The sequence below is a fragment of the Ixodes scapularis genome, unplaced genomic scaffold, assembly GCF_016920785.2.
Source record: "Ixodes scapularis isolate PalLabHiFi unplaced genomic scaffold, ASM1692078v2 PGA_scaffold11__112_contigs__length_91849675, whole genome shotgun sequence".
Taxonomy (NCBI): Eukaryota; Metazoa; Arthropoda; class Arachnida; order Ixodida; family Ixodidae; genus Ixodes; species Ixodes scapularis.
Genome location: NW_024609837.1, coordinates 64,151,627 through 64,295,805, shown reverse-complemented (window position 1 = coordinate 64,295,805; position 144,179 = coordinate 64,151,627). Strand labels below are relative to the sequence as shown.

Below are 144,179 nucleotides of genomic sequence, written 5' to 3'. Positions count from 1 at the left end.
CTTTCAGGAAATAACGATAGTCTCCTTGTGCTGACTATTCTTGACGCCTTCCGATCCTAAATGCGCGATATAAATATACGCGCTTCCTACTGGGAATGTTCCGTTACTATTGCTAAACAAACCACAGTTAACATAAGAACCTTTAAATTCTCGTGATGCTTTAGTCGTCGAGTAGACATATCGGACTACAGTTTCCGAAGCAAGGCCAGAAAGCGCGGTGAAACGCAACGAAAAACACGGATACAACGCATCCGCCAAGGTGCGGAGGGGAGAGCGGAGGAGCAAGTTGAAGCAACCTAATGGCTGCCGCGTCACGTGATTCCAAGATGGCAGCGCCCATGCGGAGGGTGATGAAAAGGTCTATAAGGTGTTTACGAAACATGCGTGTGTTACACATTCTTGTTTTGCCTCACCTACATTTTCTCGCATACTTCACATTGAAACGTGCTGCTATTTTTTCGTCCCGTATATCGGGTGCGGAACCCACGTGACTTAAAACGACAGGAAACAGAAAACGTCTATACCCAATGTTATCGCTCAAGGAGCTGTGCCTTCGACCTAAATACGGTATTATACGTGGTTGTTTAATGCCCATGCGAAAGCTGTCGCCCGTGCCACGAAGACATTTTTCATCGCGCCTTCTTGATCGCGTGTCCTTGAATAGACGGCTTCTCCTGTGGCCGGTATGCACAGTGGGCGGTGGAGAGAAGCTCACCGGAGAAAAGCTCACCGGAGATAAGCTCACCGGAGAAAAGCTCATCGCAAAACCGGCAGATGTGGAGAAAAGCTCACCGATATTTTTTTAGCTTAGCTTGATTTTGCGTCTTGAGGTTCATTGGGCATATTTACTATTTCCTCAGAAATTAGTAGTCACCCATTCTGTAAATTATTGAAGCCGCAAGTATAAAATCAGAACATCGTACACCGGTAAAAAAGGCGACAATTTATTGACAGTTGAGGGTGCGCCGTCGGTAGCTCTGTCAGATAAAGAGGTTTGTTTTTTGCGAGCTAATATGAATAGCTGTGTGTGAATCGCTTGAGGTCCCAATGTTGTGTAGCACATAATAGATAAGTAGATGTTCGTTGATGTCATCAGTGTCGGCTACGCTGTTTACTTTCAGTTAATTTCACTAACAAAACTTTAGTTGCGAGAACAGCTTCGTCGTGTCGTGTTTGTTGTCTTCACCCCGTCGTCGTCGTTTGAGCGGTTTTCATCATGTATAACGTTTACCAACTCGCCCAATTCGCTACCTATACCTTACAAAAGACTAGCTCTTATATAGCTCACGAGTAACAACGGTGACAGTGTGCAGCTCTGAGGGTCATGGGTGGCTCACCGTAGAAGGCGCTATCACACACAAAGGGAACGTGTGGAAACACCATGCAGCACGAACGGCTAGAAAGCGTGCATGTCCGCGGAAGCACGAACGGCTTGAAAGCGTGCATGTCCGTGGAAAAAAAAAGAAGCCTCGATATCCAATTGACTGTTTTATCCTGTTTTCAAATGTTAACAAAAGCTTCAAAGAGAATTTCAGGCACCGCTTTATTGCGCGTGCACTTTTGGATTTTCGGCATTTACACCTCTGATTTTTAGGTTTCAGGCGGTCATCATTACGTTTTTTTTTTTAACTTTCTTCTGTTCTTCAAGCTCATAAAGTTAGGCTTTCGTTGCATAGAGAGTAAGCCACAAAATATACTCTCCCGCAATTATTAATTTGGGAGCAATATACCCAATAAGCTTAACAAATATTACAAAAGAGGACATTTTATTTTTTACAAAGCTGACGAATTTTAATGATAATAAATTGATATATGTTACGCTCGATCCAACAGCCTCCATATAAAAAGAAGAAAAAATATCGGTGATCAAATTTTCTCCGCATACGCTCAATGGCCGGTGAGCTTTTCTCCGCATCCGCCGGTTTTGCGGTGAGCTTTTCTCCGGTGAGCTTTTCTCCGGGATTCATGCACAGTACCGCCCACCGGAACCTTAGGCTTACCAAGATTTCTGGAATATGATATATAATAAGCTATATAATATAATATATAATAATAATAATATAATAAGCAGTGACAGATCGATGTTTGCTACTCATTTTGTCCACCGATGCATACATATTTGTCGCAGAAAAGAAATCATTTGTCAGTGTTTGTTTTCCGGTAAATAGCGGAAACCGAGATCCGCTGCGATTACTTTTCTTTAACCTCTTGATACATGATGTATAGCTACCGCTCCACATAATCACCGCACGGGTTTAGGCAGTTATCGTGACGTGGCGCAAGCTTCTTGGGTGACTTCCTCGAAGGCTACCGCCTGGTTTTTCAGCCATTCATCACGCGTTCAACAAGACCGTGAGTCGCCACTGACGTTCTTCCCTGACCCCCATCATCATGGACGTCGTGTCAGACGTGTGACGTCATGTCATATGATGTAACGCATTTTTGCTAAATTTAGCGGAAGTTGGTTGCCACGTAACGTTACGGTGTCCCAGTGTCGTCACATTGTCACGCCACATCATACGCATCATACATCGGGTGACATCACAGCGGTGGTGTTTAAAATGTGTAGCGTTTCATGCAGTTGGACACGGCAAGGGACCGGGAGTTTCTTTTATATTTTTCATCACTCCTTTATTTTTTATTTAGTTCATCGAAGGTTGAAAGAGAAAGAGCAGTTGACATCTTTGGTGCACACCTTCCTGCTGGGGTTGGGACCGCCGTCTTCGTCTCGGCTGTCGAGGTTCATCCGAAGGTCACTCACTACAAGTGCCTCTTTGCCATTATGCGGCGGGCGCGATTCGCTCAACCTTGTGCTCTCTTTGAGTGCTCCCCGACGCCTAATGATTTCTGCGCGGACGCTTGCCCGCCGGCACAACTCTCTGGGGCGTTCCTTTTCGCTTCCTCGTCTGGAGGACCATTGACTCGGCAGAGGCTTCCGGCCTCTGACTTTGTACCTCTTTCTGCCTAAGCGCCTAGTTTGTTGGCCACTTTGTGTCCGATGCCAGGTGGTAAGTAAGTTCCCCCGCCGCGCTTTGAGATTGTGCCTGCACCGTGACCGCAACACTTGTATACCGCGGCCGGTAATCCCTCCGCCCTTCGAGGGCTTCGGTGGACCTGGGCAGTGCGGATCTGCGATAGCGATGGTGCCGCGAAGATAGTTCGGATGTCTCGATATATAGGCCGGTGGACCTTGGCGGTTTTCCATAGGCACCACTTTGCACTCTTTGCACGCGTTGATGGCTGTGTTTGTATGCGTATCAGTGGCGCGGATCGCGATATGTCCGTGGGGCGGAAGTGGGCCTGCCCAACACCTCCCGGGATGACAAGGCCGCATGCTGGCTGTATTTCCGACGTCACACAAAGAAGGCCGGCGTGGGCAGACGTGGGGCACGATCGCTGCGTTCGGTCAATGAGGACATCGCACGCTGACGCCGAACTCGCGTTCAAACTGCCATACGCTGGCCTCTGAGATGTGGCAATCCAGCACTGCTGCCTCGCTGTCTGGATGTTCTGTCAGCCGCGGTTCTTGTGAACCGCCATTAATGGCCACCTTCCGGGACGTGCCCACTGGACAGTGGACTCCGGACTGACCACTCCCTCCTCGCGCGCCGATGCCCTCGCATCTGGAGCGCGTCCGGTGGCTCCGTGGACTCGCGGCAGCGGGCCCCTGCATTGAATATAGGCAAGTGCACGAACACGCGTCGCACGCGGAAAGAAGAGGCGTGCGGAAGACGAGTCGTTGAATGGCGGCCACGGTCGACTGGCGTCGCGACGTCTGTTCCGCCTGGCTTGGGCCGCCCTGCCGTTCCTCAGGGAGGTCCTTGCCGTCTGTGTTCTTCTGCTGTGGCAGTATGCTGCTCCGCTCGGCTGACCCCCCGCCCGACAGTGTCCCATATGCTGTGGCGGGTGTTTAGGGAGTGGCTGGGACGGGCTGGTGAATCGGAGAATTGTATAAATTGGGTTAGGGAGGAAGGTGGATTCGAATTGGGCGTCTTTATTCTGAACCTAGCCGCTGATGTAGGTTTGCCTCGGCTTTGATGCCCGCAGATTTGCACGTGATGTTCCTGAAGGTGTTTCGTCGACGAGCTTTTCGTTCCGTCAGATCGTGCCTTGATCAATCGAGTATTTGTTGTGTTGATACTCCGACACTAATTCGTAAATTAGTTCGCGAAGGAGTTGTTTTTTCGACAAGTTACTTCGTCCACGAGTTGTCCCGTGCACGTGTTGTTTCGTGCACAAGTTGTTTTATCGACGAGTTTGGTCGACGAATTGTTTCATCGGTGACTCGCTTTGTCGACGAGGTATTTCGTTGGTAGGTTCTTTGGTGGAGATTGGAAACCCTTCTATTTATGCCATTCCTGTACAGTGCAGAGCTGCGATTAGGACCGTGCTCAAGTTCTGGGGTTGTCTATGTCGTGCAGTAGTGTTTCGTAAAGCCGGGATCACACTGCCTGTACATTATACTGAAGACAGTCTACAAACAGATTTGAGCGCGAGTTACCGCGAGATCCGTGCTTCGAATGCCGCATGGCATTGAGTTCAAGGAGAAGCTTTGTACTCGTGTTTGCCGACTGTCTTTCGGAAGAGGCAGTGGGACCCCGCGGCTTTAGGCCCACGTGCGAATCGAACCACTCGCTGCAAGCCCTGTCGACGCGAGCAAAGCGTGCGCCCGCTTCGAGTGAGGGACCACGAACGGTCTGTGTTCTCTCATCGCCCATCAGGCCGTTGAAAGGCTTCAGTCACGTCTGGCGTCACGGACCGCGGCGCTTTGGACGGTCTGCGAGCCCTTTCCCTCGTCGTTCTCGTCTCCTCCTCCCACGTCATGGCTGGATCGGCGTGACACCACCCGACCCTGACCTAGGGTCGTGCGGCGTTAACCCTGGGTTACTCCCCTACTCGGATTGAAATAGGCAGGGGGAGGGGGCGAGGGCGGGGAAGGGGGGATTCTCTTTCCCCTTTGCCTCTTCGCGACGTGCCCTTTCTGTGATGAATCGCGATCACGTTTGCCCCTTGTAATGGAGCACCATATGTGTCTGGAGCTGATTATGGTGCGCGTGTCTGGCATGTTTGTTCTGCCCCAAAAATTTGATTCCTTAGTTTGTAGTTTTTATTGTACACGAATTGGTGTTTAGAGCTAGGCTTTAATATATATATATATATATATATATATATATATATATATATATATATATATATATAAGAAGGAGAAAGAATGTACCCTGATAATGCAACTCTGTAAATTTAGCGGATCTGGGAGGCTGTTTAGCGCTGAATTCGGCGGGGAACCTGGATTGTCGCCTTGCATTTACTTAGATTGCCGAGCTTAATAAAGCACAAAACTAAACAACCCACACTGTTCAGAATGTCCCATGTCGCAGACTGCCTTAACATTTCTGGAGGACGAAAAGGGTTTTCCCGCGATTTTCATATAAAGCTCCGGATAACGGGCGACAATTACTGTGAGCAACAAAATGGCCGAATTAAGCGTCGCTACTCTGAGCGTAGGTTATTCAGTGACCCTACACTCGTTTTCATCTCATAAACCTTAGCAAAAAAAAAAAAAAAAATCCGGCTCTTTGCGGTTTAATACTATTCCCCCCCTTGATGTGAAAACCTAATAGCGAGTTCGTTTCACACGCACTGGCACCGTTCGGGTTCTCTCCCAGAATGCATCGCACTCGCAGAGTGTTGCACGGAGAACTGGACTCAAACGAACTCGCCAAACGCACCGAGTGCAGAAGACTGATGCTGCCGCCACCTATGTTGCAGAAAAGGTACCGGCCTCAAGCCGAAACTAGCGCCTTTCTGTTCGGAGTGATGGGTGGGAATGCGAGAGTGCAGTCGCTACCAACGTTTATCTACAAACGTTGGTCGCTGCAGCCTGTAGTTTATAATTGCGATGACTTCAAGCAACTCGGCTGTCGTAGAGATATTTACAGACGGCGTAAATTTCCGCAACCAGCCATCTACAAAGCAGCTGGTTGCGATCTTTCAATTCTTATAACCGTTTACACTGAAGAAAACTGATGATACTGTCCGAGCAGAAGCTTGATCCGTTTGAGCATGGTATTATTCGTGAACCACTCAAAGGGTACGGCTTAAAACTAGTCTGTTTGAATATCTAGCAAAAATTTTGGTGGGACCTCAGATTTCGACCGTCATTACAGGTGATCAGATATTTATTAGCCTTGGTGAGGGCGTCGAAAATGAGAGCTTCCTCGAACAAAATACGACGGGGCAAGTTAGCTGACGTAGGTAAATGCTAAACATGATGTTGCCCAAGCGTCGGGTAAAGTCACTATATTTAGCTTTCTCTGATGCTTTTTGGGCAGTCAGAGGTTTCTGCTGGAGGAGTTTTGTAAACAAATGTTCAATTTTTCACCCGCACACGGATGGTGATAAACATCTCGGGGGCCGCTGATGCGTTCGTTCTAAGCATTTCTTGACACACTGGTATACCTCAGCGTTTGTACGGCAACCAGAGCGACTTAAAACCTCCAAATAAAGCACGGTTTGTCAATATATCTTCCTTCGTGAAATAGGAGACGCTAACAATTCAAGCTCACGTTTGATTCCGTTGCCCGCGGGACGCGATGTCTATCAGAAAATCGACTTTTTTTTTTCCTTTCTGTTCCGCGACACATCGGAGCAGACGAACTTTCTTCACTTTCGTCGTCTGCTCCCGCTCCTCGCCGGAGCGAGGCACGACAGGATTGCATTTTGGCGCACTCTCGATTTTCTCGGTGCAGCGAGTGCATGCACGCGTGGGGTGTCAGCGATGAAACGAACTCGCAGAGTGCAAGCACTCGTGGGGTGCCGGCCGAAGCGAACCCGCCTCACGCTGCGAGTGGTCACGCGTGGCGTGAAACGGACTCGCTATAAGACATATGTGTAGGTGCATTCTAGATTAGATATGCGCTATCTTATCAAGGCGTACACGCTTCGAAAGCCAAAAGCATCGCTTCTTCCTCCGACAACCAACTTTTGTAAGAACTACTTCGCGGGGCGTATGAACAAACGACTATTGGCAGAACGTGTCGTGTGGGCCGCTGTAAGCTTACCACGGCATTCTACAAAAACAACGGCAGCTGTTCGTTGCACGGCCGGATGTGCGTGCATACTTGCAGGCATCGCGTTGTTTTCGAAATTCAGTCAGTTGTCGGGTTTGTGTGACCAGAAGTGCTTGCGGCGGCACTACGTTAGCTCAGGCGCGGTTACCAACGTTTCGGAATTTCCACGGATCGCCCGTTTGGCCGGAGCAACGCTCCACGATTGTCGTTCGTGTATGCGCTCAGAGAAGAAACGCTTTAAGAGATTTGTGCTTGTTTATTTCTCCTTCTTCTCTTAGCGAGTAGCGAAACGTTAGACACGTGGTGAGGTCGTCGATAATATTTTAAAGCTTGAAAAATAGCTGGATTTGTTCGTTTATTTATTCGTGCGTTTATACTGCCAGCATTTATTCGAACGACAAAACAAAATAACAAAAACACAGCAAAAAAAAAAAAAAAGAGTGACCATGCACAGCACATTAGGTATAAACTACTGAATAGAGAAGTTCTTCAGAAGGGCGTACCTAAAAGCAGGCGCCGTTTCTGAAATGACAATTTCAGGAAGCGTGTTCCAACACCCGCGGTACTTCGAAAAAAAAAAAACGGTTAAAAGGAAGTTCCTTACTTAGGTTCTACCGTTCTATCACCATTAGTTTTTTTTTTTTTTTTGTACAGTTGATCTACTACACCTCGATAATTAAACGACCTTGGTGTTAAATATAGATTTGTTTAGTTTACGCAAGTATAGGAACCGATCTTGAAATCGTGAGGCGTTCGTTCGATGGACACCAGAACACTTTCATTCGGAGACAAGCAAATATGAGACGCTTGTGTGTATGTATCATTTGTTTTGAAGTTTTTAATTATGAAGAAGGACGGGCTAGTTTCTTGATGAACAGAAAGGGCTGAAGAGTCTTTAGTTTTTTTGTTTTTTTTTTTATACTGGTGTCCATTTCTTTATTTATAGAAAAGCTCAAGTAATTTATTTCTCGTAAATGTCAATTAAAAAAGCAGCATAATGAGGCGGTATCTTGAGCTTCTTGCAGATGTTTTCTTTCTTTTTTTTTTTTTTTTTTTTGTACACGTTTTGTCAATACCCTCTAGGTTGTACGCTAAAGAGAATAGTGAACTTAAAAAAAAATAAAACGATAACAAGGTGCACATATTAGTCAGAGCATCTTCAAAACAAAACAATGTCATGGGTGTTGAGCGATCGAAGCGGGAGGGTTGTTCCAATCAGTCGACGTCTGATGTGTGAAATAACCCTAGAAAGACGTTTACACTCGATGCCCGAAACTTTATGTCTTCTTCCCTCGTTGTTATCGAATCCACGGGTCTAGAAGAGAGACCCGCACAAGCAAAGCGGAGTCTCTCCCCTTTGCCTCGTCGTCGTAATCGCAAAGCGGATTTCCGAGGCTCGAGTCCGTGACAAATGTCAGTCGCGATTTTTCGCAGTGCCAAGTCCAGTCTCGTCTCGAGTCTGAACGGGAAACTCGTCGGCAGAGCGGATCTGTCGGCGAGGGATTCCGCCGCTGTCAGGTTCCCCGAGGGAACTGGTCGATCAAAGAGCGCCTCCTCCGGCCGTCGTGTACGCCGTCCTCCCGCCCGTCCACCTTTCCTGGATTCCGACGGCGTTCTCGGGACGCAGCACCCGCCTGCGAACGCACTGCTACGTGTGCGACAACCGCGTTTCTTAAGTCTCCCTCGATTTGTCGAGAAGTATATAAAAAAGAAAAAAGAAACTGTGGAGCCTAAGCTTGGATCGAAATTATGATTAAGAAAAGGGTTTGTAGTGAGCGCTACGGCGCGAGAAATTATGCCACACTATAGCCCGACACGCTGTTTACAAACAAGCCCCGGTTTGCCCACACAAGGTGTGGGTACTGCGCGTGCGCAGTAACCGAGTTCGCGTGAAGTGAAGCGTCTGCGCATGCGCAGTGCCGTCGACAGCGCCGCCGCAGCTGCGTGACGTCAGGGCAGCGTGTTGGTCTATAGGTGCACGGCTTCAAACCAAAACTTAGCGTGCAAAGAGCCTCTGTGACGTCGAATCTTCTGCAGGTGGCGTGGGTGGAGTGACGCGGGCGCTGACCGGAGGGATTGACGTCGCAGGCGCTCCCTGCGCGCTATATAGGCTTCGGTTTGAAGCCGTCTGCAAGGATAACATATTTGAAGCCCCGTAGCGCGCAGTACGAATTTTTGATCAACATTTCGGTCGCGGCTATACTGCAAATATGCTTTCAGCGCCACATTGTGAAGTAATTAACAAAGTTCGCCTCTTTTCCAGGGGCCCTTATCTTCCAACCTAATGCCAGCCAATCAAAAAAAAAAAAACCTGACGCAAGGTTTTTAATTTTTTTTTATTCTAAACCCATAGAAACACCCCGTAGGTGGGATATGATGACGTTAATTTGGTTGCGAGTGTTCGCGCATAGCGGCGGCTGCTGGCTCGTGGAAAGATCGTGCGCCACTTATTACAGACACTCAAATCTTTGGTTCACCATCTTCGCGCTTTCCACTTTTCCCCCGCTTTCTCCTCTCCCCCTTCTAACCTGTCCACCTATCCTGTTTCCTCCTCCCCCATGGTGAGCAGGATCTTCTGCCTCGCAGAAAGTCGAGCCTGGTCGTCGTCGGCCTTTAAGAGCGCGTCTCGCGCCCTTGGTGGCCGTCTGACAGGGTGTGCCTCGCGTGAGCCATAAGGGGCCGTCACAGTCGCCCCGGGCGATGATGCACGGGCAAATATTGGCTCCGCATCGGGGGCAACGCACGCCGACGACGTCCAATCTGCCCGGAGAGATTGGCCCGCCGCGAACGCGCTCTGCTGCGTTGGGCCCCGAACTGTATACACACACACACGCTCGCTGCCGCTGTAGCACTCCCTCCGTACCCCCACCCACGAGCCGACAGTGCGGTGGAAGTTACCTGCTCGTTGGGCCAGTCGCATGTGTCTCATCTTTCACGGCGTGATCTCGCTTCCCTCCGTACCCGTTGCAATATACGCGAGCTGCGAGAAAATGCCGAAAGCGTCGATTGTCTGCGAATGATTCTATATACCTTTCCGCCTGCTTTATTTCCTCCTTGCCACGCGAGGAAGCAGCGGATGCCCACCAGTTGCGACTAAATTCTGCCATTACATTGTAAACGCGCCCCCGTGGTGTGAGATGGACCCTTCTTCAATCTATAGGCTCTCTATCTATCTACAGAGAAAGTGCGGTGACGAGAGCGAGGCTATTGATTTGTCCGGCGAGAGACCGCACTGTCATGTCGTTTCAGGCGCCAACGTTCCATACCGGGAGGAATTGGGAAGCACTCCCTACTTCGCTATACTTTGCCCCGGGGCAAGCCCTTGTGTGTACTTTAGAATTCTTTTTCGCGTTTTCTTTCCTTCCGTCTTTTTTGGGGTCGAGCATTATTCGATTTGGTTTTCTTGTCGGTAGAGTCTGTTTTGTTTCCCCAATGTTTGCTGCGCGCTTTTTACGCACCATCGAACGTGTCGCTCGCTACTAAGGATGTCGGTCGTCAACGTCAGGGGTAGGAACCTCGAGAGGGCGCCACCGCAATATCTCGTCGCCAATGGGGAGGATTCACTGGCGGTCATAGCTGTGTGCGCGACTGCTGGGCGCGTGGTGATGGCGCATCATCAAGTGCCGGTTTTGGCGGCATATGAATGTGAGCTCGTTCTGAGCATGCGCTCTAGACATCGCTCTCAAATATGGCGTCCAGTAAGTAACCCCTATAGAGCCTTTGACTGGTTACGAACATGAACCACTGCTTGCGTCCCAAGCAGCTTCTGGTCGCTCAGTCTTGGCAAGCCTGTTGAGCTTGCTTATGTCACCAGTGCTAGACAGCATAAATAGTACACGGACAACAAAGTTGGAGATTTAACGAGGGCATTCGGTTGTGCCATGTAACGTCTTGAGGGGTCGAGTTGGTGTACAAGAATATTTTAAAAGTTGAACAGATTTCGCGCTTTTTCGTAGTTTTGGCGTCCATCTGGAGAATAGGTGGGTAAACGTTTCATCGGCATGACAAGCAGCGGTGTTAAGGCGGGCTTTGCTCTTTTTGTTTGAGAACCGGAAGTTTTCTGGGACGTCATACGGCATGGACCTTAGGACGTCAAAGGCTGGAGCACCGTCTGGTGGCATTTGCCATGGAAAGGGCCTATACTGAACCATATAGAGCAGTTGTCGGTATAAAGTCACGTGCGTGTTAAGAGCACGTGCCCCCCCCCCCCCCTTTTTTTTTCAATTTTATCGGTACAATGATTTGAAAAGTTCGTGCCCTTTTCAAATTTATTATTTATTACTACCACGTGCAAACATCAGTCGACCCAGCGACTCCATTTGGAGAGCTGAGTGATTGAACCGTTAGTCGATTTTGGCCATAGTGTCGTTCGAGCCATTAATTGTCTGCCAGAAAGACAATGCCGACTTGGAGCGTTTACCAAAGGGTAATGCTCTTCCTGAGCTTTGAGGTCACCAAGGAAAAAGGCTGCACATATGCAGCTTTAAACACCCCCCCCCCCCCCCCCCCCCTTCCCCAAATTCATAGCGGTACGTTTGAAAGTCGACTGCAGTTTCCATTTCGTTCAGGGGCGCTTTCTCCCGTTGTTCAGAGAATGTCTTCACTGCGCAACCGCCCTCCCCGAGAAAATGAATGGCTTGTGGGAGAGAAGCGTTGGGATAGCGCGCATGGAATTCCTACGCATTTTGTGGTTCGCGTGCGCTGAGTAGAAGCGCCCCGTCGCGGTTTCCCAGGAGGCGCTACGTTGTCGGTCGTCAACAGTCTTCCAAAAGGTTGGGCAAGTGTCAAAGCAGACGAAAACAACGAGCCACCGATAGCGCGGGTTTCCCAACAATCGACGGAAAGGGAAAACATTATGGCGACCACACACGAGTTCGAAGATGCGCACTTTTCGTTATCTTTGTCGTTGTTTCTGTCGGGCCTCCTTTTTCTTGTTTGCTTTTTCTTTTGTGTGTGTGTGTGTGTGTGTGCGGTGTGTCTTGTATCTTGTTCCTTGTTTTCAAAAAAAAAAAAAAAAAGGCTCAGTTGGTAGAGCGCTCCCCTGGAAACGACGACGAGTTGTGTTTTCTGTCCGCTCTCGCATTTGAGCTTCCCGCGCCGCTTGAAAGCTTGCGGGGTGGTCCGGGGTAGTTTGGGATTGCTTCCGTGGGCCTCGGCTTGGTGTACCTGAGCCGTGATGAAGTCGTCCCCTTCACTTACCTTCTTTTTCTTGCACTTTTTTTTTTTCCTTTTGTACTTCAAAGTCTTCCCGCCGCGCTGCTTGGGCTACAGGCAGTCTACTCCGCTGAGCTGACAGTGGGGTGGAAGCTAGCTGCTCGTAGTATCCTTCATCTTTCTCCACGTGATCACGACCCCCCCCCCCCCCCCACCCACACACACACACACACACACACAGACCCCAGTGCGGGGGCAAGGCGGTTGATTGATGCGGCGAGCGCGTGGCTGCCACTGAACTGTCGGCTTAGCGGTGGACGAAGCGTATTCCGTGCTCTGCTGGGGCCGAGTGTTTTGGGAGCGGAAAGTGGAAACTGCGGAGTTTGGAGAACTCGGAATGCGGTCTACTTGAGAGCCCCTGGTATATACCGCTCGCGGCGTTTTTTCTGATTGTGGTGCAGCCGCACCGGGGCACGTTACGCGAGGGAAGACGCAGTTTCTATACGGTTGCTCTTAGCAAATACGTAAATATAGGAGCGAGAACAAAAACGAAGTCGTTTCGCAGCTTGGCGAGCGTGTTGCTCATTCGGTATATGCAGCGCACTATAGAAGAGAATGAGACATTACGAATGGGAACGGAGGAGGAAGAAAAAATTACGAAATGTGACGCGCGTTTCATGAAATGTCGTTATTCATTACAGCGTTAATTTGCCAGAACCCGTTACCGTCGCTGCGAGGAAGTGTTCTTGGTACAAAGAACAGAAATATGCTTCTTAACGCGTGTTTTCGTATGTTTACTTAATTGCATATTAAAGCATTTTTATATAAATAATTTTTTTGCCCCACCCTACAAAAAAAAAAAAAGTTATATTTAACACTTTTGTTTGCATGTTGTATTTTGATTTTGAAGTTTTTAAGAGATAAAAAGGGTGTACGCTTTTGATGCGAGGACGCGTTTTTGTACGAGAAGAGAAATACGAGTGAATGTACCCGATAGCTCGTTTTGTTTTCTCGTTGCCTTGTTCTCATTTGGATCCGAGCTTTAGCCTTGTGGTTTTATTTTCGACACCTGTGTTTTTAAGAAGAGATGGAGGTCGGAGACAGAAGAAAAAAACTGGGGCCAGGAGGACGGGAGGGCGGTACAGGGAAGAAGCGAGTATTCGAGAGGGAGAGAACGAACGTGCTATTTGTCGCTTTGCGGTTGGAAAAGCTACTGCCACAAAATAGCGCGGGAATCGGCGGCATTGTATCATTGTTCGTGGACTTGCAGTGTTCAGTTGCCGTCGCTTATTGTTGAAGAAAAGTGAAAAAGCGTAGGCGAGCTGGGGAATGACATCCACTCTCTAACACACAAGCTGTTTTAAAGACTTCGTTGTTCTGTCCGTTTTTTTTTACATCTCAGGGTCACTATGGATGACTTATTGTTCTTTGCAATATCTGACTTGTTCGTTGCCCTGTAGCTGCTGCAATGGTTAACACGCGTCTTCGTTTCTGCTGTTTTTATTCCTGAGTCTAGCCGACGCTGCTCGTGGGACATGGTAAAGGCCCGTTCACACTCTTGCGACCGAGTAAGACCGAGAGAGACCAGACCGGTTTGTAAGCCTCTTGCGACGACGTCGTCTCTTGAGAGACCAGACCGGTTTGTAACCCTTTTGCGAAGACTCCATATAAGGTCCCTGCGTATTGGAGGGTAGTTTACGCCACCTATAGGCCTAGAAACATTTACGCCCCCTCCCCTTTAAATTTTGCTCCATATTCCGTATCTCATTCAATCGTCTACCCCACCAATTGTGCGTATTTTCACACTTCCGTAGACTTTTTCCGTCGGTATTTCTAGCTTCTTTTTGTGATTGTAAATGATTTTTTCTTCTCACTTCGCGTGGATATCGATTCGAGTGATATCTTGGTTTCAGCTTCGTCGTTCACATTATAACCTACAGGTGACGGAGCCACTGTGTAAGCTACGCCTCAAAGTAACGACACTTAGACCGTAATGTTGCTTAAACTCACGAGTTATCAGAAGCAATATATCTGAAATCGCAGGAAACTATTTTCTGTCTTCCAGGGATGTTAAGACAGTACGCGACAGAGCAATGCGGTATCGCCTCTTTTGAAAGAAGTCTATTGCGCTCACTCCGCGTTAAGCACCAAAAATGGCGGTGCCCACACGAGAATCGCTGTACCGAGTGCATGCCGATTCCCTAAGCGTATATGTGTGGTGGCTCTAGGCGACACTATAACTGGCCTTCGCATTACTCGAAGATGTTCCTGAACTCGCGTCTTGCGACGGGTGTCATTCAGCGTCACCTGGCGGCGTACTCGTCGGAGAGGTATAGTACGGGGATCGAGCGGTGAGGTGATATCTATGTAAATCGGGTTTTGGGAGGCTGTTGAGTCCTCCATCGGGAGTTGTTTGAAGAAGGCCTGGGCTGTGTGCACGCACCGGTGCCCGTTTCAGCTCGAGCGCTTTCGAACGAGTTCGCCGCCAGTGCGTTCGCGTGTGTTGCGTTGACCGGGCCCTGTTTACTTTTAATCTGGGTCGGCCTGTACATGGGCAATAGCATTTCTGGTTGCACAGATACGTATACTGGGAGTGGGGTCTTCTTCCAGTAACCTTCTCCGCACGTGTGCACCACCTCTCCTGGCCTGTGCTTTCCGCGGTCGCCATTATGGCGGGGCACCGTCCCGGACGACCGACATTGGGGAGTTTTGGTAGATCGTTTTCGCCGTCCCGCAACGCTCTCCGCAACCGATACCTATGGACTCCTCTATGAAGTCAAGACCATTGGCGCGCAGGCGCAGTAGCGGCTTTGCGCGTTTTGTCTTTCTCGGCGATTCTTTTTGGAGTATCGGTATTACGGAGGTATATAAAAAGCGATGCAAATTAATACCAATGCGTTTTGACCTTAAAATTGGAGTATGACGCGAGCAAACATCTAGACGTTGTTCGTTCCTCGGGGAATGGTCTATTTAGCGCAATCTTTGCAAGCGTGCACCAGTGGCGTAGCCGGGGATATTTTGGAGGGCAGCGGAGTGTATGTTGTAGGGCTAGGCGTGAAAAGTGTGTGTGTGTGTGTATGAATGTGGGGGGCTCAAAATTATGATTTGCTTTATTTGTTGCCTGTACTATATTGCTCCTATTGCGTGCTGTGTATCCGCCTCTGCTTCCTTTTCGTCGCAAAACCTGACATCTGTATAAGGCTTTACTCGAAGAGAGAAAAATAGAAAAGAAAAAGAAACGAAGATGTTGATTGTTTGTATGCTTACAGAGGGGAACTTGGCCTGCACGGTTCAGTGGACTAAAGTGTGTTCGGGGTCTTGTCCGGGGGCGACTTCGTTTCAGCGTCTTGTTGGAGCGAGTTTGGGGGAGTGCGGCTCTTCGTCATCTGTCATCATGAGTCAGTCAATTACGGCCCGGGTTTAGGGCAGCCCATTGAGCGCCGTTATCCATCGTTGGCGTCCGAGGTGAACGATCGCTCCCCGGAGGAAGCGTCGTCAAGCTAATGAGACCTTTCTTTTTTTATTTTTATTTTTATTCTTTTTTACAAAGAGGGTGTAGCCAAAGCATGGGGGGGCCTCGCTCTGTCGACACGGCTGATATGACTGACGGATGACGTTTCGCGTCGGAGTCGAAACGCGTCGATGCGATGATGATGATAGCGTGTGAACCGACAAGTAACTGGCCTGCGCGCGTCTTGCCAACGCGGTCTTTTCAGCGTCTGAGCTGATATGCGTCGTCGTCGACGCGGTGACTTCCAGCGTGTGAACTGACGACTGCGCTACGGACGTCTGGAAACGCGGACGTCCAGCGTCTCCTCACGACGGACGCGTTCGAACGCGGAACGCCGGCGTCCGGCGTTCGGCTCTCGTATTCTAACGCGTGCGACGAGTCCAGTGGGATACAAAGGCGGCTAGCTTTAGGTCTACCCATCCTATCATTCGAACCAGAGCCAGACGTTCTGACGTCTCCTCCGCGCTCTTTTTTCCCCCTCTCCCTTAATTTGTCGGCGTATTGGCAACGAGATATGATGTCATGACCATGATTACTAATTGCCAGCGACAATTTCGATCGTGTATCTAAAAGCTACGGCATGTAGTAATCGTTTCTTTAAACCAACACCGTCGAAGTTCGGACGTTCCTCTTATGTTCATTAATGCGAGTAGAACTCAATATACTCAAAAAGACAGGCACCGTGAGCAGTCGGGCGATCCTGCAAAGCCGACCGCAGCGACGCTATAGTGGTGCCGCTGTATCCAGCGCCCCCTTTTTAGGATGAACTTTAGGCCTCACACAGAGTGTCGAGGTTGTGACAGGTTTAAAAGTTAAGGGGAAGCTGGTCGCACACCTTTTCACTTTAGCGGACCGAACGCTTCGCACAGTGCTTGCAGGCTGCCGCGGATATGACATCACCCTGAGTAACACGACCAGCCCGAATGACGTCGCCGTCGGGAATGACGTCACCACCTCGAGTGACGTGACCGCTACGTGTGATCTCATGCAGGAATCGACGTTATTTCTTGGAAGAACATCGTTTCCGCGAGTAAGTTGATCGTATTGGATATCGCTAACATGCGAAGGTTCGAGCTGGTCCGGGCTCGACTTCTTCGGACGTTTAACGGGAAGTTGGACAAAGAGTCGACCGAATTTCGACGCTGATGCGCGTGCGCGGAAAAATGGAAGCGAGCTAACGCCGTAAGGCGGAGGAAGGGGCGCAATAATGATCGATCGTGAAAAGTTTGCTTTTATATTGCATAAGCAGCGATTAGGATTCTATAACGCACTACCGGCACAAATATATTTATTTCGCAAAAGTTAGAATCTTCGCGTGAAAGCCGGGCAACGTTGTTTCAGAAATCCAACTCGGTCGAATTCTGGCAAAAGTTCGAAAGGTCGCCGCGTACGAGTTGGTTCCCCGCAAAGCTTGCGACACTGCTCAACGATGTGCTCGGAGTCAAGATGGCGACCATTGTTCACTTCCTAAAATGGCGTAGCACGATACTGTCCGACCGCATCTAGGGTACCGATCCCATGGAGTCAATCAATTCGGAGAGCAAGTCGTCTGCTTCTTGCGGAGGGGTTTCGGTGACGTCAGAAAGATGGCGAGCTCTGATTGGCTTTGATTGAAAGGATAGTGGGTAGACATCAATGCTAGACGCCTCGAGGTCTACCCACTATAATTCTTTCAAAATTGGAGCTCGGCGTCGTTCTGACGTCACCGCTACTCGTGTGCAACAAGCAGACGACTTGCTCTCTGCATTGGTATTGACTTTTCCAGCGCTTCTCACTCGGGCGAAAAAATGCCTAGTCACTGGACTGTTGACGCGTGCGTGGCGTCACATAGTTCGTGGAAGAGAGCCGCTGCGCACGCTCAGAACGCCTTCCACAGCCCGGATAGACAAAGATGGCAGCGCCCATGAAGGCGATTACTGGAAAAATCTATAGGGTGCCAGAAGTGCTCCCTTATGGCGCTTGTGCCGTCTTTGTGCGTTTATTATCACCGTCTATAAACCAGTCGCGCTCGCAGAAAAACCCAAGATCACGACGCGTCCACTGCGTGATTGATGTAGCGGGTGACAGCAATCGCACAAAGACGTCGAGCTCCGTTACGATAGACTTTTTGGCTTTTAATCAATCGGCTCGTATCATCGGCTGATATCAGACGGAACTGAAATGGACTATCGAGGGAGACTTCGGCCGCACTCGAATCGGAGCTGCAGTATTTTCCGTTTATTGTCTTTATTTCCACGCGTAATTTGGGATCTTCTTTAGCTTAGCCCTTCGTCGGTAACTTTTGTTTCGCGCAGTCAGTACCGTCGCTTTTGCACAGTGAACCCTCTAATCGTCGTCGTGGCACGCGGGCGGTGGGGGGTGTCCTGACGTGCTGGCACAGCCGCGCCGAGTTTGCGCAGCTGAATGGGCAGTTGTCACGAATCGCGTGACTCTTGAGACTAGTGCACGCACTCGAGGAGAGCATCGCGAATGCTTTGATCCGTTTTTAGCTTTGTTTCCTGTCTTCCTTTTACTCTCTTCTTTTGGATGCTATTTCTTTTAATCCTTAATTATTTTTTTTTATGCGGCATTTTTAGGTTGAACCGCAAATTCGAATTGGGCCGATGGTATTCCGACTTGCGAACCACGATTCTTCGGATTCGGCGGAATTTTATCTGAAAGGAAGTGTTGTACTTTGATTGTCTTTTTGTGTTTGCTTCATAATGAGAAACGTGCGTGCGCGAACGGAGGGAGACTCTTGCGGCAGTTGAGTAATTAACGAGTATCGGTTCATTAAATGACTTATGTAATTAAGGATTCTACAGTCCTCATCACGCTAAGTCGAGACAGGCCGCTTTTATTTGGAAGCGAATAGTGTCCGTCGAAATGTAATTGTTTTGTTTTTCGTGCTACAGGTTTTTGAAATTTGATTTGGTCGCCTTAATTCTGCTCGCACGGGCAAGGAGGAGATGCAGCCTCACTTCGGAGTTTTGCGAAATGCCCGCCAGACGGCGACTCCCGAATTGTCTCTCGGCGTGGCCCGCGCACTCGAAAACGGGGTAACATTACGCCTTTGCATTATAGTCGCGGGAATCTTGAGCGGACCCGCCGACGTGCGTCCGAATCGTCTGGAATTAGCCCGATGCAGACGTATTCGATATACGCCATCGCTCTCTTTCTACTTCACGGTCATCAGGCGTACTTTGTGCGTTTTCCCGGCACGTGGACTATACTAGCTGGATCGGGGATTGCTTCAGTCCTGGGAAGGGGTCCGGTGGTTATCTTACAAGGGATCCGCTTTCCTGTGCGAGCGGGTCCTACTCCATGTTCAGCTTACGATGGACCGCGGCGAGTATGCCACCAGCCATCCCAGCCAATCCAACACTGCGAATGTATCATCGTGCGACACCGTCCCGACGGTCACGTGATACTCGCGCGACGTCGGGATTGGCTAGGATAACTCGTAGGGTCCTCTGCGGTCCATGTGGAAGGGACGTTGCCTCCTCTCTTTGGCGAAGGCCCATCTGGGGAAACTCGAGCCTCGCGGACGATACGAGACTTGGCGTTGGCCGAGTGGCCGACCGAGGGCCCGTGGTTCCCAAGGCCGGCCGCGTCGTCTACTTCTTTTGCGAGTCCGTGGAGGGGACGTCGAATCCGCGCCCAGTGGGGGACCAAAACAGCCTCGTACACCTTAGTAAAGGAAAAGTTGTCGATAACAACTGCAGTTACTCTTGGTTAAAAGTTTTCAATCACGTTACTGGATTCCTTGAGAGGAGAAAGTAACCAACCGTTACTTTTTTTTATTACTTGAGACTTTTCAAAACGACCGATATTTTTGCCGTATTGAAAACGCGCCTTTTGTTTCGTACTGTCCATTATTGGATTAGGATCACCGAATTACAAAGTACTCATCTCCTCGATTCACCAATTTTGGCAGATCATCCTTCTGTCCGAGGCTTGGCTCGTGGATTCCTTTGTAGGAAACTGGTAGAAGAAACAAAGGACACCATAAAAAAGGTTAGGACAAAAAAAAAAGGAACTAGTAACCTTTAACAATCATAGTGCTTCGAACAGTAATAAGGATACAACACAATGGTGACTTGGGCTAGTTAGCTGAAAGAGCTCATAAAACACGGGGACAGAGCAAGACGTCGTCTCTGTCTTTCGTGTGTCCTTGTCTTCTGGCGCTTTTAGTGCGTAATACGATTACTTTAACTACTGTCGAGACCGGTTATAACGAAATCAACGGGAACCGGAAATCACTTCGCTATATCCGATATTTCGTAATAACCGAGTTCGGTTATAACAAAGTGCAAAAGGGAATGGGAAATCGTGACCGCTTCGCTGTAGCCGCTATTTCGTTATAACCGACTTGGGTTATAAGCTAGTGCAAAAAAAGAAGGAAAAATCGTGACCGCTTCGCTGTAGCCGCTATTTCGTTATAACCGACTTTGGTTATAACGAAGTGCAAAAGGGAATGGGAAATCGTGATTGTTTCGCTGTAGCCGTTATTTCGTTATAACCGACTTCGTTATAACCGGTTTCAACGTATACTAATTCCTAATAAAATGCTCGATAATTTTGGCATCATATGTGTGCGGCGAACATGCATGTCTTTGGTCTGATGTATATACGCAGTGTGAACTCGGCTGAACGTTATGAGCCGTTCGAGCATTAAAAAAAAGTTACGTTTCAAAGTGCCATCTTGGTGCTCATAATCAGTGTTGCCAGTTTTCTGAAGCTTCATCCGAAATGGCGAGGAAAAAAGCTTTTCCAGAAATGTTCAATCAGTCCCCGAAAAAAGAGCGAAACATTACGGCGGTTTGCGAGGCCCAAAGTTCGCCGGCTGCAGCGTTATGTCCCTTCGTCCATTGTTTCGAGCTTATCGGTCCTTCCCCATCGTGGGCGGTGCGTTCCTAGCATTGCGCTGGCGTGTATACGTCATTGCGGGTTTTCCCGCTCGGTGGCCTTTCTCGGGTCTATACACCGAACACCTCGTAGATAACAAAAGCCGGATAGTGCTGAATTTAATTTTTTTGTTTACAACCGGCGACGAGTGCAGATTGGACACGCGAGCGCGGCCTCGGCGATCGACCGGAACTCGGGTCTTCGCTGATTGGACGCGAGACCCGGCCGAACGATGACGCACCAATCGGAGCCAATGGGTGTGCCGCGCCGGCCTCTAGTATAGGGGAAAACCCCCGAACTGAGGCTTGGGGCATCTAGGAGGAGGCTGTTGGATCGCACTAACGTGAAATTTCTGAACCGAGTGATCACTGAGAATATATGCGCAACCCATTATTTCGGGAAAGTTAAGTAAATATAAGTAATTACTTTTTTCTTTGTTTAGCGGGTTTGCTGCGTAGGGTGCTGAGATAAAGGCGGGGTGCCTGACAAAGCTTCTGCCCCCTGAATTTAAACAGCACAAACATAACAATTTACGAAACATTGCGTGACAATTCTATAAAATAAAGAAAAGCTAAAAGGCGAAGCAAACAGCTCTACAATCATAAAAAAAAGGATACGCTAACTTAAAAGTGAGTTGTACTGTATAATTAACGAATAATGTTGGTTATACTATAGATAATTCAATAATAATAAATACACTACTACAAAGAATAGATACGGATAACGAACACCAGCAAGAGTATAGACAAACGACAAGCACATAAATAGTTTCTTGTTTTTTGCACGTTTGTGTCGCCCTATGCTTACCTGCGATCTCGGGGTTGTGTGATGTCTAGTCGTCACCAGCAGGTTTGTGCCCGGACGTCCTGTTCACAACTATTTATTAATGCGAAAGCATTAACTGTCTCATGGAGCGAGCTGACGTCATCAGTTTGAAGCGCGAAAACGGCTCCTAGTTTCCGCGATCCTAATAGGAGCGATTGGCCTTCGTTTCCATTGGCTGGCGCGCGTCGACGGGGCTCCCATTGGCCGCTGCGCCATGGCCTCCGAGATCCGTAAGCGCGCGCGCGCTAGTACGCAGCAGACGACAAAGGCAACGGACGAGCAGACGACAAAGGGAGCGGACGAGCGCCTTGCATGCTTTCGCATTCTCAACTCATAAGAAGTCCTTAGATGTACCACGAGCTTTTTTTTTTTTTTTTTTTTCTAAGCATTCTGTTGAAAGGGCTTCATTTTTAAATGTGTTACCGAAGGAGAATCTATTATAATGCCGCGCGCGCATTTGATCGGAGTGAAGGGAGAAGTGTGTACTCGGTGAGTAGTTCGGCCATCCATTCCGAGGAACGGCACGACATAACTAACCCCCCCCCCTCCCCCCCCCCCCCCACACACACACCCAGGAAGAAGTAGGGGCGGGGGGGGGGGGGAGAAAAGAGGGCGGGTGGTTTTGGTGTACTTTCAAATGCGTAACCGCCGCCGTACCATTACGGCATCGACCGTCAAAGGGTTTAAAGAAAAATGACAACACGTGAGACGCGGAGAAGGCGGAAGAGGTGGCGCATCTCCGCACAAGGCTTCCGTCCCTTCCGCTTCCGTCCACCAGGCCACGGTCCACCGGCCGTAGTTCGAGCTGTCGCCGCTGTTTCAGGAGAGCGTGCGCGGAACTCTGCTCGTAAAATTTCCATTGGGCGTGGGAAGGTGTACATATACTTAGCTAGGCGATTTAGCGCGGAGTCGCGTGGCCCAGCAGCTGCCGAGCACTTTGCCGGCATATGTATCCCCTAGCTCTCACGAGCGCTTGTTACACCCGCTTCTGCACGAGCGGCCGATTGGCGCGTCTGTTTTTCGCCGCCACTTCGTTAGCTGCTTTGTTTCGGGGACCGCGGAATATCCGCGCTATCGCTCGTTATGCTGCTGATTCGGCGAGGCCGCAGAGGAATATTTACATTTTGATTACAACCCCAAAAACTCCAAACATCGCTTTTTTTTTCTTGTTGTGCGAAACGCGTTTTGTTGGTTTTTCTTCTGAAAGATTTTATGGGTACGCTTCTGTCCGATGCTCAGCATCGGACAGAAGCGTACCCACAAAATTGCTCGGCATCATCGCAAAACACTATATCAACCAACTGCAGAACGATAGAAGGCACGCGAAGCATTTTACGGCTTTCTGAAAAACCGCACAAATTCGACGGGCTTTTAAGTTTCGGTTTGCAATCGGAGCGCATCTCGGCCCCGACGGCACCGCACCCCGTGGAGAAACAGTGCATTCAGCCTGTGCTGCGTTGCGCGAGAACAGCACAGCAGAGGTTGGTTGCACCAATGCTCCACGGGGCGCGGTGCCGTCGGGGCCGAGATGCGCTCCGATTGCAAACCGAAACTTAAAAGCCCGTCGAATTTGGGCTGTTTTTCAGAAAGCCGAAAAATGCTTCGCGTGCTTCTATCATTCTGCAGTTTGTTGATTTAGTGTTTTGCGATGATGTTGAGCAATTTTCTGATTGAAACCATGGCTTTAAACATAATATTGAAAAGTTAATTACGCAAAAATAATTAACAACTTTATTATCCCGGACTTTAATAATTTTCCTAAATAGGCCTTTGGCCCAGGATCAAAACGGGACAAGCCTTTTATTGTTGCGACGCGTAGTTTTCGCAATATGAAATTTGTCCACCTTTCGCGTGGGTGGGTGGCCATTTTCTTATATAATACTCGTTCGGTTCTTCAAAGAGCAAAAGATGATGATGATGATAAATGTCAGAACAAAAGTCGTCGGTTCGTTGCGGTAGGCCCGTCCGCGGCAAGTCGACACAGTTATGTCAGGAAATTTGTGCATTTGTTTTATGAAATGTAACAAAACAACTCCATAAACGTCGACAAAAGAAAATCCTATTAGTTTTTAGGCAGTGTAAAGAAAAGATTACGCGGTACAAGACGGTGCAATTTACCGTCGCATTTCAACGACTGTGGGCGCAGCGATTTCGGCAACAATTTCTTCTCCTCGAAGCTCTATAATCTCGCTAGCCAATGGCCGTCTCAGTCGGTCTAAGTCTGTCTAATTACGAGCGACACTGTCGGCTCGCTGATGGACACAGGCATCGTCGCTCTATTTGCCCGGGAAGGTTGATAACTCCGGGGATTAGTCCTAAGCGTTCCCCCACTGCGCCCACTTTGTTCCTCTCTGCGGGAGGGGAGTCCTAACGAAGATTCATGGTGGCTCCTCGGTCGCTGACTCACGCTGGACGCTCTTGTGGGATGAGGGAGGGTGGAGCTTAGACAGCGATCGTTCCTTTTAGCCGCTCTAAGGCCACTTTCTGGAGTTCAAGTGAAGAGGTTGAAGTTGTCGCCACTTTTGGGGCTTCGCATTGCGGTTGGAGAAAACTGCGTATGGAAACTGGGAGAAAAGATGAGACTAGAGCCCGTGGGTATACGTCGGAACCCCGAGCTCTGGTTGGGATTGATTAGTCTGTACGTAAAGTTATAGCTGTCTTTGTCTCCTCGCGGTTCGAACGCCAAACGCCGGCGTGCTGTGTTCGAAGGCGTTCGAAGACTGAGTGGAGACAAAGGCGTACCCACTGATCAGAGCCGTACACGAAGAGAGTTTGGCCATTCATTGGGAAGTAATGAAGACAAATGACGAGGTGCCATTGGCCGAAAGTGGGCTGGGCGTGTTCCAGCGACAAGTTCGATGGTGCGTAGCGTGCGGTGGAATTGTCTCGTTTCTAAATCAACACAGCCAAAGTTGAGAGACCGATCTTGCTCTTACTTCCGTCAGTGAAATATTACGGAGAGTCGTTTTTTTTGTTTGTTTATTAATCTCCTTTTTTATTTTTTTAAATCTACAGGTTATTTGATTACATTGATATTGACTATATGAGTGGATGCATATGCGATGGACGCTAATATTAAAGCAGGATGATCACAAAGAAAGATGCGGGATGAACCATTATGACCTCTTTATCTCTCTAGCTGTCTTCGTATACATATAATGTGTAACTCTACACACAACGCGTGTCTGGAGCTCGGTCCTGACCTAAATTGCCACGTGTAGAGTCTGGTTCGCTTTCAGCGAGTCTTAATTGGCAGACTTCCGGCCATGATCTTCAGAGCGGCAGTAATTAGTGGCTCGTGCTGAGAAATGGCGTGACATTCATCTCGCCCGTGGTGGTGTGGGCTCCAGTTTTTTTTGTTTTTTTTTTTGAGTCGTAACTTTCGCCTCTTTTCGGTTTGCCCTTCCCTCTTTCGCGAGTCTAGTTGAGCAGTGTCCTACACGTTCCTACGAAACAGGAACGAAAACTTGTTTCTTTTGTTTCTTCTCAATCTCGGAACCAGTTCCCATTTACAAGTTCCAGGGGTTCGAAGGGAACGTGTTCCCATTACGTTTGTAAGATTGGAACGTGTCGTTATATTAACTTTATGCTTGCGTATATTAATGGAAGATTGCGCCGGATAATCTGTAGATAAAATGTTACATAGGTGTCAAGGGGAAAAAAAAAAAAAAAAAACGCAAAGCAATAACTTTATCCAGATATTCGTTATTAGCTGCAACCTTTCGAACAAGCACTGAACTCGCTTCTTTTTTTTTTTTTTTCTGGTTTCGCTCAGTATTTTTTTATTCGATCAAGTCGGACAATTAAAGAAACTGTACTGTACATCTCAACATCTGATTGACATCGTTGATTCCGGACTGTGGCACTAACGACCTGTCTGCACAGCCAGCTTGCGCGTAAGACCTGCCTCGGCGTATCTTTGAAATATGATCTTACTCCGCGTAACCTCTAAATGTGACACTTAACCCGGGTGTCCGTGTCAGTGAGAAACCTCTCTCGGGTATGTATACACCATTCAGTCAGATAGGTCTATAGACCCTTTCTCCAAGCGCGCCGCCATCTTGAATTGTCGTCACTTCCAGTATGGGCGAAGACATTGTTTTGCCGTTGCCACGCCAGTAGAAGACACATAGGATGTAAGCGTAACCGTCACACATTATCGTTTTGCCTCCCCCTTATTTTTTGACTATTTGCAGGTTGAAACGATGTTACATCATACGAAGAGCAGTCGGCAAACACGAGTCGATGCAATGTCCGTGGTTCGAACGCCGCGTGCCAAGTTTGCTCCCTGAACTCATGCCACGCGGCATTCGAAGCCCGGATCTCGCGGTGACGTGCCCTCGAATCTGTTTGCAGATTCTCTCTTGTACGTTGTAGAAGCAGTGTGACCCCGGGTTAAAGCCGCAGGTCACACTGCGCGTACATGATACAAAAGGCCGCGGTCTTCGGTGCCCCTCAAGCATGTTTGCTATGCAAGCTGCCAACATGACAGTTTGTTTGCAGACTGTCTTTCTCATGAGCGGTGTGGCGGTGGCCTAAACCTTCCGTTTTTTTGTTGTTTTTTTTTAAGCGGGATGTTTTGCATGAGCTGGTTTCGAACTCTTGAGCGTATCGACGAAAGCTTGCGACGACCACGTCGTTGGCGTCATCGTGGGGCACGTGCTTACGTCAAAGTCGCGCTGTCACGTGACCGTGTAACGTAACAACGAAGCGTAACGCGAGACCGTGAGCGTCGCGTGACGCAACGACGTAAGTCGCGTCACGCGATTCCGGTTGGTTGGTTTCACGTGACCACCGTCCGCTAAATTCGCGCGTGAGATCGGCGCGATGAATGCGTTTAACTTGCGTCTAAACTCGTCTACTTCCTCGATGATAGAGATCCTCGAAGTACAAAATAAATCGCTGAAACCTGTTAAAATTACGCGGGGCCTCTATGTAACTGTATGCGAGTTCATAAGCGTGAATTCGCGGCTGTCGAAATATGCGTGGGTGACGCCATGTTGTGTAACGTTCGCATACGCTCAAAACGAGCTTTTCTTTTCTTTTTCTTTTTTGGTCCGAAATTTAGTGCGGTTTTATAACGTTCGTTTTTAGGCGTGGGTAATTCACCGTGATATTAAAATGCGTTTTCACTTTCATCACGCACGCCTACCTCTCTATGCACTTCGCATCGCAATTTTTTTTTTCTTTCGATGGTTGACGCGATTGCGCTTATTTCTTTGTTGAGCGGTTTCACGCTCTACTTTACACGTTTTGCTACGGGGACGTTTTCTATTTATTATTTTTTCCCCTCTGTCCCCCTACCCACTTTCATCGTCGTCTGCTTACGTGATTCCGGTGTGGGCTCGACTTCCGGGAACTTCCGCGTGGGGCACGGGGTGAATCTCGCGCGCGTTTCCCACCTTGGCCTTACCGGATGTTTCTTTTTGCGCGCCGTACTACTTCCGGTCTCGCTGGGACGCCATTTTGGCCGCGTGTGTTTTTCGTTCCTGTTACGCGCCGCCCAGATTTGTGCCCTTTTGTCCCGACGCCGGTGTTGTTTCGCAGAAATTGCGTCAACCCTGTTTTTTTGTTTTTTTGTTTTTTGTTCGGTTTGGCTCGATTATCTTCTTTTTGCTTTTTGCGCTGTCGTGTCTTATGCGGGATTCTGGTTTCGGGTTTCGGATCCTTGCTCCTATGTATATTTACATGACCGGTTAATTAATTCATAAACATATGTCCGCGCGCCGGGCGTGTTTACATTGTTCCCGGTTTGCCGCGGTGGCAATGCGGTTCATAATATTCGTCTTGCTGTTTTCAAACGTATAGTTACTTTCTTTTCGTTAGTTATTTTTTTTTTCCGCCAGACGGCAAAAGCTATTCTGGGATTTTTTTTTTTTTTTTTTTCTCTCGCATGACCCGTGGACACTTCCGTGGTCTGGTGTTCACCGTGTAAGTCTTAGTTTGTTTCATTCATATGCCTGAACATATTGTTGCGATTGTTCGGTGTCTGTCTTGAGCGTGTCTTGCGTTGTTTTCCGGATGATGCTTTGTGAATCGCGAATTTTGTATTGAAAATGGAGTGCGATGAAAAAAAGACTAAGAATTTCGGTTGCCGACTGAAGTTTGTAGTGTAGAAATTACGGTCGCTGACCGTTTTAAGAGACGCAGGGTGTCCTAAAGATCCTATTATCGCTCCTCGGTCGGTGAGATTGTGACGCCGTTTGGAACGGTGAGGAGTGCAGCATAGCCATAATCATACCCGGCGTTTAGTCGAACGGTATCTGATTGTTTCACCGGTTTGTGCTAACTGTCTCGTGTTTGAGCTAGTGAAACTTGGACACGCAATGTCCGCACTTCAAAAACCACTAAAAAATTAAAAAAATAACAATTTAGGTGGTACACGAGGGTCAAAAAATTAATTTTATGCGAAAAAAAAATTAGCAATATTCACGGCGAGAGACGGGATTTAGTCGGTAGTCACCTCCTTCCCACTTGTTTTTTCTCTCGTCATTTCGGGTGCGTGGAGGAGAGGTGGAGCGGCTTCTCCTTCACGTTGAGGTGGAAACAGCGAATTACCATCTCGTCGAGCGAATGACCATTCCGTGACGTCATGAGCTTCTCGCCTAGAATTTCAAATGAATAGGGTTGTTCGAATATTTGGAATTTCGAATAGTAGTTTCGAATAATACACTATTCGATATTCGCTTCGAGAAGAACTGCACTGTTCGTGCTTTTCGATAGGTTGATTGCGTCGGGTTAGCCCTGTTGAGTGCGCTTCTTAGCGAGCACCGGAGCACTGCGGAGAAGCGATACCCGCGAAAGCGACCTACGCGGGTGATGCTTCTCTACATTACATCGGTGCTTGGTAAGAAGCACTCTCAACGGGGCTAACCCGACGCAGCGGTAGTGAAAGGTGTGGCAAAACCATTAGATATTCGATTCGAAAATATTCGGCCAAAACCACTATTAGCTTCGATTTCTCTTCGAACTCAAAATCCACTATATTCGCACAAGACTACAAATGAATCTCTCGTCGTCAATATTGCACTAAAAATATTTTTTCGCTTAAATTTTTTTTTTTTTCACACTTATGTCTTAACTGAACTGTGTAAAAAACATTTTTTTTTTCAAGAGCTCTTTAATACGCGCGTGTTCTTGCCCGTGTCGCTCCGCACTTCAATTCGTCCGGAGTGTGGCGGTGCAGAGATACTGTTTCGCACCTTGTAACAACATTCCAAAAGTCCCCTTTGGGGTGTATAGATACTCCTCTCTCACAACTCCCCATCGCGCAGTTATAGCAGACCGTGACGCTGGGCCTACATGCAACCAATTCCCCGGACGATGACGAAACTGCGCTCGCTAAAGCGGAGTGACGTAACGCGTTCGCTCCGAATCATTGCCGTCTTGGAGCATCATTTCGAACGTCGTATCGATCGTAATGCGATCGTGTAGAAGCGGTCTCGTAATGCTAGAGGAGTCTTCGAAGACCGTTACGCAGCGTGGTGCTTCAGATGCGAGCTACCTCAACTACTCCCTATTAGGGAGGTTTACAATACAATTACCCTCTAGCAGGGCACGAAAACTCATAATTGGGACCTTTAGCAATGTGATAGCCATCTAGGTGCAATGTCAAATATATTGCCGCGAATAAGGACGACCAGATGAGAGTAAAAGTGGAAACAACGGAGGCGATGTTGTGCCTTCGAGTAAATAAAAAATGGGCCCCAGTATACGTCCCGTGTTGGCGACTGAAGGGCGATTATCCCGAAGCAGCCCCTTGCTGCTGGTTTTTACGTTCCGAACCGGGACATGCGACGACAGCCGAGAAGAATAAGCGGGAATTCTTCTTTCCCGAAGAGTACGCCATAATAAGAGAAAGAACCGGGCCGAAGCAGGGTTGGGACAGCTCCGCGTAGAAGGCCTCAGCATGACGTCATCATTGGTGGCTCCCCGACCTACCCCAGGCGGGAAACTGGCTGAAGCTCTCGACAAGAGAGACGCGTCCTTCTTGGTATCGCCGCGTGCTATCGTCGCGCTCGTTGCTGCTCGGCGCGCTGTCGAAAACGCTCTCGTTAAGGAGTTCTCGAAAACGATTACACTTTCTGCGGTACATGCAGGGCCAGTCGGAACACTAACCTGCGCTAAATCCTCCACGTTTGCAATAATCAGTACCTTATATTTAAGATAAGAATATAGTACAGGCGTCTGCAAGTGAGGCCTCTGGACGCCGCCATCTTGCTTTTGGCGTGTGTAGGTCGTATGATACCAAGGTTACTATACTCGTTTTCACTTGATGAACCGCAGTAAAAGAGTGCGGCTTCTCGCGGAGCATTACTAATTGCCCTCTTTATGCTGAGAATGGAGATATATGTAGGTGCATATTAGATTAGATATGTTACCTTATCAAGGCGTAGTGCACGTCTCAAACGCCAGAAGCATCGCTTCTGCCTCCGACAACCATATCTTAATAAGAACTACTCCGCGCGGCGTAGGAACATTGAGCAAAACTTCCTTTTTTTTTGAGGTGAAAACGGGTATAGATAATGATAATGGCGATGCCCTTTGTAATGGGCGGCTACAAACGGTTTAGCCAGTATACTGAGTACAGACCACCCGTGGTCTATACTCAGCATAGACCACGGGTTACCAACCTGCGGGTCGGAAGCCGCATGCGGATCTTTGCGGATCCAAGTGCGGCTCGCGGCTCCCTAGTAAATGTGCCCCTCCCATTTCCCTGCAAAAAAAAAAAAAAAAAAAAAAAAAACTTCCAAAACTGAGAAAAAAAGAGTTTTTGCAGTTTTGTATTGCACTACGTACACCACGTACTTACATTACGCACATTACACTACGTGATTTTTCACACAGAGATGTGTCTAGTGACCCTGTTTCCTTTACTTAAAAACGCGACTATACTGTTCCCAGTGACCACGCGTAATGTTCAATGGTTAAGCAGCCTTGCAGTTCGTTCGATTTTAGCGTTAGGTGTGTACCTCGCAAACGCCAAGCGAGAAACATGATCCGCCCGTAACTCGGCACCTTCAAGGTCGCTTTCCCGCATGAAGTTTGGATCCAGCTCGGCGCACGTGACCGTTTTTCCGCCAATACGAAGATGGCGGCGAATGAAAAAGGAACGCGATATTCTAGCTCTGCAAGCAGAGCCTATACAGTTATAAGATGCTTTGATGGGCCAGTTGGTACATCATGGGAAATAAGCGCCGAAGGAACACGGACCAAGAGTAGAATAACGACACAGTTATTGCGCACGCCAAGTCGGCAGTGTCGTGACCGCTATGACGTCGCTCGCGCTTACTGTGGGATGGAGTGCATAACTCGCTCGAAACAGCCGTCTTTTTTGCATTCTGGCGAGCTTTATGCAGAGCGCATACTTCGCATAACTTTGAGGCTCCCGTCGGGTTGAAATCTTTTCGACCGATTCGGTGAAGAAAGGCCTTCCTCCGAGGTTCATTATCCGTTCCAGAGGGAACACTGAAAGGCTCTCCGGCCGACTTTTCCACGGGCGCGGCAGCCCGTCAGCTGCGGCGTAGTAAAAGTTTGGGAAAGTAATGGCGATCGGAAGTCCAAAACCGAAAGCAGGATGTCACGTGACGACTGGCCAATAGTGTGCGCGGCTGTTTGTTCAAAGAATGGCGCCACTTTTCCCAGGATAGAGAGGAGCTTTACGAAGGGCGGGCTGAAGGGGAGATAGTTCCACAACTGAGCTAATCTAGTAGCGTTGTCTTATAATAAAGCTCGAACGTATGGATGAGTGCACGTTAATGACTGTACTCTTTCTAATGGGCGGCAGCTTGCGCCACCTATAAGGCTCGCTACGGTGCGCCCACGGTTCTCACAGTGGCAAAACAAACCATTTTTCACCTCCAGGGGCCAGACTAGTTTTTAAAATGCAGCTACTGGCGAAAGTTTATACAAACACCCGATTGGATAGTTTTTACGAAACACTATAATCGATTGCCGTGTGAGTGTGTCACGTGGCTTTTGGGAGGGGCCTGGGACGCGTGTTCGCGTGGTACTCTCCCGGCGCTGGATCGGCCGGAATGGCTCGCAAGAGGCCAATGCAGTTCACCCTACGGTGAAACAAAGTGAGGTACAGGAGCAGCATACTAAAACTCCCTACGGTCCCCTGCTTCCCATAACGTGCCCCCTTTAGGCCGCGCGTTTTTTTTTTTTTTTTTCTTTTATGCTAGTGATTTTTTCGGCTGGGCGTATACCTTCGGCGCTCGGTACTGTTCAGCGATGCGTGCTGTCGTTTGCTGTTTGCGCGTGACTGGGGCGCACGATATGTATAGTATATATGGTCCACTCGGGTTGGACGGGCCTAATCGTGGGAGCCTCGTAATTAAACGGGCGGAGCTGTTTGATCCCGGGACTAATTTCGTCGGGTATGTTGTTCTGTATTTTAGCTCGTGGGTGGGTTTATTAGTCACAGTATCGGCAGATTCCCGGTGTCGATGATTATAGGTTGTCAAAACCCCTAAATTAATTTTTTTTTCTTACACCATGATCCAATAACGATCGCGCCGGGGCGGAAGAGTTTATCATGAGAGGTGGAAAAGAAATATCGAGTGCAAATAGCTTGCAGCCGTGTTTGTAATCCTATCTGAGCACTCGAAAGGATAATGAGTAATCGGGATTTACGGTTCTTGTTTGCTTTGCTTTGCGTACATCTGCGTGACACTGTTCGTGCGAACGTATGATATCGGCGTTATTTTTTTTTCCTCGAATTTTTACTGCGAAAGGTATATTTTCTGCAGCATCCCAATTTGGTATTCTCAGTAAGAACGAGCGGAGATGACCATCGGCACGATGCCGGGACGTCGTCACGTGCCATCGGTGTATGCGTTTTTTACCAAGGTTTTTGTTTTGTGGTAGGCATTACTTTTGCGTCCACTCGTGCTTTAGTATGAACTGAAGACGCCCCACCCCACTGTGTTCCCGCGAAATGTGCTTCGTCATGCTCGTTGGCTCGCGTCACTCGTAAAACAGTATCGAGGGATACCAGCAATTGTCGACCAGGCTGCGAGCGGCGACGCAGACCACCATTCGAGCATGACGCACTGTTTTCCTGCTCGCTTCCCCCCCCCCCCCTTCCCCCCCCCCCCCCCCTTCCTTTGCCTGCAATAGTGAAATAGTGATGAGCTTGAGGCCGTCTGGGGAACTCGGAGTGAGAGAGAGAGAGAGACCGCGTTTGATTAGAGGGTTCGTGCCCTGTGCCCTGCGGCCCGGTGGGTCGGAGCTCCGCGGGGATTAGGTGGTAACGAACTCCGGGATTACGGGCGTTCGGTGTTCGAACCCGGGAAGCGATCGCCCCCGCTATGAACGCCGGGGCTCGTGGGAGTGGTGATTAAATTATTAGTGTATACCGCGGGGCGCCGGCTTAAATATGCACCCTCCTCGATGCTATGCTTGCTTTCTCGTACTCCGCGCGTGTCCTGGTCTGTTTTTATTACCTGTTATGTTTTTTTGTTTTGGCCGGGTTTAATTTGTAGGTTCAAAAGTAATCTTAACGTTCCTCGTCTGTTTCTTTTAATTTTATAGTTTGATTTTTCGAATAGACGGCTGGGGGAGCCGATGCTGTGTGATCCCACCCCGAACCCGAAATAGATTGCAGTTTTTATTTTCTGGTTTATGCGCCACGGGATCCAGAGAGCGACGGGTTCAAACTAGTTATTGGGAGACGCTGTCTTGGGAATAGTAGCCGATGACGGGCGCAATTCTTGCCATCCTATAAATGTCCAAGTCGATGGCAGAGAGTAAAGATCTTTGAGGTTTCCATAGCTTCTTTAATCCCGGAAAAGTTTAGCATGGGGGGGGGGGGGGGGGGGGCTATGCAAGACGGCGATCCCTTCGTCCAGAGCCGTCTTGCGTAGCCTCCCAGATAGGGGAAGGTGATCACAACCGTAAAAATAAACAAGGTGCGAATGACATGCGCGATTCCCCGATCTAACGCCGTGCCATGGCATCGGCCACTGTCCGAATCCTATCTCAAAAACGGATTTTCCGACGTCGAAATGTGTCTCGGAGAAAAAGCTGTTGTGGACGCCCGCACGCGGCTATTGTTTGTATGGTCGTCGCGTGGACGGAATCTGCATTTCAGCGATTAAAGGGGCAATGCAACCATATTCAGTTTAAATGTCTTTCACTTTACACGAGCTTACGGTCACTAGTAGGACCCAGGTATGCTCGCAAGCAAAGCCACTCACCAAGGAACTTCTTTGTTCTATCGTAATTTCCAGGATGAAAGAGAGTTTTACCTTTCAATCTCTCGTTCGCAAAACTTGATGACGACGTAGCTCGGAGTTTGCAGTGTTGGCAGAGTCCCCCAGTGACGGTATCTAAATGCGGGTCATAGATTGACCCCGAGCATTGCTTGAGCACTCGATTTGGGCTCGGGGTGACGCTCGAGTAGCATTTGGGATGTGGCTTGTGTCCAGTGGCTGCAATGACAATTGGGCAGAACCCTGACAATTTCTCAAACTCGGCGAGTGTCCAGTTGTCCGGTGCTTTGCCAGCCCCAGCGCTTGGATATATGATAAGCCTTGGCAAGGTAACTTTCAAGAATTGGCGGCGTATAATCGGCTCGAAATCACGTGGGCGCTTGTTCTGGCTGAGAGTTCAGGTTTTTTTTTGTTTTTTTTTTTATTGCGCGGATATCAAAGAACTAGGAAAAGACGTGTCTGTGATTAGCGAAAACGAAGAAACATTAGTTTATTAGTTAGACAAGGTATTGAACGACGATCTGTTTCGTGCTTGTCGCCGCTGCAGTGAGACGCCGAACACACACTTTTCCAGAGCGAACGAGTGTGTTTCGGGTCCTCGCCGCTGCAAAAAGCTGTGCGCTGACGTCAAGGGTCCCCTAGAAATGGCTCTTCGGTGCTCTGCGCTACCAGATCCTCGCGCTCCCAAATCTGCGACCGGGCTTTCTATATCGCTCCGTCGTTGAACTGCCAGGCTTCGTGAGTAGAGAGGAGGCTATGGTCTGGCAGTCTTGTGGAACTCGTGGCGGATTGACGACCAAGGCGCCTATACCTTCTTCGGTGAGAGCACCACAAAAGCGTCCACACGTCACAACTGCCTAGGTATGTCCGGTGGTTATGTCAGGTAACATACAGCGTTGAGACCCCGCGATACGGTACATTTGTACCCCAGTAATTTCTCTAGTGCTTTACGCAATGCTCTCAACGGATGATATAGGTTACGCTCCCGCCAAAAAATTAGGATTAGAAAAGAAAACTTTTTTTTTTCCAGTTTTGTTTGTTATTGATTTGTTTATTCGCAAGCCCTGCAACCACACTTTAATAGTACGGGAATGAAGAACTCGGTGATTGAGTCGGTGATGTCGCTTAGATCTCTGGGCCGGATTTCTAGGACCATCGTATTAGCTTAGACTGTGTGAAAGAAAGCCTGCCACACCTGGGGCGCTGGAGCTCTTGAGATTCGACCTCACTTCCCGCTCCCTTCCTGCGCTAGCTTTGGCGGTCCTTTCTTTCACCGAGACACTGATTCCTTAAGGCAAGACACTGGTTCTAAAATCGACTTTTTTGTTTATTAATGGATTATAATGAAAATTAGTGTGTATATGTGTTTTGGCTTCCTCTTTTCAAATATACAATTAGTTCTGCAATATCTCAATTACTTTTTGAGTTACGAAGAAAATAATGAAGCCTAATTAGGTCATTTCTTACGACTCATTAAGGAACTTTCTAATACGAATTTTTTTGCATAAGTGATATGGATTTGTAGCTAAAGAGCTGTCATGCAAGATGATGCTATTTATATTTTTGTAAAGATAGATCCTTGTATAAAACTTGTCTAATTAGGTCAAGTACACTATTTACAAAGCTTAACGAGGTCACATTATCACTAATAATAAAATTTCGGGCCCATACTGTCATACAAAAATAGCATCACCCTGCAGTTCACTTCTTTCTGAATTCAACGGTATAAAGTTTATAGAAATCCTCGAAGAATAATCTCATGAAAACAACCGTAAGGCTAGGCATGTAGACAAAAAATGCGAAGCTGAGAAAATTGCAGTTGAAGTTTTGACACTCATTGCATAAAATTGAGTAAGGGATCCCATGCAATAATGTTCAGCAATATGAAGCATAGTTCTATCTGAACAAATTGAGATGAAAAATTCTGCAATCCGTTCACAAGAACCTTTAGAAATAATATAAAACTGAGAAATAATGTCTGCAATGTAAAATAACGTTATAAAAGAATGAGTAGACTCTATAAGGGACAACGGGAGGACGCACCAAGGGTTGCACGTTCCGAAAGCAGATTTTGTTTGGCCCTGAAAAGGGCCTTTGTTCGTGTAGCACTTGAAAGGGGAGCCCCTCACAGCTGTCCAGGACTGTAGTCCCCAGCTGTTCCAGTTTGGTGTTGCCTGGAGAACCTCTGCTTTGCATTGCTGCTGCTCTGGTGGGCAGTGTTGGCCTTACGCAGATTGTCCTTCTCCATGCTTTGAGAGCTTTCATGTCCACTACAATGAACTGTGTCCCAGCGTCGCGCGTCTGGCCTCCTGTGGTGACGCCGAGAAGGTCGAATTTGCGCTGGGTCGCCGACTTTTCCGATAGCGCACGCTTGCATTCGTCCGATCGTGCGACTCGTTGCGCCTGCTCGGCCGTGGAGTAGTATGCGGTGTCGACACGAACCGCGCTCGCAAAGCTCGACAAACTGCCGCTGCTGCATGGAGTTGCGATGTCTCCAGCTGATGTTTCCGGAAGATCCAAGGCATCCGGCGGTGCCGATCGCGGTGGCGCACTTGCAGCAGACAGCTTCGGCTTCTTGTTCCACGGTCGCTTCCTCTTCCTTCCGAACGCTTGCCGCGTGCTCGATTTCAACCGAGCGTCGTCCGGCATCTCGAGAACTCGAAGCGAAACAAAACAAAACACGCGCGACTTCGTAGGAAAACGAACCAACAATATTCAACGCAAGCGCGCAAACGGGAACTAAAACATGCGCTCGACCACGGAGGAAACAAAGCAGACAGGCCTAAGGAGACGGGCGGAGACGAGCCCAGGAGCAGACGACGCACCTCTCGCCAGCGCAGGAACGGAAAGGAGGAAAGGAGAAAAAGAGCGGAGGGGCGCGTCTAGGCCAATAGCAGGGGCGCTAGGCGCCGCGCGTGCTCTGACGTACGGGCACCTTGCTAGCCGGCCAATGAGCGATCGCAATTGGGGCTTTGAAACCCGCGGAATGCAGACGTTTCCCGATGTTGTCGCGATACCGAATGGCATGGGGACGTGGGGAAAATAAGCGGCTTTCCAACAAGACCAAGATGGCCGCGATCCGACAAGCGATCGCGAAACGCGCGGGGCGCGAAGTTCCACTTGTTTTCATTGAACTCGCTGTGTTAGGGCTCTGCGGGGACATCGTAAATATCATTTTTTTCATGCTTAGACATTGAATTCGACATTGAAACTTTGCAGGCAGGTACCTTAGACTACAATTAATCCAAATATGTGAATTTTGAAAAACGTGAAATTTCGCGTTTTTTTACCATTTTAAGACCCGCGTCTCCCCTTAATGGAAATGGCAAAACACAGATTTCGTAGAATCTACTGATTTTTGTGCAAATCTGTTGACTTTTTGGAGATCAATCTGCTGACTTTTTTTTTCTCCGTCTGGCAACACTGACACTGTGGGCGCAAGGGGGCAAGTAAACTGTGCGGTCAAGAGTGCTGTGTAGGTTGGAAACATTGGCACCGCCTAAACTAAACAGCTTTATTTTTTAACCGGGCGGTTCACTTACGTGCTTGCTGCCATAAGGAAACGTAAAGTTCTTTCTTTGGATGAGAAAGCAAATGTTTTGGACGCCATCCGGAAGAAACTGCCGAGATCATGAGCACTCGGGAAGTGCTCAACGCAATGGACGTACTGAGGAGGTACACGGCGTCGCATGGGCAGCAAGATGCCGTGCAAGCGCTCAGGGCGCTCGAACGCCGTATGACGCCGCCGACGCCGCTGCTACTGTCGGACAAGGCGCAAGCAAAACTCGCGGACTACTTTGCCCCTAAATAAATGTCATTTTCGGTGAGTTTTTCATACCCGTAAAATGTTTCGGAATTTTTTTTTTTCGCATGCTAAAGCCAAATTTCGATTTAGCGAAATTTCAATGTAACGAAGTAAATTGCGAATTTTACCGACTTTGTTACATCGAGGTTCAACTGTACAACGAAATCCTCTATTTAACAAACTTTTTCAATTCCCAGACGCGATCTTCATAGAAGCGCTTGTATTTGTGAACTCCATGACACGAAGCGCTCGCACTGAATAACCTTGATTTAACAAACTCGCTCTGCCGCAATCTCCTTTTTTTTTTTTTTCCGGACTTCGATAATTTTTTATTTGTTCGATATTTCGGACCTAAAGGCGAAACCGTGACTTACCCCATAGAAATAGTGTATATTCACGACCAATGTTTAGGACAGCTTGAAGTCCGAAAGTTCGATTATTCGAACAAAATCGTCGCGACCGATCAGCGGAAAACACCATCAAGAAGCGGCCATTTCGGATTCTATGTTGGCTGCAGATGGAATGGCTTGGTTTGGCAGCACTACTGGCACTACTTGAGTACTCCCGAGTCCTACCGCTAGGTGACGCTATGCTAGCTCTTTCTTCCATTTAGCTGCACGTCATCATCATCATTATCATTTTGCTTTTCCCATTTCTTTGCGTCACCAGTCGCCATTTTGCGCACGTGATTTTGCGCCTCTTATCTCGTTCGCAAAACGCTGGCTTGGGCGTCATAGCCCCATCTGTTTTTCTGCCGCCGCAATGTGTCATCAAGAAGCGCAGAAAGTACTCGACCGTAACGCTAGAAAAGAAGGCAGCGATTCTCAAGCTAACAGAAAGTTTCCGAAAAAAAAAGGAGGCGTAACCTGAAACAAAGCACTATTTACAGCTTTTTTTAAGCCCACTTGGAAGTAATAAAGGCAAGTTTTTCAATCTGCTGATTTTTCGGACTGCTCTATTATTCGGACGTTTTTTCGGTCCCTGCAAAGTCCGAATAATCAATCGGCGACTGTACTTAAAATGCAGATATGTTTATGTCCAATTGCCACCAAAGGCGAGCAGCCTTTGGTGCCTACAGCGAGGGAGGTCTTGAATGCCATCGATGTATTTATTATGCCGGGTCGCCGACTCCCAGGACGACTACAGAGTTCTAAACGCTTTGGTGTCCTTTGAGTGCTGCGTGTTGCCTTCGCTCGCGCGAAAGACGCAAGGCAAGCTTACAGACTTTTTAGAGCACAGCTCTTAGGCGCCCGTTTCCGGCTTGAGCGGCGTTGCCGTCGCCATCGGCATAACCAAGGTCAACCCAAGGTCACATGACCCCCAAGATCACCCAAGGTCATGTGACCCCCCCCCCTCCCAAGGTCACCCCAAAGTGACCTGACCCCCCAAGGTTACGTGACCCCCCCCCCCCCCCCCCCCCCCCCCCCCGATGACATCCTCGTCACTGATGACGTCATCGGCATCTGCATCGTCATCATCACTGGTGACGTCATCAGTGACGTCACTAATGACGTCATCGGTATCCGCATTGTCATCATTGCTGATGATGTCATCAGTGACGTCACTGATGACATCATCGGCATTGTCATCAACACGTGACCCCCTCCAATCAGTTGACCCCCCCCCCCCCAGTACCCTTCCCTCCTCAAGAGCTGCGCTCTAATTCGGCGTTACAGAGAGTTGTAAACGGCTTTCACTTTTTTTTCCACTAAATAAATGACGTGGTTAGTTTGCCCACGTGGATTTTTAATTTTCGCTTTCTTTCCACCGGTCCTTTACGAGTTTTCCCACGAAAACTGCCTGTAACAAAATCCTCCATATAACGAATTTTTGCAAACTTTTATTAATTTCGTTATATCCAGGTTTAACTGTATAATATGATAAGTACTGTAAAACCTTTTATTTTCGCGGCCCCTATTTTTCGCGGATCGGTCACAGATGACATAATCGCGACCACTAAATTTCGCGAATTTCAGTCGCCTGCATTGAAAATCTTAAGGACCGAAATTTTCGCACGCCCTTAAATTTCGCGAATTCTTCAATTCGTGAAATTCGCGAAAATTGAGGGCTCGCGAACATTAAGGGTTTTACAGTATTCTTTCATCAATAAGAAAATTACTCAAAAAGCCCCACAATCCTCCTTACTTGGCTTGGCCGCCTAGCGGCTTGTTCACACGCCGCGCTTGTTCTCTTTTTTTCCCGACCGCGCACGTGGTACAGTGCAATCAACTTATAACGATGTCACATATAACAGGTGTACTGCTTATAACGATCAGTTTCTAGTATATCTAGTCCAGATACAACGATAATCGGACATAAAAATTTAATTTTCGGGTTATCTCATTATCTTTATAAGTTGACTGCATTGTAGATAAAAGCGATGAAGCGTGCCCGCATGCGATTTGAGCCTGGTCAGCACAATCGAGGTTTTTCACGCTCTAGAGTTGCCGGACTTCTCAATCACGTAAAAAAAATCCTTCGAATTCACCGGTCTCAGAGGTGATACTTGGTATCACTAGACTCGTATGTGTAATCGTCGGGACCAAGCCCCCTTTCTAAATCAAACGAAAATTTGAATAAGGCGACTTCGAGTTACCGAGGGTGGGCCGCAGCGAGACAAAGTACACCGACGTAAAGACTAATGTCACGAAAGACAGGAAAGCGGGGTGGTTGGTCCACTCACATCGTACTGTTCCCGGACGAGTTGGACGACGTTGGAAGAGTCATTCTCAAGACGCCCGCTGCTGCAGCCCTCGAGCTGGTTGCCCAGCTTCTCGTAGATGCCGATCTGGTCGGCCGTGACGGCGAAGATGATGTTCACCTTGTGCTCCTGGATCTTGGCGTTGATCTGGCTCAGGGACGGGTAGTCCTGGTGCACGCTCTGCGTGTACTCCCCGTTCTCCAGGTGGCACGACCCATCATTGGGCTTCACAATGCCCCCAAGCTGCAAGCGGAACAAGCAGTCAGATGCTGCGTGCTGTTTAAAGAGATGTTTTCGCGCAACAAAGAACAAAGAAATCGCCGGACAGTCATGGCGCGATTCCCCGAGGGCTACCAGAACAGATGTTGGTGCCAAGTTGGCTCTCGTTTTTGTTCAATGGCGTCTCTAGGTTTTAGTCGTCGTTGGGGGCGTGTCTCTCCGCACTTTCTGCTTCATTTCCGGTAGCCCCATGTCGCCACCAGAAGCTTTCTACATCCATGATAGTTTATGACCGTTTAAGAATCTAGGAGAAGCTCCGGTGCGAGCTTCCTGCCATCGATAACACTTCGGCGTCTCGTGGACATTTGCGGCCAAAGTATGACGGAAGGCAAGGAGCAGAAGTTGAAGGCGGAGCTCCTACTGCTGCGGTAGTTGACCACGGCGGAAGTGATGGGAGACAAAGGGGTGTTGGGCGATTACGACAATGACGAAATAAATTAACGCAACTCGTTGCTACGAGTATGAAATGGCCTTTTCTCGTTCCCCCCATACACAGAAAAAAACATTCCACAAAAGTGAGATTTTTTTGTTGTTGTTCTTTCGGTGTACGAGAAAGGACAGTTCTAATTGCCAAGCTTGCCCAACTAGCAAGGGCTTCGCAGACTCTAAAATTCCTCTAAGGATCCCTACTTTAAATCACCGATGTAAGTAACTTATGACAGAATTTACGGTGCAACTGCTTCGTCATGCCAGGTGTGTCAATAATTTGATTTCGCGAAACAATGGCACATGTGCAATCTCCTACAGTGTAGACCGCATATAACGTATGTCGCGGGAGTCGCGAAAATCCGCACTATAAGCGGTACCGCGTTATAACCAAAACATCAATTTTTCAGGCCAAAATACATGCCATGAGACAACCTACCTTTGTAAAAGAATTTATTTTATGTTAGATGAAAAATAAAGCTTAGTTTGAGGAAAGTCTTTATTTCACCAGACTAGTACACATCTCTCTCAAGTGTGTCACACATTTTGAAAGAAATAAGTGGCTTTTGCCTGGCGCAGCCTTTTAACGGCGTCGCGGGTTGCGGACGGACGTTGCGAGCGTTCAGGATTGCTAACCCTAATCACTTTTCTCCGGAGATGAAAACGCTTGAAAATTCGCATCCTTCATACGGTACGCGCCACTAATACCTTGAACTTGAGCACAGGCATGAAATGCTCCAAATAAGAAATCCGGGCGATGTTCGAAAACACAAATGCTTAGAAAGCACCACTTTAGCCGAAGTAAACAAACACGACGACACGGGCGTTTCTGCCGTCTTGAGAGCGCCGCCACATCGCCGCACGAGTAGGTGGATCTTCCCTTCTAGTACGTGCTGGGTTATCATAGCGACACACAACGAAAATTCACAGTCAAGCATAGCGCTTTTACGCGGAACGATGAGATGAACGCCACAACCGACGCCATGTTTGCGGACAGAAGCCGCCGGCCCGCGATTGGCATGCAGCGCGCGCGAACACTTCTCGACCTGCGATTGGTCTGTCGTTTCGGTTGTTTGTTTCCAATGCAGCGGAGGGACGCACGCACATGAACGACACGTGCGTGCGTCCTTCCGTCGCTATGGCAAATAAAGCCTCTCTTCGCTTCTCCGAGCAACCTCCTTGCCCCGCGAGTGCCGTTTGCGGCTCGCGCCGTTATCTAGTGTCGCCCAGGGAAGCGTGCTCGCTGCTCCGGTCGTCGGCGCGGTCGGCAAGCTGTGCCAGAAACCGCACTATAACCGGTATTTCCCTTCGCGCGCCTGCATTTTAAGCGGTATGTAATTACATGGAGTTCTATGGGAGGCGAACCGGTGGTTTAAAAAAACCGCGTTATACCCGGTCCTGCACTATAAGCGGTTACGTTGTAAGTGGTCTATACTGTATTAAACATCCAAGTGGACTGGAGGCTGTCCCCTTTCAGGAAGTAGGGCCATTTATCACATTTCTTTTGTCTGTAGAAAATAATATAAATAATTTATAGACTAGAAACGTTATCTACAATATGCTTACAAGAACTTTCGCAAATGGATGCAAACTGAATGACCCACCTTGCCGTCTCCTGCGTAATGGAAGCCGCTGTCTGTGGAAAAGAGAAGAAGCCGCCGTGCTTTTTCTCTCCAGCCAATGTCTTGCTGCAACCAAAACAACAAAAAAATGCATCGCAAATTGCTAGGCAATACTGTTGGATGTGTGAAAAGTTCTAGCACCACAAGCATTTAGTGATAGCTCGCCCTCTTGGCTGCACCGATATGGAATCTGTTTCGCGTAATGTATGTTTTCCGCTAAATCTAGCAGGGAAGCTTAATCACTGTACAGGTCATGTGACATCAGGTCACTTGACGCCAATTTCGTCACTAAATTTAGCAGCTAGACCGAGTTTTTTGTGAGGGTCAAGTGACGTCATCTTCCCGCTAAATCTAGCTGAGAAAATGAATTGCTGCTGAAGTCACCTTAAGTCAATTTTCCCGCTAAATCTAGCGGGAAAACTTTATCCGGCTTCACTTAATCCGGAGCAACTAGCCATATAACATGAAGTCATTTAAAATCATTTTCCCCGCTAACATAACCTAATAGGTTACGTGACACAAAGCTATGTGATGTCGTTTTTCACGCTAAATTTAGCGGGGAAACTAAAATGACGTTGAGGTCTCGTGATGTCAGTTCTCCTGCTAAATCTAGCGGGGAAATTCAATTCGCATTGATGTCACATGACGTTAAATTTCCTGCTAGTGGGGAAACTGAATTTATGTGTAGGTCCCATAACATCATGTTAAGTGACATCAAGTTTTCTGCTAAATTTAACAGAGAAACTGAATTTTGTGTATAGGTGACGTGAGATGATGTCATGTCACATTTTGTAACACTGCGTGCGTTGCACTATGGGAAATCACAGGTGTATACACCAATTTAACTCCCCCGCTAAATTTAGCAGAGAAACTGAATTGGTGTGTAGGTCTGTGATGTCCCATAATGCAACACTGCAAGCGTTGCAATATGGATTGAATTAGTGTTGAGGTGACGTGACCTCAATCTGCCCGCAAAATCTGGCGGGGAAACTTAATCTGGTTTCATGAAGTCCCGAACAACTAGCCAAAGAATGTTTCACATTGAAAAGAGCTTGTTACTTAAGAACATGCAAGAACTTCAAAACATTGTATGCAATTACCATCTGTACATGCCTGGACAAAAAACAAGTCACTGTGCAGGTACCACAAGTAAAGTAGTTAATGGGGAGACCTCACGCTTCATAATTTCACAAAGCACACAAAGCTATATTAAAACTTATTTGAAACATTTTTATGCCATAAATAAAAGGCTGTGTAAAGCAAAAAAATTAACACAATTGCCAACCAACTCAAAACAGTGCAAGTTTCCCCCCATGCCTTCGGCTTGGTTGTATAAACAATGAGCCAATATAGTCTCTTACTAAGAACCACTGAAAAGGCGTCACTCCCCCCCCCCCATATAAACACACACTAAATTTCCAGAGAAATGGAGTTACTATGCTACTCAGTACAAAGACACTATTTTTCTGTCACAGAAAGGAAAAAAGTTCAGTCATCACACTTTCTCAAAGATTGGTGTCCATACGAACAAGGTTTCACCTAATGCCCGCGTCCCTCGAAACATTGGGCAGAGCGGAAACTCAAATTCGGGAGTTTTACGTGCCAAAACAACGAAGGGTGACGCCCCAGCGAGCGAAGGACTGAGGATTAATTTTGACGAACATCTTTTATGTGCAACTGAAATTTCGGTTACACAGCTTCTTCTTCGCAATAAGCCTCCGTAAGATTGCAGGCACCTTGGCCGGGGTGGCCACTGAGCGCAGTGCAATCTTATTGCAGCTCTTGTATTCCAACAGACTAGAGCATTAGCAACGCGAGCACAAGCAAGTCGTCCTAGGGCACTCACGTGACAGACGACGGCTTGCATTATGGCATCGAATCCGCCTTCGGGGGCATCGAGGTTGCCAGAGACCTGTGCCTCGTTCACCTGCTCCTTGAAGGAGGCCGTCTTGGAGTTCAGTGGCATGTGGTTCTTGAACCCGTAGGGCGCAACACAGCCATCACACGGGACACGCAGCCTGGAAGATGGTAAAGCAACCTGAGAAAGGAGCCTCTATCTGCTCTCCTGATTTCGTCATCTGAACCAACTACCATCTGCCCTACTGCTGAGATGAAGCCATGAGGTCTACCTTTTCTGCTATCAAAAGAGGAGTGCTTGAAATGACATCTGGTGGTAACCAGACACGTGCAATGTACTTATACAGGTGTAGCCACAATATGATGACACCACTAAATACTGTGACAAATGATATAAGCAGTATTTGTTGCCGTTACCATGAAATGAATGCTGTAAACATCAACGGCATCTACCGATTAAAAAGAAACTTAGGCTGCAAACACCGGTGAACATGCGTCGGTAATAAAAATATGAGACTGGTTCAATCTGAAGATGACCTGTTACGTGATACTTGTTACGAAATTGCAAGTGAAAGTAATCTCTTTGTAAACTTAAGAGGCACCTCACATTATGCTACAATTTTCATAACTGGCACTGCAAGAAAAAGTGAATGATTTATGGTGATGATTTCTCGAAGTATGCTTCCTCTTGTAAATTCAAGCTATCTTTTAGTTTAATTTTGGACAATCATCCACCGAAAAACATCTCCTGATCACAATGTTTGCACTTCGGAAGCCACTTAAATACATTGTTCTACTCCAAATAAACAGGAGGCAAAATGCACTCGCAGATTTTATAGAGAAATAAACATAAAACAATTTCGGGCCTGGTTAATACTGTGGCCTCGTAAATATTCATGTGCAAGGCACGAATTGGAATGCTACATCTACTTCACCAACACATACAAATTTAGCAAATGAAAAAGATGTGTTCAAGACCTTTTATCCTCCGCTTGAAGGTTGCACATTAATAGCTCAAACCACCATAAGAGGCCGTAAAAGATGACATCACTCCTTGTTGAAGAGGGCATCTTAAAAAAAGCTTCTACTTTTTTTTTTTTTAAGAGAAACATTATTTTTAAATGGAAGCAAGGAGCCAGCATGCCCTTTGCATGAGTATGGGTTACTACAATATGTTATGAACTGTTCTTAATGAGTATTCATTTTTAGGCAGGGCAAACCACTAAAAAGAAATACTACTATAGCACTTTCTATTAAAACTATTTTAATGACCCAAGCACCCCCTGAAGCATTAACCTTTTGAATTATCTGCAATCTATAGTGCCATCTTTCATTGGTGTAAACCAGCGCTACATAAACTTTACGCAGGCCTCTTCCCCGAGTCAATATTCTAAATTTCCGCCTGTCACTCAGGTAACCGGTAAACAACCTTGGAAGACCTTTGCTAAGTCAAGACGCGGTCTGCTATTGACAGTCTCGTGACAGGACTTTTCCTTTGCCAAGAAAAAGGTCACTGGCACTTAGCACCACCTTTGATTCAAACAAAATGATTCTTCGTAATTTTGGTTGAAAATTATCCACATCCTATGCGGAGCACAAGTTTGTCCGCTTCTTGCACAGGGGTTGCACTGATATCAGAACCCCCAGCTCTGATTGGCTCCAATGGAGAAATAGTGGGTAGACTTGAATGCTAGCCGCCTTGCATATATATACAACTCCAAACTTGAGCCTGACATGAAACAGATCCTAATACGCTCCACTCAAGGTCTCGCCCACACATGACCCCGTGCAAACGGTACCCAAGGAGTCAATCCCCACATTCTGAGGAGTGTAAGTTACCATTATTTTTACAGTTTTCCACAGAGCATGTACCATACAATGGTGCAGTACCGATATTTATGACAAAGGAGGAACGGTAGAGCATGTGCCGATGGCCTGCACTTCTGTTAGGTCAAAGACAGTCCAAAACTATGATGGCATAGATCCACGGCTGCAGCTACTGTATGTGCCATCCTTAGCTTTGCAGCACTCCACGACTACAGTCACGTAATGAACGCACCCGCCACAATGAGCATCAATATTGAAACTTTCATTTTTTTTTTTTTTTTTTTTTTTCTGGCATAATGAACGCATTTTTAACTTTCGGCTTTGTCTTCAACTCCGTCCATCTTAGCTAGCCGACTAGCCACCAAGCCCGCCAATTTTTTTTTTTTTTTGCCACCAAGCGGCTGGGTTAAGTCATGCCAAGCCAAGCCGCTCTTGTAATGGCTGGAATTGCGTGGTTGCAGAAGTGATCAAAAGTGAAACCAAGCGGCGCGCATGCCTAGCGAAGCTGGTGTCGAGGAACTGCCCAGCCACGGAAATGCTTCGTCCATCGGATGCATTGATGTCAACAAACACGCCGTCTTCTATGGTCCACTTTCGAACCGTGATGTCGCAAAAGTGGTTAGGCCTAAGAACGGCTGCGTCACTCTCTGTGCTGAGTGAGCTTCGTAGGACACTTTTTCTTCGGCAAAAGGCACGCCGAAAGCGCCCTAAAAAGGTTTGCAATTTATAGAGCTAATTACTTTGGCACACCCACAACCAGCCATGGACACACCTCTGTCAGTGGATATGTGCCACAGTACCGTGCATCCTTAGCTTTGCTCCAAATTGGCAGCTAAAATGACATTTGCGCAAAGTGTGTAAATGCAGAATTTTACCCCGCGTAATGAACGCACCACCCCAATTATGTAATTTTTCGGAAAAAAAAAAGTGTGTTCATTATGCGAGACAACAGGTTACGTGCGACTTATACAAAAGTGTGACTTATTTACCGGATTTTACATGAAAGCAGCTGTTTTTAGGGGGGTGCAACTCATACAACAGTGCAACCAACAGACTGAAAGATATGGTGATCAGTAACTAGCCGTAGGCATAAACACGAGGGCCACCCACTTTTCGGGCACGGTGTTGACGTAAGGCATGACGACCTTGTCCACAAAAGAGCCGAAGCCCAGCCGGAAGTTTGAGGTGATCTTGCCCATTTCCTCGGCCAGCAGGTCTCCCAGGAGGGCCAGCTTGTCTTTGTCGTCCTTCATCGAGTTGGACAGGTCCATCAGGTAGTACAGGTCCACGGGGTAGTCCTCCGCCTGCTTGAACTCCACATTCAGCGGGAACGGCGACTCTGGAAAATGAATTCAGTGCGATTTGTCCAGTTAGTGCGTTTCTAGTCCTTCCTACCAGTTTCTAGACTCAAAAGACTGACTTTGATTCTTTGCATAAAGTTTCAATCTGTTTTGCCCATCAGTTCTCTTGGGCTAACCTGTCAGGGCAGAGGTTCACAAACTTTCCAACCTCGAAGGACCCCCATCAACTTCAACAATTAGCCGAGGAGCCCCTCCCAATCTTGGCATTGATGCAATTAAGCAGTAAAAAAGCCCACAGACCATGTAAAATATAATGTGCATACTGGTGAGGGTTGGCTCATAGCCACACATTAAAGGGACACTGACAGGGTATTTCTATTTATGCTTGTTGAGGTTTTTATTTATACATGACATATGAGAGTCCAACTACCCAGAACAGAATTTGCGGCTTGAAATTCAGTTCCTTTCCGCCTGAAAACCACCGATCGAGAATTGGCCAGTTTGAGTCGCGCTCACTCTCTTCTCTGTGGTCACGAGCCGTTTTCTAAGGTTTAGGCACAACCACCAAATATAATCAAAGTCGTAGGTCATCGAAGGCACGCACACAATATTAAAAATAGAAAAGAAATAAGATACCCATTTTTTGGGGCGTCTAAAAACCAGCAAATGCATTGTTTGGCAGGAAAAAAGTATCAAAGCCACGTGACTTCTGCCACCTCACTCCTCCTCTGTATTTCTTCTTCCTCCCCAGTCCAGTTCGTTTTTTTTTACTTTATTAAAAATATATGTGATGCTGTAGCAGAATATTGATTGGGTAGTCTTTTGACACCATAATGAACCACCTGGCAAAAAATAAAAAATATATTTTGGGGGGAGTCAGAGTCCCTTTAAAGGGGTACTCCACCGATTTTTTGAGCTACCTCGACTAACTATATTTTCTGACTCCCCGGCCTTTACTCTCTCCGGTATGCTATTTAGAATCGCGAAATTCATAATAGTTATTGCGAAATCGGCAAATGAAAATGATGCAAAAACCAACATTCAAATATACGCGCGCTTTTCAGGGCCGTGACGTCAGTGGCAGGCAGGCTTGCCAGTCGAGCAAGCAGCCAAAAAATAGAATATGCCGATCATTTGCTCCGTGCTGGAGCGCGGGTACTGCAGCGAGCTTCCCAAGCATTCATTTGACACCATGAAACTGCTTCGAATCAGTTTAAAACAAAATCTACAGGCCAAAGAGTGAACCCCTGCCTTCCACTGACGTCACTTTTTCACCGTTGCCAGTAGAGACTTCGAGCTTGAAAAACACGGTGAGGACCAAAACTGTAAATTCAATAACTTTGCGAAAAAACAATATTTTGACCTAATATTTGGGATACTATTTTCGCGATGTTTGTTGGTTAGTTTAGCAAAATTTCAAGCAAATCGGAGACAATGAAAAAATCGGTGGAGTAGCCCTTTAAGTCTGGCACGAGCACAACGTCATGGAAGTCGTCGGGTCAGGTCTGCTAAAATAGTACTTAAACTGGAAAAATGCCTTACTCAGGGTCAGGGACGGCCAAAAAAAAGAAACTCTGGGGAGTTTTGTGTACCTAGGAACTTACATTGAGAAACAGTGTTATCTATGAAGTGCTCCATTTCACATCTACAAAAAGATCCAGAGCACTATCCAGTCATAAAATAAACCCAATAAATCAGCCAATAGACCAAATGCAATGAGACCCCTCACAAATAAGTGCCCAAATTTCGCAAACACAAATCCCCCCCCCCCCCCTCAAAAAAAAAAAAAAAAAACTGTTTTGTACACGGAGGAAACAAACGTAAATAAACCGTTTTCTTCACGCTGCCACTCGCGAATGGAGCAATCATCGGCAGGCACGGCAACAAGAGGAACCTTTCGAGTTCCCGTTCCAAATAATGACTTCTTGTTTCTTCAAAGGTTACATTATCGTTAGTTTAAAAATTAAAAGTGAAACCAAGAATAAATTTTTAAAAATGGTTTGTTCGGCATTATGCGACGTAGACTTCATTGCTGAAAACAATTTTTTATCGCCTGCTTTCCAACTACGGCTCGTTTCCAGCGCTTGTCCTTCCTCTCTGGATTTATCTTTATTACTAAATTCCCTGTTTGTTTTATTGTTGTTTCCTGCACGAAATACATGCCGACGTGTACTGTGGAACGGCATACGCTGATAAGGTGCCGATGCTGCGAACCTCATGGGGCCATCTGTGAGTGACAGTATCAAGCCGGTGGTTTGTTTGCATTTGTTTTTCTTGCGCGTAGAAAAAGTTTTCTTTGTATTTCTTTTTGGAGAAGCCCACACTCTCGAAATTTGAGTACAACAAATAAACCACCTAAAGGCAGATTACTGAAGAGTTTCACTGCCCTCTGCTTATTGGTCGGTTCATACGTTGCAGTTTGCGATTGAATAGCAGCTGGGAACTTCCCGTAGACAACTAAAGTGCAGAAATCTCCACAAAAGTTCTGTTAAAGGGATGCTGAACCGAAATCGGAATTCCACAAAACACGGCGGCAAAAGCGTGCAACGGGATGCTACAAACACCAAAACATCACTCATACAGCGATACCTTGAACGGATTACCATACTTTCTAAAAAAAAGGAGGCACATTTGACAGATATGCTGACGTCTCGCAGGGTCAAAAAGGAGAAAGAATGGCCTTGCGTCTTCTCCGCCTCACCGCCTTGAGGAGGTGAAGCGAAGAGAGGAGAAAACAAAATATGTTGACGTCCCGCGCCTCGTCGGCCTTGTTCAATCTCGACCACTTTTTCCAAAAATATGGCCGTCCACTCAAGATATCGCCTTACGAGTACTGTCGAGACCTGTTATAGCGAAGTCGGTTATAACGAAAGAGCGGCTACAGCAAAGTGATCACGATTTCCCGTTCCCTTTTGCACTTCGTTAAATAAAGTCGGTTATAACGAAATAGCAGATATAGCAAAGTGATTTCCAATTACCGTTGAATTCATTATAACCGGTCTCGGCAGTAGTGTAGTAGGGATTGTAGCGTCACGCCTACAGCTCCAGGATTGTTTTCTGAAATTTAAATTTCGCTTCACTATCCCTTTAATATGTAATGCATTGAAAAGAGTGATTTTATCGGCTTACTTCCATTGCTTCGTATGATATTTTAGAATATTGTGTCAAGACATTGCCCAATTTTTTGATGCAGGGCTGCAAATTCCTCTTGTGTTTAACTTTGATAATCTTAGCACCCACGTCGACATGATTGTCAAAATTTTCAAACATCCGAGACCCTAAAAATCACTTGTGGTGTCTCAGTTCCCACGACTCTGCTTTCTAAGTTTCTTCGAACCAATAAATTCTCTTGTTTCTCGGTTGGACTGATTTCATTATTCTGGGTTGGACTGATTTCATTATTGTGATTAATGAATAAATGCCTCAGGCAGCCTTAAGACTTATAAAATAAACAGAATTTAGTGTCGATATTGGATGAGACTAGGGTATAAAGACCAGGAACAATTGCTACATTAAAAAAAAAACTTTTTCTTTTATTGTTGCACTTTTTTGTTACATCTTTATAAAAACTTTGAGATAGGTACTGTAAACGACTTAATTTTCGTGGGCTCAAATTTTCGCGAATCGGGCCCAAGCTGAAAATTTGAAATTATTCGCGGGCTCTAATTTTCGCGAATCGAGTGTAGCTTCCGTAGCGTTCACATGATTGCCCGAATTGTTCGCAGGACATATTTTTCGCGAATTGTAGGCGATTCGCGAAAATTAGGTCCTCGTGAAAATTCAGTCGTTTATAGTATGCATAAATGCTTTGTGAAAGGCCTTTCAATGCCAGTGTAACCAGAGGATCAGACTGTTCTGGAAGGATGACTTACTTGGCTTCAATCTGAGCCTGATTTCTTGTGGCTTGATCTGAATCGCCTCGCCTTCTCTAACCCCCTTGTTGCTCAACTCGGAGTCCTGGACAGAGTGGGCAGAAACAACAAGTGTCGCAGCACCCAAGCACCATGATGGCGACAAAATTTGGAAGGTAACAGGCATACCGTGATTTTAGTCATTGTGTTTTTGGGGTGGAAGTAGTCGTTAGGGCAGTACTCGGCCAAGTTGATGAGAGTATCACATCTCGGCTTTCCATCATTTGTGTAGCCCTGAAACAAAGCCATGAGATTATAACACACATTTCTAGAAATGTTGGCAATTTTTTTTAATAGAGCATTTAGTTATGACAGGTGCAGCTGCTCAATGTCACAGGTTGGCAGCTGTCTAATATTTACTACACAAATAAAGGTAAATCATTGGATTGGATTTTGGCTGAAGCAATTTCAAGCTGAATGCACTCCAACATAAAAGGTTTCTCTTGATCTTTTTTGTGGCTATGCTTACCTCCTTCAAGCACCACCCACAGTCAGAGTCGAATGTGAAGCACTCATGACATGTTTCCCTGCCGCTGCAAGGATTGCTCAGGAGCTTTTCTGGCGCTGGAATTAAAAAGCATAATCTGTTTAGTATACTTTATCACTCGACCAGAATTTGTTTCATGCCACTTAATGTTTTGTTCCGGTCCACCTGCACGGTTTCATGCTAATGGGTAGCGCTGTAACATTTAAACCCTCTCAGGCTAAGTTTGTGTGTTATTGAAAACATTCTGGCAACTTTTTACACTGCTTAAAGGGGCACTGACACCCCAAAGGTCGTATTTATTTTTATTGTCTAAAACGATGCAAGTTGTAGTCATAGACACGCAAAAGAAACCGCAGCGCGAAAAAAAAATTTCACGCGCGCGCGCGCGCCTTTTTATTTTTGGCGTTTGATTTTCCCGCCTCTCGCCTCCTCGCTTCTTTTGATCGGTGACGTCAAAAATCAGGAAATTTAGAAGCTTTGTAGGCGACATCTCTATAACATTTAATTACGGCAATCCTAAAACATGTTTTTTAACGCAATTGCGAACGCACTACGGCCCTTCTTTTTGAAATACCAAAAATCGGGAGTTCGTTGTGGTGCCGTCTCCTGGATTTGTATCCTCCAACGGAAAACAGGCGACACCGCTCAAAACCGGTCCACCGCAACGCCGGCGCTCGCTCCTATCCTCCTCGCTTTGGGTCGCCATGGCAACAGCAGGGAGTGGTGACAGGAAAGTGGACTCTCAGGTCTCCTCAATTTTTGACGTCAAGGCATCGGCGCCGATTGCGCGGGAACTTCGAATTCGGCATTTGGAAATTGTTTTTTTACTTCACGAATACTGAATTCCCAAATCTCAAATTTTGAGGGCAATGTTCCGGCATCGTTTCGGATAATAAAAAAAAATACGATTTTGATGTGTCAGTGCCCCTTTAACTGAAGCAAAAGCAGAGAGTTTGGAGGGAACAGCGCAAAAAGTATGTACCACCAACTAGCCCAACTACATGCCTTGCAAAAGCAGAGAGGCTCAGTTGAGCCCCTCCAAAGGTGGTCCCGCTCCATGTGTGTACAGCCGTGGACAATGTAAGCTGAAATGACTGGGGGATGACCAAATTGTACCGGTGGCGCTTCCTCGATCCAAAAGGTTGAACTATCAAAGAGGGGCAGCGTGCGAATGAGAGTGAAATGGCGACTGCTATCTGACTCAGCCAGTTCCTTTTCCACGTTTTAGGAGAACTTTGATATGGCTCAGCTTCACTCTTTGCTAGCACCTAGCCGAGCTTGTCGCCGCCTTTATAATCTAGGTGTGTGGTCACTGCATTAGACAAATCATTTATCCTATGTCCGAACAAGCAAGAGTGATGATAACTAGAAGCTTGCCAAGCAGCAGCCTGTGAGAGGCAACGGTGCAGTTTTGAACCCTAATTATGCTGAGTCGAATATTATACCACTGTAATCTCGCAAGCGTTCTCGTAGGGGCCCCGCCACAGCTATCTTTCAGTCGTCGCTCGGTCGTTTCAACTTATTTTGTAAAATTACTGCTCCTGTAAGTGCAGCGCGAGCATGTGAGAAATGGTATAAGTTCAGACTACGCTTTTAGATGGAAAGTGTCAACAAAGACCAGATATCAGGACCACACAATGAAAGGTAGCAGTATTTAGAAGGAGGAGATTCAAGATGAGGGCTTTCTTTCCCAACATAAGAATAAACTATGAACATGTATCAGCTAAACTTGCTACCAAGCCAAAAAAAGCAACAACACAAACAAGATCGAAAAAAAAAAACAAGAAAACTAGCAATAAACGAGGAACTCAAAGACAAAACCTACCTTTCTTGGAACTTTTAGTGATTTGTTTCACTTGGCAGTGTGTTGTACTAACAAAGACAAGCAGGAGTAAGCTCAGACTTGTACAGGCGGTGTTGAACATCATCTTGGCAGAACTTCAAACTTTTTTTTTTCTGTTTTCCGTTTTTCTACAAAAAGAATCCTGAAATCAAAGACATAAAATGAGTGAACCCACATACTCGCAAACCATCGAAATTAGTCATCAAATGACCGTCTTGCGTACCTAACGGCTACGAGGAAATAATCTGAACACAGATTTCAAAACGCGTCCACACCCATCCGAAGTTCAACCGCACCAACGAGAAGCGACAAGAAAAATACACACACAAAAAAAAAATATATATATATGAAAAAATGGCAAGGTATTTTAAACGCTAACCCAGATGAAAAACTTACTTCAGAGGCTTCCCTTTTTACAAGAGCCGCCGTTCCCGAGCTCAAACTTCTTCACGATTCTCCAAACTTCGAAGTTTTCAACAGATGGATCACAGATGCGCCCATCCCATTGTTTACGTTTTACTCGTCGCTCGACCCCAGAGTTCTAAGCTCGGCAATAAAATTAACAATCACCCTTAACGCAACTCCAAAATGTTTAACAGAACCTTCCGTTAAAGCACGGACGCCCTCAGAAAACCTGGCGAGGTCTCGTCTGAGGTTTGTCTACAAAAGCATTGCAAAGTTTCACATGGCACTACTGGCACTACGGCGGCGACCTCGGGAGAGGTGCCTAGCGAAGCATCGGCTACGCGAAAACAAAACTCGCCGTAGCACTAAAACTCACCGGCCAAAAAAGCACGATGCGGTGCGTCTTCGAATCCACCCGTGTATCACGTCATTTAGGAAAAGGAAAAGCACATCGCAAAACTACACCGAAACACAAGGCAGGACTACGAACACAAGGCACTTGAACAGTTCCAGTTGCCTATGTAAGGAAGGGGACTCATCGGTCCCAGTGACGTCACGCAGGAAGTGTGTTGCTCACGGCGCCCGCGCTGCTGTTTCCCCGTCTGCGCGGTGTCACCTCGAAACAGGAACTTGTAACTTGATCCAAGACCAACGGGGCTATAAACTCCAACGCGCGAGTAACGAATGAGAAAAGTTTTCACGAGTTTGTTACGGGGAGTACAGAGATCTGGCGTTGTCTTGCGAACTATTTCGTGTCGTTGTTTTGCGGAAGGAGACACCGGCAACTTTGCTCGTTCGCCCACGTACCGCCCTCCATCCGTACGCACCTAGTTTCTTTGAGGTGGTCGCGCTGTTCTAAAAACGGGTTCTCCGCTGTCCTTTGACTCTGCTTTGGCCCCACCCCGAAAAGGGTTTGACTTCTCTTTGGTGTCAAGCCCGGGAGGACCCACGAAAACACGGCGGCAGCTGTTTTCTTTGTTTTTTGTCCCGCTCAAATAAAAACAATTGTGAGCCATGCGCGCGCGTCGGCGGTTGTAACGGGACTTTTGTGTAATTTATTGTTTGGCATTATTAAAAGAAAAAAAGAAACAATATATATATATTGAGGCGGTAGCAGTATTTGCTTCTATTGGTCCACATAACAATTTTTTTTGGGTCTGTGTTGCATGTCGCGAATTCTGGGTTTTCCAGCCTTCGATTTTTCTGTGGGAGACGTGCGGTCACGTCACCGGCATGCCGCCTCCTTTGAATTGTCTGGTTGCGTTTGGAAACGTAATTGGAAGGATTTGAAGTTAACAACGCATATTCTAGCTTCAATCGAACGTCGTAGCCACGATCGCGGCAGTTTCCTTTATCCGGTGTACTAGATTCAATCTGCCTTCCGCAGGACACCCACGCTTCCACTGTCTGCCTTTATTTCACTCAATCCAAGCGCGCAAAGCGCAACGTTCAGTAGGGCGTTACCAAGTGTGCACTTTTTGCTTAGTGTTTTTAATGCTCCCTGTATTAATTTTCCACGCCCTACCGGCCCTACCAGCTCTCCCGTTGAGCTCACCTGCATACTTTCTCTCTTAAAAACATTTATTTTAATTTGGAAGCGACTCTGTAGTGTCAGCTTGGCACAATGCTAGAGGGAAAAAAATTCGAAATTATTGCACGTTAGTCTATGTTTAATGTTCTGCCTTAAAACAAAATGTACTCTTGACATGAAGCGCATATAAGACGCACCCCGAGAACTCAGCGCGTTTTATCATTCAGTGGCGCCTATCGCAGCTAAAACGATCCCATGACGTCACAATTGGGTGAAAATCGTCTAAGCTCGCATCAAGGAACACACTGAAAGCAACCCACCAAAGCGCAGCGCACGCGCAATTATCGAAGACGACCAACACAGCTTTTTTGGCAGCTTCGCAAGTATTTGGTTTGACTCCTACCGCTTTGGCAACTGTTTTAGCTGTCACGTCTGTTGTGACTGTCATAACCGTGGTAATTTTAACGACCTCGGAAAGGCTTTACCGAAACGTCGCGGTTGCAGGGACTACGGCCGTCTTATGCGCTCCTCACGATGTGCTGGTGCTGGCGCTCTGTGACCCGTGTGATCCTTTTCACGGCGAACTGCTGGGCGAATATGAGCTGGGCGGAGACTTTCGGGGCACCAACAGGGCTTCACACGAACAGAAGACGCATCTGTTTCTCCTAGCCCGTCTTCTGGCGACTATGATCAAAAGCCATGCCGACGCTATCTACAGAGGAAGAAAGAGAAAAAAGCGGCAAGATCTTGGAGGTTGTATACGAGCACTTGTTGCTTGGCTTCTGTCAAATCGTATTTTAACGCTTATCACAGAGTTTTGGAGATTACCTATGGTGCAAGCCTAAGACACCAAAGTAACATTTGCGCGGCACCTTAATTCCCGGCTCTCAGTGTGTGCTTCTATCTTTCGCATGCCTTTGATTGTCGAAGCATTGCTGCTATTATAACTACAGCTGGAATTTTTTTTATACATTGTCGCAATGACGTCGTCCTGCCTATTTCACCATAATGATAAATTGTCATAAATACTATCAAGATTTTTTTTTCTAAATGCTAAACATTAATTTTAAATGTTTCCTTTTTTTTTTTTTGCTCATTTGGAAAGCACACTATTAAAGAAGCATCAGGTTGTTTGTAGGCCACTCACGTTACACAAACAAACGTGCACACTTTTGCAGGTATTCGACGATGTCCGGGCATTCCTGTCGGACCAAGTTCTGCGCTCCATTCCGGACGGCATCGAAACATTCTTCCAGGAAAACGGTGTTCCTGGAAAGCTCCAAGAAGACGTCTCGACCACCTGCCTGCGTTACCTAATCCAGGGATCGTTCCTCGACATTCTCACGGCGCGCGAGATACTACAGAAGCACGTGTTGCAGCAAGACGCCATCGGCACGTGCCAGATCTCGGACCCCGAAGAAGTCACCCTGTCCATAGCATTTCAAGACGGCATTCAAGACCCTTGCGGAGATGATGTGGCATCCCACGAAGTTATCAGAACAAACGATGCGGACGATTCGACTGAGCTTCCTGTTAAAGAGGAGGCGTTCAATTTGTCGAGCGACACAACGCTCCTCGTGAATGTTGTGCCGGACCCCAACAACTGCGGCGAGTTCTGCCCGACAGACCTCCAACACGCCTTTCAAGAAGTCAGAGCGGTTGCAGACGATGGTGTGCTTGAACAAGTTGAGGAGGTGCGATTTCTTTTAATATTCTCAACTATGATTCTCACATCTGCACCACACATGCTCGGCACAGCTCCTGTTCGATTTCAAAGCGGAAGAATTCCGACGGCTTTTACAATACTCGCGCAGCAATCTACATTACCGCGTTCACCTTCATGAAGGCATGTTTTGCCTCTGACCTTCTGCTCCTTTTTTTTTTTAACTGTCACCCCAGACACTGACTAGCCACCTGTTCATTTGTAGCCTCGTGTAAAATAGCACAGACCCCGGGTCTGGTTTTCGAGTTTTCATATTCAAGGACAACCATGCAAATCCCAGCATGTTTCATTACAAAGCAAGGCTCATAATATTTTACAGCCTCTACAATAGTCTGTTGAATGGGATAGGGGTTTGTCGTATAAGTTGCCAGGACTGTCGGCATATTTTGCCCCCTGCATGCAATAGATCCAGTTCAAATTCAGTTCCCCACTTAGTGAGCGGTACAATTGAGTATTTGGTTTGTCTTCCTTTAACCGTTCACATACACTTGTTTGGTTTCGTTGGCAGAGCGATAGCAGCTCTGTGCCCCTGCCAGACCCAATGGTCATTGAAATCCACTGCTCCAAACTCGAAGATGCGATGCTCGATTTGCCAGTGGGCATTTCAACAACAGAAGATGGGACAGAGCCCGCTGCGGATGTCCATGATGCAGGAAAGGAAGCAGCGCAGGAGACAGTGGGCCAGAGACGAAAAAGGAACTATGAGCAAGTGACGCCGTTCAAGTACTTTTGTGAGATGTGCTCCTTCAAAACCAAGCGTAACAGTCACTACATCAAGCATATGAAAATACACGAAAAGGTGGGTATTCAGTTTATGTACCAAGAGGCTTCTTTTGTTTACTTCTCCCCCCCCCCCCCCAAGTCCTCTCCTTCCTTCACTCCCTCCCCTCCCCCAAAAATTAACCGAGGATGTGAATCTTTCTATAGGCATCAAGTTCTAATATTTGTCGGGTGTCATAGTTCCCTGCCTTCTATTGTGCTTCCCATTTCTCAACAGGAAGTAGCTAAGAGCCTCATTTAGATGAGAAAGAGGTGCTTGCTACCCTGATGATTCACATCCTCCTCAATTGTGGTGCATTATACATTGTGGTTTGTACTTGATCAAAGAGAAAACATAGAGGATCATACTACTAAATGTCTCCCAATGTTCTGACAACTGGCTCAAATTAACCTGTTATTAGGGTGATGTGCAGAGGCAGCCTCGGCATTTTTCCGCTCAGACAGCCCTTAACAGTGCCGCCCCCTGCTCTTTGTCCCCCCTCCCTGCAACTCCCAACCCCCATAGTCAGTGACCGTGGGGAGTGGGCCGCAAAGGAGCTAAGTTTGGACTTCAAAAGTTTCAGGAGTAACCAGATTTGGAGCTAGAATTCCCAAAGTAGCTGATAGATTTTAAAAAAAGAAAGAGGCAGTTAATTTTGGGGCGGCCACAAATTGGCCGCCTCCAAATTGGACGCCCCCGGAGCTTCTGCTGCATTAGGCAGCTGCACACTTTACCTATTGGTAAGTCTGTCCTGGTGATGTGCCTGCCTACTGGGGGTTTATGATGTCGTTGATTGCTTGGCACACAAATGCGCTTGCCCGACGTGTCGCCGTTCAATATGCAGGGTGTTGTGAATCGAGGAACTCAATGTTACATGAGGCAAAAAAAGCGGCACCTGCACGTAACAAGCTCATATTTTCACCCAAGACATGTTTTAAGCGCGAGACACATGGACGGCAGAATCCTCCGATCCGACAGTCCGAACGCCGCTCCGGATCGTCGCACGCGACAGTTTGAGACACACATTTCCGTCTTTGCATGCGACACGACGATCCGTTCGGCTCCGCCTAAGCAAGCGCTCCAGCAGAGGTCCGCGTTCCTATACACCTTTCCAAAAAACACTCGACCCCAGGGGCAACAGACCGTTTTCGAGCCCAGTCACTGAGTTTGAGGCTAGACTCTCACCGGCGTCCCTCCTAACCCTAACCGAGTGGACTGTGATTTCAATAGGTGCAGCCTGCGTAGGCGCAGTTTCAAACGCTGCTGGCGGCTAAATTCTCGTCTTTTCCTGCTATATTTTGTGTTTCATGGTACATGTATGTTCCCGAGGACATTTAGAAAGCATTGTGCCACATTTGAAAAAACAAAAAAAAGCAAAAAAAAAGCTGTAAACTATTTTTGTTAGGTACGCGCGCGACAGAACGAATGCGACTGGAATGTATAGTTCTACGTAGTTATTTGTTTTTTTCTTACGATAAGTTTTGACGGCGCCGCGGTATTCGCCGCATGTGAAACGACAAAGCGCTTTGCTGTCAAAAATAAATTGCAACAGAAGAGGGCCGAAAGTCATGCATTTTTCACGCTCACAAATAACGTGTTTACTGATGGACAGGACACGGACATACTATTGAGGAAGTGTTAACATTCAAACAATATATCGTACGTACCACTCGATGCAGCATTATCCGAAAAATATTTATTTGAGAAAGATCTCAAATAACACAGTCACAGTCGACAACAGTCACATCTTGACGATTGGACGGAATCCGAGATGACTTCGTTTTGGGGCGCGTTTTGGGGGAGAGCTTCGTTTTTTCACAACCGCACCAAGGCAAAGAAACAAACGCGACTGACCCGTTTCTCACACCAACCCGGACAACTATTTTTGGAGATGATTATCTCTGGGAGGGGGGAGAACAATGTTCGCAAAATCGCGTCAAGGGTCGTTCAACGTCCTTCACCTCCTTCGTTTCCCGTGAATGTCGAGCAGAAAAGCTTGAATGGCAAGCACTTGCCAGCCTTATTTCTCACTATGGAAGATAACACAAAAAGGGTACGCAGCACGCATAAAAAAAATGAAGAGGAAACTTTCAAGAGGGGCGAGAAAACGTTGAATGCAAAACCGCAAAAACGTAGGTAGAGAACCGCGCTGAGCGGGTCTTCACAGACCCAGAGAGTGGCAGAAAATTTCTAGCTGATAGAGGGCATTAGAGTCGCACCAGCCGCATCAGCATCAGCAACATGGCGGCGGCTTAGGAGCGTTTTTTGGAAAGATGTATACAGGGCAGATCTCTGGTACCAGATTGACGGTTCAGCTCGCACGAGCAAAATTAGGAGCTCGTTCTCGCTAGCGCGTGCATTCTTTGCTGGGGCCATCTTTCTCGAATGAATCAGCGGGATTCACGCGTCCGGCTTCCTGCTGCCCAAGTCAGTCCCGTTTTCTTGTTCGTCCCGCCAGACCCAGTGCACCATCATGACGTTCGCGCTAGCTGTGCTGTCATTGACTGGACGCTTTCGACATCCGTCCGCCATGCGAAACTATCTGGCGCGTTGGACGCACGTCGGATCGCCGATCCGACGTCTGAAGCGATCAAACTTTTCGGATCAGGCAGTCGTACTGTCGGATCGGACGTCGGATCGGATAGATTTTTCGCGCATGTGTCTCGCGCTTTAGTGGTGGATTTGACCTCGCAAAATTTCCAGAAGTGGCTTCAGTTCTGCGAGAAACTAGAACCTCCTTGACACATTCAAAGATAGGTCCTGATGCAGACGACCGAGTCGCGCGAGAGTCATGCTTGTGCGCCATCTCTCGACAGGCACAACAAGCGGACGGTCGAAAGCGGACAAAGGTCACTTCGTCGTCTGCTCACGACCGATTGCCGCTTTTTGAGAGCGCAGGTGAAAACGCTGCACAACTGCGACAAGTGTGCCTTCACAACGCTTCGCCTGGGTCATCTGAGGAGGCACGAGGCTACGCACAGCAACCTGCTGCACCACTGCAGCCACTGCAGCTATGCCACTGACGACCAGAAGCTGCTGCTACGGCACAACCGCATGCGGCACTACTGTGTCAAGCGTCCCCGAGTCGCCCCCGCAAAGGTACCGCCGCGGTCCTTAGATAGACTACTTACTTACAGAAACTTTGGCAATGCCTACCTTGTTAATGTTTGTCATTACAAGTGGCTCAAACCCATGTAGAAATGAAAGAAAGTTAGAAAATATTCAAAAATCTTGATAATTCGTTTAGAAGCCTATCCAAACAAGACACTTCAGAAATTGTGAGGTGACACAACTCCAACATAAGTTGTGCGGTGGTCCACTTCTGACCTTTTTTTGCTAAGGGTAAAGTTCCCTTCATCAAAGTTTGCTTGTGTCCTCGACAGGGGCCTTGAGCATGCTGAACATGTGGGTCTGGACAGCCACTCACAGGCTCTGTTGGCTGTCGGTCAATCGCTCAAGTTACCCAAGTCACCCGCTGCTCTTCAAAGTCCCGAAAACGGGAAAGGAAAGGACTGTTGTTCGAGATTTTACCCAAATAGTAATTACTCCGGTGGGTTGTGTCGCAAGATAACACAGATAGAGCGGTGCTGGACGCAGGTAGGTTCTCGAACGCAGAGGTACATAACCCTTGCTCTGGTGTAAGATCGAGTAAATTTTGGAAAACGGCCAAGGATATGAGGGCCCAGCACAACAGATGGACAGCATTGGCAGGCGCAGTGCGAGCATTGAGGTCCCCTAAAAGTGGAGGAAGCAAGGAGAAAAGTTGTGACGTTTGCTTGGTGGTGTTCAATCGGACACCGAACTGCCGGATTTCAACCGCTTCGACTTGCACGACTTTTGATGGAGTTGTGTTGCCTCACGATTTCTGAAGTGTCCTATTTGGGCAGCCCTTAAGCAGATGTTGCATCCTGTACGTGGCATTTCAACTGTTCTGAAATAATGTGACTCCTAGGTCTCAAGTATAGATAGCGTTTCCAATCGTCCGTCCTTTCAACGGGTCTTTGGGGATTTATTGAAAAGTAGACGCATCTGGCGACTTTCCTCCCATTGGCTTCTCTGAACCCAGGTTCATCCGGCAGGTTCTCCTAGTGATCTGATTGGTCGACTCTTAATGTTGGCAGGACGTCTGTGGTGCTTCAATCGGTCCCTAAGAAATCTTTCCCAGTGTGACAAAAATATTCTAGACCATGTTATCGCCTCCCTTGCCAACAACTTTATCCTTTTACACGGTACCCTAAACATGAGACATGCTATCTTGGAATCGTCGAGCTGAAGAAATATAGTAAAAAATAAAAGGAAAACTTTTGCCACCAGTGAACACTTTTGACCCTGAATGTGTCACCGGAAATCCGCAATGACGTTGCAGGAGCATTATATTATTTTCTGAGAAAAAAAAGCATTGTTCAGTTCACCACTGTCAGCTACTGTTTCATGGTTTCTTCAAGTAAGGCATACCCTGTATTGCTAAACCTAGCTTCAAGGGACAAAAAAAAGAAAGAAGCAACACTACGATATATTCTTTATATATTTCATTTACTCTGTGTGCATTCAAATTAAGTCTTCCTTTGTCCCTTGGAGCTACGTTTATGGGAAATTTTCCTTTATTCGGCATTGCAGGGCATACCCCGTGTTAATGCCAGTTCATTTCTGTGTAATGTCCAAGTTTGTTGTCGGTAGCGTTTTCGGTTTCCGGGGTTTATTTCTTGCTCAATCGAGTGTTTATTTTCCCAGAGTTACATTGACATTTATCGGTGCTTATTTGACATGTGCTCAACTCTAGCATGCGAGATTGGTTAAACATATATATACGTAGGCTCGCAATAATTCAAACTCGGATATTTCATTCTTCTGGTTAACTCAAACAAATTTCAAAATTTTGGTTGTCTTGCTACGTTTTTAATGTATGTATTCATAAGCCGCTTAATTCGAATGGCGTTTTCGTGTACTTCATACTTTTTGTTCTCGCGGCCCCATTGAGTGTGCTTCTTCCCGAGCTCCGGTGCACTGCAGAGAGGCAACACCCGTGGAGCTTGCTTTTGCAGGTGTTGCTTCTCTGCAGTGCACCGGTGCTCGGTGAGAAGTGCTCTCAAGGGGCTCAAGCAGGGTGCGCACAAGCTATGAAAACGGGCACCACGCGTAAATTTCCATAGCAACTCGCGCGGATGCTATGTCGTGGCGGCATGGCACAGGTCCATGTCGCTGCGTCCATGCAAGTTGCCGTGTAAACTGCCGCACGGTGCACCTGCTTAATGGTTCACATGAGACAACTTCTTGGCCTGATGAACAAATCTAATTTCGGTTTGAGTTGTCATGTGCTGTCTAAGCAGCCCACGATAAACAACATTTTTCAGGGATAAATAAACTGACGTCATACCTTTCGCAGATGTTTCATGTATGGCATATCTGCTTGTGATCAGTAGGCCTAGTGATCAGTAGGCCTATGTAAAGGAAATCATCAAATATGTGCTTTGTATGTGTAGCCAATCATATGGTAAATCATTATTCTATCTTGCATCATATTTAGATGAATTTCTGATAATTCAAACAATATTCATGACCTCCTGGAGTTTGAATTAATGAGAGTCTACTGTAAGTAAAGAAGCAGCGGCACACAATGGCGAGTCGGTGTTCAGCTGTACGAGCATGACAAAGGTTTCTTCAACGACCCGAGCCTTTCTGGTCACATATTCGCGAAAAAAAAGTGTATCGTGGCAAGCGGTCTACATCCCCGTTAACCGAGATATCAAGAATGAAATTATCGGGAAAAATACTCAGATTTCCCGCATCAACTTTTTTTTACCAATGCGTCGAGAAATTGTGGCGTCCATTTGTCCGTGTTTTTCAGTGACAAGTACTGTCAGGGTTTATTTTTTCTTCTGGTTCGGTGTTTTCTCACATTAATTTTTGGCATCGGTAATAAACTTGGTTTTTATGGGGCTTTTGTCGAACAAAACAGGGCATGGGCTTTCAAATCCTCCAAGGAAGAAGCGCGTGACCCAGATGCGTGGAAAACATCCCAGTACTGATGACAGAAGGAAACGAAACACAAAGCGCGTGATGTCGTGCACCGCGCTCACACTCATGACGACCTCGCCCCCCGTCCCAGCCGATGGAGTGCCCCCACTGCAGCTACCGCACCACGCGGCCCCTCCTCTTGGCGAGACACCGGCAGCGGCACTCCGGCGACAGTGCCACCGCGCAGGGGCCCCTCCACCAGTGCGCCCAGTGCGGCTACCAGACGCACCGCAAGGAGCACCTGGTGCGCCACCGCACCAACGTGCACGGCGGCGCCCGGCCGTTCCTCTGTCATCGGTGCGGCAAGGCGTTCAAGCGGGCCGACGCACTGCGCCAGCACCACCTCACCCACGGCACCAATTCGCAGGAGGCCGATGGCATGCCCAGGGCTTCCTTTCCCTGTACGCAGTGCCACAAGGTGAGTACGCCAGGAGGGCAGGAGGAACTGCCTGTTTCTTTGTCATGTGACAGAGATGCTAGAAATTTGTTGCATATTTCACAATATGTTTATTGTGAACATATTTCTAAATATGCTCATTGTGAAACAGTGCAGTGACACTCTCGCTACTAAGCATCGAGTCAAGAAGTTTCGCTAAATGTTAATGTCGTTGGTATTATCTACGTAGCTCTAATAAGGTAGTTGGGCTTTCTACACTTTGAGCATATGTAGCTTATATCCTGCACCTTTGATGTATCAAAGCAGAGTCTAGTTTTCTTTTTCTGTGTTCTGGAGAGACCCCTGGGTGAGTACTCTTTTAATGAAATTAACTTTAAGTTTTTTGAGGCGGTTCAGTGCGGTTTGGCTCCGAAGTTTAATCGGAGCTATGGACAAACATTGCAGCACTGACAAATTTTTCGTGGCACTGCGTAAAAGGGAGAGGAGTAAAGGGTGCACTAACACTCTTATCTCTCTCCCCTCACGAGCGGGGACTGCGTCTTAGAATAGGAAAACAATTTGTTTTCCACGTGCCACACTGCGTATCATTTTGATAGCGAGTGCCGTTCATTGAAAACCCCGTCAAGTGCTATCGCACTTTCATTGTATGTTTGTTCTTATTCGGACGCCATGTTTGAATGTCTAAGCCAGGCGACTATTTTTTTTTTTAACCCTTTATTGACAAAACATACAAAAATTATTTAAGACATTTATTTTTTAAGATGTTAATTTTTAACAAGATCAAATAAAAGAACAGAGCTGAAATAAAAAGAAATCGTAAGGTAAACTTGCAAGTTATAGTTTGTTGCCTGTGGGCAGCACCAGGCAAAAGTCCGAAGGTGGCTCTCTTGCGTAACCTGTATGGGTCCCTATAAAATGTCATTAATATCTGCGCATACGATAGCCTCGAGTAAAACGATCACCTATCGTAAAATATTAGTGGCCAAGCAAAAACACTTACCCTAAAATACTGCACATCCGCCCATTCTGCACTAAGCACCCACCCCAAATTTGTAAGATCTGAGAAAATATGTACAGTACATTTATATGTAACATTGGTGACAAAACAAGCACCCCCCCCCCCCCCCCCCCCCCCCCATTTTTTCGTGGTTATCTCTAAATTATGAGTGGGCGCTTGCCCGGCACTTTTACGGTATTCATATTTTTTGCTGTTCCGCCATTTTCGGTTGCGGCGTATTTGGCCACCAAACCTTTTTTCTCATCGACTATTTGCGTACCTCTTCACTGAAGGCACCATAGTTTCAATCTTCAAGACTGTTGCCAGACCACTAGATTGCAAAAACACGATAAAGCTGAAACTATTAAACAAAAAAAATTATGTGGTTTGTTGCAAAAGCTTGAAAAACAAAGGACTAAGACAGTTCCTCCATTCCTCCGGCACAGGAGTTCCGAACGCACTCGCACCTGACGGAGCACAAGGCCATCCACTCGACGGCACGCCCCTTCCTGTGCGAGATCTGCGGGTCGGCCTTCAAGACGCGCTCGGTGCAGCGCAAGCACGTGCAGTCGGTGCACCGCAACCCCCGGGCCTTCTGCTGCGCGTGCTGTGGCAAGAAGTTCAACACCCAGTACGCCCTCAAGCGCCACCAGAAGCTGCACTCTTCTCATGGCGTGGAGGAAGAGGACGCGCCGGTCACCGAGGCAGCTGCCCCGCCATTCTCAGGTGCTGCCCACATTTTCAAACAGAATAAAGGAACCGAAAGATTGTATTCGCCGACGGGATAAAAAACGGCAAGGCGTCTCTTTCGGGCGTTCCTGGCCTCTGGGAGGCGCTCGTCGTCTTTCACCATGCTTGCACGCTCAAGACACTCACGAGACGCCCAAGCGTTATCGAAGGACGACCAAAGCTTTTTCCTGCCGTGCTCGTCCTATCGGCGACTACGGTGCAACGAAGAATATTCCTCGTTGCATACACACGCCGGTCGAGAAGCAAGGCACAGAAAGCGTGTCCTTCCTTTTATTTACCCTTGATGGAAATTGAACGCAGCAACACGTTTGCACGTCTTTAGTTGCCCTACCTAAACTTTCGGGTTCGTTATTGGTTAGACGCGACTTACATTGGCATCAACTATCTTGTGCTAAGTTGTCGAGGTCAGTGTTGCTTCCCAAGTGCTGCAGTCTGACACTGCTGCAAGAGTGTGCGACTTTGTCTCGCATCTCGTTCGCATGCGTACTGCGGAAGCTGTGGTTAGCCTTAACAACGAAGAGCAGAATAGCTGACGCCGAATATTGTGCGATCTTAACACTACTGTAGTTGGCCCGGTTAAAAATAGGGGGCGCGGGAATACTGCTTGAATTGAATAGCATCGGCATCACCCCTAGCTTGGACGCCGCGAAGAGAGCCAGTGTGCCATGAGATTCGCTATCACTGTGAAGGCTATGAATGATGCAGCACGATTCATTTCAAACCACTATTCGCCCACCTAGTAATGTGATTGGTTCGAGTCATGTTGTAGCATTTCTTGTAGCAGCCAAAAGTTCATTTTGGAGCAGCAATAAGAAGTTTTAGAGCATTCGAGCATGCTTCAGTTTCATTCGTACCACAGCAAAGATTATAATGTGTTGCCCAACTAAAAGGCAATGCCTACTTTGCCTTCTCAGTTATGTGCAGCCTTTCATTAGCATCAATTGCAGAGGAGAGGCGATTCCCTCAAATACAAAAGTAGCTGTTTACTTGCGTGTAGAAGCACCGGACACGGTAACAAGATGACCGATGAAAGACAGTACAAACTGGTGTGAACGGGTATTTTGGGTATGGAATCTAACTGAAATAGAGTTGGAATACAAAACTTTTGAGCACCTAAAGTTCTGATAAAAATGCAATTCTTTATTCACATAAAGAAAAGACAAAGCTTTTTTCATTTGATTATGGACGTCAGTTGCATTTATATGTAGGACTTTATAACAAAACTTGGCGTACGAGCGATTAATACGCCTTCTTAAAAACAATCTTGCTAAAATTGTCAGCGCTTTTTCCAAGCTTCCGTTCACTGCTCCTGTTCATTTAGTTTGAATAGACTCCCACTTATATTAAAGCGATAATTAAACAAAAGAGTTGGCATAAATAATAAGCCTACAGAAGAGCCCATATAAATCGCCTTGAAATACCAAAGTATCCTTGTAGAATCTCAAACTGGAAAAGGATACCGCTAGGATATTGCAGACTATCATATTACATAAAAGCCTAAGTTTTATTCAGATATTTTCACGTCTCACTCCGGAGGATAGTGTTCCCCATAGCATGCGGGTGCGCTGCTGCACCAGCGCGCAGTGAGAGAGAAACTTGCTAACCTGCCAGAACAGACCACGAACATGAGAATTATTGCGAAACTTCCCGAGTGCTGCCAGGGTTTGATACGAAATCAAATCGAATAGTATGTTATATGCAAGGCAATACATATTCGCAAGTTCTGAAAATTTGCCTTTCGCAACTATCCGTCCGGGTAATGGAGCCTCAGCTATTATATGCTTCGAGTATTATTAAAACTAAATCAAGTTTTAGTGCAATGTTGGTGCAAATTCCTCGCAATTCTGGTCAAATGTAGCAGGATGTAGCAGGGTATGCACCTCGGCGCGCATGGCGCGGCAATCGCATCACTGCACGCCCCTGGGCCCTGATTAGGAACACTGTGCTTACCGAAACACGGAGAGTGACTGGCGACCTCCACCTGCCAACAGACGTCCTCGACTGTGGTGCGTCGGTGGTGAGCGGAGCGCCAGCGGCAGAGGTCGCCTGCTTGGAGCGGGTGATCACCACGGTACCAGTGCAAGATTCGTGCGACGTGATCAGCCACATCTCTTCGACCATGCTGCAGCCTGTGGAGACGGCCACGCTGCTCTACCTCACCAACACCCTGCCCCCCTTCTGACTGAGGCATTCGTGAAACCGAGGGGAAGAAAACTCCCAGGCTGCTAGTCCTACCGGCTCTCGTGCGGCCTGGACCACACAAGCTGCGAGTATACCGCATTTGCTGGAATATAGTCCGCAGATTGTACGGGATGTTTAGAAGCCAATATTATATGTGGTGTGGATTATCCGTAGGTGCGAGCTAACGAGGATTTGTTGTTTAAAGGGAAGCTACGGAGCTTCTTGGAAAAAATGAGTTAGAAGTGAATTCTAGTGTATTCTTACCTCGTGAACCCGAATACCAAAACCATTTGCCCCGCAAGTATTGTTAAACGCGAGAAAAACGCGAAAGACAGTCGCTGTCCGTGACGTCATCGACGGATCTTTTGGCTTGACAAGGCTAGGGAGGCGGGGCTTCAGCCCTAATTTCAAATTGCTCTTATGGCTCTCCGGCGCGTCGCATTGAAATATAATTGTGATATCTGTTATTCTGAAGGTCAAATGAACGCAATACAAGCGTTTTTTCTCAAATGTAGAAGTGCCCCATCTTCCCTTTAAGGTTAAGATTACCCAGTGCGATAGTTGGGATCACTTTTCCACGCTCGGCGTTAGTCTGCAACGAAAGGTAGATCTGTCAGTGCATCTCGCCCTTGTGGATGGCACGCATTCCGTTACATATATATTTTTTAATATTCAGGATGGAATGCTCTTCCTTGTTAGACTAACACATGGGGCTTTCTTAACCCATGTTAAACATGGATGAAGGTTGCGCTTATTCTGGGCTGTGCACTCGGTGTGGACGGCCTAAGAGAAACACTTTTTTCACCCGAAATTGGGTATGCACTGACTGCAGACTATATTCCAGAAAATATGGCATTAAATCTCCCACATTATTTTTGAAGTAAGGGTGGTTTGTGCATGGGACCAACAATAAAGATTCCTGTTGACATTTATTGAACGATAAGTTTGTGCCTACATTTATGAGTATTCATTGGAGTGTGAAGGTATGAGGTTATGCTCTCAAGCTGCAGTCAACAGTTGAGGCTAGATGTAATAATGTGAGAAGTTGACTCGTGCCATTTTCTGTAGGCAGTTCTGTTTGCTCAGATGAAAGTTATACCAGTAGTGTATTGAGGTCAGTTTCTACAAAGCTCATCAGGTAATCGAACCACTAACTTTTGCGTGCATTGGCAAGACTAGTGGTATAGCAGATGCCTTTGGGAGCTCTACTTTCGAATTTGTCTATTGCTATTGCATGTAACCTTGCATTTTAAAATTGGGTTTAAATGGACAATTCCAGATCCACCGTTTCAGCCTCTGCATGGGAGTGCTATGTGAAGCTTCAGTAGAATACACTTTCTCCTTTCCACAACAGACAAAGCCATTTCGTGCTCAGAAAAGGTTCTATTTACAACACTGATCAGTGGAAAGATTGTACAGGTGGTCCTCACAAAAACCAATTAGTCCACTAAGGTTCAGCTTTAGAGAGAAGGGTCGAGTGCACTGCCATTTCAAGTTAACATTTTTCACATCAACGTTGCATACATACTTATGTACAAACATATGATTCTTAAGATGCATATACACATGCTAATAAAATTATAACCTTAAAAAAAAATATGATGCATAATGCAGAGAGAATAACTGTACAAAAAGAAAATGTAAAAGTATGAAATAATTTTTTTGGATCAAGACATAGCATACTTCAGAAACTTACGGACCTTTTTTGAAAGTCTGCCGGCTATCTAAAGCTCTGAAAAATCTGGGAAATGGCAGCCACAATAGTCATTGACAAATTTACAACTGTGCAGATCATAATCCACGTGTAGCATTAGACTTATAAGTCGTTAGACGCAAAGGGTTTTAGACCTACAAGACATGGTGTCGGCTGTTCTGCCATTATCCACATGTGCAGTTCTCTAAACGATGAAGGTGTATATTTTTAAGAATTTCAGAATTCCGTAATCTTTTCATCGCCTTGCTCCAAAGAAACTTCTGTACGGTGAAACAGGAAAAAAATGGATGTATAGAAAAGAATGTTCCAGAAACACTTGCTGGTCCGTGGCACTTCTTGAACACAACTGCTGCACTTCCGGAATCTTGCGAATGTTGTTCGACTAGTGTGATGATTTCAGTTCCTGCGCCTGCGGACGCGCGAGATTCGCCAGGCGTTGGGCTCTTCGTATTTGTTGTACAAGGGCTCCAGCCGGAGCTGCTTCTTGTGCTTGCTCAGCTTGGTGGGGTCGGCAAACTTGAAGAAGGACGCCGCAAACTCCACCAGCCACTTGGGGTCGATGGTGGTCACCTCCCGCATGTACTCCTTGGTTGTCAGGACCAGCTCGTAATAGACCACCCTAGAAAGTCGGAAACCTCTTCAATGTTGACAGCATTGCCAAGTGCACTACAACAGTTGGGCACAAAACTTGCACCGAAGTACCATGGGATCCCGAGTTCAATGCCCACCCCTGCCCGTCTTTGGTCTGGATGAGCCTCGTACCGGCATGCAGTCAGTCGTGTGTCATGATTGTATCACCACTGCATGATGCACATTAAAGACTCGACCAGCAGTAGTACTGCACTGGCTAAGTTTCTCATCTACAGCAGACAACAGACACACATTCAGGCTGACTAACTTCCCACAGTTTACACAATTACTTCTAAGTGTGCAACACTATGTATAAGTGTGTCTTCCTGAAGCAACCGGAAGTACTGAAACTAAACGCTCATCAACCACGTTAACCACCTGTTTGAACAAAGTTCAATCAACTGGACTACACCCATCCTTGTGCTCACGTCGGTTCGCCAAAAAATTTTGGAGACAGAGTTTTCACAATGCATTCTTTTCACTGCAGAAGTGCCGAAAGTCTGGAAAGAAGGCACACATCTAGTATTCCGTGCTTCGCTCTACACATAGTGTAATTAATTGTCCTGTGCGCATGTTTAGACAGCGGTAAGCTTGTCGGCTCTTATGGGAATCTGGTGTCTGTTGTACGTGAGAAATCTAGCCAGTGCAGTACCACCACTAGCCCAAGGTCTTAAAAGGAGTACCTGCAGCAATTTTTCGAGCTACCCCAACTAATTATACCTCATTTTGGAATCACTGGCCTTTACCATTTCCAGTATGCTATTCTGTATCGCGAAATTTAAAGTACAGTCGAACACGGATATATCGAATTCAAACGGGATCGTAAAATAGTTTGATATATCGATAATTTGATATACAAAATACATGTGAACTTAAGCTCCAGTTGAAATTTCCACGCGTCTCTGCTAATATCGAAGGCCGCAACAAACGGAATCTCCGTAGTCCCCGATTTGCCTAAAAGCTTGCTAGACACACCAACAAACATCGCTGAACTAGTAACCCAAATATTTGGACAAAATAACTTTTTTTCGTGCAGTTACAGAATTTACAATTTTGGACCTCATCAAGTTTTCAAAATAAAAAGCTATACGGGCAACATTGAAAAAGTGACGTCATGGTAGGGTAGGAGTTCACTTTTTGGGCTGTAGACTTTGTTCACATCTGATTACAAACAGTTTCATGGTGTCAAATGAATGCTTTGGAAGGTCGCTCCAGCTCCCGCGCAGCAGCACGATACAAATGCTCGGCATAGTTCATATTTAGACTGCCCGCTCGAACCGCAATCCAGCCCAACCGTGACGTCAGGGCAATGAAAAGCGCGGGTATATTCGAATCTTCGTTTTGGCGTCGTTTTCATTTGCCGGTTTCACAATAACTATTCTGAATTTCGCGATACTAAATAGCATACCGAAAAGAGTAACGGACGGCGATTTCGAATATATGGTTAGTTGGGATTGCTCAAAATATCGCCGGAGTTCCCCTTTAAGCTACTGCTTCAAACAGAACAAGGCTTTGTATGTACACTGAAATCCACATACCCAAAAACTGGTTACGAAATTTGGTTCTAAATTCGACCCAATGCTTTTAGATTCTCTAAAAACATTGACTCGAGCGGTCTGTACTGCTGTCTACATGTTTTCCTCCGATGGAGTGGCGATGTACAGCGGACTAGACTCGAAACCTTCTCCTATTTGTGGCTTGCGCGCCGTTCATTCGGGGGAAGGGCAGGGTGCCTCAGAGAAACTCCATTCACCCGCAGAAGCAATTCGCCCTCAGCCGTTTGCTTCTGCGCGATTCTTCTGCCCTTGCTAACACGAGCCTGCACGTGCAACCAAAACAGCGCGAAATGCAGTGTGCTGGCAGTTGGGTCGGTTGGGTTGCACGCTTTGCTCGCTTTCCGAAGCAGCAAACAACGAAGTGGGGGCAGTCAACGCCAGTCGGGGCTCGCCAACAACGGGCAAAAGAGGCAACAAGTCGTGTGGTGGCTCCACCTAGGAGCAACGAATAAAACCTTCAGCGCAAAATTTTGGATTCTGATGAGATTCGCAGTTCGTCTAACTTTTCAAGATGGCAGGTTTGGAAGTATGATACTTTTCAAACTTTACAAGAAACAAATTCGAAAGTTTGAAAATCGTTGAAGTTTTTAATTTAGTAAGTTTGAAAGTTTGTGAATTGCGAATTTCTTAATGCATTAAGTTCGAAACAATCGATTTTTCAAATAGTTTGGAAATTCGAAATAATACAAAATAATGCAAAAAGTTTGCAAAAGCAAAAATTCTCAAACCTTCACCATGAAATTGCTTGTAGTCAGTTGGGAACAAAGTCTACAGTCCGAAGAGTGAACCCCTGCCTTCTGCTGTCGGCATTTTTTCATTGTTGCCAGTAGGGACTTTCACTTTGAAAAACACAGTGAGGTCCACAATTGTAAATTCAATAACTGCAAAAAAAAGTGATATTGGCAAATATCTGGGTTTCTATATCAGCAATGTTCGTTGGTGTGTTTAGCAAAGTATCAGGCAAATCGGGGACTACAAAGAAAATGTCCGAGCACCCATTTAACGAGCATCCCCGCAGTGGTGATCCATGACCGCTTGCCGGTACGGCGCCTCTTCAGGTCGAAATGAGAAGTAGTGGGAATCGAACCCAGGAACCCTGGTATCTACAGCATGAGCTTTTGCTCCAAGTGCTCCAAACTGTGGTGCGCCAACGCGCTCCGCCGTCTAACCCCGCCTCCCTAGACATATTGTGCGACACTTGCCATTCTGGCTGGCGGTTGAAGAGGGCACTGGAAGGGTGTATGTAGACCACCTGACCGTCCACCAGGGTGCGGTAGCCCTCTTGGGGGTCCTTCTTGGCTGCGTTTCTAAAGAAGCCGCTGCACACGGCTTTCTGCACGCGGGCCGTGTTCTTGGCGCATGACACCACGTCCAGCTTGTGCCTGCACGGATGTCACAACAGGGAACGACAAACTGTTTTAGAACACGCCGACAGTCAAATCCGTAAAGGCGACTTGCAGAAAAAATAGTCAATATTCCTTTCCATTTGGGAATGCACTGGGGCAAGAGTTTTACTACGGTGCCTAAAGCAAGTCTCTGGCTGGCGTGCGTGGCATCCCATATCAGCCACGTGTCGGAACTAGTCTCAAAATGGCGACAAATTAGATTACAGGAGCTGGCGTGTCATACTGTCGGATGTCGCGACACCGGTGGATGGTTGTACAAGTTCCAACGAAAAGCACGAGTGTCGCCGTCTGCATGTCGTCCCAACTCGTGGCTGCCGATGTTTCCGTGGACTGTGAAGCTGAAGAGCAGCGTACAATTGGAATCAGCGTCTTGCATTCACCTCCGCTGCTAAGCCACCACCACGACCGCAATAGACGGAAGCATAACAGTTCTATGACGTCATCAGGCAGAAATTGAGGGACCATAAATGAATACATGGTAAACGTTAGACGAAGACACATTTTAGGCACCATAATGTTACTGTAGAGCTTGTCCTCATCAGAACCTAGAGGAACAATGTGATTAGAATACACTAAAAGCATTTTGCACTGCCCTCACCTGCTGCACCTCTAAACATTTCTTGAAACTTTGTCACTCCAAACATGCACCAAGAATGCAACTGATCTGCAACATAGGTCAGCCAGCTTTGGGCCAGCCTGTGCACAGTAACTGGTTGATAGTATTGCCCACATTAATGCGGCAATGGAAAGGCTATTGGAAGTGGAAATCTTCAGTGTTCCCAACATGCTAACCGAGGTCGAGGCACAAGCTACTAGGGCAACAGACATTATATAGCTGCTACTCTATCTCGTCTGATCTCTAATGGGGCCCCAAGCACCGACCTGTCCATGATCCCGAGCAGCTGTTTCCTGACGTCCTGGGCTCTCTTGAGCGTGCGTATCTGGACAAAGTTCTCATAGCACCAGGCATTGGAGAACTTGTTGTTCTTCCAGGAGTTGTACACCGAGAGCAGGGTCAGGTGGTCGCCCTCGAGCTGGTTGAACTTGGCTTTTTTCTGGTCGGCCAGGGCTTGCTTGTCCTGGTGCACGGAAAGTCGATGAGCATTCAAGAATTGGTCGCACGAAATTTCTCTGGACCACGAGACAAAAGGTGTAAGGCTGGTCTAGAAACCAGAACCGAAAAATTTCGAGGATTCCTAAGCACTTCTTATGAGTTGTGAATGCAAAAGCATTCTCGGCGCCAAGAGGAGCAGAAGCGGCCGCAGTGCCGGCAGGGAGGGCGGCGATGCGCCATGCAGACCGCTTTGGCTTGCTGGTGACTGCTGCCCCGCTGGGTGAGGCAACGGCTGGGGTGCGAAGCTCAGCACGGTGCCAGGAGTGCAAAGCTCAGCGCAGCGCGTGCTGGTGAATCACGTGTCCTCTCATCATAATCATTGCCCTAGCTGTGTGTACCGGTTGACGATGTTAGACCTCAAAGCGTAACGAAAGGCCTAACGTTAGGCTCAACCTCAGGCCAGTGTATACCCGCGTACCCCACTCCAGCTGCGCCGCCAGCAGTTCGGCTGGCTCCTTAGCAACGATGACACCGTTGCTATGGAGCCACATGAAGCGTCGCAGCCAATGGGAATTTCGGTACCGTTTTTCTGCTACAAACGGCTAGACAATGCCGGCTTTGCTTTATAGGACGGTTAATGCTTATGCATTAATAGACCACCTTTCTATGACAAACACCAACGAGGGAGTTCCAGATCTCGCCACCTTACAAATGAAGCCTGAAGAGAAGTGGTATCACTTTGTCTATATAGAAATAAGAACAAGATGATTCCTCCAAATACAGCGCTTGTTATCTCTTCTAGATCAAGTGTCCATGTAAATGCACATTTGAAATACAGGTATGGGAACATCAGAGTCTGATGCTTTACAAATAAATGAGAGGTTACGTGATCTGCTAGTAATTAAATATGTAGAGTGCTCCCCAATCTGAATGCCACCATATGAGGGTCCATTTTTGGCACTTTTTAATCTGAAAGCATTAACTGTCTCATGAAGTGAGAGACATCATCAATTTGAAGCGCAAAAACGGCACCTTAAATCCTTTCTCCACATAAAGCCAGCTCCCAGCTATGAAAGCACGCGAAAAGTCTAGACACGGCACCTAGCTTCCCCGATTCCAAATAAGCGAAGTAAAGCTGATGGCTTTTCGTCTTCAGTCCTACTGGCTGGCGCGTGTCGATGAGGCTCCCATACGCCTGACACGCAGCGCCATGGGGTGGCCAATCGTTGAAACTGACGCTGCGCATTAGTTTCAATGGCCGGCCACCCCATGGTGCTGCGTGGCCGTCGACGCAAATACGCTGCAGATGAAATAAGGGAACGGAAGAATGAAGTCCATGCTTTTGCATTCACAACTCATAAGAAGTGCTTAGGTGTACCTTGAGCCTTTTGTGTTGTTCTTACACCTATCGGTCTAACTATAGGGTGGAGACTCGACTCCCCAATCACAACCCAGCAATAGCTAGCAATAGATCAATATTTGGCTGACCCAGTGGCAGCATTAAGTTTGAGGAGCACTGTCAATAAGAAATGTGCATAAAAAAAAAAGGCTGTTCATAGCTGCAATTTAATTCCCCTTACCCTGCACCGTTGCTTCATTAAGAAATTCTCTGTAACTTGGATCTCCATATACTGTGCCGTGGTCATCAGTTCATGCAACGACAGTGCAAGTTAGCATCAAGGAGACTCGACACGCACCTTGGGCCTGTAGAAGACGTTCTGCACTGACAGCATGGAGACCACAGTCAGGATCTCCTCGCTGCATCCCAGGTGCACCGACATGATGAGCATTTTGGCCAAGTTGGGACTCAGGGGAAACTCGGCCATCTGGCAAGACCAAGGAAATTTCCATCAGAAAGGCACGTCTTCCAATGTGCCCCCGAGCAGAATGCATTCATCTGCTATTTGTATCCGACCCCTAGCTAGGCTCTGCTGAAACATGCCACTCACCCTCCTCCCAAGTCGAGTCAGCAGTCCCTCGTTGTCTAGAGCACTTAGGGAATGAAGCTGTTCCAGGGCCATAATCAGGGTCTGAAAGAAAATTTTGCAATTGTTGCATTTCTACTGACTTCTCACAATGCTATTCATGGCTCAAGTTTAACAGACAAAAGCAAGTGTGCAAAATAGGGAGCTCTCCACAGGGAGCTTTGAGCCAGTTACCCAAAATGTGCCCAAATCCTTTGTTGTGTGTCCAACAACCGTTTTACTTAAAACGTGTGCCTAGAAATGCAGACGTCCTTGAGATTGAGTCATGGGTGTGATTCCAATCGTATGCTAAGCAGGAATGCAGATTTTTTTTGTCTCTGGTCAAAATGATTGTGTGACCTGTTGCTGAACTGTACAACCATATCTCGAACTACTAAAGGGGGGATCAGTGGCCGAGTGGGCTAGCGCACACCAGCTCGGAGCACAAGGAGCAAAAGCTTGCGCTGCATAACCCAGGGATCCTGGGCTCAATCCCCACCCCTGCCGTGCCTGTTTCAATCTGGATGAGCATCGTACCAGCGTTCGGTCAGGTATCATTACTGCATGGTGCACGCAAAAGACCCCAGGCTAGCGGTTTGTACGGTACTGGCTAAATTTCTCGTCGACAGCTGGGAGACAAGTCGTCATTCTAGGCTGTATAAACATACTCGCACAATAATTTTTTTTTTTTTTTTTCTTTTTTGACTACCAACTTGGTTACCTAGCATAGCAGTAATAGTCCTCTGGCAAACTCCTGGGCCACTGATTGACCAGATATACTGATTCGTGATGGTAGCCAGCCACTATCCAAAACAAACATACATTGCAGGATCTTTCACCCAAAAAGTAACAATGGGTCAAGGGGAAACCCTGGTCTTGGATCATTTTTCTGTTGTTTCTCATCTCATTTATATTAAATTCTCACTTCTACAGGGTGTCACAAAAGAAAATTTACACGGTCTTTTTTACCGCAAAAATAAACTAGGCATCGCCGAACGCTCATTCTCCGCCCAAAGGTAGAGCTGGAGCCCTAAACTCGTCAAACACAAAGTTGGAGCCGAAAGTTCGCGGAGGGCGCTAATTGGACATTGGCGACAAAAACGCGAAGTCATCGTCGTGGTTGTCCAATCGGTGCGCTCCGTCAACTTCGGCCCGAACTTTGTGTTTGACGAGTTTAGGGCCCCTAGAGGTCACAACCAGATGCCAAAGTTTCAGCCCGATCCGATAACTCAATCAAAAGTTATAAGGGATTTTCTGAAAATTTCAATAGGAAAATGGAGCCCATTTTTGCCCGTTTTCGGTTTCTGGTGTTATAGAGCCCCATGTGTTTGAAAACTCCGTCGGCCGCCATTCTCCCATTGAAAATTTCAGAAAATCACTTGTAACTTTTGATTAAGTTATCGGATCGGGCTGAAACTTTGACATCTGGTTGCGACCTCTAGCGCTAACTTTGGGCGGAGAATAAGCGTTCGGCGATGTCTAGTTTATTTTTGCGGTAAAAAAGACTGTGTAAATTTTCTTTTGTGACACCCTGTATTATACTTTTTCATGCTAAGCACAAACAAGCTATTGTGTTCCTATTACCGTAAAATACCGGGCAAGCGCCCACTCAAGATTTTGAGATAATCATGAAAAAATGGGGGATGGGTGCTTGTCCGGTCATCAATTCTACATATCAATGTACTGTGCATATTTTCTCAGATTTTACAAATTTGGGAATGGGCGCTTAATGTGGTATGGGCGGTTGCACGGTATTCTACGGTATGTCTGCATATTCTACAAACAATAAAGAGAGCAGCAAAACCATTCTTATAACTTTAGCTTCATTTTATAAAAGTATATCGCAAGTTAAAATTACTTTGCTGATGATTAAGAAATAATAATTGAAATCTTTGCCAGCAATAAAATTTAGTCATTAACATTTTTCAACAATACTGGTTTTGTTGCACTCTCTTATTTATCAGACATCCAACCCTAGAAAATGTATTCAGATCTAAGTTGTAGATCCAAAGACCGCCATGGGCAAATCTTTGTGTTGTGATGAAAAAAATTTATCTTGAGAAAACAGGAAGAGCTTTTCAAAACAAGCCTGTAAACAGCCTGTAAACAGCCTGGGTATGAAACTTTGAATTGATGTAACTGTACATATAAATGTGCACTTGCTGGCTGTAGTACTTATAAAATATGCCATGTGTAACTTGTATATAATTTTTTTCTCTTTTTTTTTTACATACTTTTTAAGACCAAGGTTTTCCCTGGGTTAAGGCAGAGCTAAAATAACTATTTCGAATAATTCCATGAGACGGCATCATATCCATCTTCAATGCAAACTGTTTTTCCAGTTTAAAGCGAAGCTGAAGAGGTTCTTAAAGAAAACAAGCTAAGGCGAATTCTAGCATTTTTTTCTTTTTTCGTGGATCCTAACACTACAAGCAGTAGAGCGGAACGTACTATCACTAGATGCACTAAAAACAAAAAACCAACTGCAGGGTATGACATGCCCAGAGCTTTCAAATGTCTGGCAGGTGCCAATTGTGAGTGAATGTGTGCAGTGGCAAGCTTGCGAAAGTTGCCTCCACGCAGATGCTGCATGTGTTTTCACACCCGAGACACCAGTCTGGACACCTTTCCACAGTTTTCGTGGTATTTATGAAGTGAAGGGTGTGCTTGCATAGCTCGATACATGACTGTTCAAGGTGCATGGGCTGTCACACATCTCACCGCAGACAAGTATGGCATGGTAAAGTCACCATCATGAAGCCAAGCCCTAAAACTACCTTGCACCCATAGACCACTTCGAGAACAAGCACAGAGGTGCACTACCTTTATTAAAGGAGCTGTGCAACAATTTTATTGTTGAAAGAATTTGGCTCTTGTACTGTTGACATTGTTTATCTTGTCACAAAGGACAGAAAACATACTTCCTTCCTTCGAAATGTTGCGATTCTGCCGTGCAGTCGCGAGGCAAAAATTAAAATATTTCCCGATCTGAGGCCGCGAGTGGCGGCCACGAGAATTATGCGACGTGACGTCAAAGGGGGACTTGTAAAAAGATTGCAAGTTGTGCAACTACCTCCTCAATGAAAGGTAATTTTTCTAAAAATCTTGTTGCTCCAACATAAATATAAATGTGTCAAAAACCTGGTATCATCGACAAAATTTTTATTATACGGCGTTTCAGTGGTGCTATCTATCGGAGGTCAACCAAACTGTCGGCTCGAACTGCTACCGCGAAGAGCCGCCAGAAGCCGGACGAGCACGTTCGCACTTTACTCCTTTCTTTTTTCGGTCTCTCGAGCAGTGCTTGTGCGTCCTCTTTGCTGGGACGCTTGGACAGCGTTCCCGCATATGGAACGAGTCTCAGTAGGGAGTTATAGAATAGCACGCGCTAAAGCTTTACGTACGCAAAGATTAGCGTCGTCGCCACAGCGCATGCGCCGAACGCTAACCACGTTTCGCGGCGTCGTGAGCGCAACGTCGGAGGCGAATTCACCTTGTGCTCCTTTGCCTTTGCGCTCCTCCAAGGTGGATTTGTAATGAGAAATTGGCTAGAGCCAAGACGAGCAGAGTTAAAGAATGGCGGCTCCCAGGACCATGGCTGCGGCTGGCTGTGGCCGCTTTGGTGGCGTCGTGAGCGCGACGTCGGCGGCATCCTCGCGACTGCAATTTTCAATGTGGGACGACATTGCACACAGTTTGGAAAACCCAGTAAGGTGAGCAATGATCACCGGCAACTTGATACTTGCAACGCGCAAACATTTATTGGCGAAGGTCAGTACACGAGACCTCTCTTGCCGAGGCGACGCATGCGGACGCGACCGGTTGACCGCTTGCGTCGCATTCTCCCATTTAAACAAATGTAAAATGTTACACTGGACCAAAAAACTTGTTTTAGCATTTCGTATGTAAAATAAAAATAGTGACTCATCTCGGTGGCGTTGCAAGCGCGAGATGCTTGGGCTTTTGCGTCGCGGCGGAGAGACACTATTCTAAGACTCTCATGTGTCAAGCGCTAACGCAAGCGCTAAATTTAGCGCTAAAATTGCGTACGTTATTCTAAAACTCCCCAGAGACTCGCTGTACTTCAGCACCTGGAGCTCCACCTTGCCTGCAGCCGGTCACCATGTCAATCGCGCAGCGCTAGCACGTGGTCACATGGTCGCGAGCGGGTGAGTTCTCGCTGCTCACTTATGGCACTAGAGAGAGAACTTCACTAGGACCCCGTGCGTCCCCCCCTTTTCACGTCAGAGCGCACATGACTCGGAGGATAGTGAACGGGTTGAGAGGAGCCATAAACCTCAATCTTTGTCATTTTTTTTTTTTAAATAAAAAGTAGGACAAGCAGGCAAAAGCGGCTTTTTTGTTCTTTACTTCAGAAGGGTCGAGACACCAACTGCCACAATAATTAAGCAAAGCACTAAAAGTGTTGCACAGCTCCTTTAACAAAGACATGGGCCAACAACTTTAGCAAAAAGGGTGAACCGTAACCACGTTCATGACTTCACCTGCAAAGCTCACGGGCGCAGAAGTGTGTTGAGAATTCTGCATAACACGTCACGATTATCTGCTAATACTGCCCGCACCAGGAAGAAGAGGCTTTAGCGTTATTTTGAAAACTTTGTTATGGCTACTCGGCGCATCAATTTAAGAAACAATTTTCCTATTCTTAATCTTGGAGGCCAAATAAAGGTGATCAGAGTGTCTTAAAGCGGTAGCTTTATAGGACCAACCAACCTCAGGAGCTGCGTAAGCATGAAATTTGGTTGGTTAGTTCCTAACTGCTAAAAATTAAAAAAAAAACAAAAAAAACAGCAACCGGTGCTAGGCATTGAACCCCCGTCACCAGCATGGAAGCTGAGTGCGCTGCTGACTGAGCTACAATTATAGCATCCAGGAACGGGAGGAACAGAAGCAGGTGGTGCGAGAAAACGTGCGGAGCAGAGAGGGGTGAAAAGGGCGAGAAAAGAGAGGAACAGAAAAAGATGGTATAGAAAGAGCTCAAAGCAGAGAGGGGTGGAAAGGGCAAGAAAGAGAGCAGAAAGAGGCGATGTAAAAAGAGTGCGGAGCAGGGAAGGGTAGAAAGGGCATGAAAGAGAAGGGCATGAAAGGAAAGGCATGAAAGGGCATGAAAGGGAAGGTAGAAAGGGCATGCTTTTCCTCTCTTGGTGATCCAGAAAATTTAGCGCAAAGGCTTTGCATCCAGGTGGTGCTGAAGGGAAGTGTGCACACAGCATCACAAATAGACAATTATGTGATGCAACGTGTTTCCATACAAAACCCTCTCCTAGGAACCACCCGAAGTAAGCGCACCGCCCACCCTATAGAGCTACAACATTTAAATAAATTTGGCAGAGTGACCAAACATACAGCCAATTTTTTCTTAAGTACTAAAACAACATCAGTTTCCCTTTAAGCACTATTTTAGCAGGCCTCAGCCACCACTGCAGCAGAACTGAGAGCCCTCCTCAGCATGTGTGTTATTGTTTATAAGGTCTGTAAGCTTCCCCACCACTTCAGTGGATCAATGTCAAGACAGGGAAGGCTCCTTGACTGCCATCCAAGACAAATATCTGTCCTTCAAGACTAATAATTTTGAGAAATCCCGCATTAAGCCGCGGAGGCGGTCTAAAGCAGCACCGGCCACGAGCGAGGGCCCACCTCTGTGGGGGGCGCGTCCATGAAGTCGAAGGAGAGCAGGTCGTTGATGCCCATGGCCTTGAGCTGGAGCACCGTGGAGGCCAGGTTGGTGCGCTGGATCTCGGGCACTGGGGTGGTGAGCATTTCATCCCGGTACGCACGCTCCGTGTAGAGCCGGTACGTCTTGCCCGGCCCCGTGCGACCGGCACGCCCCGCCCTCTGCTTGGCCTGGGCCTGTGGTTAGGAGGGCTTGGTCTTACTTACTTACTTACTTACTTACTTACTGAACCATTAGAACATACCGATAGGACTAAAATACGTCTATAGGTGTATTCACAAGCACTGGCCACATTCTATGCAGACATTCTCGCCGGATCGTTGGAACATACTCGTGGAATTAAACCAGGTGTACATGGCGGGCAAATGTGTCCCTTCGCACGGGAGCGAAGAGGAATGATACAGAGAGTAAGTAACCTTTCCGTGCATGAGAGCAGGAGATTAAAAAATGTGAGAGGGAGTGAACAGTGTCTCGGCCGTGTGTTCTTTGTTCGTTGCAGCCCATCTGTCAAGTGCTAGTAGGTCAAACCATGTTCAGTCGCAATTCATATCAAAGTGAAGGCATGATCGTTAACTGCTCCACACTGGCAGCGCCATGAAAAAACGGTCATGGTTGCATATGTGCTTTGCGAATCAAGTGTGGCAGCTGCCATGGCCCCCACTTTGTAACACTTCAAGCACAAAGCAGTCGATGACTGCCATGCTCCTTTTCTTGTAAACCAAGATTGTACCCGTTGCTACGACTTGCGGGCAATGCTGGAGTTCGGCACTCTGACTCCAAACACCCTCTGCACAAGGAGCGGACACACTTCTGCGTTTATGCCTACCCGCTATGCATCCTCCAATCAAAGCTTGATGCTGTGACATGTCCACCAACTATATCGTTCCAATCTGAGCTCGGTGCTGTGACGTGACTGCACCCCCTGTGCAAGAAGCAGATGAACCTGCTCGCTGTATAGATTCACTCACGAGTAGCACTGCCTAAGTCCCAACCAGTTTGGAGGACCCGTCTCTTGTGGTTACCATACTTTCCACTAAAATGACACCTTTCACGGCTATGAAAGGGCACATTCACTCAGACAATTTTGATCAGGATTCTAGTAGAAGCATTAAGAAATCTAAAGCTTAGCAGAAACAGTCTGTGAAAAAAGCATAAATCTGCCAGTTTCATTCAGCAACAGCGACATCACATACAAATGCTGCAAACAGTCATCTCACAATTCCAATTCCAAGAAAACATCCAAGACCACAAACCTGTGAGATCGGGGTGACGACCAGGGAATCCATTCCGGTCTTGGGGTTGTACACATTCTGCTTCACAAAGCCCGGATCGACGACATAATAGATTCCATCAATGGTCAGGGATGTTTCGGCAATATTGGTAGCAATCACAACCTGAGAGTGGCAAAGAAAGTCGCCTGGCTTAGACGTTTGGTCGAGTGCGGCGGAGGTACAAAGGCACTTCATGGGTCTATTACAGCGATAGCTGTTAGTGGGACACTTTGCAGCTTCACGTCGTCGACTGTGCCCCATGTCGACGCGGACCATTTTCGCACCTCCTCCAAAACATTCTACGGGCCGCTGATTACAAGATAACATGTATGGTCATGCATAGTAGCAAGATAAATTCATGGTCAGTAAGACAGTCCCCACCGTGCACTCTGGCAGTGCACCGGGATGGGTGCCCATGTGACCCAGAATTAGAACAAACAAAACAATTCTCAAGAGGTGGGCAAATAAAACTGCCTTAAGAATTTCACGACGCATTCTGTATCCATTGGTCATGCGTGCTATGAGAGCAAACCACCAGCTGCGCTTTGTTGCTGATGCTCTCTCTTCCCTTCAATGCGGCCAACACCAACATGAGCAAGCGAGGTATGTGCAGCATTCCCGTATAACGCTATCACTTTAAAAAGAAAAAATAAGCGGAGCGCAAGTTCGTCTGCTTTTTTTTTTGCAGGGGTTGTGGTTCTGATTGAAGAATACTAGTGGGTAGACCTCAAGGTGGCTTGCTTTGAGTTCTATTCACTGTCCTTCAACCAGAGCCAATCACAGCTTAGCGTTTTGACGTCGCCACAACCCCTGCAAAAGAAGCAGACGAACTTGTGCTCCGCATAGAGCCAGTCTGTTGCCACACCTTAAACACTGAAGCAGCAGTGCAATCTATACGAGACCTCAGTTTCTAAAGGAACGGAGGTAACAGACATCCGAAAGGAAAGTATATACTTTTCTGGAACCCGGCGTGGCAGGTTCGAAGATCCTCGTCTGCATCTCGCTGGGCAGTGCCGAGTAAACAGGAAGAATGATCAGCTCGGGCACGTCCGGCCCGAGGGATTTCATCCGTTCGTAGAGAATCTCGCAGGCGGTGTCGATTTCCTCTTGACCGGTCAGGAACAGCAAGATGTCACCTGGGAAGTAAATGAAGCATAAGTGCACTCAGTCGTAGAAACTAAGGTTTAAAACTTCTAAGTTTCGAGTATTGTAATAAGAGCCTCGAAATCTTTAAAACCTTTCAAAATATAGAGTATAACCTTGTTCCAACAGATATGGTTACAGCAGACATTCAGTTACAATGTACCGATTCGCAAAGTTTGGTTGGTCTTCCATTTATGCCATTGAGCCAACTTCGCTCATTACAGATTCTGTTATAACGTATACATTTGAATATAATGGACTAGTATATTAGGGAGTTTGTAAGTAGTTCACCATTCCATTATGGTGGACTCTGACAGCAGTCATTATTTTGGACACTGCATGGCTGGTTCGGTAGCGATGGCGCCCATTTTGCTAAGTGCTGTCATCACACTCGACACCTTGCAAACCTCGTACGATCCAAAGCGCGCAGTGATGACGATCATTGGGACAGCTCAATTAAAAAATTTCCACTTCACGTGAAGATGGAAGACCAGCGAAGCTGTTATTTTCATGACGTCTTTTAGGATGACCTCGACGACAACGCCTAGAGGACGACCTCAAGGACGACTTCTAGGACAAACTCGAGGACAACTACTAGGACAACGTCTAGGACGACCTCAAGGATGACTTCTAGGACGACGTCTAGGACGACTTCTAGGACGACCTCGAGGACGACTACTAAAACGACCTCAAGGACAACATCTAGGACGACCTCAAGGACGACTTCTAGTATGACCTTGAGGACAAAGCCTAGAGATGATAACAAGGGATCAGGACCTCACTTATCTAATAATGCCAAGGAAGGCTGACTCACGCTGGTTGCCCCCTTTTTTTATTTATTCATACTTGCCCCGACCAATGGGGAGTTTTCTGTCAACATCCGGGGACACATTTTTTCCCAAATCCTAGCGCATAACAGCTTCGCTGTAAAAATCACGATGTTCCAAAGTACAGATGTTCAAATAAACCATTTCTTTTCTGTTATCCATTTACATTTTGTCAGTCTCACTGGTTATAACAGACTCCAGTCATAACCAACCTCTAATTCTGTAGTAGGAATGTCTGCGGCCTGCATACTCCTTTTATGACGGACCAAAATCTTCATCACTATCACAGTCTGTTCTAATGAGTTTATACTACTATTCCTCCATTTTACGAATCCCTACCCATTTAAGGCTACTCATTTATAAAAATTCTCAGCAGCGCGTCTGAACTTTGTCGGAACTTGCTAGCTTTAAAGTGCCACAAATACTATGCCCGTTTAATGCTTTATTAAGGAAATAGTACAGGGCCTTACAGGAGGACAAATCCTGGAAAAATGACCATTGTCAAGAGTCAATGTTGGGCACCCTATAGTTTACCGTAAAATAAGCCTTAATCTTTCTGATGTCTGAGAGCAGAATCAGAGTTGTTTGCAAATATTTCTCCCAACCTGGAGGCTCGGTAAGATGGATCTGCATCACGGTGATGAGCGAAGCGTCCAGGTAGTCAGTCTCAGGTTCCTTTGTGTAGAGAATCTCAACTGGGAAAGTCCTTCCCGGTATTGTGAAGATGGGCTGTGGACAGTAAAAAGGAATGGGAGCGATGCATTCAATGCTACATAAGCCCCCACTTCAACATGTCCGTGAAAAGTATTTTTTTATATTTTTAATTAAGCAATTCGTTAGTAGTTTGTTGCTTCTGTAGTCACACCATAAAACAAGCCCATGAACATGCATTGCTCCCACATGGAACAGGAAATTCTCTCATTCTAAAGTCAAATTTGGGGGTTTTACGTGCCAAACCTACGAAGGCATCTGGCACCCCCCAGCGGAGGACTGAGGATTAATTTGGACCACCTGGGGATCTTTTGACGTGCAACCGAAAGCTCGGTTACACGGCGCCTTCTCAGCAATAAGCCTCAGTCAGATTGCGGGCACCTCGGTCGGGATTCGAACCCGCCACCTGGGGATCCGTAGGCCGGCGCTCTCGCCTCGGAGCCACCGAGGCGGCTTCTCTCATTCTGAACTGTCCTTTATCTTGGACTTATTATACTACCTGACCATCACAGGCTAGTTTGGTTTCATACAAGCTGCCTGCTACACATTTCAGAAATGTCACAGATGTACACACAGAGCTAGTATAAGATATGAAACATATAATTAGGGTTCAGTATTTTCGAATAAATCCAAAAAAATCCGGAAAATACTCGCCGGTAAATTTTTAATTAATTCTGATAAATTTTTCGTTAATTCGGATTTATCAAAAAAGCTGAATTTCGAGGTCACAATGACAAAATAAAAAGCAAAAAAAGACGGTGTTTTACAAATTAACTTTATAAGAGCACAGGGTTAGTTGTCCTGAAGCGATCCCACTTTGGTTTCCTCTGAAATCTCAAACTACTTACAAAAGGGGTTTACCGTTTAGCCTGTCAAGGTTAGACAATGGGTCATGGAACCCGGACTTGATTTATTTTGTTTTTTAAGTCTTAAAAATTGGAAACACCATAAAAAACATTTTTTTTTCTTTATGAATTGGGAATCTAACAAAAATTAGCTTCGATAAACAAAATTTTCAGCAAAAAATAAACTCCAAAAAACACCCTCCAAATTACACGAGAAATGAACTCCAAAAACACGGAATCCCACATAGTATAAACTTACAAAAAAAAAAAAAAACAGAAATAACTGATGGCTTGTACACATTACTGAAACATTTATTGGAGGAAAGTGCCGCGCACGTACCGCCTCGAAGAAGTATTGGGAAAACTTGACCGCATCCAACGTGGCCGACGTCACAATCAGCTTCAGCTGTGGGCGCTTCTTCACCGCCTAGAAAGAGACAGAAGCAAGCACCACAAGTTAACTGCCCATATGTACAAAGCTTTTGGTGGGACACTACCCTTGCTTCCTTCTTGTACGCAGATTTTTTCCATTCTTTACGGTACAAATGACACAACCTAGAAAATTTAACCACTTTAAGGAGGGGAGGGCAGATTGAGCATCGCAGCGTAAACATACAAAATTCTTGGCAGTCTGCTCACTAAACCTACTATTCTGGACATGCGGCACACTCGTTGCAAAGTAACCATTTAATCTAGACTACCATAGTTTCTGGTCTATAAGTTGCACCCCCTATAAATAGCTGTTTTCACGAAAAAAATCGGTATGCAAGTCGAATGTCTTTGTACGGTTGGCGCGGTGAAATTGCATTTGGAAGCCCACATATGCGTATGTGATCGAGAGATGTACGCAAGCAGGAGCCAGACTCGGTATTCTCGTCAATGAATCGAACAAGAAATATCATCCTTGCAGGAAATTTGTTTTCATGTGCCGGCCATCGCTTCCACAGAAAGTCACCCTACTACCAGGCGCAGATGACAGAAGAAAGTCGATCCGTGGTATCAGAAGCCTACATCCGACGGATCTAGGCCCGCCTTAGGACCGCCGGAACACCCAGGCCATCAGTGGGTGCCCTGATGTATTTCCTTTGTTGTAAACACCGATACAGACTACATCTTGCGTGCACAGCTAAGGTCCATATTCATAAGAAAAGAAGACATAAGTCGCACCGACGGAAGTTTTAAGTAAAAACTGCGACTTATACGCTGGAAAACATGAAACTTGGGTTCTCTAGCTTGCAATTCAGTTACACGGCGCTTATAACTCTGTTGAATTACGGGCACATTGGCCAGAATTTGGGCCCACCAAAAGGGAATCCGCAAGACAGTTGCTGCAGAGCTAGGAACTGTGGCACAAACATTTTTGAGGAGACCGAAAAGGACGTCCGTGTGTATGGTCCTCTCGTGGGCTTCGTCCAGCATGATGATGGAGTAGGACAGCAGGTCCAGGTCAATCAGGCACTCTCGCAGCAACATGCCGTCTGTCATGTACTTGATGAGCGTCTCCGGGCTTGTGCAGTCTTCGAAACGGATTGTATAGCCAACCTGTTTCAAATTAACAAAGACGCACAAGCCATTAACCCATTGCATGCTATTTCTTTTTTTTTCTTCGTTAAACGTACCAAGCAAATTAATTTAAAATTGGCAATTTGTATGAAAATTAAAGGAAACATTCATTCGTCCTCCAGATGTTGTTTGTTGCTCTCACTAGTAATTCCTTGCCACCTGATGTGTCCATTTAATAGTTCTTCACTGCGTGGTACTGCTGGAAGCATTCGGGAAGGTGGAGAGCAACAAACAACATCCTGAGATCGAGTGAATGTTTGGTCAAATTGCCAAGTCATTGGAGAGATGGCACGACTTGTCGTTGGAAATGGTGGAACACTCACTACTTTCAAATAAAAGTTTCTGTATCTCTTTATCAGTTAAAGTCAACCTCTGCATTGAGGCCAGAGCAACTTTTGCTGCACTGAAGGTCTTTCTTTCTTTTTTTTGTTGATATAGAGCTTATTTTTGATAAAATTTGGAACTAAAAACAAAATAAGTGGAGGCAGGACAATAGTGGTAGCACCGCCATCCATCAGAGAGCACACGAAACAAGCTTCGAAACATGAGCCACACTGGTGGTCGGGTTTTCTGGTCCACAATGAATGATACAGGCAACGTTTGTGATTAGTAGCTAAGAGGTCAATAAAGAATGCCAGTAATTTTAGTGCATCTGAGCCAGCTTCCACTGATGTGAGTAAAATGTAGGCACATCTTGATTATGTCTGACGAACACAGAGACACACGGGGTGTGCTGCGGACCGGCTGGGCACATGCTGTGCGTGTGTGTAACATCCTATAATGTCATGAGGTCACGTGACCATGACATCACGCAGCATTACGGTGTCACGTGATCTCAAGTGTTACATGGCATCATGATGTTGTAATATTATGACGTCAGATGACATTCTGACGTCATGTCACGTGACATCGGGGAGTGTCACATGACCCAGGGTTTTCACGCAATATCCCGATGTCTAGGTCATATAAGCAAAACAGCCATTATGAAGCTGCAGTGCTCATATAACCTTGACCTATGTTTCAGTCATCCCTAATGTGGTAACTGTGGTAACTGTACGATGAACCGGGTAACTGTTCAGTGAACCAGGTAACCGTTCAGTGAACCGCGTTCGGGGTCTTGCCTCCTGTCCGAGCCGGCAGCCAAACTCCTCGGCAACCCTCTTGGCCACCGACATGGCCGCCACACGTCTGGGCTGGGTGCAGCCAATCTTGCCCCGGGTGGTGAAGCCGGCCTCGGCGAGGTACTGGGTGATCTGGGTGGTCTTGCCGGACCCAGTTTCTCCAATCACGATCAGAATCTGGTTGTCCGTCACAGCCTGCCACGACACAAAACGCAGCTGAGATTGCACAATTTCCGTTTTTACGGGCAACGAAAGTACCGTATTTACTCGAATGTAACGCGACCACGATTGTGACGCGAGGGGTGACTTTTCACAGCGCAAAAAAAAAAAGAAAAAAGAACACGAATGTAACGCGAGTTAAGTGAGGGGAAAATAGTACTTTAAAAAGTATTACAACGTGGTCCGCGGAAGCCTTTTCGGCCAGGCTCACACTTGAAGAGCACTTCACGCTGGAGCCTCCACCCACGGACAGTCGATTCTGTCACATCTACCCGTCGAGCCGCGGCAGAGTTTCCGATTTCCTCAGCCATCATAATTGCACTTCTTTTAAAGCGGGCGTCGTACTGAGCTCGTCGCGTCGCCATTTGCTCGAGAGTCCAGTCGCGGAAGCACGTAGCAGCAGCTCACAAAACACGGACAACACGGGCATATGGGTTCGGTAACCCTAACAGAAAGAGAAAGCATTCTGAAGGTAACCCGTAACCCTAACATGGGCGCAACGAGTCGCAAACAAGAATAGGATTGGATTGGCTGTTTCCAGCGTGTATATGTTGCCAGCACAAGATTGAAAGATCGTGAGATTTGTCGTAGCCATTTTAAAGAGCCTGTGCTGCAACACCGCCAAGGCAAATTTTGAGGCGTTTCGATTATAACGCGAACCCCCAAATTAGGTAAGGGAAATTTGAAAAAAACTCGCGTTACATTCGAGTAAATACGGTATTTCTCAATCAACAGATTTTCCCTGCCGCCTCGGCTGCTTCGAGGCAAAGCGGAACCGAGGAAAAATGTGGCTCGAGTTACAAACTCGCCGGACCTATCAAACGCCTCCCTTCCGTCACCCGACCTCCCTCTCTCCGCACAAGCGGAGAAAGTGGGACCACATGGCGAGAGATGAATGTACGACCGGTTTAACGAGCTCATAGCCTCTGCCCCACAATCGGCTTAGAATGAACGAAGCATAGACGTTAGCGACAGTTCGACGACGGTGGTGGATGAATCGGGTGCATACCTTGACCAATTCGTCCTTCAGCTTGTAGATGGGTAGGGACTGCCTCTGTTCCAGGATGGTCATCTGGGTCTTCTTGCCATAAGACGCCTTGGCCCCTCCCGTTACGTGCTTCTTCCACTCGGGCAACTCCTGGGTCATCATCCCGATGCCGCGCATGTTGGCGGCCAGGGTGCGGCCGTCCGCTGCGTGACGTGACAGGTTGCGCAATTAATGTGATGTTGCACACGCTACGGGAAGTGTTCGTGGCGTGCCCTATGTGAGTGCGCCGTTCAAAGCACGTGCTTGAAACGAGCTCCTATTTGTAGGCTGCTAAGACCAACAATCTTGATGGTCTGGAAAGCATCTTACAAAAGCACAGTGAAAGCTCGTGATCAGCACCCACGCTCAGCAGCCACCTTTTCCAGAACCATCTGTTATGTTGCTTGAATGTGACAGACCTCCAAATGTCTCTGTGGCAGCTGTCTACTAGGGAGCACTCAGTCGTGCATTAAGCTTATTTTTTATTTAGGAGATTCGAAGGTCCCGGAGCAATACACATCAATTCAGGCATGGTCAGTTTAATGTCGAAGATTATTTTACATGCCAACCAGTATTACCATACCCAATAGACTGCCATTAATTAGCTGACCTGGAAAAACCAACGACTTGTCTTTTTCCTTAACCTACATTTTGAACAACAAAAAGATGAAGAATTCCCCAAATATTTCCGCACTGTCTGCGAGAACAGGCCCAATCACATTTCTCCACTTTATACATTTTGTCTCAAAGCCATGTTCTGCTATGCGAGGCCATTCCGATTCCACTAACTTCCAGTAGTAGAACTATAGCTCAATGTGCTTCAAGAACTGGCTCAATTAACCAAGATATCACTCAATAGGGAGTATTCGCTGGCAGTCATGGCTGCATGGTTCGCTGCTGAGCTTGTGCTGACAGCAAGCGAAAGCCAGACTCACTGCCAATGCTGCTGTTCATGAAAGACCATAAGTTGGTTTATCCACAGCTCATGGTGATGACAGCATGTAAGTACCTCCTATACAAAGACCACGACCATGGGCTTAGTTCACTGCTTTGTTTTTTACTTAATGTAAAAAGGTGGCCATCGATGCAAGGTCAGGCTGAAGGAAGCCCACATCAGACGAAAAGTTGCAATGATAAGGGACGAGGTTTTTAGATATTGCTCCTTACCATCAGGCATGGGGTCAATCCAGTGCTTGTTCAGGCCAGCTGGAATCGAATCCATCTCTGCTTCTCTTTGCTGCTGCTTCTGCTCCCTACGTTCTTTTGCTAGGGCAGACTGCATCATGGCTGCTTGTGCAAGGGAGCCGTCAGGATTCTGCAATTGGAAAGCACGATAGAAATTGCAACACTTCGGAGTCATTGCTGCACTGGCCGCTTGATGACACCCAAACCAGCGCATTAATAAATAAAGACACATACCAAAATTGAGCCGTAAAGTCAAATAAATACAAATAAAAATGGCAATTGGCAGTATATTTGTTCTCTTAATATTTTTCTATGTACCATGACAACAAAATTGTCTGATAGGGTGCTTTGAAGCTCTGACAAGCATTGTTTCAGCATTTGTACCATAATAAATACTGCTGTATTCATATTGCTTGGTAGCATGGATTCTTTCTTGCTTCTGTGTTTACACATGATGCAGGAACAGAGCACTTGTGCAGTGGCCATTTGTGGTTGCTGTGCGGTAAGAAAACTCTTTGGCCCAGCCAAGGACTTGGTAAGTAGGTAGCAAGGAGTCTACACAGCAAAAATATAAATGCCTGTTTCTTCCACCTGTACACTATGTTCTTTGAACACTATAAAACTAAAAATTTTGCTGGTATTTTTACAAGCTAACCATTTAAGAAAACACCAGAAAGTATAGCTGTGAAATATTGCCATGTGCATCTCGGAGCAAGCGCATCCGTGGCTGAATGGTTATAGTGCTTGGCTACCATGCAAGGGGCCGAGGTTCGGTTCCTGAGAGCAGAAGTACCTTTTAGTTATTTTAGTAAATGTTGCATTCTGGTTAATTTGAGAACCCTGTTGCTTGTTTGAGGTTTGAATGTTCTGAATAATCTATGCCGATCGTTCCAGAAACCCACGCGTGTACATAAGGGTGATTCCACGTCAGTTCATGCAATGATGGTCCGGGTCATAATTTAGATATTTTTGTTAAAAATATATATGAAAGCCATGTTCTTGGGAGGAACATTCAGCTAAATATGAACGCCGTAACAATTTTTTTCGCTGAGAAATAAAATAGAGAAGCTTAAGGCATGGAAATTGAGAAGATTTCACAATGCTACTTTGCACAGTCGTCATTTCCTTATCGAACCTTTCACAGCACCATAACTTTTTTAATAGGTTTTACAAAGGTTATACAACACATACATAAAAAATTAAAAATATACATAAAATATTTCAATGCAAACAAAAATATCAAACATGGCACAAAAACGTGTTTTAGAGACATATTCACAATTTTTTTGCAAATAAACCATCTTTCATAATACTTCACAAAACATATCAAAATGCGCGTATTTAAATATTCTTTACGAATATATAAATATAATATGCCCACCCTTAAACATATTTTTGTTATCAACGCGGAAATTCGGCTGATTTCTCGAAATGTGGCAAGATTGGGCGTCGATATTTAAAAAACTCCATCTTTTATTTTCTTTAAACTCCCCTTGGCACTTTGCAGTGACTTGAACTAACCTGTGATGGCAAAAGATTGAGTAACATATGACCTCCAAGCGGGAAAAGCTACGACAAACCTTCACTCGGAGCGAGCCGACGTCTTCGTCATAGCAGCTTTGCCGCACAGCACCAAACGTTTGGGCGTTAGTTATGGCATGTATTTTATATTATTAAAATTCTTTTTTTATACGCAGTGAGTATTAGTGACGTGAAAAGGAGCTTTGAGCTGGAATGCCATTAATTAGCTTACAATTCACAGGAATAAAACGGCCCCACTCTGCAAATTCGCTACCTATGCATCATACATAAGCTTAAAACTCTCAGTTGCGCAAGTGGCCATGTATACATCTGGCCTCTCGGCATATGATGACTTTCAGAGATGAGTTTCCTGGATTTCTTTGACAGGTTTTACGGTGGTTCACGTTGCTTGCTTCACCGCACGAAACTCTCGAACTCGAAGACAGTTGTGAGCACTGCGCAGAGTGGTTTGACGCGTTTTGCGAAGTGCTGAAGGCATGTAGTTCCCACCAGGAACGCAAGCGATTGTACGTGCTTCTGCCACCAATCATCCTGAAGAAAACAATATTGCGTCTGGTGTCGGGTGCGACTGCCTACATGATTGATCAAACATGAAAACTGAAGCGCAAAGGTGGTGTTTGGGCAACCCCTGATCCCTACATGGGGAAAAAGGCGAATGCCGAAGACGTGGGGGTTGCAATTGAGTACTACACACGCGACGACCTCGCATGCTCTGTTCAAAGCCCCGACAAAAAGGACGTCGTCAAAGCCATGATCAACGACATGTTCAAAGTCGGAAAAAGGTTTATGACCCCCTCTATTAAGGAAGCTTACCAGCTGTTTAGGAAGGACCATCCCCAACCCGAACTAGGCATCTCCAAATTTTATTCCCTACGACCAAAATGGGTAAAAAAAAAAGTCCCGAGCACGAGGTGTGCGCATGCATATATTGCGTCAATTTTCAGTTGCTTTTAACGGCAATAACAAATGCCCCAAAGAAGACATTTACTGAAGACGACCTCAAGCGCATCTACCTCTTCTGCGCTCCACAGAACGATTGCTTTCTGCGCCGTTGCGAAAAGTGCCCAAAAACGCAGAGCATCTCGCTGCAGTCGTTTCATCTCGACGAAGACCAAGAGATCTGTTTCGCGTTATGGGACGCTGGCGAACTCGTCAAAAAGGTTATGGGCACTTCTGCCTTCCTGCGGCAATAGGAGAGCGAAAAGTATATGAGGCATTCTTACATCCTTGACCTTGAACGAAGCCTGATACATGACACAAGAACCGCCTTACCACCCAAGGCAGTGATGTTCCACTTCGATTTTCCGGAAAAATGGACAGTACTCTTTCCAACCGAAGTGCAGAGTTTTCATTGAAAAAAAACTCAAGTGTCTCTCTCCACAAGTGTGGTTACGTCCACGCAAGGCACGCAAAGCTTTGCCGTTGTCACCGATGGTACACGAAACATGACACAGCTCACGCTCTTCTAGCCCCATAGGCCATAAAAGAGTATGTTAATGTTCATTTCCCAGTCTTTTTTGAAATAATTTTTGTATCAGACGGAGCGGCGGCGCATTTCAAGAATCGCTTCCAATTCCACGAATTGTCTCGGAAGCCGCACTCTTCGGCAAGATGGATCTTTTCAGCCAGTGGACACGGAGAAAGCGCTTGTGATGAAGTAGGTGGAAGAACCAACGCTCACCAAGTTGAGATCTTCGCTCATCTCAACGATTGCCACCGCTAAAGACTTTGTGGAAGTGCTACGTAAAAAAGTAACAAATGTCTGCATGTTCCACCTGTCTGTGGAACGGGTTCGAGAGTTTCGTGCGGTAAAGCAAGTAGAGTGGACCACCATAAAACCTGTGAGAGGAATCCGGGCTTCTCATCTGTGGAAGTCATCATATGCCGAGAGGCCGGATGTATACATGGCCACTCGCATAACTGAGAGTTTTAAGCTTATCTATGCATAGTTAGCGAATTTGCACAGTGGGGCCGTTTCGTTCCTGTGAATTGTAAGCTAATTAATGGTATTCCAGCTCAAAGTCCATTTTCGTGTCACTAATACTCAGCCCTTATGAAAAAAAGAATTTTAATAATATAAAATACATGCCATAACTAACGCTCAAAACGTTTGGTGCTGTGCGGCAAAGCCGCTATGACGAAGACGTCGGCTCGCTCCGAGTGAAGGTTTGTCGTAGCTTTTCCCGCTTGGAGGTCATATGTTACTCAATCTTTTGCCATCACAGGTTAGTTCAAGTCACTGCAAAGTGCCAAGGGGAGTTTAAAGAAAATAAAAGATGGAGTTTTTTAAATATCGACGCCCAATCTTACCACATTTTGAGAAATCAGCCGAATTTCCGCGTTGATAACAAAAATATGTTTAAGGGTGGGCATATTATATTTATATATTCGTAAAGAATATTTAAATACGCGCATTTTGATATGTTTTGTGAAGTATTATGAAAGATGGTTTATTTGCAAAAAAATTGTGAATATGTCTCTAAAACGCGTTTTTGTGCCATGTTTGATATTTTTGTTTGCATTGAAATATTTTATATATTTCAATATTTTTGAAATATTGGATATTTTTAATTTTTTATGTATGTGTTGTATAACCTTTGTAAAACCTATTAAAAAAAATGGAAGCCGTTTTCAATTCCCTGTAACGCCGGTTAGAGCGCAGCTCTTGAGGGGGAAGATGGAAGCGTACTGAGGGATAGGTGACTCCTTGAGGTCACGTGACCTCAAGGGGGTCACGTGACTTCAGGGGGTCACGTGACCTCAGGGGATCACGTGACCTGAAGGGTCACATGACCTTAGGGGGTCACGTGACCTCAAGGCGGTCACGTGACTTCTGGGGGTCACGTGACCTCAAGGGGGTCACGTGACTTCTGGGGGTCACGTGACCTAAGGGGGTCACGTGACCTAGGGGTGTCACGTGACCTGGGTGGGTCACGTGACCTCGGGGGTCACGTGACCTCGCGATTACGCCGACGCCGCTCAAGCCGGAAACGGGCCCCTAAGAGCTACGCTCTAAAAGTTATGGTGCCGCGAAAGGTTCGATAAGGAAATGACGACTGTGCAAAGTAGCATTGTGAAATCTTCTCAATTTCCACGCCTTAAGCTTCTCTATTTTATATCTCAGCGAAAAAAATTGTTACGGCCTTCATATCTAGCTGAATGTTCCTCCCAAAAACATGGCTTTCATATATATTTTTAACAAAAATATCTAAAATATGACCCGGACCATCATTGCATGAATTGACGTGGAATCACCCATAAGGGGCTCCGCATGGCCAGTCGGAATCAGTCTCGCCCCCAGAACTCTATCCCGCTACTACGCCACCATCGTCACCTCATCAGTTGCCATTTGTGACAATATCCAGTGGGTGCAAATACTAAATCCAACAGGAAGCCAGTGGATGCAACTAAATCCAGGAAGTCACAAATTTTGTTTGAATTACCAGAAGTTTGAATTATCAGAAATGTATCTAAATATGATGCACAATGAAAGTATGATTTGCCATATGTATGGCTACACGTACAAAGCAGATGTTTGATGATTTCCTCCATACAGGCCTACTGATCATAAGCAGGTGTGCCACACATGAAATATTTGTAAAATATATGACATAAGTTTATTTATCTCTCAAAAATGTTGTTTATCGTGGACTGTAGAAACAGCATATGACAACTCGAAGCAAAATTAAGTTTGTTCATCAAGCCAAGAGGTTGTCAATTGTGGACTATTAAAGGGGTACTTCGGCGATTTTTTTAGTTACCTCAACTACCGTAAAATCCTGAAATAGCGCCCACACTCGATAGATCGCCCACTCTGCTTTTATGTTCGAACACGTGTTTCCCTCGAATACTGATAGGTCGCCCACCTTCCAAAAATAGCGATGCCCGAAGGTTGAGAAAGGTGCCGGAGGGTAGGGGAGAAGGTTTGGAAAGCCTAGGATTCCCTTCACAAAAAGAAGAGGCCACACACAATAAGGGAGATAAGATAACGGAAGGAACCCGGAAAGCGGTCAAGGTCACTTATTGAATGACATCAGGAAAGCGTTGAAGGTCACTTAGTGGTTGTCGTCAGATCGCCCGAGAACCCCAGAAAATCGTTCGACCAGCAAACTGTGAAGACGTTTCTTGTGTATACTCGGGATGAGGTCCAGCTATACCACCCAGAAGAAAGTGGAAGTCGTGGAATGGCACCGGAAGAACGGAGCTAACGTGAGCAAGACTGCGCGCCATTTCGAAGTTGACCGGAAGCGTGTACGGGAATGGAATACGAGCTACCAAGTACTTCTACAACAATGCCATGGAACGAACAAGTTGAAGAGAGCAATAGGTAGGGGACGACCCGTTTTTAGTGAAGAAATCGACGACGCACTGATGGACTTCCTGGAGACTGAGAGATCCGCCGGTCGAGCAGTCAGCAATCGCCTGCTTCAAGAGCATGCGCGGAAACTGGCAGAACAGATGGGCCTAGGAAACTTCCAAGCGTCATGCCAGTACATAGCTAACTGAAAGAAGCGATTTAATGTGTCTATGCGGGTGGGGACCAACGAAAGTCAAAAGCTGCCTGCCGACTACGTTGAAGCAATTATGGTGTTCCGAAAGGCTGTGTCAACTCTGCGCCTGGAGCACAACTACTCGGACTACAACATAGCCAACATGGATCAGACTATGGTCCGGATGAATTGCCCTGCTGCGAGAACAAACAATGCTGTCGGCGAGTCGAGTATTCGCATCGCCAACACCGGCTGTACTCGGCGAGGGATGACGGTGGCCTTGTGCGCGACGGCAGCGGGCATCAAGCTACCTGCTTTGATCGTACTGAAGGAGCCAACCGGCCGGATTCCCCCCAGAGTAGTCCAGGTATGTTGTAATTAATCACCATTCAGGGTATAAATGTCGAAACAAAGCCTTAGAAATACGTAAAAATAAGGCTGACAGCATTTTTTTTTTTTTTTTAAATAGAGCGACTGTTGCGTCATCCATTGACAAAACACCACAGCCCGTTTTGTTTTGTATCACCCCATTTCCGAAAGATGGCGTAGCCGTTCTGGCCGGCGCCATCTTGAGCGCACGAGCAGTTGGCGTGTGACTTGCTGGCTTTCCGAAGCTTACTCACTTGCGCGTGCTTCGGCGCTCGGCCATAAAATCGGGCAGTTCGCATATCTTCACTCATCGGCGTAGCATGTGTAATGTGCGTTTGGGGCCCGAACTGTTATTTCATGTTATACTTGTTGTACTTGCAGCAAATGTGCGAGTTACTTCTTCCAAGAACGGTTGGATGACCTCTCCCGTCCTACTGGAGTGGACTAGGAGAGTTTGGGGCCCGAACGCCGACGACGTGAGGAGACTGCTCATACTGGACCAAGCACCCATACACAAGACAGAGGCGGCCCGAGAAGCGCTCGACGCAAAAGACACCGACGTCGTCTTGATACCGGGCGGTTGCACGTCCATTTTGCAACCCGCGGACGTCTCATGGATGAAGCCCTTCAAGGACGCGCTGCGTGGAATTTGGGCATCGTTCTTCCGGAAAGGTTCGGTGACCCCAAAGGGCAACCTTCGCAAGCCGTCGCGTCAAGAGGTTGTGGACTTCGTGGCTCAGGCGTGGGCCTCCGTCTCCGAGGATACCGTGCGGAGTTCGTTCAAACGGTGCGGAATATCCACAAGGCTCGATGGTTCCGAGGACGGCGAGCTCAACGACCGTTTGGCTTTGGTAACCAATGGACCCGAGGATCCCGAGAGCCTCATTGACGAGGCGATTTAATCTTGGATAGCGAAAGCGATGTGTCATTTGACGGTTTCAGCGATGAGAGCTAGGGAAATAAAAACCCACGCTGCTTTGGCGCACGCGTTACTCGATTTTTGTTTGTGATTTTGGTTATTAAATACTGAAAGATCGCCCACCCCACTTTTTTTGCCAATTATCTACGGCGAAAAGGGGGGCGTTAATTCAGGATTTTACGGTAGCTATATTTTCTGACTCCCCAGCCTTTACCCTTTCCGGTATGCTATTTAGTATAACGAAATTCATAATAGTTATTACGAAATCGGAAAATGAAAATGATGCAAAAACCAACATCCAAATATAGACGCTTTGCACACGCGCCAAAATACAGCCGCCATTGCTGACCTTCTCTTGTTTTACCGAGATACCGAGCCACTGAAACCTTTGTGGACGAGCCTCCACAAAGGCCAATGCTGGGGAGAAAGACAGAATAAAATCTAGGATGGCAATGACCTAGCCTGCTATGGTAATAATGAAGTGAAGTAAACGTAATAAGGGGAAACAAAAACTGAAGGTCAGTTATGGCGGCGCCCATGCACAGCTGCTGCAAAGCGTCTATACCCACACTTTTCAGTGCCGTGACGTCAGTGGAAGGCAAGCTTGCCAGTTGAGCAAGCAGTCTATAAAATAGAATATGCCAATCATTTGTTCCGCGCTGGAGCACGGGGACTGGAGCGAGCTTCCAAAGCATTCATTTGACACCATGAAACTGCTTCGAATCAGTTGGGAACAAATTCTACAGTCCAAAGAGTGAACCCCTGCACTTCCAGTGACGTCACTTTTTCGTTGTTGCCAGTAGAGACTTTCAGTTTGAAAAACACGGTGAGGACCAAAACTGTAAATTCAATAACTTCGTGAAAAAAAATTAATTTGACCTAATATTTGGGAGACTATTTTGGCGATGTTGTTTGGCGAGTTTAGCAAAATTTCAAGCAAATCGGGGACCATGAAGAAATCGCCGGAGTACCCCTTCAAGCAGGGGACACATGAGCGATGAAAAAAGGCACCACGCAGCAGTTTTCATAACTTGTGCGGATGTTGTGACGTGGACCTATGCCATGCCGTCACGTCACAGCGTCTGCGCAAGTTACTTTGGAAATTTCCGCGTGGTGCCCGTTTTCATAGCTCATGTGTGCCCTGCTTGAGCACCGTTGAATGCGCTTCTCACCGAGAGCACAGGTGCACTGAAGAGAAGCAACACCCGCGGAAGAAAGCTCCAGAGGTAATGCTTCTCTGCAGTGCACCAGTATTCGGAAAGAAGCACACTCTATGGGGCCGCAAGCACAAAAAGTATGAATGACACGAAACCGCTCTTCAAATTAAGCGGCTTACGAATACATTGAAAGCATAGCGGGACAACCAAAATATTGAAATTTGTTTAAATTCACCAGAAGTATAAAATATCCAAGTTAGAACTGTCACGAGCCTACTGTATGACAGGCACATTATTGACAACGTACCTTGACTATCCTGACCGGACTCAGGTCTTGCAAGTTGGATCTTCCATGGCCTCTCAGGAATGGCGGTTCTTCCTCAACCAGTTCAATTTCTAGATCCTCCTCTGCAAGGCAAGAACCAGGTTAGACTCTAGGTTTCCTACAGCTAAACCTTCAGACTCCTTAATTAAACAGGAGACACGACTAAGTATAGGTATAAACTATGAAGAGCTTAAATTACGCACCATCATCATCTTCTTTGGGTAGTATACCGGTTGACTCATCAAAGTCTGGAAGCTCCGACTTGTCAATGCAATTTGCAGAAAGCATCTGAAACATACAATGAAAAGCGAGGCATCAGTGTCCCATGCACTACCCCAGCTGAGCCAAAGTATACTTGTTATGTGGTTTCAGTTTCGGTGTGCGAGAAAAAATGCCGAATAAGGCAGTTCAAAAAGAGTGATCTTGCGGTGTGAGGTCGAGGTACCGCCTTGCACAGCACCCCGTCTCAAAAGATACAGTACAAGAAAAATGTTATAGGTTGGAAACGTGCACACATAAAATACTTTGCACTCATGAATCAATGTGTATTCGATAAATAAATATACACTTCATAAAGCACGCCAATGCATTAGTGGAGCACAAATAAAATTTGCATTGGGCATGCGGGAAAACACCCTTCACTTAAAGGCTGACATACACTTTGCGCTTTCCACTTTTCCTCTTCCATATCCTCTCTACCTTTCCACACACGCCAATACGGCCCCCTCACAGCTCGGTAGAGGATGCCAACGCAGAAGACCTCGGTCGCGCGCCACCAGCGCACGTCGGCATAGAGTTAGTGTTCAAAATCGAGAAGCAATTCCTGTCCCTTGTGCGCGAGTCAAGAAATTCCTCCTTCCCTCCACCGCCTCCGCAGCAACACGATTTCGGAGAACGAGGAATACGGGGGGGGGGGGGGGCCGCGTTTTCCACCCACCTGCTTGATTTCCCACTTCTCGGGAGAGGAGATCCTCTGGACCCGCCGCCGGTTGTCCACGTCATCATCGTCGGGGCGTGCCACCAGCGGCAGGGAGCAAGGGCGGTCGGGATTGCGGGCCGCCTCCTGAGACTCCGGGTCTCCCGCACGCCGGACGGGGTTCAGGTCTTCCCCCGTGTCTTGGTCCACGTCCTGGGGAACAGCGTTTCAGTGCGTCGCATCAAACGCCAAAAATATTCTAATCGTGCTTCGAGTTTGAATTGAATACGGAATTATTCCGTTCCAACTCCGACATGAAAATGTTTTGTTCAAAATCAAATATGAAGCAAATGTAAAAACGTTCTGTTCAAATTACGATTGAAATACGCAATATTTGCCCCACCCCCGGATAAAATGCTTCGGTACCAATAAAGCAAAAAAATGCATGCTCCTTAATTTTATGTATGAAGCAAAAAAACTTTTGTGGAATGAGTATTTGCTCAGTATGCATGTCTACGTTTGTGAGTTTTGCCCTAGGCTGTTCACACATACACATATACAAGGTGTTTATTTTTAAGCTTAAAAAAATTCACAAAGGAAAAAAAAAATTAAGCAGCCTGGATGGAAAAAAGATGTCATAAAACAAAAAAATGTCATAAAACGAAAAAAAAAAAATTTTTGAGAGCTATATTTACAGCACGAATTGAATTTGCAGTTAACGCCCACGGGAGCCGCCACTAGTCACATGGTAGACCAGTGCACCGCTGCAAGATACACCGGAGCATTGTTCAGCACCGCCGCTGAAGTCCCCAGAACCTCCACTTATTTTTCTTTGTAAATTTGTTTTATGAAATCCTTTTTCCATCCAGTCTGTTTAAACATTTCTTTTATTTCCTTTGCACATGTCCTTTAAGAGATTTGTTCAAAAAAAAGCCGTGAAAGCTACACTAACGCAGTTTGTGCACGTGAGTTACATGGCCAGAGGGACATAATATATAGGGGGCTAATCATCACAGTAAGTAGAATATTCCCTAAAATTTGTTAACTTTTTATTTAGTGAAGATAGACATGTGGTTTCAATTAGAAACTTGATGAGCGTCATCAAAAACCACTAAATCAGTCATTTTAAGGAAGACTGAGTGCATGGAAAGCGCAGTAGTACGCTAAAGTTGCCACTTGTGCAAGAGGCACAAGGCTGGGGCTATGATAAGAGGTGGACAGACAGCACGAAGGATGTTATCGCAGCAGTAGCCTTGCTCTTGTTGCATGAGTAGTAGTAGCTTTAGCGCTCCACCGTGCTTCTCACGTGCTCCAAGTCTTTCTAATACTGACTGATTTAGCGTTTGTCTATGACGCTCAGCAAGTTTCTACTTCGAATTGTATGTTTATTTTGAATAATTAAAACATTAATTGACACATTTTAGTTAATTGGCCATCTGATTGTTACGATTAGCCCTCAAACTATGTCCCCCTCGCCATATAACTCACCTGCACAAACCGCATTAGTGTAGCTTTCACGGCTATTTTTAAACAAATCTGCTAAGCTTAAAAAGAGACACTCTATACGCTCCGTGCAAGAACTATAGGGGGCGCTTTGAAAAACGCACATAGTGCCACTAGTGGAGGAGCTGATGTTTGACAGTGAGACGGGTTCAGCAGCGTGCAAAGCTATAGCGGTGGAAGTGTGCACGGACGGAACTTAGGCTCTTCGAGCCGACATGTTAGGGTGACGTTGCATGAGGGCTGGGGCAGACCTAAGAAGGTCTAGCTGTTCTCCGCTTCTTATATATCCCAGGAAATAAATTTATAAATCGCACTGTAGCCTGGCTTCCGACGAGAAACATTCCCGTCTTCTAGAGGGTACAACCACTGCACTTTTTCGCAAAATCAGCGAGGCATTGTTATCCTGAAACTAATCTACCGTGAAATGATTGAGTTCAGGTTGGAGAATTAAGATCAATTTCCCTGTGATGACTTTCCACAAGACCGCCTTTTACGCAAAAATAATTTTCTGCAAAACTAATACAATAAATACCCATGTGTTTATTATTGTTTGTTTGTAATTTGATGCCATTCATGTAATTTTTTCCTTGTTTTTAATAAAACAAAAACATCAGGCAAATAAAAATGTATAGCACGCTGAACATGAAAAAAATGCGGTGCTCTTCTGCACTAATCGGAGAAGCGAGTTTGTTTTTATCTTCCACTTCTTTCATTAATTACGTGGCATCTTATGCAAGCAGATCAGAATGCAAAGATACAAACAAAACGTGCATGTGTGCGCACACACACACACAAACCGACAAAGGGAGTGACTGAGAGTAACATGCACAGACAGATCTAACTGCACATGTAAGGTTCATCTCACATCGGTCAGTGTAAGTATATACATTTCGTCTTACACGAGCCTGCCACTTTTTTTGATAAAATTATGCCACCACCTTGTGCACATTAAAACCAAAAGACAGTCACGGTCATTCAATAACTCTCGCACTGTACTTGAGTTCAAAGACGATACATTTATTTCATCAAATACTGCTTTTGCTTTTCACTTTTGGTGCAGCTGAAAAAGCTACTTTGTTTGGCAACAGCCTCAGAAGCAATGGCAACAGTGGCACCATGTGCACAAAGCTGATAGAAAACAATCGGGTGGGAAGGAGCTGTTTCCTCGGTATTTTCACATATACTTTGGAGATATCCTTACAAACAATAAAGCTTTATAAAAAAAAAAGATCAAGATTCTTTTGTTTTAGTATGACGTGGTTCATATCGAGAAAGCAGTTTTGAATTAATCTGCACCCTACAATGTAATTAAATATACATTGAATCTTTCTTTTACACTGTTTTCAGTGTAAAAAAAAAAAGATTCCCTCAAAAAGACTAGTGAAAAACATATTACTTTTCTTGGTAAAGTGATTTAAATAATATATACACCTGATTTATATTTGATTTAACCTTAAAGAATAAAACTGAGTCATTTGATGTATATAGTGGAGCAAAATAAACTATTGGAGCAAAATGAAGAAATTATTATTTCTGCATTTTTTTCATAGAGACATAGCCAGTTATCTTTTAAAAATTCCGCCGTTTTGTTTTGCAGTTACCTACTACTACTGCCTACTGGCAACCCCCTATGTAAAGAAAAAAAAAGAAAGTACACCACCTAAACCACCACACTCAAGCGCCGACTGTCTAGTGATTCCAAGCATCGATGTCGTTTTTTCTTAGATTCACATTTTGTCACTTTTTGTACCGCCCAAATCTTTCATCAGTGCAGACTGTAGCCATACCGGTCCAGAAAGATCACTGACACGTACGATAGGGACAAAACGTCTTTGGAGGTCATCCCTCCAACGAAACGGGTACTTCATCCCCTCGAGTGTGGGATGGTTTTTCAGTTTGTCCCATCGGTGCTAACATAGGTAGGCGTTACGGGCACAATAACAAATGCAGCGCGCAAAGTGGCAGTGTAGGATATGTCAGACGTGCCGATGCGTGGCAGACATGATCGAAATACCAAATTTCTTGCATCGTACGGCACGGAGCCACCGTTGCCGCTGCCCCACAAAACAATGGTGAATTGAAAAACTATGAAACTTTGTCCCCACGAGACACGACGCATTACTATTGGAGCACTTAACGACGCAGCAGCTCATGCTGTCAACCCAGCACAACTGCACTGCTTGGACTTCAATGCATACCAATGCATGCAAAGTGGTTTAGTTTCGCTGGGGTTCTCACTGCCCACCTTCGGTAACAACCGTGCAGTGGTGCGCTGGTCGAGTGGCACGAATTGAATATATGAACCGAGCAATATATGGTATTTTCCCCAGTTTACGCTCTTTGATAACAAAATATAATGCTGAAAAGGTTGAAACCAGCCCCATAAGACATTCTGCATTAAAAGATTGATTTGCCAGTGCCAACGAGCACTGCGTAAAGATTGTAGACATTTCCAAGGCCGACCCGCAGTTTGAAAAGAGGGAAAGTAGAAATTTTTTTACCCCTGTCCATAGCCACAGACCAGCAAAGCCGAATCCAAGAACTCATCATTCAGCCCTCATAAAAGTATATTTTGAGTCTGCTGTGGGTTACCTGACTTCCTAAAGTTCATTAAAAGGTCCTATTTTCTCACATTCAAATAACTGCGGGCATAGTAGGGAAGAGAGTTTAAAACCTGCAAGAGATCTGGCGGGTTGGCTTCAGAGTGGGCAGTACCAACACATAATCGTGCCATAACCACTGTGAAGAGCATCAGCTGCCTTAGGATGTTGACTTTTCAAGCAGTGACCAGTCAGAAGCGAAGGCCAGGCACAATTCAAGAGAGGTTATACCTTCATGGAAAGGCTGGTCTTCTGTCCCGTGAACGACAGGACCTTCACCTTGACGCGCTGGCCTCTGGCAACTACGTCTCCGACGTTGGTGATACGGCCCTCCCTCCGCAACTGGAACACAAACCAACCACTGTTAGGTCAGCGAGACAAGGATGAAAATCAAATAAACTATCTTGATAAAAACTTAATCAAGACATTGTTTTGGCAGAGTGCAAACGCCACACTTTTTTACGATCTGGCAGCCTCTATACTGGTCCAGATTCTCAAGGGTGTGCGAGCTTGGATGTCACGCCGATCTATGCACGATGCGGTTGGCCTGGTCATTAAAAACCACGCTTCTAAATTGTTTCACTACTATAGTACTCGAAAAGAGCTTAGGAAAAGCAGTTACCACTATTGCATTCTAGTATAACAAGGCAATGTTGAATGCCAGCTTTTTATTTATTTATTTATTTAATGAGAATATCAATCCCTAAACAGGGACTATGATGAGTGCGAGCAGCAAAAATAAATAAATAAATAAATAAACACTAATAAACGTGCAAAACACTGCAACTGTTCCTTGAATACTGGTAAACATTAGAAACTCTGATAACTTATGTTATTCTAGGCAATCTAAGAGCCAAACAACACTTGGTCTATTTGCTTGAGATATAGTAGACAGTTTTAATTTTGAGTCGCCAGAGCATTACTGCACGGAATTTCGCATTTCCCAAGCTTACAAGTAGAACCAAGGGGCTTAAATAATAATAGTACATATGGTAGGCATTATCTGAGGTGTTGGTCACTACTCATGAACAAACCAAGTATAATACACACATATGGATACAACATTTGCACATACCTGAGAGATATGAACTAGGCCTTCCCAACGTCTGGGTAGACCTTCCAGCTGAACGAAACAGCCAAACTGCATAATGTTGGTCACCTTCCCGTTGTAGATCTGATACACACAAAAAAAGAAAGCAACGAAGTATTAATATATAAATGTTGATTGTCTATAAGAGCATGCATGAAAACAATATTACTTTTTTTTTTCCCAAGTTATCTTATACAATTTTAAATTGTCTTAGTGGAAGCTGGGCAGCTTGTTTATGTAACAAGGCCCTTTGGAGTGAATCTGGCATTCACTCCAGAGGGATTTTAACTGGGTTCGTCGAAGCCTTTACTACCACGATACAAAGAAATACGAAACATTCCCCGTCTTTTAACGATGTTACCTAGGCTAGTATACCTTTCCATGACACGCAAGTACTGTTTTCGATCTCAAAGGAGACATTCCAAGTCAAATATCAAAGGACAAGGAGGATCTTAATGAGCGAGTAGTTCACACTAAAATGCACCAAGAGCCACAAGCTTCGTGGTCTTCGAACTGCCGACCTCCGACGAACCGCCACACCCACCTGTCCAACCACGGGGTCAGGAGACACGGGAGGCGCGTTGCGGTCCTTGTGGCTGCTGCTGCTGCCACTACCAGAGGCCTGGTGCCGATCCTTGGAGTGAGATCGGCGGCGGTCCCGGTCGCGACTACGACTGCGGGACCGGCGACTGGAGTAGCGCCGGGAGTAGGGGCTCTTGGTTCGAGACCTGGAGCGACGCCTCGATGACCGGTGGACGGGGCTCCTTGAACGAGACTTTGATCTGCGACGCCTGGAGGACCTGGAAGTTGTCCCGAATCGAGTACTTCTCAACAGTTGGAAACGAACCACCTTTTGAGTGAATCCACACTTCTCGTCGACGTCCCCTCAGGATGACTGGCCAATGTCGCTGCATTTTTGGGTCACGACAGAAGCCGACTTAGACGAACGATTGTGCTAGTCATCGTACTGGTCTAGAGTTTAGACTATTCTATCCAGACTCGTTTTTACAGGGAGCGAGGCACGGCGTTTTTACGTCGGTGGAAGCCATGATTCGCGAGATATCTAATATTTTGGTTTTTAGCGCATTGTTCAATTTTATACGCAACTATGGATGATCAGGAATACAAAACCTATCTCCCTCCAACCGTGGATTTTAGAAAATTTGAAATTTAAACTTAGGATGTAAACATCACATCTGCAATACAGGATGTGTAACTGATGTAGATAAAAGTAAAGCTAACACCCCTCCACACTGTGCCAAGATACTGAAAATCAGTCGCCCATTGACTGTTGGTGGCTGCGGCTGCAAAAGTGTCGAAAAGCAAGCCCTCCTACCCTGGTTTTCACTATGGGACAGCATACCTGCTATGCTTGTCATTTGATCGTTCAGTCCTGCTGCTTGACTTGTCCACTTCTGAGTCTTTTTTCCTGCACAATCCAACACAAACAAATCCAGCCGTATAAATATACACAGAGCACAATTACAAACTGCAGAAATCACGAATACGTGTTTCGAATTTCTGATCACCCTGGGCGCACACTAGGAACGTACCTGGCACCCGGCGCTAGAGCTTCTAGTTCTGCGAGGGCATCCGACGCAACTTTCACATCCTCTTCTAGTAATGTCTGCAAAAAGAATCGGTCACAACAAGTATTATTGCACGTTATGCAAAGTAGTTTTGTTGTGTGTATGTTTAGACAATGTAAAGGTAGTTGGCTCCAATGGGTGTCTGGCATCCTTGCATCCCCACTCATGTTATACAAGCACTTGTCAGGTTTATTACATTCAGGTGGAGACAGGGCCCCCTTGGAGGAACTACTGTCGGTGAAAGCGTGTCGGCTTAGACAGTTCTTTGGCTGAAACTGAGAACCATGGAAGGTAGCAAGCTGGCACTGAAACAGAGCACAACTGAAGGAAGCAATGAATCAAAAAGATCTACTGCTGCAGGCTTGTCGAAGACAATAGTAAAAGTACGAGCAACTTACCCGTGCTTTTGGGTCATTCGGTAGTGCTAGAAATGGGAAACGCTCGCGCTTGATGTCCAGCTCTGTCCTGGGCTTTTCTTCAAAACCTTCTTTAGGTAGAGAGCTTGTATGTTTCTTGGGCCTCATGTGCTGAATGATACGCAGCAGATTTGCCGTGAATGAATCCTATAAGGGACACAACATAATTAAAATGGCCATTTGTCTTAGTGTGATTGAAGAAGCATAATTCGGGCTAACCAATGCCAACCGAGCGCTAATTCCAATACTTATCCAATAAATAACTTTCTGAATTAAAATAAAAAAGCGGGCTAGTTTTCTTAGTCATCCCCAAAGGCTGGCAATGAGAAAAATATGTGTAAATGGAAGACAGACACAGGCCAAGCACTGTTTGTCATTCTCAGAAGTAACCGGCATAAGAGGACGCGGTTATAGGCAGAGGATGATGCTAGTGTTATGTGGATCTCCAACTTGTTTACGCATTTTCGCAACATTGTTATAATGATCATGAGGCAAACGGCATGCCCACATCTAAGAAGATAACTCCAATGATTACTGAGATCTCTGTTAATGTAAGCCAACATCATGATATCCAATACATGAAGACTTCTACATCTGAAGATGTCCAAGCAAAATGAAATCTAACCAATATGATATGCCATCAAACTTGGGAATCTCTCGCAGTGTAAAGACTATGGAAGTTTGGCTTGGTCTGCGTACTTATCAACAGGGCTGCGTAGTACGGGTGCGATCAACTGCATGCTAGGGGGACAAAACGGAGAAACGCACTTACCGAAAACTCCGCCTCGTTCTCTTCCAGAGCCTTCTTGAAGGACTCAAACGTGTTGTTCTTGTCTGCCAGGTCAATAATAAACTCGGCTGAAAGTATTATTTGAAAGACAAGATTTTATAATTCGCCCTCTGCACAGATTACCACCTTGGTTGTCGTCGGAAATGTGATACAACAGTACACAGCTAGGAGCCTCAGGCACGTCGTCCAAGAAATCCATGTAGGCTACAAGCTATTGAAATGAAATAACCATAAGGATCACGAGCTCGGGAACACGTACTTACCCATGTCTTTGTCGTTTATTCCTAGATGGTTGTCCAACTCCGTGCATATTTTGGAAACAAGAGACAGGTACTCAAGCTTGGCGATTTCGTCCATGTTGACAGATCGTCGAACGCTCCAAAGAATGTGCGATTTTGTCAGTAAACCCAGTGCCTTAGCGAGTCTAAATAAAATACCGTATTTATATTATATAAACCGTGAGTTCGAGCTTACAAGACGAACTTCATTTTATTGACGCACGAACCACGACTCCAGTCTCGACCTGACCACAGCATACGACTTGACCAACTTGAACAACGAATAGTGAAACTTTGCCAAATTTGTTGGATAGGTGGCAGCAGTAGCAGAGGAGGGTAGGTGGCGCAAGCTTACCACACCTACGCCGAGTTCCGTTTCCGGGTAACTGCAGTTTATAAAAAGTTTCGGAAGCTAACGGGGTTCGGGTTTCGTGGTTTTGTTCCCGCGGATTTGTTTTGTTGTCAGTAGTCGTGAGCCGCGTCTTCGTTTTCGTTACGTAATGTTGTGTTATTGATGAGAAAGAAAGAGCTGTCTGTAACTCACCTTTAGGTTCGTTTATTTTTTAATTTGTTTTTATAAAAATAATGCTTTTAGTAAGCCTGCTTGCGGTGACACTACCCCTTTCTCTACTGTTTTGGACGGTGTCGGTGGTTTCATCTTGGTATTCCGAAGGTGAGTGCTGCCCGAGTTATCCTCGAGCCTCAGGTGCTGAATCCGGCTGCAGTTATTTTCTCGCTCATTAAATGAAGAAAGGCCGCGTTCATCGAGCTTACGTATACGTATGCGTGTATAACTTGCAGTCGTTCATTTTTTCAGATATCGCTCCGCCCACCCCGCTCCGTTTCTTCGTCTCTGTTTTTATTCCACTTCTCATCGCGACATGGGGCTACAGAAAAAAAAGCTTGGACGTTTCGGGAGCACTTTCCGGTAAGAATATTTCCTTAAGTATAACTACACGCGTCCGTATTTTCTTAAAATTTCTAAACTGATGATGGTTTAAATGAAATTTGTAAACGAGGAGGGGTTGATGTTGCGGTATGTAATATAAATGTAAGCAATGCGGAAAGTAAATCGTCTGCTTCTTGCGCAGGGGTTGCGGTGACGTCAGAACGGCGCCTTGTTCTATTGGATTTGATTGGAAGGAGAGGGTTAGACCTTAATGCTAGACCAGCCAATAAGAGCTAGGCATTCTGGCATCATCGCAACCCCCGTGCAACAGGCAGACAAGTTTGTGCTCCGCATAAATGTTAATTTAACCAATAAAAATAAAAAAATGTAACCAATGAATTAATTTTATTGGTTACATTTCTTCGTTATTTCCTTTATTTGCAGGTCTCATTCTTGGGTTTGTCCTTACGCTGAGCAGTTACTGCTTTCAAGCCGTGCTGCTCGTTTTTTTCGTGTCCTCTTCAAAAGCAACGAAGTTCAGGTCCAGCCAAAAACGAAAATTTGAAGCCGACCACAAGGAGGGTGGGTATCTTAAGTACAAAAGCTGATCGATAACAGAACTTGTGAGCATGATAGTATATGCAACTAATCGGGACTATATATATATATATGCCTTCCACAGTCACCTCTTGCCACCTTGCGCATGTGCTTACCGGTGTGCCTCGGGGCAGTGTAAGCCCTATGCCCTTCCCGATTTACGTGAACGACGTCGCCGATGGACTCAGATCAAAGGCAATACTACATGCAGATGACCTCTCACTCCTTCAACCCGGGACATCAATGGAGGCATCCACCTCCCTTCGAAGGAACCTCGGTGAATGCCACAGGTGGTGTGAGGCACACAACCTGCCACTAAACACTTCAAAAAGTGTATGCATGACTATCAGCCTGTCCTCGGCTGAACCCTTGCACACCTACACCCTCGCAGCCTGTGGCACCCTCCCTCCCCCATGTCACCCAGACCACACTCTTGGGAGTCGCGTTCGAACACCGCTTCGACTTCACCTGCCGGTGTTTTCCTATGCGGGGTGCAAGTTTGTCTGCTTCTTGCATTGGCATTGCAGTGACGTCAGAAGATCAAGTTTCGACTTGGAAAGATAGTGGGTAGATCTCAGTGCTAGTGTCCTTGGGGTCTACCCACTATCCTTCCAGTCTAGCCAATCGGAGCTCGGCGTTCTGGTGTCACTGCAACCCTTGCGCAAGAAGCAGACAAACTTGTGGTCTACCTAGTGAGCCATCAGCCGCACTTCATTCCTTTGTTGCCAGACTTCGTGGCAAACTTGACCGAAGGGCACGACGTCGTTCGTGCGCAGGTGGCCAGCGAAACTGGGTGCAGGTGCTGTGCAATGGAGGCATAGCCGCAGAGTTTGCCCTGCTCTACATGCTTGAGTGTGGGATGGGGGAGAAGCTGGTGGACCCCAGCCGGAACTGGCAGTGCGCCATGCTGTCCCTGGCAGTGCTGAGCGCCATGGCCGAAAGCTGCGGCGACACATGGGCCTCTGAGCTGGGCAGCGTCTGGTCCAGCGGTGACCCTTTCCTCATCACCACCCTCGAGAGAGTACCCAGGGGTGAGTCACACTCCCCTTGCTGCCAGAGGGTAGGGAGCCGCATTCCTTGCTTCAGAGCATGGTCTGCTTTACACTCCAATCGGGTATTTACCCAGTAACTTAATGGGGCAATATGTGGAGCGCAAGTTTGTCTGCTTCTTGCACAGGGGTTGCGAAATTGTCAAAACTCCAGACTCTTATTGGCCGATTGGAGAAAAAAAATAGTGGGCAGGCCTCAAGGCATCTAGCATTTAAATCTATACCCTCTGTCCTTTCAATCAAGCCCAATCATAGCTCAGCGTCATTCTGCATCACCACAACCCCTGCGCAAGAAGCAGCTGACTTGCTCTCCGAATATGACATACTTCTAACTAAATCTCACCGGACCGTTGATACTTTCACCTTATGTCCTTCTATGCATGAAGCCAGTGTTTCCCAGCTCGGCTGAGTTTTTTTTCCGTCGCGATTTGTTTTGTTTTTTGGTGTAGTTTGCAACAAGAAGGAGCATCGACCGATGCTCGATTTTTATACGTACCTGTCTTAATTCGGACGGACTTAAGACAAGGCATCGACCCGTCGGCGGCCACAAGGTAGATACCGCCCGGGCGACTCCGAAAGGAAACAAATTGAAACAAACTCGGACTCAAGCGATCCCAAATACATCCCCGATCATACATGCCGAGTTCCGTCGTCGACAAAACCACTGGTGACGCTCTGGTGTTACACCGACACCTAAATTGATGGCAGAAACTAAGCGTCCGCACGTAAACAAAAGGCGAAAATAGCGGACGCTGTTTGTCGACGTGGTGGAATGCGGCTTGCCGAAAAAGAAGAGGCGTTCCGTGGGACCGCCCTTTTGTGTTTGAGTGTGATAGTTCTGCGTTGCAACTGCCTGTAAAAAACCGATCACGAATAGAGGACGCGCTGCCGCTGGCTGTTGTGTCGTCACTATTTCTTGAGAGCTTTTCTTTTACTCGGCAACTTATCGTAGTCAGCCGATTCTAACGCCAACCTTGTTTTTTATATAGAAAACTGTACCTAAAAACTTCCTTCACGCTAGACTTGGATACAAAACTGACGTCGGGGGCATGTTGAAGTTTCACTTCTTGGGTATAGAAACTGTGTGAACATTAGAATGCAGAGCGCAAGTTCGTCTGCTTTTTTTGCAGGGGTTACGGCGACTTCAGAACGCTGAGCTCTGATCGGCTCTGATTGAAGGATAGTAAGCAAACCTCAGAAGCAGACCAATTTGAGCTCTGCATTGGAGGGCACATTAGTATTGGGTAAATGCGGTACCTAGAATTCCTCACTCGTACCCCAGCATCCAAAGTATGCTGGGTTTGGGCACAAGTTCGGTCCATTAAACTCTTATTTTCCTCAGTTTTAGCTTCACTTTGTCACCTGTTATACAGTAAAACCTCGTTATAACAAAGTTGAAGGAGCGGTCGTAATTATTTCGTTATAACCATTAGTTTGTTATAGCCAATGTCCATTTCTTCCCACTATTAGCAAGCAAGGGGAATTATAATTGCTTTGTTATATCCATTAGTTTGTTATATCCCGTTTTGTTATAACGAGGTTTTATTGTACGTGAAAATATTTAAGGAGTGAGAGCTGTAATAGTTGCTTGCTAGGAATCGTAGAAAATTCAAGTCATATTTACCAAAATAAGTGACTGCTATAGTGCAAATATGTCAAAAAAATATGAAGAAAACAAAGAACGGGAAGATTGAGTGATTGGATATGGATTGGCTGCCTCTCTGAATGAGACAATCTTGAGTGTTTTCTTTTTCCAGGTACTTGAGATCAGCTGAGCACTGTATTGTTTCTTTATGCCAATATGTCGCCCCTTCCACTGTGTATTGACGTAGAGTAGAGTTAAACTTTTTTGCCCATACTATATAATGACAATGTCTTTTTTTGGTTTTTTATTAGTTTCTTTATACTACTAGCCTTCTGTGATCCAACATAGCAAAGTATAAAATATGAAAAGATGCCCAAACCAGTTAGTTGTGACAAGAGTTTGAAGGGTTGTTTTCATATTCTTTGGGTTTTGCCAATTTTGTGTCAATAACAGTTTGAACTGACCTTGGGTTGAACTATTTTCATTTGTTGTCCAAGTGACTTAAGAATACCTCTATGCATACTCAAAATGTCTTATATGTGACCTCTGAAGAGGGAGGAAGTTATTGTGACAAGGGCAAGGAAGTGGAAAAAATATTTTATAGGAAACTTGCATTGGCTTAGGAAGTGTAAAAATGGAGGCAAGCTGATGTACAATATCTATATATAACTTGAGGCTGCTACAAGCAAACGAAGGGGGCAACCACAAACGTATCTAACTTGACTCCTACTTTGTTTTACAAAATTGTTTTTATACACTCATAAAACCCCTTCATTTAGTCATATTTTGTTAACTAAATAAAGAAATGTTTTCTGGAAATGAATCTTCAAGTATTTTTGTTTCAGAATGCATAAATCTAGAAACAAAGTACCGCATTTCTGGCACCTTTGCTTAAGGCTAACATTGGTTCGTAATTTGAGATAGTCTTTTTATGGTGCAACCTCAACCTACACACCCTAAGCATCATACAAAACCCAAATTTACAATTGCATGTGACCTTTCTCGCCCTCAAAAACGCAACCGAACATTGCAACTCACCCCTTTTTCTGAGAAAAAAAGAGGCAAGTCGCAGTGTTTTATTTCGTTGAGTGCGCTTCTCATTGCGCATTAGTGGACTGCAGTGAAGCGACAAAAGCACAAAAAGCATTGCATATTTGCGTGTCTTGCTTGCTTCACACTCACGTGCTAAGGGAAAAGGACTTCTCCAGAGGAGGGCATTACACACAATTTCTGAATAAAACTGAGGATAGAATAAATGATAGCCTGCAGTCTTTTAATTGTCGTTTTCTAATTTGAGATTTGGCAAGGATACTGGGCTGTTCTCTAGGTTTTCTTAATGCCAACTTTTTTTGGTTTAGTTATTAATTTTATGTAAGTGGGAATAAATTAGAGGAGCAGTGGATGGAAGCTTGGGAAGAACCTTAGTGAGTTCAGCAGGAATGTGTATAAAAAGACATAAATTGATTGCATTCCGATTATTGTTATGATGTTCTGCATATAAAATGTAATTGATGTTCATAATCAAATGACAAGAGCTTTGTTTTTTTGTCTGAATGAAGAATTGCAGTTTATTACAGCCTCTAGAACTTAAACAAAACGTCAATTTATCTGCTCAAAATAATTATATTCTAGCAATATTTCAGTGAAATTTCGTACCTGAAATAACCATTCACATCAGTTTGTGCTGTCCTTCATTAATCATCATCTTGTTACCGTGTCTGGTGCTTCTGCCTGCAACTAAATAGCTAGTTCTGCGTTTGAAGGAATAACTCCTGCTGTGCAATCAATGCTAACAAAGAGTTGTACATAAGTGAAAAGGCAAAACAGACATTGCCTTCTGGTTGGACAAGCCAATACCTTAACGCAGTGGTCCTCAAATCGGGATCCGCGGGCCTTTTGGGGTCCCTGAAGGGATTCTAGTGGTCCGCAAAGCCCTGGCTCGTCAGTCAAGCCTGGCAATAAAAGTTGCCTTTTCCCAGATTGAGAAAAAACATTCCTATTTTCGGGTGAGTTTTGCGGTGTGTACGTCAATGTCTTCTGGTGTGTATGTCAATGAAGTCCATTTTACACTAGCCCTTAGTTATGTCCATTTATTCAATCATAATCATAATTAACCTATACCTTTATCTTTCCGTCAGTTTGAACGGGGTGTTCCACCATCTTTGCGAATACACAAGGGGTCTGCAAAACATCAGTAGTTGTGAACCACTACCTTAACCTAATAAACAATTAAAAAGTAATCCTAAATAAACCCTAACAGGATATTTGCAGTGGTATAAATGAAGATGAAGTGTGGGCTTAATCTCCAAAAGATCTTTTTGGTGCTACAAAATGAATCTTTGGCTGCTCCAAAAGGTGCTCCAAAACGACTCTGATATATCACATCACTGAGTTTGTAAGTGTTTTTAGAAAATTTTCAATGGGAAAATGGCGGTCGATGAAGCCCACGAATACGTGATGTTGGATGGTGTCCACTGTCGGGAACTGGCCCCGTTTTGTCATTGAGATTTTCAGAGAATCTATTAAAACTTTTGAGTCGGATAATTGTCTTTTTTGCAAATACGGCATTTGGTTCAGTCTGTCAGCGCTGCATTTCGGAGGAGACGAGTTCGGCGATGCATAATGATTTTTTGCAATGCAAAAAACTGTACTTTTCTTTTTTTGTGGACGTGTTGTAACAATAATGGAACATTGGATAAAACTATTCCACAGGTTTAAAGTTACACTCGTTCAACACTTTCACCTATCAGAGCTCAGTTTCAAAAGAAGCACTGTATAGTCTCAGCGCCTTTGGTGCCAAATATTTTTTAATGCATTTTTTGGCAACTTACGGAAACTCGAAGTCTTCTCTTCTGTGTGCAGGCACAAACGGAGGGGTGTCCGTGGCGGGAACGTTCTTCAGCGGCCTGGCGGGCGCCTTGCTCGGGCTGGTCTACTACCTGTCCCTGGTGGTGTGCGTAGGCTCCACCACGCTGCGTACGAGCCCCACCCAGGGCGCTCTTGTCGTCGTGGGGGCATTGGCGGGCTCTCTGGGCTCTCTCATCGACTCCTTCCTCGGCGCCACTCTCCAGTATTCGGGTGAGTTTGCACAATTTTCGAGAAATAGTCGTCTATAACATTGCCAGAATTATTCCATGGCAAAAGATTTATGCACCAAAATCTTTTAAAAAGATATGTGCGAGCCGGAAGGGCTTTGTTTAGGAGGGGCTTTGTATATATCACCATGCAAACATGTTTGCAGCGGTGATAGCCTGTTAAAGGGACACTGAAAGGGTATTGAAGCCCGCCAAGTTTTTTATTTGTACATGACATATGAGAGCCCAACTACCCAGAACACAATTTTCGGCTCAAAATTCGTTTTCTTTCTGCCCGGAAACTACCTATCAAGAATTTGCTGGATTGAGTTGCGCTCACTTCTTTGTGGTCACGTGCCATTTTCTAAAGTTTGGGCCCAACCACCAAATGTACTCAGTCGTGGGTCATCAAAGGCACACATTCAATATTAAAAATAAAGTGAAGAAATAGGAGATCCATTTTTTGTGGCTTCTAAATATTGCAAATGCGGTGATTGAAAAAAAAAAAAAAAAAAAAAAAGCTGCACAGTCATGTGACTTTTGCCAACTCTATCCTCCTCTATGTTTCTTCTTCCTCCCCACTCCAGTTTTGGTTTTGAGCAGTTGCGTTTTTCGACTTTATTAAAAATATGTGATGCCTTAGCATAATACTGATTGGGTATAGTCTTCAGACACCGTAATGAATCGCCTGGCAAAAAATAAACAAATTTTGGGGGTCATCAGTGTCCCTTTAACAACTTCAACCCTTGCAAATGCTTGCTCTCGGAAGGAAGTTTGAGAGAACGAAATGTTTTCACTTCCACTTCCTTCCTCAGATGTATATTTGGTTGTGCACAATATTTTGGGACACGAGCATAAAAGCAGCTTGGTTAAGCCACCCCAAAAAGAGATTATGGCTCTGAGTGCAGATCTGTTAGCTGGAGAATCCTTCAAGATAGCTTGATCGCATTTCCACACTGCCTCTTGTTGACGTTGCTTCTTATTGCCTTGACATGATATGTAGTGTCTAGGGCATTTTAGTCTGTGGCAGCCCGGGGTACGTGTCACTGACCTATAGCAAACTTGCTTTTAGGCAGAAGTCTTGTGTGGGTCTGAGGATTGAAAGCAGTTGGCACCAGACACTTGTTGCATTATCTTTCCTTGATAAGCTTGGCTTGGGAAAGGGGTACACAGTAATATTCAGGCGTTATCTGAGAATGTCTGGGAGTCTTTGGGGCTATTTTTGGTGGCTATCTTATCAGGTTCTCCAGCTTGCAGCTGATTTTCTTTTTGTTTTGTTTTGCAAGCGTCAGGTTGTTGTGTAGTTCCATTTAGTTAAAAAGCATTTTGTGCAAGTTTAATTTTGAAGAATGGCTTGTGTTGAACTAGTTTTAAATTCTGATTAATATAAAACTAAGTGTGTTTGATTCATTTTTTTAAATTAAAACAAGCTGAAATAGTTTTTTTTTTTTTCATGCATAAGTTTGGGTAGTTTTATGCTTATGTTATGCTTGCACTGTCACATATTTGAATTGTCTTATAATATTTGTTCCTTAGTTGTTTTTTTGTGAAGTGTTTTAGGTTTTTTTTTTCTAGGGTCTAGCTCTTACACAGAAAAGTTGCAGGATTGTTTATTTGTGCACTAATATTTAGGTTATGGGCAGGAGCTGAAAAAAGAGTATTTATAAAACATTTCTCATTTGTACAGAGTATGTCCAGAATGTAAGTACCATTTTTAAATAATAAAAAAACTCCCACAACATTGTTTGGGAGTTGCTTTATTTCTAATAAATTCTGGATGCCTTAATCTGTCTTTCGATATAATCCCCTATCATGTCAAAAGCTTTTTGATAACTTCCCCATAGAATCTGCCTGAATCCTGAGCCAGCATCTTCGGCCTCCATTGTGAAACACTTTGTGCTGCTAATGTGTTATGTAACACTTTCATTAAGTAATAATTTTGGAGATTATAAAATGTGTGTTACAAGATCAGAAGTAGGAAAGTATCAGTTATCCAGAATTTTTTTTTATTTGTACTTCCTCCACCAATTTGTTTCTCACCAGAAGTGGCCTACAGAGTTCATTATGAATGCTCCGCCACCCTCGATTAAACATTGACAATGATTTCCACATCATTCCCTCACTCATTGCATTTCGTCTACATTTTATAAATATGTGATATATATGAATACACACTATAAGATTTTTGTACTCATAAATCTGGATTGTCAAACATTTATCGCGCCCAGAAATCTCATCCTAGACCAGACATCAGAGTCAGCAAGTCGTTCTATCTATTTTTATTGCTAAGCACGAACTTAAAAAATAACCAGCTTTACAAAATGGCGTCAAGGTGTGACTAATGAATGGGGGAACACAAATGCAACTTGGAATGGAATACTCTTGCAGAACTTGTGCACCAATGTAGTCACTTTCCGAGTTTCCCTTATAAATGCACTAGCATAAAGGATCGGAACATATGATTAACTAAATTGTGCCATTTAAGGAAGTAATCAATTGCAAATATGATGTGAAGAGAAACATGCATGCTGGTTTTAGTTTTAAACATTTAGGCATATCTTAACCTTCAGGGGTTTCACAATCATGTTGGTATGCAGGGAATTTCCTGGAATTGTCGCCCAAATCATTCCTGTATAAACTATGCATCCCACAGAAAAAGAGGTTTATGTCATATTGGTTTCTACTAATTCAGGAAAATTAATCACATTTGGTATACAGTTAGGTCAATAATTACTCTTTAGTAATCAACTTTTAGTTAGTAAATTTAAAGGTATGGCTTCAGTTAGGAACTTGCTGGGCATCTTAAAAAATAACTTAATTATCTTTCAGTGCATATCTTACCACTCTCTAAACCGATCAAGTGCAGGGCGTTTGCCATGATTTTTGTGCTTTCAATCGGTGTGTTTATGATTGTGTATCTGGACTGCTTTCTTATTTATGGTGAAACAAAGTATGACACACGAGGCAACATAACTGCCAATGCGTGACAGAAATTAATTCTCTCATGGGCCTTATGCACAAACCGTACTCCCTTTCTGGACGCACCCCATGAATTGTTAGGCATTTTTTATGCCCTTTAAATGCAAAAAAGTTGCCATATAAGTGTGAACATGGAGACTTGCTTGGGTTGTTTGTGCAGGGTTGGACACTTCAAGTGGACGGATAGTGGAAGAACCAGGGCCGGGAGTGAAGCACGTCTCCGGAATCAATCTACTCGACAATCATTCCGTTAACCTGATCTCAAACCTTGTCACAGCCATGCTTGTACCTTGGATTTCGGTGCAAGTGCTGTCCTTGTTTCACTGATTTTTCCAACCTCTACAGTGTGTGTGAATGTGTGTATAATTGTGTTTGGGTTGTTTTTCCACTTTCGAGGTGTTCTTTTGGTACTGTTTTTCAAGCAGTTGTTGCAGCTTGTTTGGGGAAATCACAGATTTTACAGCACATTTTTTGAGCGTTTGCGTTAAATTCTTCAATCCATGGCTATGTTCACACTCTTGTGTGCAATGGAAGTGTATTGATTTAAATGTTTGTGTGAATGGGAAGACATTTTCATATACTGTTGGAGCTTGACCTTTCGAATGTGGAAGGCCGTTACTGTTGAAACTGAAATGACAATCATTGTACTATATACGAAGAGCATGTTTTCCCGTTTGTCCTTGTGTGTGCAAGTAACTGTATGGCTAGGTGTTTGTTTGTGTCCTGCCTATGCTGTGCAGTGCTTCTTGCATATGCTGACTTGCCTCTTTTGAGTAGCATGTAGGTAAGTGTTGTAGGTCATTTTGCAATAGACAGTGCAATACTTTTTGAAGATGTACATATGTATATACCCAACAGATGAAGATGTTGAAGTGTTTGTAGTTGTATCCAGTAAAATGACAATCAACATGTTGGCTGCTGCTCAAATTGCAAGTGATTATGGAAAAGTTACATGGGGTTTTACTAGCTCGCATAAGTTAGCCGCGAATGTAGCATTAGTGATGTATGATTTGTTACGTCAGCAAATGTGGCTAAGCATTCCAAGAGGACAGCTGTGAATGGTCTATCCAATAGAGGTGGTATCTGGAAGAGATCATTTTGACGAGTTTCTAGATCCTGAAAGAGCATTACCATCTTGGCTAGTTTCATTTTTAACTGTGTGAAAGCTTTTTTTGTTTTACGGAGCTATTCTGGCACCGTCGGAGATTTTGGGATATCAAATTTTCTTACTTGTTTTCTTGTCCTTTTGAGCATTAGTACTTTATGTTTTGAATTGAACGCAAGATCGTCTGAGCACTTGCATGTCTTGCCATTCCATCAACAAACCCAGTGAGGCTTGTCTGAGCTATATTTATGAAGTGTGAATCGAAGCTGACTTTGGGCATCGAAGCCGTAGAGGAATAGTACATACCAAAGTTCGACAATCATTGCGGCTATTTGCATATTTCAATACAAGTATTTTGATATGCCTATATACCTGAGTGTTTGCATATACAAATTAAATGTATGTTTTAGGCGGTGATCTTTCTGTGCTCTCTGCAGTGCCGATAATGTGGTTCGTTTCAAAGGGAGCATTATTAGTAGCACGCTTACTACCAAGTAGCATCAAGTATTTCGGTGTTGGATGTGCATCAACAGTTGCAAGTTGTTCCTTCAATTTTTTTTTCTTCTGGCATGCGGCTGATGTACATCGAGTTTTCAGTGTCTAAATAAAAGCATTAATTTAGGTTTACACTCTGAAAAGCTTTTTTCTGTCAACCCACAAATGTACTTGCCTTTATGCCAAGATATGCAGAACAAATGACTTTTTGTGCTGTAATTCTCTGCTGAACTCGAGAAGCAACGATAGCAAGTTTAGTCAAGTGTTTTCTTGCAGCTTGATAAACCCAACGTGTCATTTCAATGTCTACAATCTCTTTCCTGTCTTGAAAAAATGGGCATATCTCGAAAAACATGCTTCTACCGTTTTTTCAGAGTTTTATCTAATGCGAGATTATAAGGTGGCTCCAGTGACAATATCTCGCACTGTGTCTTAGTCTTCAGTGCATGCGAGTGCATGTTTGTCTGTACGTGATGAAAACTGCTGAAACAGTGAAGACGAAGTGAAGAAGCATACACAACAGGACGAAACTGTACTCGCAACTAAAGTTTTGTTAGTGAAAATGATACAAGGAAAACTGCATAGCCACGACATATAGCACTCACGTCAGAACGCGGAGCTCCGATTGGCTCTGATGAAGGGATAGTGGGTAGACCTCAATGCCAGCTGTCTTGAGGTTTACCCCCTATCCTTCGAATCAGAGCCATTCAGAGCTCGGCGTTCTGACGTCACCGCTACCCCTGCTCAAGAAGCAGACCAATTTGCGCTCCGCATATATAGGCTACTAGCGCGCCGCGGTGTGCTCAGCGATGCACTACGCGCCCTAAAAGGCTGAACTCTGGCGTCCCCACGTGTTGGTGGTCTGCTGCTGTCAGCGAGTTCGGCCGCCCCGGCTCGGAGAACTTTCCACCAATTCATAACGTCAGAAGTGAGAGTAAACGCAGCGTGTAGACGAGCAGGTCGCCTGCTTTCGACTGAGTGCATCGTCTACTTGCTGCGTCTATCGGGAGATAGCGTTATAAAGCTTTTCAATTAAGTAGAGCTCAGTAGCTGGTGGCTACGTTCAAGAGACTGCAAGAGGATTAAATTAGTTTAAACATAATTAAGTCTTAAAAAAAAAAAAAAAAGGTGAAACACATTTGGCTAGGTGGCGAAGTTTCCGCCCGATTCAAAGGGAACAGCCGCCGATTCAAATTGGGAAGAGAACACGACGGGTATCTTTCAAATTTCGTTGCAGTATCCCTTGAAGAAACGCAGCCCAGTCGAAAATTCTCATTAGATTCCAAGTGGAATTTCCAATTGGTACCAGTTAGGTTTTCGGACAACCAATTGGTCACTGTAATGGGAACCAACGGGAACCATTTGAAACCCATTAAGTTTCCAACTGGAAATTTTTTTCCAACTGGTGAGACCCATTGGCCAGTGTGCTTTCAATTGGAACCCACTAAAACCGATTGGTTCCAATTAAAACCAGTTAAAATTCCAATTGGATCTAATGATAATTTTTAGCTGGGAGGACGTGTCCCAATCAGAGGTCGGCATTTTAGGTCGCCCTCACTTACCCTCACCCTCACAGCCACACTCACCTAAGCCCCTCACTCACCCTCACAGCTACACTCACCTTCAGCCCCTCAATCACCCTCATCCTCACAGTCACACTCACCTTCAGCCCTTCACTCACCCTCACTGAACCTCACGGCTTTCACACACTCATGGCCCTCACGCCCCTCACGCACCCACCGCCCTCACCGCCCTCACGCCCCTCACGCACTCATGGCCCTCACGCCACTCACCGCCCTCACTCACTGATGGCCCTCACGCCTTTCACGGCCCTCACGCACTCATAGCCCTCACGCCACTCACCGCCCTCACGCCATTCACCGCCCTCACGCACTCATAGCCCTCACGCCACTCACCGCCCTCACGCCCCTCACTCACTCATGGCCCTCACGCCCCTCACCGCCCTCACGCACTCATAGCCCTCACGCCAATCACCGCCCTCACGCCACTCACGCCCCTCACGCAGTCACCGCCCTCACGCACTCATGGGCCTCACGCCACTCACCGCCCTCGCGGCCCTCACAGCCCTCACGCCCCTCACGCACTCATGGCCCTCGCGCCACTCAGGCCAACTTCAGATGGGGCAATTTCGCCCAGAAACTTGACGCCGCAACACCAGCAACACGGGCCGCCCGCGATCACACGCAGCAACCAATTTCTGCAATTTGCCATCATCATCATGAAATTTTATTTTTCTTGCACTATTTAGACACAATTACGCGTTATAAACGTGTTTTTATGCATTTAAATCTCGTTGAGAATACTAATGTACCTTTCTGAAACAGTTTATTTTCAGAAACGATCGATTTCAAACCAGAACCAAGTCTTTCGGTGTCAACATCTCCGGCACGAGGTATCAAGTGAAAATTTTGCGTCCCTGATTGGATGCACCCGCTTCAAACGTCTTCGAATCGCTCCGAGTTGCTTGATTATTTCGAACCGGACCTCATCTCAGCAATTCGTGTCGATCTAGGGAAAGCTAGAGAACAACCCGCCATCTACACCAAAATTGCTGAGAAAGATGCTCCGTCTGAAGGGGGCCTCACGCACTCACCGCCCTCGCGCACTCATGGCCTGACACCCCTCATGCACTCACCGCCCTCACGGCCCTCACGCCCCTCACGCCTCTCTTGACACTCACTGCCTTCACGCACTCATGGCCCTCACACCCCTCACCGCCCTCACACTCCCCCCCCCCCCCCCCCGCACTCATGGCCCTCACGGCACTCACCGCCCTCACGCTCCTCACGCACTCATGGCCCTCATACCCCACACCGCACTGACGGCCCTCACGCACTCACGGCCCTCACCGCCATCACACCCCTCACGCACTCATGGCCCTCATACCCTTCATCGTCCTCACGGCCCTCACGCACTCACGGCCCTCACCGCCCTCACAGTCCTCACGGCCCTCACGGCCCTCACTCACCCTCATACTCATGAATTTTCCTGGTTCAGAAACTCACTCACCTTCACCTCACCTGTGAAGATGAGGGTGAGTGAGGGTGAGTGAGGGCCCTCATGAGTGAGGTTTGCCGAGGTATGGTCCCAATATGTTCACGCTCCCCGATTCGTTCTTTGACGTTCTTATTAGCTAATGTCGCAATCTTATTGGCTAAATAGAACGCAGAACGGCGGTAACTATTATTACAACGCTGTGCAAACGCTACGGCCTTCGTTTTCGTGCGTCATCGGCAGACTTGCGATACACTGCGACTCACGAATAAACTTCTAATCTAATACTTTAGAACCTCGTGTTGTTTGTTCACTTTTAAGAGTAATCAGAAAGATAATTTTGATGCCATTCGAAATTTCGAAGTCTGTCGTTCGGTACTGAGAAGAACCGTGACCGGGGAAATCTGAAACTCCGGGAGAGTGTGACGCTAGTGGATGGGTAGAACGTGAAAGTTCGATGAGCTGACGTTCACCTAAGCCTAAAAATAGTCAAAACATGAATTGACATTCTGGGAGCCCTTACAAAATTTTTTAGCGAAGAAAGCTTGTCAAAAAGAAAGAAAACAGTATTCTGGTCCTTGCTGACAGGTGTTTTTCACCGATAAAAATGCCACATGCGTCCGCAATCCCAGCTCTTGTTTTGACAATATTAGGCCTTGGTGAGCGTATACGCTCATAAAGAAAAATCGTTTTTCCTCAGTTATCTTTTGATCCAAGTAACGTCTCGTTCTCAAAACTTTCGCGTTATATCCCTACCCCTAGCGTCATAATCTCACAGAGTTTGACCTTTCTACGATGCATAGTTTATTGACGCGCACCGAACAACACGGTTCTCTTTCCCCAGAAACGCCCGGTATAGGAAAGCCTCGTGATTCGTTCTTCGGTGTTTTTATCGATTGATGTCAGATTATCATGGGCTGCGGAGCGATGACAAGATGTTCATCATGCCCTGCTTTGCACAGACTGCTAGTTACAACAAAGTCGTGGAAAAATTGCTCACCACTTGAGGGTCCTACCTTGTTCCCGGCGATTTTCGGGACACATCATGTTACTTATTGTACGCACTAGTGCGTTAATGGGGGCCGGGCCCTTTTGATGCCAATAACAGAGGTGTGGAAATATTCAATTTTACCGCAAATCAAATACGAGTATTAAGAATTGACTACGTATTTAATTCGAACTGAGCACTGGTGCTTTAAAAGCGTCATCTGGAATTTTTCGAGGCACACCCATATGTGAAAAGGATCAGTTTTATTCAATTAGTACATATTCACATGCTCGTGTTCAATAAGAATAAGTCGGTGATAGGACGAGCCGGGTAAAAACATAATGTAACGTGGTAAGAAAAAGCAACGAATACTTTATCTATTCGAATATAAGTTGAGATTCTTTTTCCAGTACTGTCTTCTAAAAATATGATTAACTGTAATGACTGCAATCGTAACCAAAGAAGACCGAATTTGTGAGCCCATCGAATGAATTTCCGACCGCTCTCCGCTTCATCCGTTTCTCCTAGCACGCCGGTGCAAAGCAGTGAAGCCTGACGCGTGCGCTCCGAGGCGAAGGATATGAAGCTTGATTGGAGTGCGCTCGGGACAAAGCGGTGAGGCTTGGCACGAGAAATCGAGGAATACGGAAGGCATTATTTGTAGTTATCGAATATTCGAGTAACTTAAAAGTGTGTTAGAATCGAATCAAATAGGAAACACTAATCGCGAATTATTCGAATTTTCGTACATCCCTAGCACATAATGCAGATGATAATGGTGATGACGATCAATCATAATGACGGCGGAGTGAGGGTGAATTTTTCACTTTCACGAGTTTAGATATTGTAAACGACATAATTTTTGCGAGTATCTACATTGCGCGACTTAAAATATATATTGCAAAAAAATATCGCGCGAATATAGCACTCCACGGTAATGAATAAGCATTTCAGAATTTTCTCATCAATTTGCGTACTACGATTTATAATTTTCGTTAATTCAGTCTAAGCGGGAGTTTTCTTCTATTTTTGGAACTGTATTGGGCGCACGAACCAAGTGATGGTAGAACTAAGTGTTTAAAAGTGTTCAAATTTGGTGCTCAAAAATATGTTTTATTTTGTATGTGTATTTATGTTGGTCCTGCACTTTAATATGAATACAGGGGTTTTGGAACGATGTAATTGTCCTAATTTGAGTTCAAGAAGACGCGAGCGAGATTTACTTTTTTTCTTCTATAAATGCCTTTATAATTACTCAATTGCCCTAATCACACGTCATCCATCCATGTTCACATTCCAGGGTGTGGTCCGCGAATTTCTCTCACTTTCTCTGTTAATCAAGTCATCTCAGTAGACAGATCTCACTACGCCTCCATAACTTTACTTCACAGAAGGCAGGCGGTAGCGCACACGACGACTCGTGCAGCCTAAAGCCCCTTGATAAAGGCGTTTTTTACAAGTACCGCCAACCATTGTTGTGAAAATGAGCGAGACACGTGCCACGAGCGGGTGCTCCGCCGCCATTCGCTTCCAAGGGCCGCTCAAGACACGGGCCTCGTGCACGCGCGCATTTGACGCTACTTGCAAGACAAACGCAAATACATCGAGGGGCTTTAGTGCAGCCTCGTGCTTCGCGTGCGCAGAGATCGAGAGAAGTTGTCGGGCGTGCAGAAAGAGCTAAAGTTCCCTCGATTACGGCAGCGGGGACATAACCAAACCGGCTGGGAACCGCATACAACACCCTCGGTGCGGCGGACATTGACGTATCTAACGCAACGTTTTTTTTAGCATTTAAGTTGTTTATAATTTGTGGTCTCACCATGGTGTGCATAATTACCAAAACATCAACTGTTCACGAGCGCAAAAAATGAATTAATATATAAATTAATAACTCATTACCAAATAATTACCATTCCTTAGTGAGAAATTTTGTGACACTGAGCTAGTCCCGGAGCCCATATTTCGCTGAATTCTCGGAATATCAAGCCAGAGAAGATGAGGTTGTCTGAGTATGGTAAGTCGTAAAAACTGTTTTTCAAATTTGCCACGCGCGCGCGTGGGAGAGACAGCGCGGTTTGCGTTAGGCTATCACTCGTGGGGAAATACCGGCACATTTCTCCGACCTCGAGCGCTTTGAAAGGCTGAGTAGACTGTACGAACGGCGTTCTGACGCATTCAGATGTAAACAGAACCCTTGGTTATACTTTTCGAACATGTATTGGAAGTTCGGAAGTGTTTTTAATCGTCAAGCATATTTGCTTTAAATCTCCGCCGTGGCAACCCTTAAAGGGGTATTCACACGAGGGATGTTTTTCGGGGAAGGATGTGTGCGTGACGCCAGTGATCGGCGGAACCAGCGGGACTCCCTCCCCGACTCAATCATTCACACAAACGGCATGGGTGGATGGATGGAGGGATGCTAATGGCTATACCCTTTGTAACGGGTGGCAGCTTGCGCCACCTAGCCTAACAAGGCTCGGTGGCGCAAGGTGACGAGCCAAGAGGGACGTCAGTGTTATCAGACGCACGTAGCGGTCGCACTCTAGACAACAGGGCTCAGGTGCGTGATGAAGAGAGTAGACAAAATGGAGGTGTGCACGAAACGGCGATACGCGATTATGGCAGGAGCGCCGTTAGGTGCAGAAGGGGACGAACTGTTTCCTGCTTAAATAAAGGTGCTTCTTGAATGCCTGGATGCAGCAAAAATGACGTGGAATCAAAAATCTGTTGGACAAAGAGCGGTTTGAGGACGACGTCGGCGAATATCAAAGACTCCTTCGGGTGCCGCGGACGACATGCGCAACAGCGCAAGCCACAAGAAGTTAGGCGATCCCGATGCTGCAGCGACGGCATACGCGAACAAAATATCGCCAATTGCAAAAAAGATCCCACGCCAAGGTGGAAGATCGTATGTGCAGCCCGAGAAAAAGCTTCCCCATCCCCCTGGTATGTATCAGCGCGACCACGCGCAAAAGTGTGACGTTGTTACCACGCTATGCTCATCCCGGGGAGCAAAGGGAGGGAGGGATTTTTTTTCCCGCGTGGATACCCCTTTAAAGCAAAGCCTATTTTCAGCATTGTAAAACCCGAGACGTAGGACAAAAGAAGAAACGTCTCGGGTTTTACAATGTTGAAAGTTCACCAGCTCGCTTGCATCTTCTCTGTAATTTCCATATTTTCAGATCGTCTTTTTATGGCCAAGACCCGATCCTACCAGAAAACTCAACATTATAATCATGCGTGACCTTGTGCTTTGCTCTAATCAGACGCGACCAAAGATCTTGAAACGCCCCTTTTTCTAAAATTTTTATAGATCCGAAAAAAAAAGAGGCGTGTCACAATGTTTTGGTCGCGTTTTTAATACTAATAATAAAAAAAAAACACACATGTTTGTGATTCTAGGTTTTCGTAAATGCTTAGGAAATATAAAACAAGTTTGCGCCGTAAAAAAAAAAGATAAAAAGAAAAGAAGGAAGGCAATTTTAGGATTTCTTTTAGCGCTCCTGTAACGCAAATATTTGTAACACGTCCGCGAAACCTAACGGGGAATTTTGGCACTGACCACCGGGAAGAATTAATAAGAATAAAATTAAACAACACTAAGTTTCCGACAGATGAGCGGGAAAGGCGCGGAAGAGTTCCCGGAAAAAGAGGCGCGCCACCGAGTTAAGACACGAGCGCATCGACGCTCTGTTGACAGGAATCCGCTTTAATTAAACGCGACTTGAGATCGGACAGCCCTCGCTGTTCCTCTACCTCGTGTCCGTCGCCAAAATTCTAAAGGCTGGTAAACGTATTTCCGTTTCAGTGCGATCGACCGCGCTGCGATCGCTTATGACCTCTTTCGACGAGATAACACATACGTCGCCGTCTATCGGGCGGACTTGGAACATCTCCGATCTGCGTCTACATTATGCATCGTACTTTCACCGTGTGCTCGAAATAATTCTGACGAGGTTATTGTAATTGATCCTTTCTTATAGGTAGTCCCTATATAGATTTTATCTCGCAAACATTACAAAACCTTCAGTCTAGTTGTACGGAGAACGCAGGGGCTCCAACGCTATTCGATAGATGGCGCCACTGTGTTCTCTCGTCGCAAACGGTCGCAAGCAGTCCTAACGCAGCTCGATGACACCCATAGCGCAAGTGTGCGAACCAGTCTTAAAGGGGCACTTAAGTGGATTCTGAGATCGTTTATTTATGGTGATAGCTCTATCTACGCACATCCCAGCATCCCAGAGAAACCGAAATTATACTCATGGGCGGCCGATTTCTCTGTTAAAAATTTATTCAAAAATCGTGACAGGCCCCCTTTTTTTTGTGTGTGCCTTGGAGCAGACACCAGGGTGCGCCGTCAGACGGCGTTTTCAAGCAATACTTGCTGTATTAAGTGCCTCTGCTATACCCAAATATTTTACATATTTGTCAAAATTAAATGCACAAAGCGCCTACAAAGGTCAATAGGACTAACGTTTAAAATCTCTACGCAATTAACTATTTTCAGTGGTCATATTTTATAGAGGGGTGGGGCTTAGGGTTATTATAATGTGCGTTAGAGGTTCAACTGGCGCTAGTGTCTATGCGACTTCCACGATGCAAATTGAAGCAGACAGCAACCAGTCTACTTTTGCGGTGCTCCTGTGCCTAATCCTATGGGAAAACGCACGTGCATTTTCTCTCTTCGCGGAAAAATAACATGGATCACTTTTGTCATTTGTGCCATGCCGAATAGTATGTAGCTTTATTATCACTGTAAAAGTGTAATTGCATTAGTTACAGTATTTTTCTTTATCAGCGAACGATGTTAAACTTTGCTATATCTAATGTTCAAACCCCTATTCGACATCTGCTCTGTAAAAAGAAGTGACAACTCTAACCAAAATCACAATCGAAAGTAATGTAGAGTGTACTCAAGGTCTGCCAACATTCTGGTGTCACTTGCATATTACTGATATGCCAGTTTGTCACTATATGGGAATGACCCCGTCGTGCATCTTTACGAGCGGTTGAAAACATTCAAAACGTAAAGATCAGTGATTTCCCTACACACCCCTTGTTTTTCTGAAGGCACCCTCTTCATTACCAACGCGTGAAGGCCACTCTGTTTCATGCGCGCCACCATGTTTGTTTATGCTGACGCAATACCACGGTAAAAGGGATTCCGAGTCAAGAGGTTCAACGAGTCAAAAGATCCAGCGCATCAAAAGATCCATTATTAGACCTACTGACTCGTTGGACCTCTCGACTCGCCGTGGATCTTTTGACTCGTTGGAGCTCATGACTCGTTGGACCTCTTGACCCACATTGGATCTCTTGACTTGTGTTTGGCGAGTCAAAAGATCCGACGCATCAAAAGATCCATTATTGGAGCTTCTGACTCGTTGGACCCTTTGACTCGTTGGACCTCTTGACTCGCCGTGGATCTTTTGACTCGTTGGAACTCTTGACTTGTTGGACCCATTGACCCACATTGGATCTCTTGACTTGTGTTTGGCGAGTCAAAAGATCCATTATTGGACCCTCTGACTCAATTGACCTTTTGACTCGCCGTGGATATTTTAGCTCGTTGGAACACTTGACTCGTTGGGCCTCTTGACCCACATGGGGGGATCGGTGGCCGCAATTCCAATTTCGAACGTCGTCGAAAGCGCACCCGGAATCATGAGCTCCGTTGGAGCTGAGCAAGCGTCCCTGCTTGGACGCGGTGATATGGCTTTGGATCTTCCTGCTGACTATCGGTTTATTCTGCCGACGCTACCGGCGAATGACTTATCGAAATGCACGGCATTTCTGCACGCTGACATCGGAGTGCGGCCCTACCGCATTGAAGATTTCAGGGAACCTTTGCGGCAACTTGGCGTCCTGAGCGACGTGACCGGTATGGGGGTGTTCCAGATGGGGCACGTTTGGATTGTCCGCCTCAAGTCGACTGCCGCCAAGGAGAAACTGATGATGTCTGGCAAGTTCAAGGTGAAAGGAGGTTGGTGTGTGCCGATGGACCCTGATCGACGAGAGGTCCGACTCAAGCTTCACTGGGTGCCTTTCGACGTGCCCAACGAAGCCCTGAAAAGGGCACTGGAGGAGTTTGGCGTGGTGAGAGAGATAATCCGAGAAAAATGGCACATCGACGGGTTTGACGGCGTCGAGTCGTCGACCCGGGTGGTGCGGCTGTCACTGAAGGAAGGCATGACGCTGGAACGCTTGCCTCACCAGCTTCGGTTCACCGGCGGCCCTGTACTTGTGGTTGTTCCAGGACGTGCACCAATGTGCCTGCGTTGCAAACGGTCTGGACACATTCGCCGTGATTGTAGGGCGCCTCGCTGTAGTGAGTGCCGTGGATATGGTCACGAACGCCAAGACTGCGTTCGATCCTACGCTCGTGTCGCAGGAGGACGCCAGGCCGAGGAAGACACGAACGAGCTTGTGATGGACGAACAAGAGGCGGAACAGGCGGCGGCGCCCTCAACGCAAGCGTCTGTAGCGTCGGCGACTTCAAAGGCAACAGTAACCGCTAGCAAGGAGTGTGAAGGGAAACCTGACGGAGAAAAGGAGCCTTTTGTGGTCACAGCGCCAACCGAGATGCCGACCTCGAAGCTCCAGGACACCACGGGGGATTTCGAGCACTCAGCCGGTTCGGATGCAGCTACAGTAGAGGAAGCAGCGGAGAATACGGCTACGTGTAAGGAAAAGGAAGTGGCACCGGAGAACAGCCCCAGCGAGGAAATGTCCCTGGACGCGATCACTTCGAAGCGGCGACTGGAGGACTTGGGTGCACGCAGTGCTGCTGCCAGCGAGCAGGCACTGCGACGCCTGGAATATCAGTGGAAGCTCGCCGGGAAAAAAGGACGCTATACGACACGCAGCCGCTCGCCGTCGAGGGCTCGTGAAGACCGGCTGTCACAGTAAGCTGGTTCCCCGCTACCCCCTGATTGGCAAGTGTCTGATAGCTGGCGCAAGGTCATAAGCTCCTAAGTTTTTAAAGCTATGAAACAGCTCGAGGTCGCACAGCGTATAGCTACCCTGAACGTAAGAGGACTGTCTGCAAGGCGAAGGCAGTGCCAGCTCAGAAGGTTGTTCTTGGAAAACGACCTCGACGTGATAGCGGTCCAGGAAACCAAGATTGAGAGCGAGGAGCAGACCGAGCAGATGGTGCGCCAATTTGAGTCGCGATACGATGTATGCGTAAGCCATGCGGTAGGGAGGTCGGGAGGTGTATGCATCTTTTTGAAAAATGCTTTAGGTATTATTGTTGAGAATGTTGCTTCGCGTGAAGATGGGAGAGTCGTGTATTGTGATATTTGCTTTTCAGATCAAAAGTTTCGTATAATCTGTATCTACGCATCGACTGTAGAGACGGAACGATGCCATTTTTTTGAAAGTATAGCGGAATATTTAAAGTGCGAACGACTGCTTGTGGTGGTGGGGGATTTTAACAGTACATGTGCTCCAGAAGACAGGACCCCTCATAGTCGCCGGAGGGATAGCAGTGGCGACGTCTGGAATGAACTGGTAAACGAGCATTACTTGGAGGACGTGGCACATTGCGGAAAGGGCACGAAGGGCGTGCAGTTCACACATTTCCAAGGAAGTAGCCACGCACGGCTAGACAGAGCATACGTGTCAGTTGAGCTAGTTCCGCTGTGTGGAGACTATAGTGTCGAGCAGGTGTGCTTTAGCGACCACTGCCTTGTGACTTTCGGGTTAGGATCAAAAAGAAAAGAACGACACCGATTTGATTGGCACAACTGGAAAATGAATTATAAGCTCCTTGACGACGAAGTGTTTAACGACAAGATAAATGCAAGGATTGAAAATTTTAGGAACATCTGCGGGAGCGAGATGACCGGAGAATGGGAAGAATTTAAACGAGTAGTTAAAATGGACGCCATAGAAAGATCAACCATTCTAAAGTACGAGAAAGAGAAAGAGGAAAAGCAGCTGCGCTCAACTTTAAAGGAGCTTGTTCTAGAAGAGTGTAAATCCCCCGGGTTATTTATAGATGACATTAATAAAATAAAAAGCAAGCTACAGCTCATAGATACTGAGCACTACAGAGGTGCGATAATACGTGCCCGGGCAGAAAAGTTTCTCGCGGGTGAAGCACCAACAAAACGAGCGTTAGCCACAGAAAAGAGATACGCACGCGCCAATGAAATAACTGAAATTGATTATCAGGGTACCACGACGCGTGACTCTAGCATAATTCTTGAATTCTACGAAAACTTACTGAGCCACAAAGCCCCAAAAGAAGAAGGTTTCACAGAAAAATTTTTGCCCCTTCTGCCAAAGATAGGTAGTAAAATAAAAGAATGGTTAGAACAGCCGATAGGTCTGTCCGAAGTAGAAAGAGCCATTGATGATTTGCAAAGCGGAAAATCACCGGGCCCTGATGGTTTGGGTGCTGCCTTTTATAAAAAGTATAAAAAAGATTTAGCTTGTATTTTGTTACAAGTGTACCGCGAATGTTATGAAAACCAAGTTTTTCCCCCTTCCTTTTTATTTACCCACACAGTCCTTATCCCCAAAAGTGAAGACACTAATAAACTTCGTAATGTAGCCAATTACCGGCCCATTACACTAGCTAATACGGACTATAAGATACTAATGAAAATCCTTGCGAGACGAATGCAATCGGTTATTGGAGATGTGGTGGGAGAACATCAAACGTGCGGTATCAAGGGACGTACGATTATGAGTAACATTCATGTTGCGCGTAGTGTGTTGGAACTATGTGATGCTAATTTCCGGAAAGTTGCTCTGTTGCAAGTCGATCTTGAAAAAGCTTTTGATCGAGTGTCCCATGATGTTCTTTTTTGCATTCTAAACCATGTTGGCGTGGGTAAAATTATTTTTGATGGAGTAAAGATGGCCTATAGTAACTGCACGACTAGTCTTGTAATTAACAAACAAGTAACTAAACGCATTTCTGTGTTATCCTCTGTTCGGCAAGGGTGCCCACTTTCGCCGTTGTTGTTCGCCATATTTCTTGAGCCCTACTGCCTAAGTGTCATAAAGAGTGGGAACATACGTGGTTTTTCTTTAAATGCATGTGATGTTAAAATATTAGCGTACGCAGATGATGTTGCGATTTTTTGTAGTGATAGAGAAAGCGTCTCAGCGGCTGTTCAACTCACGAGATCATATTGCGCCCAGACAGCGTGTGCTGTGAACTGGGCGAAATGCTTGGGGATCTGGCACGGCCACTGGGACGTGACTCCGCGTGTGTTTGAATCTATTCAGTGGTCTACAGAACCCGGCGTATACTTGGGAGTGCCTTTGAACAATTACCGTGAAAGCAACGAGCTCTGGCGTAACAAAACAGAGGAGATGAGTCTTAAAGTCGCGAAGTGGGGTGGCAAGGAATTTTCTATCTTCGCACGGGCAACAGTGTGTAATTTGTTTTTTGTTGCAAAGATTTGGTACCTGTTACAAGTTCTGCACTGCTCTCGTGTGCATTTGCAACGCATGCACCGGGTGATGGCCGTGTACATATGGAAGTCTACCTGGGAAAGGACTAGACGAGATAACCTTTTTCGCCGCGTGAAGTCGGGTGGGCTTAGTTTGTCGCATTTGTTCATACGACAGCTGGTATCGAGGTTTTTCTTTTTGCGAGACCAGGCTGACCCGTTTCTGAGAACTGTCATTCAAGTACGGTTGTTCAGAGAGTTACCCGAGTTCATTGCTTCGACGTGTGACACATGTGAAGGCCAAGTAACGGGCTTTCTTAGAGAGGTTGTTTGTGCGTACCAATTTCTTAGTGTGCGATTTTCAAGAGAGTACTTAAACTTTGTCACACGAAAGCGTCTGAAGCGAGATCTTGTTGAATGCCTGTTTCCCGTCCCATTGTATCGCTCTTTGTTCTCCGACAGTACTGACCGTGATGTGCTTTCCCGCGTGAAAAGAATGCTAGTTCCCGGATCTGTGAAAACCTTTTATTTTAAACTACATACCAACACGCTTCCAGTAAAGACATGGTTAGCAAAAAAGGGCATGTTTGTACCATGGAGCGAGGATTGTATTTTGTGCAAGAAACCGGAGACCGTGGAGCACGTGTTCCTGGACTGCTGGGATGCTATCCTGTTCTGGGACGTGCTCCAACGCACTCTTAAAAAAGACCTACCGCTCACGGCTCGGGGAATACGCTTTTTGTCTGTGGAAGGGACGCCTTTCCCATATGATCTCGTATTTTTACTGGGCCTGCATGCTATTTGGAGATGTAGGATGGCAGTTCGTCACGCGGATCTGGATGCCCGTGCAGTACGGTATTATTTCATTGAAAATATAAACTTGATAGCAGCTGTCTACGAGAAAGTATGTCTGGAACTGGAGTGGTTGCCTGCATTTTTGAAGCTGTCGATGATGAGAGAATTTTAACAATTCTCACCGCCTCTCCAAACCTTACAGGCGATGTTCTATCGTCGCCTTCATTAGCGTCGTCAATATAATATTGCACATGTTCAAGTGAAATTTATCGTGCATTGTGAATCTTTGTTCACTGTCAAAATCTTGCAATAAAGAAAAAAAAAAAAAAGGATCGGTGGCCGAGTGGTCTAGCGCACACCAGCTCGGAGCACGTGGAGCGAAAGCTCGCGCTGCAGAACCCAGGGATCCTGGGTTCGAGCCCCACCCCTGCCCGTTTCGATCTGGATGAGCATCGTACCGGCGTGCGGTCGTGTATCACTACTGCGTGATGCACGTTAAAGACCCCAGGCTAGCGGCTGTACCGCACTGGCTAAATTTCTCATCTACAGCTGGGAGACTCGTCGCCCCTGTGAGGCAGACCAAGTTCTAGGCTGTATAAACACACACACAACCCAATTTTTTTTTCTTGACCCACATTGGATCTCTTGACTTGTGTTTGGCGAGCCAAAAGATCCAGCGAGTCAAAAGATCCATCATTGAACCTTTTGACTGGTTGGACCTCTTGACTCCCTGCCCGATCACCAGGAAAGGGGAGGAAGGGCTTTGAAGAAGAGCAGGAAAAGAAAGAACAGCAAAACAACGATGAATGACGGCTTTCGGGTGGCAAGGAAGGGCGTGACGGTCACTGCAGTGCAGCAAGGCGGGATCCCGCGACTGATAACAAAGCAGCAAAAAAGATGGAGATGAGAGAAGAGGACATTGTGGCCTCGGGGACGAGAGGTTTTGGGATCCTGAATAACTGGCTGTGGCACGGCGTTGTGCGTTTTCCATTTCAATCGGCTGGTGACAAACGCCATCTCTTCGTGCGGTATGCGTGACTAACGCAGGAATTTCCCGAGAGTTGTGCACGCTGCACGGTCGCGAGGTCGTAGGTTGTTTCTCGAATATAGAAATGAACGAACATGTAATCGGTGACTGAATTGCGAGGCACGTATAGACCAACACGCGGTGCTGACGTTCCACCCCCCGCGGTGGTGCTGCTATCGGCAATGCGCACGCGCAAACGGTCCACTTGACACGCTCCCTGCGCACGTGCAGTGCCCAAACCTCGTGCGGAAACTGTGCTTTTTCCCACACCTCGTGAGGGCTTGTATGGAAGCAGCGCGTTGGTCTATACCACCGTGGTCTATACGCAACATGAGTTCAACCGGGAGGAATGGTTATGAGGATCATTTGGACAGCATAATGTTTGGCAGCCATCCAGAGGGTCTACATATCGCAGTATATTTCCGGTGAGTGTAGCATGACTGCTGGCTGGCACCACGCTGTACGGAGAACCTGCATCGGCGTGCGTTTGTGTAACCACTACTGCATGGTGCACCTAAAGATCCCAGGCTATACCCCGTTTTACCTAAGAATTGACCGCAGCGTATGCTAGAAGCCCAGCTCATCACAGGACATCTCGCTCCGTGCGACGCATTGAACACTTTTGTGGTCCAGGCATTTTAGAGTAGGAGAAGGACCCTAGTACCCCTTGTCTCGCTCTGCATACACAGGCTTCACTGGCTCGTGTCCAGGTTGAGCAGCATTGATCAAAAGCCATGTACACTTTTATTTGTCATTCGATGCATCGGGATAGTACGTATATACGTATATATATATATATATATATATATATATATATATCAGTGTTTCGAACCGAAAAAAATACGGGTTCGGTTACGGTTCAGGTTCAGGTAAATTTATTTTGTTCCGGTTCAGTTCCGGTTCCATTAATTCGATCCGCGAACGTTCGGAAATTATGAATGACAAATTGCAACATCAAAATAAATTACAAATGAAACATCTGAAATCAGCACATACGAAACGGGATACATCGAGTTTCCGGTACAAAAAAATACGGCATGTAAATCTTGACACTTCATAGCTCGATATACTCTGACCGGTGGTTGGGGCAGCGAAGAGCAGATATAATTCATGAATGCTCATTTCAACTGTAAATAAAATTTCTTTCTCTCCCTCAAACATTATCAAACTCCACAGCCTTTTCTTTTCTCATTCCGATGGAAGCAAGCTTCAAGAACTCGCGCGTTCTAGAAACGTGTTATGAAATGAGCACACAGCAGCATTTAGGATTTACGAGATTGTAGAAACATAAAATCCCGTGACGCGATTTTTTTTTTTTTTTGTTTTGCACAGCCTTCCAATTTTTTTTTTTTCCGTGCAAGCCGCGACCAGCGCAATACTGGTTCCTATGTCAAGATTCATGGATGCAGCGTTTGTCGAGATTCATGGATGCAGCGTTTATATTTCTAAGACTGAGTGGAGAAGAAAAATATGTAAGCGAGGTGTGTGTCAGTTGACGGCACTTAAAAAACAAATGGCATTGATAGCACATTCGTTGTCAACAGCGCGAGGCCGAAACGTTTTGACATGAGCCGGTAACCGTTATTTTTTTTCCGGTTCAGTTCCGGTTCGGGTTCATCGCGATAACAATATAACGGTTCGGGTTGGGGTTCAGTTCAAAAAAAAAAAAAAAATACCGGTTCGGTTTCGGTTTTCGGTTCGGTTCGGTTCCGGTTCGACACCCTGATATATATATATATATATATTTTTTTTTTTCTTTTTCTACTTCTTTTAATGTACGGCACCTAGTCAATTTTGTCCGTGCAAACTGAATTATTTTATTCATACCATAATAAAGCCGAGGAAAGAACGACATTGTACTTTCCGCATTTTCGTGACATATTTGGAACCTTCCATCCCATGATCCATTTGAGTAACCGCTTATCAAATGCTAATTTAAATTTCGATATGTCTTATATCGAACCTGAACGTTTATTAGAAAGCAAAAGTTTACCTCTATATCAATTCGCCTTTAAAAAATATATATATTTTAAATTATTATTTCAAATATTTTTTCGCCATATTAACCTTCCTATTGGCCAAGCTCGATATTTACCTGCGCAAAAAGAATCGGTGAATTATCGGGAGTTCCTCTCTTCGAAGAGGCCATCTCAGGCACATCCTAAAGGAGCCTTGAAACGTTTTTTCTACATTTGCTAAAGACTACTTAGAATCACCCCCTGACGTCAATAACTGAATAAACTTGTCTTGGTTGTCTCTTTATATGCAATGGGTGTCGCAAATAAAATTCGAGAAATATGAGCATCGTTCATCCCCTCAACTCGGAGTCGAAAGCAAGGGCCACGTGATCTGGATCCTATCCTCATCACCGCAGTGGTTGGACACGAGCCACTACCCGAGTGTCCGCCGAGGCATTGATTGTTACGAGCCGAAGTCGAGTGCTCACGCTCGACTGTCGTCAGCGGGGTGATTTCGATTCCACAATCACGTCATCCAGCTTTGCAAAGGCAAGACTGAAAGCGATAGTTCCCCTTTATCTTCGCAATTTCACAATTTCACCGCGACAAAGAAGTTTCTAAATCAATGGCGGTCTGTGCGAGTGTACTTGTGCCAGGCTGGGACCAGTACGAACCGGCAAGGTCATGAACGCTCCAACCCGATAACGTTTCATGACCCCTTTAAAGGGGCCGTGAGATGATTTTAATGTTCAAAGAATCTCGTGCGTGTCACTCTCGGTTGGCTTACCATAGCACAAAATAAAAGAAAAAAAAAGGAAAAAAAAAAAAAACACACCTTGAGTTTTTAAAATGTTGCGAGTGTCCGGAGCAATCGCGAAGGAGAAAGGGGATTAGTTTCCGTCCTGCAGCCGCTTGTGCCGGCCGAGAAAACTACGCGCGTGGCGTGAACTTGTTGAAAGTGTATTGAGTTAGCAAGCTCAGTAAATGTCTGCTCGATTTGAGGTTAATTAAAAAAAAAATAATGTCGTGAAAACGTGAACAGATGTGTCAAAAGCCTGGTAGTCTTAACTTTTATTACGCGAAGTTTTAGTGGCGCCACCTACCCGAAGCGAAGAAAAGCGCTCCTTCCCCACTTCCCACAGCCAGCGACACGAAACTGGGTGTCTCCGGGTGCCCTCCTCGGGCCGGGTTTCCGGCCGCAAACAGGAAAACGGTGCGTAGATGAGCGCCGCGTCAGACCTGTTTCGCTTTTTGTTTAAAAAAAAAAAAAAAGGAAAAGAAAAAAATTAAGGCATTTAGTCAAAAATTGTTTACTGATCTTTATTGTACAACGCCTCCCCGTGACTAGGGGAGGAGTGGTGAGGGCCTTTCCGTGACCCTTTCGCAATATGAAGCGACAGTTCGCGAGTAATTGGAGCTCTTGGCACACGATAAATCTCTTGACTCGTGTCTGCCGAGTCAAGAGATCCAACGCCTCAAGAGATCCATTATTGGACCTTCTGACTCGTTGGACCTCTTGACTCGTGGGACCTCTTGACTCGCCGCGGATCTTTTGACTCGTTGGATCTCTTGGCTCGTTGGACCTCTTGACCCACATTGGATCTTTTGACTCGTGTACGGCGAGTCAAAAGATCTAACGAGTCAAAAGATCCATTATTGGACTTTTGACTGGATGGATCTTTTGATTCGTTGGATCTCGTGACCAGAAGCGCTAAACATTTAGCCCCCCCCCCCCCCCCCCTCTCCCTCTAATTTCATTTCCTGGGGAAGCCCCTGGTAAAGATTCAAGTATGTGGGCTATAAAGGTCTCTCTTTTTATTATTTCTTGTGCTGTTCAGCTTTTATCGGGCATCTGTTTTCTGACTTCTCCCTGTTTTTAAATATTTTGAGTGTGCGGGTGATGTTTTCAACGCAGAACAAGCACCTTCGCACACACGCATGAGCAGAGAGAATAAAGCAGTGCTTCTTTATTCCAAGTCTGACTATATTTACTTGGCATTCACTTTATTTTGATTGTCTTCATGCACAGGAGGTTAGTGATCCAGTGTTACTGCATAGTTCTTGCCGTCTCACTTGGTTTTCCAGATGTCCCTTGTTCGTCTTGCACGTAAATCCCACATGCAGAAAAGCGCCGACGCCGTGTTTGCGCTAACAGTGTCCAACGGTGCACATAAATACATGTATGAAGCTTTTCTAATACTGTGTTTAATGCCATGAATTTGAAGAAAAAAAAAAAAACACTGTAACTGAAAATCATTTTTATTTGCGTGATTCAGGAATGTTTCAAGCTATTTACTACATTATAATTATTCGCAACATTTGCAATGCGTTACCAAAAGTCAATTTTCGCCTGGTTGCTTTCTGCTTCAATTTGCAACAGCACACCAGCGCCACCTGAACCTCTAGCGTATATTATAATAACTCTACGGCTGTAGGGACCCAAGAATGCCCCCCTCCCCTCTTCTCCCCCTCCCATGAAATAATAGTGCTCGTGTATATCTGTTGCTGTGAGTTTACTAGGTCACGCTTCTACAAAAAGCACTTTAGTGGCTTAAGTACTTAGGCCTTGTTGTGCGTTCGGGGGTCGTAGAGTTTTCTGTACTCGTGCTGTTAGTAGGCACGTATTTAAAAGGAAGGGGGGGGGGGGGTTTGCTGGGGCCTCCTCTTTTTTTTTCCGGCTCATACAGCATTTTGTCATGGGCGCCCCCCCCCCCCCCCCCCCCCAATAAAAATCCCGGCTATGTGCTTGTCTGTTAGCCGTGTGTATAGGTCCCAGAAGATAGTTTTGCTCATTGTGGACTTCATTTGCACTGCGCCATGGCAGTAGAGCAAGTCGTTTTATAAAGTTTTTGTTTTCAGAATACTATCAGTCCCTTATGGGACTATGCTGGAAAAGGGAATATACATTTTATTGAATATGCAGAGTAGAAAAGCAACGTACACTTGATCAAAAAAAAAAAAAAAAACACGATGAGCGTTGATAACAGACGATCCTCAAATGCGTTGAACACACTGCTCAAAACAAATGTAACAAATCGAGCAAAATGTTACTCAGCAATAAGCAAGGACGGCACAAACGCTGCTGGGACAAGACCATATAATACTCGTTGGAACTAATATATATATATATATATATATATATATATATATATATATATATATATATATATATATATATTATAATATATATATATATATATATATATATATATATATATATATATATAATCTTGTTTTTGAGGATTATATCCTGAACCTTGAGTGTGCTTCTTATTTTTTGCTTGTTTTTATGTTAATATGTTTGTGCCATACTTCATTCTCTCTAGTGTTTGCTGTGTTTTATTTAGTAGAATACGACGAAGCTTAAGAGTAATTTCACGTGGACAGTTCCCTGGAAATCCCCGACGAAGTTCCGTTTCAGAACGCTTTTAGTGTCTTGGAAAACACCGAGCTGTCACAAGCTGTTTTTTTTGCACTCGCTCATATATACTGAATTGCGCAGGTGAAAACCCGAAGGTTCCGAGAGCCGCTTAAGATCATTCACGTCAAGAAGTTGTATGCAAATTGTGCAGACTCGATGTAAATGTGGACACAGGGCTTTCTTCCCATGGATATTCAATCGGAAGGTCTCAACAGGAAAACAAACATTTCTTTCTTCGAACTATCGCCGCACTCTCGTGTTTTCCGCATGGCATGTTGTCCCTTTGTGTACTATTGCAATCTTTTCCCTTTTTTAATTTTATGTCCTTATCCCTGTTCTCCACACACTTCTGATTTTTTTTTTTTTTAATGACTGTTGCCGCGGTTTGTTGACTTGGCCAGAACTAATTTGTACCGCAAACGAATTTGCAGAAGTGGTAAACTAGGGAGAAAGGGGGGGGGGGGGGGCGAAATGTTAATATATGTTGTTGCAGCTTTAATGAGTTTGCTTTGGCGTTAACTGATGCATAACTATTGTTTACGTACGTCACCCTTGTGAGAGAAAAAGACAAGTGTCCAATAAACTAACGAGAACATATAACATCCTATAAGAACTTATATATTCCTTGTACTAATTTATATATGTTCTGATATCATTATGGGGCAAACCATTTATGAAATGTTTCCTTTTTCAATAGGACATTACCAAGACTTCATCTTTTTAGTATCACAAAGATGAAGCAATTTGTTCGAATTGATATGCTGTCAAATAAACACATCTTGGACGAAAAACTGAAGCTTATTCTGTTGAGCGACTTATTGATCGTGTACATCCTGATCAGAATCGTAGAAGATAGTCTCGCAAATTAGAAACCAAACCACGCAGTCACTTGAGCCGAAATATAATTAGATAATAAAGTACAGTCACTCGCCGTTAAATGTGCCTATTTATAACAACATACCCCATAACAAGAAACTGGTTATTTACATTGTGAATCCTGGACATCGCACGAGCGATGCCCAGGATTCGGGTGCAAGGACTGATGACTTGCCGCTCAGTTTCTTCGAAAGGGAATACTTTGGACTCAGTGTCGTTTCTATTCGGCACACTGCTATTGACACACTTGGAAGCCACAAGGTACGCTTGTGACCCCCATTCTTGAGTATGAGTTCAAAGCAAGGACGAATTTGATTGTATGCGCAAAGAATGTTAAAACATGACTGAAAAAAATAAAAAAAAGTTTCAAGTAACCGCAACATCAGTTCACGATGCTCATTCAACGCTCAATCCTTACATTTCATACGCTAAGCTTCTAGCGAAGAAGAGGCGAATAAATATGATACTATTTATGATTCAAGGTCACTTTTGAGTTATGTCAGACATTGGGCATCAAT

The 144,179-nt window shown here is 45.9% G+C and overlaps 4 protein-coding genes across 4 annotated transcripts; 2 read left to right on the top strand and 2 right to left on the bottom strand.

Annotated features, from left to right (window-relative positions):
• Positions 1-40,068: 40,068 nt before the first annotated feature.
• Positions 40,069-54,687, bottom strand: LOC121835038 (integrin beta-PS-like). Its single transcript, XM_042288950.1, has 9 exons — positions 54,506-54,687; positions 53,707-53,866; positions 51,864-51,958; positions 51,524-51,628; positions 51,356-51,440; positions 47,293-47,521; positions 44,345-44,516; positions 42,481-42,564; positions 40,069-40,414 (listed from the first exon to the last, which is right to left on the bottom strand). The coding sequence occupies exons 2-9, from the start codon at positions 53,807-53,809 to the stop codon at positions 40,115-40,117; spliced, it is 1,173 nt and encodes a 390-aa protein (XP_042144884.1). The 5' UTR covers positions 53,810-53,866; positions 54,506-54,687; the 3' UTR covers positions 40,069-40,114.
• Positions 54,688-55,923: 1,236 nt separating this feature from the next.
• Positions 55,924-68,680, top strand: LOC121835037 (zinc finger protein 16-like). The gene is made up of 7 exons (XM_042288949.1): positions 55,924-56,413; positions 56,839-57,354; positions 57,892-58,182; positions 61,042-61,242; positions 64,250-64,576; positions 65,999-66,278; positions 68,294-68,680. Exons 1-7 carry the CDS (start codon positions 56,360-56,362, stop codon positions 68,482-68,484), a joined length of 1,860 nt encoding a protein of 619 aa, XP_042144883.1. The 5' UTR covers positions 55,924-56,359; the 3' UTR covers positions 68,485-68,680.
• Positions 68,681-70,500: 1,820 nt separating this feature from the next.
• On the bottom strand, positions 70,501-110,547 carry LOC121835036 (ATP-dependent RNA helicase DHX8-like). The gene is made up of 25 exons (XM_042288948.1): positions 110,384-110,547; positions 110,103-110,188; positions 109,313-109,477; positions 108,879-108,952; positions 108,689-108,754; positions 107,870-108,125; positions 107,311-107,409; positions 106,467-106,577; positions 102,154-102,345; positions 101,420-101,504; positions 101,199-101,299; positions 92,397-92,544; positions 91,212-91,393; positions 89,984-90,178; positions 88,656-88,841; positions 87,640-87,726; positions 86,349-86,472; positions 84,728-84,909; positions 83,756-83,896; positions 82,466-82,678; positions 76,793-76,873; positions 76,541-76,669; positions 74,672-74,868; positions 73,586-73,765; positions 70,501-70,816 (listed from the first exon to the last, which is right to left on the bottom strand). Exons 1-25 carry the CDS (start codon positions 110,475-110,477, stop codon positions 70,594-70,596), a joined length of 3,597 nt encoding a protein of 1,198 aa, XP_042144882.1. The 5' UTR covers positions 110,478-110,547; the 3' UTR covers positions 70,501-70,593.
• Positions 110,548-110,777: 230 nt separating this feature from the next.
• Positions 110,778-122,303, top strand: LOC121835035 (transmembrane protein 19-like). Its single transcript, XM_042288947.1, has 6 exons — positions 110,778-111,071; positions 111,216-111,326; positions 111,732-111,869; positions 112,661-112,915; positions 117,381-117,596; positions 120,732-122,303. The coding sequence occupies exons 1-6, from the start codon at positions 110,984-110,986 to the stop codon at positions 120,896-120,898; spliced, it is 975 nt and encodes a 324-aa protein (XP_042144881.1). The 5' UTR covers positions 110,778-110,983; the 3' UTR covers positions 120,899-122,303.
• Positions 122,304-144,179: the final 21,876 nt, after the last annotated feature.

Excerpts from the sequence above, each read along its gene's own strand:
- LOC121835038 (XM_042288950.1), bottom strand. The coding sequence starts at position 53,809 with ATGATGTTCAACACCGCCTGTACAAGTCTGAGCTTACTCCTGCTTGTC. Across the intron at positions 51,959-53,706 it reads CACTAAAAGTTCCAAGAAAG|CGCCAGAAAAGCTCCTGAGC; the intron begins GTAGGTTTTGTC and ends TTTTAATTCCAG. Across the intron at positions 51,441-51,523 it reads ACACAATGACTAAAATCACG|GACTCCGAGTTGAGCAACAA; the intron begins GTATGCCTGTTA and ends CACTCTGTCCAG.
- LOC121835037 (XM_042288949.1), top strand. The coding sequence starts at position 56,360 with ATGCCGACGCTATCTACAGAGGAAGAAAGAGAAAAAAGCGGCAAGATC. Across the intron at positions 57,355-57,891 it reads TGCTTGAACAAGTTGAGGAG|AGCGATAGCAGCTCTGTGCC; the intron begins GTGCGATTTCTT and ends TTTCGTTGGCAG. Across the intron at positions 66,279-68,293 it reads AGCTGCCCCGCCATTCTCAG|ACGTCCTCGACTGTGGTGCG; the intron begins GTGCTGCCCACA and ends ACCTGCCAACAG.
- LOC121835036 (XM_042288948.1), bottom strand. The coding sequence starts at position 110,477 with ATGGACGAAATCGCCAAGCTTGAGTACCTGTCTCTTGTTTCCAAAATA. Across the intron at positions 91,394-92,396 it reads GATTGACCCCATGCCTGATG|CGGACGGCCGCACCCTGGCC; the intron begins GTAAGGAGCAAT and ends CACGTCACGCAG. Across the intron at positions 76,670-76,792 it reads TGACTCGACTTGGGAGGAGG|ATGGCCGAGTTTCCCCTGAG; the intron begins GTGAGTGGCATG and ends TGGTCTTGCCAG.
- LOC121835035 (XM_042288947.1), top strand. The coding sequence starts at position 110,984 with ATGCTTTTAGTAAGCCTGCTTGCGGTGACACTACCCCTTTCTCTACTG. Across the intron at positions 111,072-111,215 it reads TTCATCTTGGTATTCCGAAG|ATATCGCTCCGCCCACCCCG; the intron begins GTGAGTGCTGCC and ends TCATTTTTTCAG. Across the intron at positions 112,916-117,380 it reads CCTCGAGAGAGTACCCAGGG|GCACAAACGGAGGGGTGTCC; the intron begins GTGAGTCACACT and ends TTCTGTGTGCAG.